This window comes from Phacochoerus africanus, chromosome 10 (genome assembly GCF_016906955.1).
Source record: "Phacochoerus africanus isolate WHEZ1 chromosome 10, ROS_Pafr_v1, whole genome shotgun sequence".
Lineage (NCBI taxonomy): Eukaryota > Metazoa > Chordata > Mammalia > Artiodactyla > Suidae > Phacochoerus > Phacochoerus africanus.
Window position 1 is genome coordinate 239,016 of NC_062553.1, and position 117,230 is coordinate 356,245.

The 117,230-nt window shown below is 61.7% G+C and overlaps 5 protein-coding genes and 1 long non-coding RNA gene across 25 annotated transcripts; 3 read left to right on the forward strand and 3 right to left on the reverse strand.

Annotated features, from left to right (window-relative positions):
- Positions 1-1,187: 1,187 nt before the first annotated feature.
- GAK (cyclin G associated kinase) lies at positions 1,188-57,516 on the reverse strand. 6 transcript variants are annotated; one of them, XM_047799489.1, is made up of 28 exons: positions 57,268-57,516; positions 41,495-41,556; positions 40,566-40,625; positions 39,831-39,945; positions 36,686-36,828; positions 31,873-31,998; positions 29,748-29,837; positions 28,398-28,533; positions 27,703-27,815; positions 26,262-26,334; positions 24,572-24,695; positions 18,818-18,867; positions 18,101-18,249; positions 17,528-17,650; positions 16,692-16,825; positions 14,114-14,308; positions 13,806-13,923; positions 13,609-13,688; positions 9,787-9,980; positions 9,146-9,268; positions 8,640-9,047; positions 8,224-8,397; positions 7,567-7,677; positions 6,703-6,819; positions 3,046-3,270; positions 2,500-2,648; positions 1,737-1,913; positions 1,188-1,666 (listed from the first exon to the last, which is right to left on the reverse strand). In XM_047799489.1, exons 1-28 carry the CDS (start codon positions 57,410-57,412, stop codon positions 1,565-1,567), a joined length of 3,816 nt encoding a protein of 1,271 aa, XP_047655445.1. In that variant the 5' UTR covers positions 57,413-57,516; the 3' UTR covers positions 1,188-1,564. The 6 variants fall into 6 exon arrangements, 5 of the variants coding, with proteins under 5 accessions (XP_047655445.1, XP_047655447.1, XP_047655444.1 ...); XM_047799491.1 differs by lacking the exons at positions 41,495-41,556; positions 57,268-57,516 and adding an exon at positions 41,417-41,440; XM_047799488.1 differs by lacking the exons at positions 40,566-40,625; positions 41,495-41,556; positions 57,268-57,516 and adding an exon at positions 40,160-40,527 and having other exon boundaries at positions 39,831-39,979.
- Positions 57,517-57,567: 51 nt separating this feature from the next.
- Positions 57,568-74,875, forward strand: TMEM175 (transmembrane protein 175). Of its 4 annotated transcripts, none has more exons than XM_047799500.1 (12): positions 57,568-57,928; positions 63,465-63,625; positions 63,766-63,804; positions 64,021-64,086; positions 65,058-65,155; positions 66,536-66,587; positions 66,722-66,757; positions 67,397-67,480; positions 67,675-67,839; positions 71,164-71,452; positions 71,601-71,733; positions 73,212-74,875. In XM_047799500.1, the coding sequence occupies exons 2-12, from the start codon at positions 63,473-63,475 to the stop codon at positions 73,882-73,884; spliced, it is 1,788 nt and encodes a 595-aa protein (XP_047655456.1). In that variant the 5' UTR covers positions 57,568-57,928; positions 63,465-63,472; the 3' UTR covers positions 73,885-74,875. The 4 variants fall into 4 exon arrangements, with proteins under 4 accessions (XP_047655456.1, XP_047655458.1, XP_047655457.1 ...); XM_047799502.1 differs by having other exon boundaries at positions 57,569-57,928; positions 71,374-71,452; XM_047799501.1 differs by lacking the exon at positions 64,021-64,086 and having other exon boundaries at positions 57,569-57,928.
- Positions 74,231-95,357, reverse strand: DGKQ (diacylglycerol kinase theta). Of its 7 annotated transcripts, XM_047799496.1 has the most exons (25): positions 94,804-95,357; positions 94,104-94,411; positions 86,967-87,082; positions 83,640-83,719; positions 82,831-82,930; positions 82,355-82,440; positions 82,140-82,265; positions 81,619-81,772; positions 81,464-81,535; positions 81,266-81,366; positions 80,931-81,166; positions 80,751-80,841; positions 80,595-80,649; positions 80,405-80,466; positions 79,935-80,085; positions 79,523-79,561; positions 78,825-78,940; positions 77,351-77,502; positions 77,024-77,172; positions 76,726-76,904; positions 76,332-76,432; positions 76,082-76,228; positions 75,879-75,990; positions 75,650-75,802; positions 74,231-75,444 (listed from the first exon to the last, which is right to left on the reverse strand). In XM_047799496.1, the coding sequence occupies exons 4-25, from the start codon at positions 83,706-83,708 to the stop codon at positions 75,343-75,345; spliced, it is 2,553 nt and encodes an 850-aa protein (XP_047655452.1). In that variant the 5' UTR covers positions 83,709-83,719; positions 86,967-87,082; positions 94,104-94,411; positions 94,804-95,357; the 3' UTR covers positions 74,231-75,342. The 7 variants fall into 7 exon arrangements, with proteins under 7 accessions (XP_047655452.1, XP_047655453.1, XP_047655449.1 ...); XM_047799497.1 differs by lacking the exon at positions 94,104-94,411; XM_047799493.1 differs by lacking the exons at positions 86,967-87,082; positions 94,104-94,411; positions 94,804-95,357 and adding an exon at positions 85,582-85,967.
- On the forward strand, positions 86,110-87,743 carry LOC125138200 (uncharacterized). The gene is made up of 2 exons (XR_007137600.1): positions 86,110-86,331; positions 86,717-87,743. It is a non-coding gene; the product is annotated as an uncharacterized LOC125138200 (long non-coding RNA).
- Positions 95,358-95,560: 203 nt separating the features above from the next.
- Positions 95,561-113,032, forward strand: IDUA (alpha-L-iduronidase). 5 transcript variants are annotated; one of them, XR_007137606.1, is made up of 15 exons: positions 95,569-95,828; positions 96,528-96,668; positions 107,884-107,969; positions 108,128-108,235; positions 108,426-108,590; positions 108,684-108,886; positions 109,048-109,227; positions 109,316-109,532; positions 109,807-110,019; positions 110,121-110,242; positions 110,345-110,470; positions 110,558-110,634; positions 110,988-111,088; positions 111,226-112,613; positions 112,836-113,032. XR_007137606.1 is itself a non-coding variant. In XM_047799540.1 (14 exons), exons 1-14 carry the CDS (start codon positions 95,674-95,676, stop codon positions 111,330-111,332), a joined length of 1,932 nt encoding a protein of 643 aa, XP_047655496.1. In that variant the 5' UTR covers positions 95,561-95,673; the 3' UTR covers positions 111,333-113,032. The 5 variants fall into 5 exon arrangements, 4 of the variants coding, with proteins under 4 accessions (XP_047655496.1, XP_047655497.1, XP_047655498.1 ...); XM_047799540.1 differs by having other exon boundaries at positions 95,561-95,828; positions 108,495-108,590; positions 111,226-113,032; XM_047799539.1 differs by having other exon boundaries at positions 111,226-113,032.
- SLC26A1 (solute carrier family 26 member 1) lies at positions 96,374-101,219 on the reverse strand. Of its 2 annotated transcripts, XM_047799538.1 has the most exons (3): positions 100,964-101,219; positions 99,683-100,302; positions 96,374-99,073 (listed from the first exon to the last, which is right to left on the reverse strand). In XM_047799538.1, the coding sequence occupies exons 2-3, from the start codon at positions 100,271-100,273 to the stop codon at positions 97,544-97,546; spliced, it is 2,121 nt and encodes a 706-aa protein (XP_047655494.1). In that variant the 5' UTR covers positions 100,274-100,302; positions 100,964-101,219; the 3' UTR covers positions 96,374-97,543. The 2 variants fall into 2 exon arrangements, with proteins under 2 accessions (XP_047655494.1, XP_047655493.1); XM_047799537.1 differs by lacking the exon at positions 100,964-101,219 and having other exon boundaries at positions 99,683-100,371.
- Positions 113,033-117,230: the final 4,198 nt, after the last annotated feature.

The window sequence follows — 117,230 nt, forward strand, 5'->3', positions numbered from 1 at the left end:
CACTGAGCCAGGTGAGGCTCCAGGGGAACCAGGCGGGGGCGGGACCCCAGCGTGTTTTCTGTGCCAAGGCCAAGCACGTGGCCCTCCTGGGCCTCCCATGCGCCCAAGGGCCCCCAGCCCAGGAGGGGGCCCCTACAGCAGGGAGACCGTGCCGCACTGGGTGACACCAGCTGTTGGCACATGCTGGGTGGGGGTCCTCAGCAGGCGGGGGTTAGGCAGAGTCCGCGGCCCTGGGGAGTGTGGAGGCGTGTCCTGTGATGCGTCCCTCACCAGCCCCTCTCCCAAGCCGACCTCTGTCCAGGAGGGACCCCGGCCACCAGCAGGGGGCGGGGAGGGGCTGTTCTCTGGGCCCCGAGGACTCACTGGACAGGACACGTGGTCCTTGGAGCAGCCCCGCTTGGTGTCTGTGACGTGTGAGGGTGCTGGCGCCAGCCCTGGAAGAGCTGGGTGTAGCCCTCGTGCCCCGTGGGTGGGTGGCCTCAGCGAGGGGACAGCGTGGGCTCCTGACGGTCTCCTGTCTGTCCGGACCCAGAGCCAGGGGAGGCTGAGCCTCCGGGAGCCTGAGATTGGAGCAGCCAACAGACCCTCCTGACTCCCGGGCGCTTACGCCTGGGCCTGGCCCGGGTAAGAGCAACCCATGCAACCAGGGGCGCAGGCGGCCTCCTCTCGAGCCCGCTTGGCGTCACGTCTGACTCATAAGACACGTGGGCTTCTCAGAGACTGGCCCACAGTGCTGAGGAGGCTGAGGGGCTGTGGACGGACCCGCAGGAGGCTGAACCCTGAGCTGGGTGATTGCCATCTGTCCTGCTGTTTGCCCAGACCTCGCTCTGCGGCTGGGCAGCTGGCGCTTCTCCAACAGCCAGGCCTCAGGAAAGGTGCTGCTTTGACTCCCCAGAGAAGAGACCCTGAAGCCCCAGCCTCCTGCTGTGAGGAGGGGCTCGGGGGACGCACGTCTGCTCTGTGCCCGTCCACCCCGGCCACCAGCCCAGCCCCCAGCCCCAAAGCCCCCTCCGCTCGGTCCTTCTTGCCCTCCTGCCGTGAGGGACCTGCCAGCCCGGAGGCTCAGGCCCACAGCCACGGGAGCCCCCCCTCTGCCGGGCGTGGCACCTCTGTGCTCAGAGCCAACATCAGCCAGTGGGCGGCGGCAGCGGGGGGAGTAGAGGGGCACGCAGGCCACAGACGAGGGCTGTCAGAAAATAGTTTAATTATGTACAGGTGCCACCAGGCTGGTTACAGCAGGTACATGGACGTGCACAAACGGACTCGGGAGGACAGCTGAGCAGCACGACCTGCGCAGGGGACGCGCCCCAGGGGACGGCCGCCGAGCAGAAATCAGACTGCGACACGTGGCAAGAGCGTGCATCGACACGGCTCCTCAGGGACCACAGCGGACAAGGGGAGGCCTGGAGGCGCTGGAATGCTTCTCTTCTCACCGAGCGCGACGGGCGCGCCATGGGGGCCGGGGGGAGCCGGGCCGCCCACGTCGCCACGGCCATGGGGCGGCCCCCAGGGTCCAGCCAGCAGCTCCCGGCTCCACGAGGCCCAGCAGCCCTGGCCCCCAGGCTCAGAAGAGGGGCCGGCAGCCCTGGCTCTCAAACTCGGCCCAGGCGTCGCTCAGCTCCATGAAGATCAGGCGGGCGTGCTGCTCGTAGGGCTGCCCCTGGGCCTGTGGACGGTGCTGGTGAGGGGCCACCTGCTCCCAGGACCCCCTCCCCGCTGCCCTCGCCCGCACCCACCTTGTCCGGGTGGACCACTAGCACGGCACGGCGGTACTGCTTCTTCACCTGGCCGGGCGTCACCAGGTCGGCCATGCCCACGGGCGTCCAGCGGCTCTCGCCGTCCCACAGCACGGTGTGCAGCGTGGACAGCAGGGCGCGGATGTTCCTCTCCTTGCCCTCCGTCCAGTCCTGGAGCTGCGGAGACCGGCGCTGTCCAGGTCGTGCCGGGCCCAGCCCTCCCCCGCCCGCAGGCCTCCCGCGGAGCAAGGCTCTGGCCGGTGGACGCTTGCCGCAGACGCAGCCCCGCAGCCCCAGTTCCGGCGTGGACCCGCCCGGGCCTGGCCGGACGGGGCGTGGACTAGATGGCGGACGGCGCCCGGCAACCTCGCGGTCAGTGGGACACGCACAGGGGATCCCCCGTCGCGGCCCCTGACCCGTCGGTCCTGGGGCCCCAGTGGCCAGCAGGGGTGAGAGGCCAGCCCAGGCAGCCTGTCAGGCGGTGCTCGAGGCCCCGGCGCCTCCACAGCAACCTGTCCCGCACGAGGGCCGCTGAGGCTGCGGCCCGGGGTCGCGTCCCACCGGGCTTCAGAACGAGGAGCTCGGCAGGCACAAGGCCTCACGTCCAGCCACGTGGGCGGTTTCTACCTCACCCCCAGGACTTTCAAGAGAACAGCCTCGCTGCGACGCCGAGCAGCCGCTGCCCGCGCGGGCACGCTGGGCCGAGGGGCTCCTGCCCGGGTGACCGGGGGCCTCCCGCCCGCCCCTGCCGCGGCGCCCCCACCTTCAGCTTGAGCGGGTCGGCGTCTCGGGCCTGGTCCTGTCTCCTCATCTCGGCCACGGTCCTCGGCCCCCTCCGGTCGGCGCGGGAGGAGAAGCCCTGGCTGGACAGCAGGTCCTCAAAGTCGTTCTCTGACACCCGCGGCCTCGGACCTGGAGAGCAGAGGAGGCTTCAGGGGCCGCGCTAGGAGAGGCCGGCCCCGCGCCCCGGGTTCACCCACGGCCCCCCCCACCCCCGCCTCGTGCAGGCTGTGCTGCCGGCTCCAGGACCCTTCGGGACAGCAAGACGGCTGAGGAGAGGAGGATGGTGGGACAGGCGCCCCCACCCCGGGCACAGCAGGCGTTGGGACCACCACTGGGCAGGGGCAAGAGGGGCCCCCCCAGACATGCGTCTGAAACCACTCACGTCCACCCGGGGGCTCCTGCGGGTGGAAACAGACCCAGGTCTCGTTAAATCCCTTCCCAGGACCGGGCTACGAGCTGACCAAAAGGAGCCGCTGGAACCATTCTGCAGCCAGCTGGGGAAGGGGAGCGCGGAGGAAGGACTCACCAAAGCCAGGGGCGCGGACCCCCCTCTCCTCCCGGCTGCCGATCACGCTGAAGCCGGGCGTGTAGTTGGGCCTTGGCTGTGCACTGGCTTTGGGGGGTGGCCTGGCCTGGGGATGCCAGGAGGTGCCCTGGGCCGAGGGCCGACTTGTCTGCCAGGAGCCGCTGGCCTTGGGAGGGGGTCCTGTTTTGGGACCAAAGCCCCCAGGAGCAGGTGCAGCAGGCGAACCTGGAGAGACAGTTCACGCGGGAAGCGTCAGTGACGGCCCTGCATGCGGAGAACACGCCCTCGCAGGGTGAACTTCTAGGCCAGCCCCCAGGACCAGCAGCGTCAAGGTGGCCCCACAGCCATCCCATCCCCGGGGGCCGGGCTGTCACCACCTCCCCACTCGAACGCAGGGCTGAGTCCAGGAAGCTGCAAAGCCAGCGCCCAGGGCCCCGAGAGGCCACACTCCACACTGCGCATGCGGGTGTGTGGCGTGTCACGTGTGTGGTTCCGCGCCACTTCATACGTGTACAGATTTGTGCAAACACCAGGTCAGGTCGCCCGGTTCTTCCTTCTGTGACTGTCGCCTCAAGAATGCTCTCGAGGTGGAACTGCACGGCAGGTGGCGTCTGTGGCAGGCTCTTCTCACTCAGGACCCACCCACCCGCCCTGTGTGTCACCGGCAGCCCGGCAGCTTGGCAGGTGGGCGCCGCGGAAGGTCTCCAGCAGGTTCCAGAGTGTGGCGCTCACAAGGAGGCTGCTGTGCACCCCGGCACAGACCCCGACAAGCCGCGCTGGCACGTCTCTGGCGCAAACGGCAGGTGCAGGCTCCGTGTGCAAGAAACGGACACCCGCGGCCCTGCACGCCCGCAAGCACCGGGGGCCGCGTCCCGGGGTGGCCAGTGGTGCAGGTCACCTCCACCTCCAGGCGGCCTGGCCCCGTCCTCACTGCTCACCCGTTTTCAAGTTGCGTGACTTTTGCTTTGCTTTCACCATGTGTACGTATCCTAGAGAGTCGAGTATGTGGTTCGAAAAGATTTTTCTCACTGTGTGGCTTTTCCTCCTGCCGTCAGGGTTTAGCGGAAAGATTCCACTTGACCTGCTCCAGCTTCATTTTCCCGGGATGGGCCACGGTCCAGGAGACAGCAAAGCCCAGCCTCTGCTCCCGCGACTTTCCTTCCTTCCGAAGGCTTGATAGACTCACGGCCGACTCTGAGGGCCTCATTCACCTGCTGTTTAAGGCGGGGGCTTCAGGGCGTGGCCGCTTTCTTTGCCCACGACCAACAACTGCCCCAGCACCGTGCGCAAAAGGCTTTGCTCCCCTGCCACGAATCAGCAGGTCTCACTTGTGCGGGTCATTTCTGGGTCCTCCACCCTGGCCGGGGACCTATGTGTCTGTCCCTCTGCCGACACTACACAGTCCTGATTTCGGTGGCCGCAGAGGAAGCCTGAGGCCTGGCAGGGCAAGTCCCGGCGAGGCCCCTTCCCCCGAGTCGCAGCAACCCTGCAGCGAGCTCGTCCGCGCCGGCAGGAGCCCCCTCTCGGGAAGTTCTGGCAGGAATTGGCCCAGTGACCAGGGTGCCTTCCGGGCCGGAGCCCGGCCGCTGGCTGAGGGGCTCCCCGACCTCCTCCCCGGGTGGTTTCGCAGCTTTGCCACAGAGGTCCCGTGAGTGCTTGCTAAGAGGTGTTTCTTTTCTCTTCTTTTGGAGAACTGTACATGGGGTGGTTCCACCGTGGGGCTCCTAATACCAGTGGTCGCTGCGAGCAAAGAGAAGCAGCCTGTGTCCTGTGACCTCGGGAGCTCACTCTGCGACCTGCGACGTTTGCACAGACCCTGGAGGCTTCCCACGCAGACCGCAGTTGCCTGTGCCCCTTCCGTCCCTGCTTGGACCCCCTGGGTCGACCGGGAGCGTGAGGGCTCCCCAGTCCAGCCCCAAGCTGGCGGCAGGCCTCTGTGAGTGCATGGTTCTCGCCGTGGTCTGCCAAGCATGCCCGGTGCCACTCCTGCATCGCAGGGCGCCCGGCGTCCCTCCCCGGCTGTGCTGTGGGTCCCCTTGTGCAGGGTGGCTGCCGCGTGCCGGGGCGCAGCTCTCCTTCTGCGCCTGGACTTGGGAGGGCGCTACGGTCTCTGTCTGCTCTTGGTGCCAGAGTAACGCCAGCTTCAAAACCCAACTGGAAAAGGTGCCCTCCTCTTCCCGCTGCCTGGAAGAGACCGGAGTTGCTGCGAGTCCTCTGAATGTGCAGTAAAATTCTCCAGGGAGCCCATCTGGGACCGGAGTCCCCCTCACGGTACCGCCCTCCCGCACCGCGCCTCTCGAAGGCCGAGAGCCCGCTGCCCCTCGGCGTCTCTGGAGCCTGTGGACGACGCGTCAACCTCTTTTAATCCATCTTAGCAGAGATTTGTCAATGCTACGGATCTCCTCAGAAAACAAACTTTGTGTTTACCCCGTTTTTCTCTAGTTTTCATCTCTGGTTCACCGACGTGGGCTGCATGTCGTCGTCTTCCTTCTTGGCTTCGAGCTTATCTTGCCTTTCTCTGCGAAGACCCTCTGAGCCGGCGAGGCACCTCTCTCCCCCGACTGCACACTCGGTGCCACGGGCGCCCCCGGCGCCGCTCGAGCTGCACCCCGAGTTCCGACGCGGTGTTTTCATTTTACTCTTTGACGTACGGTTCGAGTTCCCGCGCGACTTCCCAGATAGCTCGTGTTGTTTAGCAGCGGGTCACTCCATTTGCAACAACGTGGAGCTTTTACCTATTGGTGTGGCCGGTTCCTAGCGTGGGTCCATCAGGGAACAGCAGCGACTGTACAACCTCTGCTCTTTTAAAGCGGGTGACACTGTCTACGGCCCAGGGCTTGGCCCTTCCTGGTGGCTGGGTGGGCGAGGCCTTCGGCTCCCACGCTTGGCTGACGTTCTGCCTGGTGCCCTATCCCTGTGGACAGAGGGATGCTGAGGCCTCCAACTAGGATGTGAGTTTGTCTCTCCTTCCGGCTCCATCAGCTTCGTGGGGACCCCACCTTCCGAGGGGTGCACTGGAGGCCTTGGGTCAGAGGGCAGAGCTGAGGGTCGGACTCCATCCTGAAAGTGAGCGCCCGGAGGCGCCGCGTGGCCCCGCCCTGCACTCACAGCCTAAGACAGAGGCAGGAAGCCAAGGCCAAACTTCCAGGAACACTCAGGGAGACACTGAAGCCGACACACCGGGGGGGGGGGGGGGGGGAGGGGAGGGGGGGCTTTCTGGGAAGACCTGACTTGACTTTCACCAGAAACTCTGCATGCTGCCCGCCCGCCCACCTGCCGGGATGGGACACACGGGACAAGCGTGCATGGTCTCCAATGAACGCCCCCCCCCACGTCTTCCCAGAAAAGCAGCCCCGGGAGAGGAGCTCGGCCCCTCTGGGAGCAGGGCAGGCTCACTCCACACTCCTGGCCGAGTCTGCCCCCCATGGTCCCCCACACTCTGCAATGCCTGTGGGGGTGGCGGGGGGGGGGGAGACTCTGGAGCCAGCCTTGACGGCTTCTGGGATTATCTCGGTGACAGGCCCTGAGGACGAGGCAGATGGGCCTTGCCTGGTGTGGCTGTGCCCTGGGCCTCGGTGAAAGGGGTGAGGACCCGCCCTCCAGTCCCCCCACAAGGGCCTGGCGCTCTCGGCACGCCCCACACAGCCTGCAGGTTACCTTGGAGGCTGGAGCTGAGGTCACCGAGGTCAGCAAACGGGTCCTGGCTCTGAGACTGGGGCTGGCTGGCCGGGGGGCCAGGAGGGGCCGGCTGGCCTCCGGGAGAGAAGAAGGGGCCTGGAGGAGGGCGGGGCATTAGAAGTAGCGCAGTGGGGGGGACACGGCCACACGCACCCCGAGCAGCCTGACACCGGGCACAGGTGGCTCTGGGCTTGTCCCACCACCTCCTGGAACCTAAGCTTCAGAGCAGTTTACAGTGTCCCTCGCAATTCCAGGGACAAGGTACTGAGACTGCTGAGTGCAGGACTGTCCTGCGCCCGGGTGGAACCACACAGTCGGCCTGCGAACAGCGCGGCATGGGGCTGTGCGGCTCCACTGTGTTCCTCGATGGACACGCAGCTGTACCTTCAACGCGCAGACGTCACGGTACACAAGCGGGGGGAGAGCTTGTGTTTGACCGAGAGGACAGGCGTCGCAGGCCTCGCACACACCACTGCTCTGAGAGCAGCTCACTGCTGGGGGTGTCTCCGCAGCGGAGAATCCCGACGTACACAGAGGCCCGGCGGGCCCCGAGTGGAAGCCGGGCGCGCTGCTGGGCCCACGGGCAGGGCAGCGGCCAGGATAGCCGGCAGCCTTTCCGGGGCCTTGCGGAAGGCGGCGCAGCAGGAGCGCAGGGAAGCGCTAGGGAAGGTCACGGCGAAAACCTCGGAATGGGCAGCGCGAGCAGCCACGGGAGCCAGGGGCAGGGCTCGCGCAGAGGGTTCAGGCCGCGCGGCAGCAGGCCTGGCGGAGCACCCCACCCGCAGCACCGGGCCCGCCCCGCTTCTCCTCTGGGGGAGGGAACACGGTCACGGCGCGCTGTACCTTCTGTGGCCGACGCGGAAGCCGAAGCCTCGGCCCAGGCGTCCCATCCTCCTAGCAGATCTGGGTGGCTGGTGGAGGCCGTCACCCTGCTGGGCTCTGTCGGCAGGTCCCCTGGGAAGACAGTGCCATCTGGTGTGTCCCCAGTGGGGGCTGGTGCAGGGCCTTGGCATGGCCTCCTGGGGGCCCGTGGGGACAGGCTGGCCACAAGCCCTGAACGCGGGAGCTTGGGACAGCGGCCCTCGGTCCCCCGCTCCACTTGCCAGCAGGAGGCAAGAGGCGCACACCTTGCCCGAGCTAGAGGCTGGGGACCGAGCTTGCCAGGCAGGCGGTGCCCCTGGCCTAGCGAGGCCCACATGCCTCTGGGCCCCTCCTCCCTCCTCCTGGGCTGGGAACACACCACAGGGTCACTAAACCCCCAAGTGGACGCGGGGGCAGCACCCTTGCTTCCCCTTCGGAAAAGGTCCGAAGAGAGGCCCCCTCCCCAGCCGGCCACAGCCACTCGCTCATGGCCACAGAGCCTGCCTTCCCACCTCCCCGGATGTCCGGCAGGGCTTTCGGGGGGGACACCGGCTGCATCCCCTCCCCAGGGCAGGGGGGACCTGCGGCCATGCCTGGTCAGCGCAGGGGACCGTGCTGCCCGTCTCCCCGGCCCCTTACCCAGACGCAGGAAGTCGGAGCTGCAGGCCGGGGGTGGGGCGCTGTGGGTGGAGGGGAAGGACGCGGGAGGGCCAGCCGGAGAGTCTGAGGTCAGAAATTCCCCAAAGAGGTCAGGCCTGGAGCAGGGCTGGGAGACTGGGTCAGACGGCAGCAGGAGAGGGTCGAACGGGTCAGCTGGGACAAGACAGCAAGAAGCGGAGGGCTACGGTGAGAGCTGCAGGGCGCCCTCGGCCGGAGCGCCCACTCCAGGCCAGCCCGAGACGACGTCCTCCTGTGGATGCCGCAGCCCCAAGCGGGGGGCGCAGCGCTGTCCCCAAGCCCTCAGGAGCCCGGGGGAAGGGGGGGCGGGGCACCTCACGCTCCCACGACACCGAGACTGCCGGAACCCCTGGTCCGCCCGCCGAGATGGCACCTACCAGCCGGGGCGGAAGCCTCGCGAGGCGCCGTCGGAGCGCTGGGAGGAGGGGCTGGGCTGGAGAAGAGCAAGGACGCGTCCCCTTCCAGCAGACCGCCTGTGGCGCCCGCTGGAGCAGCCGGCGGGGCCCCCAGGAGGCAGCTGAGCAGGTCCGCGTTGCTGGGGGGCCCCCCGCGGGCCTGCGGGCACGGGGCAGGCCCCGCCTCGGCATGCAGCCCCAGGAGGTCCACGCTGTCCTCTGGCGGCGCGGCCGGGCCCGGCGCGTCCTCATCAGCCGTGTCCCCACTCTCGGCCGAGAGCGTCGTGGCCTCCTCGTCAGACGGCTCACTCTCACGTCCACCCTCGGCCGCAGCAGGCGGGTCCTCTTTGGCCGGGTGGCCTTCCGAGCCTGTCGTGGCGTCCCTGTCCTCTGAAAAGAAGACAACGGCGCCGTGGCAGCAGGCCCAGAGAGGGGCGGGCGGGCGGGCGGGTGGGGCGCCCGCGGGCACAGGCCTCACCCGCACCTACCCTGCCAGTCCAGTGTGTGCAGGAAGTGGTTGGCGTCCGCGCTGCTGTGTGGCAGGTCTGGCCCGGGGCCCTCGGCCTCATACTGCGCAGTGGAGCCCGGCTGCCGGGGCAGCTCTGGTTTCCCTGTGGGGAGCGGGGTGTCAGGCCACCAGCCCGGGGCAGCAGCCAGCACGGGGCCCAGGACCGCAGCTGAGGCCCAAAGTGCGCCAAACCGCCAGAACCCTGCATGACAACTGGCAAGGGGCGATGGCCCCGGCTCACAGGTGTGGACGTGGGCACACACGTGCACACCCGCGTGTCAGGGGCGCTTGGCTATCCTCAAATGAGAGAACAGAAAAAACCCCGCCAACCACGAACAACGAAGCAAAAAGTGACCCATGCTGTAGGAAGCCCCAGTCCCGCCCGCCATCCCACCTCTCACGCTTCTCTTGGTAAACGCTCTGAAATAAGACAACCTAGCTGAGGGGGGGTCGCCAGGAAGGAGCCCCGCTGGGGGCACCCCCGTCAGAGCCTCCACTCCTTCCCGGCCATGCTCAAAGTGGGTGAGTGGTCAGAAAATGAACCCGCTCTGCACCAGAAGCAACTCGCACCTGCCTCTCCCAGGGCCCTGGCACCTGCCACCCCGAGAGGAAAGGCCTTACCAAACTTAGACAGAACGTCCTGCTGCTCCTCCCGACTGGAAAACAGGATTTTGGGGTTCAGCCCCCGCATGCTGGTACTCTCCCAGGGGGGCGCCTCGCGGCTGGGCCTGTCTCTGGGCTCCACCTCCACCTCCAGGTGCACCTGGAACAGGTCCGGGAACTTCTCCTGAATATCGCAGGCGTCCAGGTCATACCTGCAGTTGAAGGCCAGACACGGGCTGCGAAGGACCGCGGGCACTTCAGGGTCACCCGACCTTCCCTGGGAAGCGAGCAAAGGGTCGGCAGGGCCTGCGCGCAGCGGGGCCACCCTCCTCCTCAAAGCAGGGCCGGCCCCTGGCGGGGGCCCGCCACCCTCAGCTCAAACCTGGCTCTCCGACTCCAGCCCAGGTCGCCGTCAGACCCACGCCGCCCACTCTGGCAACAGCCCCTAGACCAAGACTCTGGACCCTGGCGGCAGGGAAGGGGCACCAGCCTGCCCCCGCCGGGCAGGAAGAGGAGGCAGGCCAGAGACTTGATGCCGGCCCCAGGTGCTACCGGGGTGGCCGGGCCCCAGGCACAGGCGGCGGCGGCTGCTTCACAGACCCGCCCCAGCTCCGCGTCCTCAGGGATGTCCAGCGCTTTGCCCGTCTTCCCGAGGCCACCTCTGACGGGGCTTCCCCAAGCGGTGCGCACAGGCCTGAGCTGCCCGCCGGGCGACAGGCCCGCTGCCCCCTCTCCTTCACGCTCCAGGGTCAATGTGCATCACTCGCTGTCCTGAGGGGCCAAAACTGTCAAGTGCCAAAAAAGAAACAGCCATGGGGAGACGGGTGCCCTGCTGTCCTCAGCGACGTCGAAGCAGGGCCCCCGAGTAAGGGGGAGGCCCGGGGCGGGGGGAGGCTGCAGGCGTGCTCGGGGGGCGGGCTCGGGCTGGGGGGGAGGCCACGGCAGATCTCAGGTCTTACTTCTCTGGCCACGACACATGGGATGAGCAAGCACGTCTGACGCCCACTCCTCAGGGGCACTGCCACCTCGAGGCCTCTGTGTGGGCGAGGCCAGGCTGCCCTGCTGCGTGCCCTGCTCAGGCTGCAGCCCCTCTGACCAGGCGCTCCTGGCCCAGAGACCACCAGGGGCTTCCCATCCAGGCAGGGGTGCCCCCAGCAGGAGACGACACAGGACGGCTCACCCTGGTGGAAGCAGCTACAGCGGGGGGCCGGCGGGTGGCGAGGGCCTGGGAGGCGCCCACACAGCAGGAGGGGTGAGGGCGCAAGGCCTCTGTGAGCTCAGCCCCAGCACAGCCTCGGGCCACCCCTCCCTGCCTCCCCGCCCACCCCCGGGCAAGGCTCGGACCCCCCCACCCCCAGGCCAGTGAGGGAACAATGAGGTCTGTGAGCAGAGGCGCAGCTCCCTCTGCCCCCAAGGGTCCTGGGTCTCAGAGGGCAAAGGGCCCAGGCCCTGATGGATGGGCCACCAGTGGCGCTTGTGCTGCTCGGCTGGGGAGCAAACACCTGGGCTTTCGCCCTGGACGGTGGCCCTGCCTGCTCGTCCCTGCTCTGCTCCCCTGCTCCGTCACAGCTCCCCGAGGCTGGGCCGCTCAGAACGCGGCTCCCCTCCCCTCGTTCAACGCCCATCTCTCTTCTCTCACCCGCTTCCTGTCCCACTGGTTTCTCCTACTTAACCAGCAAGTCCGTTTCTGGAGGCTCAGCCAGGAACAAACCTACGAGCACAGCTGCGCACCCGGGCCATTCCCGGGAGGGACACGGGCCGGCCCAGGCCCCACCCACGCTCTCCAGGCCGCGCCCCCAGAGGCGGCCCCTCCTGGGGCCCCTGGGCCACACGGGAGGCCCTGCGTGAGGCTTGCGAAGTGGCAGCACAGCTCACTTGCCATCCCCGGGCACGAGGCTGCCGGGCTAGGTGCTCAGAGCTGCCAGGCCCGCAGATCCAAAAGGCGCCCACGCGTCCCTGCACACCGTCCGGGGCGTCCCCTCGCCCCTCCCCTCTGGGCTGCACTCGCCCTTCCAGCCGAGCACACGTGGCTTTCACTTGCTTCCCCGGTGACCAAGGACGGCGAGACCGGGTCAGGTGCTTTTGGGCCGTCTGGATTTCGCCGTCGTTGAAGCACTAGCTGAGTCGTCTGCCCAATTTCAACGGGTGTCTTTCTCTTTTCAATTATGACTTCCCCTTTTGGCCGCAGCCACCAAGCATTACTGGAGTTTGGAAGTTGCCGGGCCAGGGGTTGAACCTGTGCCACAGCACTGACCCCCACCACAGAAGTGACAATGCCGGATGCTTAACCCACGGAGCCGCCAGGGAGCTCCAACAATCACGACCTCTTCATACGTCCACGCCTGACACACGTGCTGCAAACATCTTTCGTTCGCCTGAAAACATCTTGACTGGCTTTCATTTCTGAAGGGTGACCTCACGGCAGACAGAACTGCAGGCTGGTGGCGTTTCCCTGCCAGCAGGTGTGGGAGGGTCACCACAGCGCCCGCCGGCTCCCGCGTCAGCTGAAAGGCAGCTGCCAGGCTGGTTACTGGACAGTCCTTCCCCACCTGGGGCTCTCACATGGTCCTCCTTGGTTCTCAGCACGAACTACAACAGGCTGAGAAAGGGGTTTCCTTCTTGGATAAAAACTCCTGTTTGGGAGTTCCTGCTGTGGTGCAGCGGAAACGAATCCGACTAGGAACCATGAGGATGCGGGTTCAATCCCTGGCCTCTCTCGGTGGGCTGGGGACACGGTGCTGCCGTGAGCTGTGGTGTAGGTCGCAGACGTGGCTCAGATCTGGCGTGGCTGTGGCTGTGGTGCAGGCCAGCAGCTACAGCTCTGATTTGAGCCCTGGCCTGAGAACCTCCACATGCCGCAGGTGTGGGCCTAAAAAACCAAACCAAACAAACAAAAACTCCTGTCCGCTGTTTACAGAGCTTTCAATTCTACGGTTTCACATCTCTCATCAGTTTAGGAAAATTGTGGGCCGTAGCGCTCCCGCCGTGGTGCAGTGGGTTAAGAATCCAACTGCAGTGGCTCAGGTTGCTGTGGAGGCGCAGGTCTGACCCGCGGCCCAGTGCAGCGGGGAAGAGGACCTGGTGTTGCCAGAGCTGGAGCTCGGATTCGACTCCTGGCCCAAGAACGTCCATGTGCTGCACGTGCTGCCATTTAAAAAAGAAAAAGAAAAACTGGGGGCGAGTGGTGTTTCCCACCTTGCCTCTGCTGTGTTTTCTCCTCTCAGCCTGCGGACGCCAGCACGCAGAGCCTCACAGGCGGCCCCCGCACCCGCCCATCTCCCGCCACTGCTCCCCTGCGCTCGGCTGCTGTGTCCTGCGTCTGCTTGGCTACGGCACACACTGTGTGACTCAGGCCTGCGGCCCCTTCCAGCTTCCAGGTCTCCAGCCAGACTCCCCTCTGTGCGCTTCCCTGAACACGCTCGGCCAGCACGACAAGCCTGTCTCCTGACTCCAGGGCCCGATTCCCCGCGGTCTCTGGCCCAGCTGTCCCTGTGGCCTCAGGAACGTCAGAGGACACGCTGGCCACAGACGTGCTGGCCACCTGCCTCCCCAGGGGGAACACCCGACCTCGGAGGGTGACAGCCCCTCCCTTTGTCACGCTGGCACTTGGAAGTGTGGACTGCAAACACGACAAACACACTGGGAGGCCAAAACGTGGAGACGCTTAGAGGAGCAGCAACACCTGCAGACACGAGCTGCGCCCTCAGCTGGGCTGCGGACCCCGAGCAGGCAGCCCGCCCCGCGTGAGGACCCTGCCAGGGTCCGTGGCCAGCCCCAGCCTGTACCCCACTCACGGCTGGGGCCACCGTGCCCCGCCCCCGCCACGTGAAGCCAACATACTTTGCGAACTTCACAGTGGTTGCGTTCCGAGGCACGAACCCCGTGTGGAACTGGATCTGAAACATCTTCATGGAGGCCACCTGCGGGGAGAGCGCACACGAGGTCCCGGGCTGGGGGCTGACGCCAGGCCTCCCCTGGCACTGCAGGCAGGGGACCCCTCAAGGCGGCCCACAGGCCGGGGCCACCCGGCCGCTCACCTTGGCCTGCAGCCTCCCTCCCAGGGTGGACCTGGCGTGGTAGATGACGACGAGCACGTCGCCCTGCACCGCCACGTCCAGGGGGATGACCGCCTTGCCATCCTCGACTCTGAAGTCCCTGCACAACACCAAGAAACAGGTCACTCGGGGAGAGGCCACCCGGCCGGAGAGGCCCAGAGGGTCGGCTTCTCCTGGTGGCACGGGTTTCCGTAGCGGGGGCCGGGGCTGCTCCAGGACACGACTAGCGAGGAGCCCCTCGGGCCGCCGCCGGCCCTGCTCCACACGCGCCTCCCGCCACAGCATCCCACCTCATCTTGTCGTACTCCTGGGACGTGGTGGCCACGCGCTCGTCCCCCACGTAGACCTCGCAGAAGGGCCTGCAGCCGTGCCTCTGCTTGCTGAAGAGCGGCACTGGCGTCATGGCCACGGCCTTGACCAGGACCGGCTTGCTGTGTGGCGTGATGGGCTCCTCCGCCACCATGTCGCACACGTACTCGATGTACCTGCGGGCGGGGCGCGCCGCGTCAACCCCACGCGCACTCCGTCCGCGCCCCTCGCCACCGGCTTCCCTGGAAGCGACACGCCAGCTCCAGCTCGGCGGCCGGATGGCCTGGCTTCCCGCTGCCCACGCCGAGGCTCCCTCCCCGGAGGAGGCTGTCCTGCTGAAGCTCTCGGACCAGCCTTCTGCACCCGCCTCCGGCCGAGTCCACAAGGGACCCCGAGAACACGCCTTGTGCGACCCCTAGTCCCCGGTCTGCTGTGGCCCGACGGCCCGGACCGCCCCCTTCCCTCCCGAGGGTCCCGTGGGCACGGCTCTGTTCCTGGGGCATCTACGGGTCTGGAGGCGTCAGCGCCGTGGTCAGCGCCCTTCCTGCCGTCACCCCAACAGCTTTCTGCTCAGCGAGCAGGGACACTGACGTGAGGCCGTGGGTCCCTTCCGTGGCGCCCGGCGCTGAGCGTCCTTGCCCTCGCCTGTCCCCTGGGGCGCGCAGGAGCACGACTGCCTCCTGACAGGCGTCAACCCTCCGCCTCCCCAGAGACTGACCCTGGGACGGCCGCCGCCTGGCAGGAAACCTGGGCGCCTCTAACCGACACCACCAGAAGCCAGGACGCCTCAACTCACGTCCACAGCCAACAATCTGAGGGAGCTTGGAAGTGAATTCAAATCCAAAGGAGGGAGTTCCTTGGTGGCTCAGCGGGTTAAGGAGCCAGTGCTATCCCTGCTGTGGTGTGGGTTCAACCCCTGGCCCAGGAACTTCCGTGTGCTGCCAGCACGGCCAACAAACCAGACAGAGGCAGACTTTCCCACAGCTGTGACTTGGACAAGAAAGCAGCCTGGCCACAGCGTGGGTGGCACTGACCCAGACGCCTGACCCCTAGGCAGGGAGGGCAGAGTATGCGCTGTCTCAAGCCACTAAGTCTGTCTCTTGGGTCCCACACTCAGCCCTCCCCGAGCCCTGTGGTCAGGGCTCTGGGGCAGCCCAGCTCTCAGCTGGTGCCCAGCCCGCCCAGCGTGGGGACAGACACACAGATTAAACTGCAAGCTGGCGGCCCTGCCACCCGCTCCTCTTGCTCCTGCTTCTTCCCCGACCTCCTGGAATCGCCAAGCCTGGCCCCGCTGCTCACAGCGCCGGAGAAGCACGCACTGCTGCTGGGTTTCTTTCTTTCTTCTTCTTCTTGGTTTTTGTCTTTTTTGTAGGGCTGCACCCGCGGCATAGGAAGTTACCAGCTTAGGGGTTGACTCGGAGCTGCAGCTGCAGGCCTACACCACAGCCACAGCAACGTGGGATCCGAGCCGTGTCTGCGACCTATACCACAGCTCCCGGCAACACTGGATCCCCGACTCGCTGAGAGGCCGGGGATGGAAGCTGTGTCCCATGGATACTAGTCGGATTCGTTCCTACTGAGCCACAACCAGAGGCCCCCCTGGTGTTTCTGACAAAAGAGCCGCGGTGACTTGCCAGGGTGCCCCCTTCCAACAGGTTTGAAAGTCGTGAATGTGAAGTGGTCGCTCTTTTTAAGTTGTTAGGGTGGCAAGTAGCTGCGGGGCCTGGTGGGGTCCCAGAGCCAGGCCCACACCCGCAGGAACGACACTTGTTGGGCTCTGACCCCCGACCCCACACCACGGGTACCCAGGTGTGTCTGGGACACAGGGAGCACGCTGAGGGGTTGGCGGCCCGGCCCCTTCCGCACGAGCCGCACAGAACTGCCAGTGTGGCCTGTCCTGGGCTGTGAGGGACACGGTCCCCAGGCTGTGAGCCAGAGGGCTGAGCCCCACAGCAGGCGTGCACCACGTGTCCCACTCCACCGTCAAGGCCGTGGGGCCATCTGAGCAGGAGGGGTGGCCGCACAGCCCTTCACTGGCCGGGACGGACGCCTTCCTCAGCTCCCTGTAGGGGCAGGGCCAGGGGACCGGCAGGGCCAAAGCGGCCTCAGCCCCACCCCCGAGACCCTGCCTGCAGAAGAAGGAAATATCTCCCTGGGTCTGCAGGGACACAGTGACTGCTCAGGCCTGAGCCCCTCGTGCGCAAGGCGCACGGGCGGCTAGCTGCAGCCACGGGAGCCAGCTCCTGCCGGCTGTCGGCAGAGAGAGCCTAGAAACGGTGTGTCCCGTGGACCATGTGCACAGAGGCAGGAACCGGGGGCTGCCCCGCCAGTGGCCCATGTGCCGGGGCAGCTGGCGCCCAGGAAGCAGACGGATGTGCACCTGTGGGCTGGCAGCCCCAGCGAGGCAGGAACTCTGGGCCCCCCAAACGTGCTCCTCGCCACGTTCCACCTGACCCCACACTGTTCCCACTCCTCTGAAACCCACACCGCTTCCTGATGCCCACGGCTGCGACCTGGCCAGAGAGGAGCCACAGCAAGGCCCGATGGTGGACGCCGCACCTCTTGTGGGACGGCCAGATGCCGGGCGGACAGCGCTTCATGCTGAACATGTACACGGCAGCCTCTGCGGTGCTGAAGAGCCGGCAGAAGCACAGGAAGGAGCAGACGGCCACGGCGGATGCAGCTCTGCCGTCCTAGGACAGATGCATGGGAGGGGGTCACGCGGCCACTCACCCCCAGGACAGGGAGGGCCTCGGCCTGGGGCTGAGGTTCACTGGAGAACTTCCAAAAACCCACCTGGTGAGGTGAGAGGGCAGAGAGCAGAGAGCTCCTCGAGAGACGCACAGGACACCCCCCACCTGGCTGCCCACCAGTCCCCGCCTGCCCTTGGTCACCCTTCCGGGGTCCTCTTCACTGTCACCAACACCAGGACGGGGCCACGAACCCTGGAGGGCGGGCTCTGGCAGGGCTCCAAGTGACACCCACAAGCCCTCTGCCCCGACTGGTGTGGGAGGGAGACGGGGGTCCCAGCTGCCTGCTTGTAGGGGTGCTACCATGAGAGGACCTGCACCTGCCACAGCAGGGAGGGTGCAGGAACCCAGGTGTGCACCCACTGAGGGCCTGCGGTCTTCCCTCCCCAGCACCGGAGCCACCAGGGCCGACCCCTCCCTTAGGGCCTGCTGCCCTGAGGTGACAAGAGCCGCACTGGGGACACAGGCCTGAATCGCCGGCTGCTCCTCCTGGCACCAGCCTGGAGCCTGCAGAGACCTGTTCGCGGGAGCTGGAAGGCGGCTGGTGCACCAAGTTTGAGACAGAGGAGGCTCTGCGAGGAGCCTCTGGGACCAAAGTGTTCTGTATGTGATGGCCCGGGGCGGGGGGGGGGGGGGCGCGCTCACCATGCAGTGCACCACGCAGACGTTCTTGGGGTCCTGGCGGAGCCACGCGTGCATGCTCCTGCACAGGCTGTACAGGCTGTGCAGGCTCGGAGCCCGCCGGGCCACCCAGCCGCACTCAGAGACCTGCGGACAGAGGTTGGCTCACCAGCCGGGGCGCAGGCCCGGGGTGGGGAGGCCCATCCCCGAGCACCACCCCCATCGGGCACCAAGCTCTCTGCTGACACGGACTCGGAGCCAGGCCACGGCAGCCCCGGCCAGAGGAACAGAGCCCACCCCTTCCTGCGCCCCAGTCCGTTTAAACGCGAGAGGCATCTATGTCCCCTGGGCTCCTGCAGCCTCGCGCTCCTGCAGGGTGGCTGCGGCTCAGCAGCCCTAGCCAAGGGCACGAGCCATCTGACATCCACCCTGGTTTGTGCCCTGAGTCTCAGAAGACCCGCCCTCCCCCCACCGGCCCCACCCCTGATCCTCGCCCCCCCCAGGCCCCGGCCCTCCCACTGCAGCCCCCAAGCCCCCCACGGTGTCAGCGGTGGCGCTGAGGGTCCAAGCAGGCTGAGCGCCGGCGGAGGGGCTCACCCGGCTGTGGAACCTGGAGGGCCTGTACGTCCTCGGGGAGAGGTTGTAGACGGTGTAGCGGCCCGGGTGCTTCGAGTCCAGAAACAGCCGCACGTCCTCTACGTTGTTCTTGATGGCCGACTCCACGCCTTCCGCCGGGAAGGACATCACTGAAAGACAGCGCCCGCGCCTCAGCGGCCTCGGGGGCAGGGGGCACACGCGGGGCCCGAGCCTCGCCAGCCCGGGGCGGGGCGGGCACTCCGCTGCTCAGCTGCGGACCCACTGGCACCTTGAGTCCTGAGAGGGGGCAGAGCGGAGGCCCCCAAAGCCCCCATCCCACTGCCCGCCAGACCGCCTGGGGTCTCCAGCAGGTGCTCCCGAGACACAGCGTCTGCTGCACAGTCTGCGGCATCTCAGGTCTCCAAGGTCTGGGTTCTGGGTTTTGCCTGAAGACCACGTTTTACTACGTGTGGCCTCGCACCACTTGCAGAAAGTCCCACATCAGGGGAGACGCCGGGTTGGCAACGGCACCGTCCATGGCAGAGCCCGGCTGCACACTGGACACAGGGTTAGACACCCCAGGCCACCGCTTGGGTGCATGAGGGGCTGCCCAGAGGCCCTCCGTTTCCCTGCTGGCCGCACCCTCCACACCTGGCCCACCCTGCAGCCAGGGGTGACCTGGGGCCAGAATCCCACCACCGCCCTCAGACAGGAAAGGGGCAAAGCTGGCAGACAAACCTGCGATTCTGGACGTGATGTAAGAAATGTCCAGATCTCCCTTCGCGTAACTGCAACGGTTAAAAAAGAAGGCACTTGGTCATCCCGGGAAATTTCTACGGTTACCTCACAAGAGCTTGAACTGAAGCAGGTCCTTAAGGGGCCTGGGGTGGCAGGGACCTCCCTGTTCAGGCTGCAGCTCGTGGGGACCCTGTGTGCACAAGTCGGAGTGCGTGTGTGCAACTGTGCGACTGCAGGCACGCGTGTGCCCGTGCACAATGACGTCACCCGCTGCACCCTGAGGGGTAGGAGAGGCAGGGACCCACCAGGAGAGAGCTTCCCTTTCCTCACCACTCTTCTCTAAAGAGGCGTGGGCACGAGGAGCTGACCCGGGAGCTCTCTGACCCTGTAACATCACGTCTGGCCGCTGAGAAAAACCATGAGGCGTAAGGGCAAAAAATGGGAGTCTGAACAGACAGAACAGGCATCAGAACCAGCCGTGGCAGGGATGCTGCAATTATCGGGCCAGGAATTTAAAACAACTGCGGTTGGGAGTTGCCGCGTGGCACAGCAGAAAGAATCCGACTAGGAACCATGAGGTTGCGGGTTCGATCCCTGGCCTCGCTCAGTGGGCTAAGGACCCGACGGTAGCGTGAGCTGTAGTGAAGGTCGCAGACGTGGCTCGGATCTGGCGTGGCTGTGGCTGTGGCCAGCAGCGGCAGCTCCAATTCAGCCCCTAGCCTGGGAACCTCCATGTGCCACAGGTGCGGCCCTAAAAAACAAAAAACAAAAAAAGGCGTCCAGAGCCCCACTCGACGCGGGGCCGCCACACACCTCCCATGGGTAGAAGGTACAGTGTCTGCAGCGTGCAATAAAGGGAGCTCAGCCCACGTCTCAGCAGAGGCTTTAAACACCGGCAGGCTAAAGGCACGACTTAAAAGAGCTTCTGTGTAAAAACGTGGCCCAACTACGCGGCTACGAAATGACGTGAGACGGAGCGCCCTCTCGTGGCGCATTCACGGTCTGTCCTGGCAACGTCCCTCGCGCAGCTTCCACTTGCCTCTTAGCTGGCGCGGCTGACTAGTCCTTTGGGAGCTTCACAGTTTGAACATACTTACTCCTCACCAGTGTCACACCTTCCTGCTACTTTAAAGAAACAGTTTTCCAAGGAAAGGAGGATTTTTATTTTAAATGAGTTAAATTATCAGGCTGGCATGTTTTTCGTCGTTTTTAAGAAACCCTCCTTGCTCTGGTGGGATTAAACGCCCGCTACATCTCACTAATTCCCCCTGAGAAACTGCTTTTCACGGCGACGTCTGCTAACACACGAGAGCCGCTGCGCTCTGGCCATTACAGGCGGCGCCCGGGGCGCAGCACCAGGACTTGCCGCACGCAGTCTGCGGGCTTCCTCTGCGCCAGGCTCGTGCGTTAGACCAGCCCCACCTTCGTGCGGGCCATTCCTGAGTCTCACCACTCTGCTCCCAGCACCACAACCGATGTTTGAGAAATGTTAATATACAATAGGGTCTGTCCCAATTTTCGATGTGCTTTTCAGGGCCACACCCATGGCATGTGGAGGTTCCCAGGCCAGGGGTTGGGTCGGAGCTGCAGCCGCTGGCCTACGCCCCAGCCACAGCAAGGTGGGATCCGAGCCACGTCTGCAACCTGCACCCCAGCTCACGGCAATGCCGGATCCTTAACCCACTGAGTGAGGCCAGGGATCGGACCCACAACCTCATGGTTCCTAGGTGGGTTTGTTTCCCCTGCGCCACAATGTCCCCATTCTTATTTTTAAAAACATTGCCGGCAATTTTTGGGAGTTCCCGTCGTGGTGCAGTGGTTAACGAATCCGACTAGGAACCATGAGGTTGCGTGTTCGATCCCTGGCCTCGCTCAGTGGGTTAAGGATCCGGCGTTGCTGTGAGCTGTGGTGTAGCTTGCAGACGCGGCTTGGGTCCCACATTGCTGTGGCTCTGGTGTAGGCTGGTGGCTACAGCTCCAATTCAACCCCTAGCCTGGGAACCTCCATGTGCCGTGGGAGCAGCCTAAGAAGACAAATGAATAAATAAATAAAAATAAAAAATAAATTAAAAATAAAAACATTGCTGGCAATTTTTGGTATCTCACATGCAAATTTTAAGACCAAAGTCTGTGGAAACCTCGCGATTTTAATTTTCATCACAACGAGTTTATAGATGGAGGAATGGTATCATCTTTAAAATCTAATTCTCCCACACACAAGTGAGGCACACTTCCCCACTTGGGACTGACTTTCGGTTCTCATCATCTCAGGCAGGCGGGCAGCCTGGCCGCCGTCCTGCACTGCCCGCCCTGGCAGGAAGGTCGGCCTCGCCGCTGCACACCCGCCCCCCTGCAGCCAGCAGGCCTCAGGGAGGGCAGGAAAGGGGCCAGAGCTGGGGACACTTCCCTGCTGGTGACCAGAGTTGGCACCACGCAGACCAACTGTCCAAACTGACCACGACACAGGCAAAGGCACCCTCCTCAATGACCACACAGGCAACCTGGCGGGTTCATTTGGAATTCATTTGAAGAAACGGATGAGCTGGAATAACCAACATTCTCAGGAAAGAAGGGAGGGAAGGAGGGAGGGAGGAGAAGAGGAGGGGGAAGAGGAGGGGAAGAGGGGAGGGGAGGGAGGGGGGAGAAGAGGAGGGGAAAGAGGGGAGGGGAGGGAGGGAGGAGAAGAGGAGGGGAAGAGGGGAGGGGAGGAGGGAGGAGAAGAGGAGGGGGAAGAGGGGAGGGGAGGGAGGGGGGAGAAGAGGAGGGGAAGAGGGGAGGGGAGGGAGGGAGGAGAAGAGGAGGGGGAAGAGGGGAGGGGAGGGAGGGAGGAGAAGAGGAGGGGGAAGAGGGGAGGGGAGGGAGGGAGGAGAAGAGGAGGGGGAAGAGGGGAGGGAAGGGGGAGGGGAGGGAGGGGGAGAGGGAGGAGAAGCGGGCGGGGCGGGGGGAGGAGGCAGTTGGGAACTTGGGGCCTGGGGAGGTGGCTAAGAGAGCCCCACAGGCTGGTTCCAGGACGGATGTGTGAACGTGCAGGGTCTGCACCTGAAACCCGAGAGAAACACCGCAGGGTACAGGGCCCAGCGTCCAGGCCAAATGGCAGCCAGGGCCACACAGAGGCCACACGGGCCCCCTCTGGTCAAGCCCCAGGACTCCTGTCCTCACGCAGACAGGGGTGGTGCCTGCAACAGAGGGGCCAGCAGGCCCTGGAGGGTGGGGCTCACCAGCAACGGGGCTGCCGCCTGCCAGGCCCTCACTGGGTCCTCCAGCGGCACACGAGGCCTGGGGTATGCAGACCCTCGTGGGGCCCAAGGCCCGGCGCACGGACTCCGCCTGGAGGAGCCAGCGAGCAGGCTGTCTGCCGTGTGAGCGCAGCCATCTGGTCCCGCAGAGCAAAGGGCCACCTCTCTGCTGAGGCCCGGCCCGCGTCCTTGGTGAACAAAGGACCAGGAAGTGCTGGCTGCAAATGCCAAGCTGGGCGTGTCGGAGGCGTTTCCACCCACTGCGGCCAGTAAGTATCCTTCTGAGGTCGGGGGCAGGGGCAGGGGGCTGGGACCCCTCCCATGTCCCCTGAGTGCAAGCCCTAAACAGACAAGCTGCGCCGGGGCCTCTACCCCCTCCACGCAAGCAGGACTTCTGGGGGACACGTCCGGGTCAGAAGGCAGTTACGGCTGATCCCGGAGAGCTGCTTGCGGGCGGGCCCCCAGCGACTGCTTGTCCGAAACCACGGTCCCCCTGCCGCTGGAGCCGATTGTGGTGCCGGCCAGGGAGGTGGCTCCACGAGCAGCCTCGAGGGCCCTGGGGCTTCTCTGCGTGACAGCCCTTTACACTGGTCCTTGACGCTTGGCTGGAGGGCAGCGTGTCCGTCCGTCCGTCCATCCGTCTGTCTGGCTCCCCGGAGAGGGGACCCCGGAGGCTGGCCTCTCCCCGAGCCCAGTGACGTCCTTTGTCCGAAACACCACACCTGGCAGAGGCAAGGACGGCTCCACGCGGGTCTCAAGGCCTCCGGCGAACAGAGACCCTGCGGGTGGGCTCAAGACCCCACACCCGCACCGCCACTCGTTCTAGGAGCCCCTCTCTGACGGGGACCCACCCTCGGGCGCGCATCGCTGTGTGGCCTGTCGGTCCAGGTGGGAGCCGCCAGCACGACTCTCCCCGCGAGCACTGTCTGCTCCCCCAAAGCTCCGCTTCTCTGAGGTCGGGCGCATCGCGATGCCAGCACGGCCCCTCCACCCGCCAGGACCTGGGCTCCCGCGGAGGCGCACACTTGCCGGGGGCCCTGTCACCGCAGCTCAAGCCTTTGGCTGCAGAGGCCGAGGCAGCGTCAGGGTGGCAAGGCCCCGGCGGCCGCTGGAGCCACTTGAGACGCGGTGGGGACAGCGTCTCGGCCTCGCCCCAGCTTGGTCTCCTTTCTCGGGAGAGGCTGGGCAGCGTCTCCCTCTTGCTGTCGTCATGGTTTCCATTCCAGCCCGGGGCGCCCCGAGACCCCGCTGGCCCTTGCTGGGAGGAGACAAGAGGACACGAGCGGGGCCACGGCACCCACAGCCCTCACGGCACCACAGTCAGCAGGACGTACAGGGATGGCCAGGGTGCAACCCGGCACGGTGCCACCCGAGAGGTCACCCCGCCCCGGGACTTGCAGGTGGAGAACTGCAGGGGTCTACTCCACCGGTCTGGGCCCCCCTGGCCTCTGTGCCCAGAGCACGGGCCTCACCCCAAAGGACAGGACTCCGGGGGGCTGGGTGCCAGAAACAGACAAATGCTGCCTCTGAGCCTTCCACCCGCTACAGGCGTGGCCTGGGACGAAGCAAGGGCCCCGGATAGAGGCGTGGGCAGGTCCCTGCCCTGCAGGACACCTGGCGCTCGGTGGAATCAGGTTTCTTGTCACGTGGGTCCCGTCAGAGACAAAGCACACAAGTGCCGCGCAGCCCGGGCTGCACGCAGAACACACGTGCACTTACACACAACAGTGTGCTCCAGGCAGACAAGGGCTCACACACGCGTGCACACTATGGCACACAAGCACAGGTGCCTTTACCTGTGCTGCCAACACTATGGACACAAAACAATGGCCACAGGACACAGAAAACAAGGCCACTGGAGGACCGTGGGGCTCAGAGACACAGACACGCCGCCTGGGAGAGGTGGGTCACAGTCGGAGGCAGACTCCCAAGCACCTGCGGGCTCTTTGGTCAAAAACGAGACCCCTGGAGTTCCCATCATGGCTCAGTGGTTAACGAACCCAACGAGTGTCCATGAGGACATGGGTTGGATCCCTGGCCTCGCTCAGTGGGTTAAGGATCTGGCGTTGCCGTGAGCTGTGGTGTTGATTGCAGACACAGCTTAGATCCCGAGTTGCTGTGGCTCTGGCACAGACCAGCAGCCGCAGCTCCAATTCAACCCCTAGCCTGGAGACCTCCATATGCCATGAGTGTGGCTATAAAAAGGGAAAAAACAAAACAAAACAAAACAAAACCAACACAGGACCCTGAGGACACACAGGGCAGGCTGGGTGCTGTGGCCGTGGGCCGTGCCCTCTGTGGACAAGGCCTCCCTCAGGGAGAGTGCTGCGGCCCGCAGCCAGCACGCCCACGTGCCCACCACATGAGCCCGCACAGGAGGGACTGGGCTGGTGCCGAGCACAACATGCTCACCCACAGCCACGAGCCCGGGTTCTGCCAGGTGTGGAGACAGACCCGAGCCCAGGGTTCCAAAAATCTCCCAGCAGAGAAACCACCTGCCTGTGCCACCTGGACTCACCTGGCAACGGACTGGATGACCTTGGAGGAGGTGTCCTTGATGTTGGTGAAGAGGCGCTCAGTGCCCCCACGCAGGATGTCCAGGAGCCCCCCGTAGGGCTGGTCGTACTCAGCCACCGCCAGGCCTGCAGGCAGAGACCAGCCTCAGGGATCGGCAGGGCCCAGCCAGAACCACGGCACCTGCAGCGGCCACGCTCGCCCACCCGGCCGCCAGCTCCACATCCACACTCGGAACAAACTGGCACCCGAGTTTGGTGGCCCTGTCCTGTCCAAGCACCGCTGCCGCTCTCTCGAGAGCAGAACCCTGGCAGGAGCCTCGAGCACAGGTGGCCCTCTGTCCCCGTCTCCAGGATGCTCATCCTAGGCAACACGGGGACCTGCCACAGACAGACAGGAGCTGGGGCCCAGCCAGCAGGCAGCCCGTCCCCAGGGAACGGGACAGGCTGACACAGAGGCCGCAGACGCCTGCGGGAGGGGAGGGCGCAGGAGCGAGGCTGGGCAGGCAGCACCAGCTCAGCACAGAACAGCCGTGTGGGCTGCAGCTCAGTCCGTCTGCAGGGAAGGGGCCTCCTGGCCGCAGCCCCAGGCAGGTGCCTCAGGCCTGTGCCCAGAAGACACAGAGCAGTGGCACACCAAGGCCACCAGGATCCCAGGGTGTGGCCTGAAGAGAGGACTCCGACGGTGGATCAGCGAGGAGAGAAAGCGGCCTCCACACGCGCACCCATGCTGCGTGCTCGCCTGTGGCCTCTGCAACCCTGCGGCAACACTGGACGCCAGAGGGCTGCAAGGCAGCCGGGACAAGTGGCCCGTGGCCACATCTCTGTGCCCTGCGGCCTTGCCAGGCGCCCCATCCACACGTGTGGGATGGTCCTGTTTTGGCGCCTCGAAGGAGCCCCACACGCGGCCGCTCCGGAGAGGCGGCCATGCGGGACTCACGCTGCATGGACAAGGAGCCAGCTGCCGGGATGACCCCGGAATCGAAGGGCCGAGGCAGACCTGGGAGCCGGGCTCCACGCCCCCCACAGCGTGGCGGCCAACGGCCAGGACGCGCAGGGCAGAGGTGCGTCCAGCAGGGCTCCTGGAACCTGCCCTGCAGCTGCTCAGGGCCCTGGCGTGGGCTCTCCCCCAGGGCCTCCGGGGGCACCCCGCGTCACGCCAGCACCGGGCACCCAGCCCCACCTGACACGCGGAAGACCACAGGGCGAAGCCCTCAGCAAACACGCCCGAGCCATGGGAAGAGCCCACCAGCCTCACTTCTGCAGCTGCCAGACCCGTCTCCCCATCTGAGCCCCAACTTCTTGGCCCACAGACTCGGACCCTCTGACCCCTGACCTGCTGGCCGCCCCACTTCCTCGCGCACCCCTCCCGAGGTGCCCACCCTTGCCCACCTGGGCGGGGACCATGCTTATGAGTGATTTGCGGGGGCAGCTGGACTCTGAGGGGCGCGCCCCCACAGCCCGCAGGCCGGGTGCCGGACTCAGAGCCCCAGAGCTGCCGATGGCACCGGGACGGGCCAGGAGGCGCTGGGCCTGGGGCCTCCTTCCCTGTCCTAAACCACAGCCTGAGTGGCGGCCCCGCTGAGTGGAGGGGGTGCTGGGGAACATGGACCCAAGGGTGGTCCTGGGGACCCCAAATGTGCCGCTTGTCCAAAGGCCCCGAGAGCAGGGTGTGGGTGCGTGGGGGGTACTCACCTCCACTGCAGCCGCTGCCCGCGGAGCCCGTGGGAGGGGCTGCGCTCCCACAGCCTCCATTCTGCTCCAGGAGCTGCAACGATTCGAACCAAATCAGGGGCACAGCCGCCAAGAAACCCGCGGTGCCAGCACGCAGCGCCGCAGGCTCCAGGCCCATCGCCCACTGAGTCAACCCTCCTTTCATCTGACTTATACAAACCCCTCGCAGGAGTCCCCAGGGTCCACAGTGCTGCTCCCAGGGCCACCCGGCCGCACCTCCATCTCCATCTCAGAGGAGCAGTCACGCACCCGCCCACCTGCCACAGCCACAGGCTCTGCCAGTCGACACAGGGTGTGGTGTAGGAACCGGTGGGCATGCGGGCGAGGTATTAGTGGCCCCTACTTGCCACCAAGCTGGACCGCAGGTGCACCAGGGAGGCCCAAGGCCGGCGCCAACGAGAGCCACAACCCCAAAACCTTCCAGGGGACCTGTGGAGCCCCTGGCGACAGCTGGGCTGGCCTCACACTCCGTCTGTCTAAGGCAGCTCGGAGTCGCCATGCTCCTTCCGCTTTCTACAAGTGACCTAGAAAGTGCGTCACAGTTTCCTGGGGGTCCGACGCGTGACGCAACATCGGCTCTCCTTGCAGCCCAGCAGGAGTCACGTGAGGCACATGTGTCCACAGGGCGGCTGTGACTCTTGGTCACAGATCCCAGCTCTGCTCCCTTGATTCACCAGCTTCTCGACAGCATACAACTTCCCCGCAAGGACCACCAGCTTCCCAGCTCCCGGGCACATGGCTCTGAGGCCATGTCAGGGTGCACGCAGCTACCTCTGGGTGTCTCCCCGCGCCCCACGCACACTCCTGATTGTGGAGTCGGCCTGACCTTCCACAAGGTTCCAGCCTTGGGTTTCTGCCTAGCGCTGCCCTGTGGGTGGGCTGCTTCTCAGGGACCCTGGGCAGAAGCCCCTGCAGAAGGGGTTTCACATCTGGCCTCCGGGTCTAGAAGCGCGAAGAGCAGGACGTGCTCAGAGCCCGCCTGGCCGGCAGGACTACATCTCCCACGGGCATCCCCGCCTGCCGCACGGAGCGAGCAGGCCCAGCAGCGTGGGCTCCAGCTGGCTGCCCACGATGACGTGTCTCCTGTGCCAGCCAAGGGCACAGGCTTGGCGCACAGGGCCGCCGCAGCCCGGGCCAACTGCGGGAGGCCGCTGTCTCCTCCGCGCCCCGTCCTCTCTGGAGCGCAGCCAGCCTTGCCTCCTCTGCCTCCCGCGAGGCCACTGCCAACACCCTGGGTCTGCTTCCAGCCCTGCCCCGGGTCCCAGGCACCAAGTGCCTCCCTGGGAGCCCCACACTCGGCTGTCCCCTGCCTCCAGCGGGCGACCCTGCCTTGGGGACTCGGGGGTCTCGGCTCTAAAATGTGTCAAGATGGCGCCAGCACGAGCAGCACCAGCAGGCCTACCTCGGTGATGGGCGACTTGGGGTTCACGTTCCGGGCGGCTGCGATCTCCTGGAGCTGGTTCACCAGCTCTGTGACGGACAGCCGCTCCTCCGGGTTGACCTTGAGCGTGGAGCCTACGGCAGAGACGGGGCATGCTCATTCCACAGGCTCCAGAGCCGGGGTCCCAGGGGAGCAGCACCGCCTGCTCTGCAGAGGCTCCCGCCCCCCGGAAGCCCCGCGTTCGTTCGGTTACTGATTTTAAAACCAAGCGAGAGGAGTTCCCGTCGTGGCGCAGTGGTTAACGAATCCGACTAGGAACCATGAGGTTGCAGGTTCAGTCCCTGCCCTTGCTCAGTGGGTTAACGATCCGGCGTTGCCGTGAGCTGTGGTGTAGGTTGCAGACGCGGCTCAGATCCCGCGTTGCTGTGGCTCTGGCGTAGGCCGGTGGCTACAGCTCCGATTCGACCCCTAGCCTGGGAACCTCCATATGCCGCGGGAGCGGCCCAAGAAATAGCAACAACAACAACAAAAAAAGACAAAAGACAAAAAAAAAATAATAAAATAAATTAAAATAAAATAAAATAAAATAAAACCAAACGAGGGATGGCGACGTGAGGCCCAAGATCACCGAAGCCACCCGCTCAGGGGACGTGTGCCCACAGGGGAGCCGGGATGCGGCAGCAGGCGTGCCCCCAGGACCGGCGCCCGGGACTTACGGATGAGGCCGTGGAACACAGAGTAGCGCGTGTCGTCCGGAGGGATCACGTATTTCCCGTTGACGATGCGCAGCTTTGCCCCGTCTTCAAACGGGTGCTGCCGGAAGCAGAGCAGATACAGGATGCAGCCCAGGGCCTGCGGGGGCGCGGGAGGGCGGTCACTGCCTGGCCTGCCCAGTCTGACCCCTGTGCTCGCCGGGTGCCACCGTTCGGGTCAGAGTAGCCCCACAATCCCCAGCCCTTTACTTTCTGATCGAAACGAAGAGCTCCTAGAGTTTGTGCACGGACCCACGGGCCAGGCAGCCATAGCGGGCGGGGGGCCCACGCACCTCAGTGTTGACACTGAGCCAGGGGCTGAACAAGGGAACAGGTCCGGGGGCAGCTGGGGTTCCACAGAACGGCCTGAACCCCAATGTCGGGCCTCATCCCTGCGTCTACCACAGCACCTGTGGGGGGGTGCATGGCCCCGGGAGCATGACGGAGGCATGGGGAGGCCCAGCATCGGAGGGCAAGCAGCACAGGCTGGGCTTACATCAGGCCAACCCCTGGGGTGCGACTCCAGGCCCACCTTCCCACGTGCGTGAATGCACGCCCTCGAGCTGGCCACCAGCTCAAGTCATATGCCCAGGACAGGGACTCAGTCCACAGAGCTGGCTGGCACTAGAGACAGTGCAGGCAGGAGCCTTGTCCCTGCATACCAGAGAGGCAGCAGGACACCTCGTATGGGCAGGAGCACAGCCATGTGTGCCTGGCGCTGTGCTCCCTGGGTGCGGTAAGCCAGAGCGGAACGGAGGGGTCAGCAGAGACCAGGAGAGGCCCAGCCGGGCACCACACTCCCTGCAGCCACGGTCTGCCCGCCATCGACCGGACACGGCTAGGAGGTTAAACGACACGTCCAGTGTCTGGCCCGGCCTCCCTCTGAGACCCCACCCAGGATGCCAGGCCCAGCCCTCGCTCTGCGGCAATGACCAAGGCCTGGGGCCTAGACGTCGGGTCTGGCCATCGCTCCAGCTGTCGCCAGGCCGGATACAACTGCCAGGCCAGGTGGGCTCTCCTGGCCATGTGCGCCGTGGCGTCACGAAACCCTGGCCCTGTGAAGGGCCCCGACCAGGAGAGCTCAGGCCCACGTGGGCGGGAGCAGACCCGTCACAGGCAGGGCCCTGGGCCGACCTGAGTCCGCTCTGCTGGGCGCCAACCCCCAGCCCCGTCAGCGCCTCGCCACCAGCAACAGCACGAGGGCCGCTGGAGAAGAGGAGGAGAGTCCACGAGGCGAAGAAGAAAGGAAGGAGCGAGGGGCCCTGCGCCGGCCGCGGCAGGGCTGCGCAGGGCCCGCGGGCGAAGCCGGCTCACCCAGATGTCCTGCTTCTCGCCGATGGGGAAGTTGGAGTACAAGTCCACGATCTCCGGGGTCCTGTACATGGGCGTCGTGTTCCTGGTGATCTGGAGAAAGGACACTCACACGTCAGGGGAGAGGCCACCTGCAAGCAACTGCTGTCACATGCACTGAAGTCCCCACGCCCGGCACCCCGGCCGCCCGGCAGGCCCAGGCCCAGGGTGGCTCAAGCGGGCCAACTCTGGGAGCTGGGCCACGCCAGGTGTGAAAGGAAGTATTCTCCAGAAAGTTCCTGACAAGTGCCTGTGAGCAAAGAGGGACAGGGAAACGAAAGCCACCTGGCTGGGTCAGGTGGGGCAGGTGACAGCCCTGAGACTGGCGAGCGCTGTGCAGGGACCGCTTGGCCCACGGCCAAGGGCACCTCTGAGCATGGCAGATACAGACCACCACCCCAGGGCCGCAGAGTCCCGGAGAGCCAAAGGCGCTGGGCCTCAGGACGGGCATCGGGACAGGGGAAGTGTCACCCACTGCCCCCGTGGCTGCCTCCTGTCCAGCTCCAGCTGCAGCCCGGGCGGGACTGCCCACGGCCGGCCTCCTTGGAAGGCACTGGCCGAAGTGCCAATGGCCGCACACCACGGGAGTTCAGCGCAGCCGGGAGGGAACGAAGGAGGTTCCGTGGAAGCCGTGACTGGCTCCGGAGACAAAAAGCCAACAGAGGCAGGAAAGCATGACAAGGAGAGGCAAGAAGGCAGGGAGGTACACCTATGTGTCTTCTCGGGAGGAAGGAGTGCAGCGGACAGAGCAGGACCTAGGAGCGGGGACCTATAGCAGGGATGCGGTGGGGCTGCAGCTGCAGCTCAGTTCTGTGAGCCAGGAACTGCGCCACTTAAAGAGAAGTTGAAAACACAGGGGGCCCACGTTTCAAGGAACCACATAACAGGTCAGCACGAGGCTGGGAGCAGAACCGCAGGGAAGGCCTGAGCTCCTCATGGACACGGTGGTCTTCACGCAGCCTGCAGACATTCCTCCGTGACCCCAAGGTCAGGCACCCTCATCCGAAAATGGGGAGTCCCCAAAAGCGGGGGGGCTGCTTCATGGGACACGCCCTGGGACCCCTCGAGGAGGCTACAAACCAGGCTCCCTGGGCTCCAACCTGGCCCAGCTGGCACGGCCAGGGCCTCCCTGAGCCCCGGAAGAGACGGCGCCTGCACCATGGCACGGGGACGCTTCCCTGGGAACGGCTTCCTCGTGAATGCTTCTGACAGGGCAGGGCCCGAGGGCCGGGCAGGCCGCGTGGCCGGGAACCCGCCTGTGCTCGGCACACACCCACCCGTCTCCTCTGGGGTTCCCCCGGGAGCTGCTGAAGCTTCCTTGAAGGAATTTTTTTTTGGGGGGTCTTTTTAGGGCTGCATGTGCAGCACATGGAGGTTCCCAGGTTAGGGGATGAACTGGAGCTGTACCTGCCGGCCTACACCACAGCCACAGCGACAGGGCATCCGAGCCGCATCTGCAGTCTACGTCACAGACAACGCAACGCCAGATCCCTAACCCATCGGGCGAGGCCAGGGATCGAACCTGGATCCTCACGGATGCTAGTCAGGGTCATTAACCGCTGAGCCACGATGGGAACTCCGCAGCACAGGGGGCTTTTTTTGTTTTTTTGTCTCTTCAGGTCCGCACCCACGGCGTACAGAGCTTCCCAGGCTAGGGGTCCAATCAGAGCTATAGCTGCCAGCCCACACCGCAGCCACAGCAACGCTGGATCCTTAACCCATTGAGCAAGGCCAGGGACTAAACCCGTGTCCTCATGGATACCAGCCGGGTTCGTTAACTGCTGAGCCCAGACAGGAACCCTCTTCCTTGAAGGCACGTCTTTGTGCGATTTTTTAGATTGCCATGTTTGTAGAATGAAAAAGCCCCGGGGATGTGTGGCGGGAAAGGCTGCACGCTGCGCAGGTACTGAACCGCCGCGCAGCACACTTAGAGATGGGTAAGGCGGTCGATTTCATGTTTCACGCTTTGCCACAACGAAAAAGGCCAGGAAGAAACACCACGGGGCAGTGAGCGGCAGGTCTAGAGCGCGGTGAGCGACGGAGACCCCGAGTATCGCTCCAACTCGGGGCCTCCCGGCGCGCTGCTCACCTCCTCCTCCACCAGGGCCCGCTGCTGGGCGCTCCAGCTGTAGTCCGGGTAATGGGATATGGTCGTGGCGCTGCCGAAGTCACACAGCTTGATGGTCCCCTGGTTACTCAGCAGGAGGTTCTCAACCTGCAAAAGTCCAGAAGACAGCCTTGGTGAACCTGGGGCGCAGGCTGGACGGTGGCAACACGGAGGGCGGGGCGCCCAGTGGGGAGGGGCTCAGAGGGCAGGGCGGCGGGGGTCTCCCTGGGCCAAGGGGACATTTCCTTCTGATCAAAGTCAGTGTGTAGGCGCTCTCGTCCCGGCTCAGCAGAAACGAATGTGACCAGCATCCGCGAGAACATGCTTCGATCCCTGGCCTCGCTCAGTGGGTTAAGGACCCAGCATTGGCATGAGCTCGCAGACGCAGCTTGGATCCCACGTTGCTGTGGCTGTGTGGGGCCAGCGCCTACAGCTCCAAGTGGCCCCCTAGCCTCCACATGCTGCGGATGTGTCCCCCCCCCCAAAAAAAAGGATGAAAAAAGATTATCGGAGTGTGCGTTCGGAAACATGAAAGCAAGTTAAAATCAACCACAAATCAAACAAAGATGATCTGAACCAGTGAGGTGGGAAAGACAGTGAAAGCCGTCAGGAAACTCGGAGGGTGCTGACACAGCACCGCAAAGCAACTACTCCAACACAAACTGAAGAAAAAAAGAAACTCAGAAGATGCAAAGAAATGAACATGCCATCAGAAAGTCATCAAATACACCCACAACTAAGGAAGAAATCTAACAAAAGACACACGAAAGACTTCTTATTCAGAAACTGAACGACAGAGATGAGTTTTTCAGTCCAAAATAAACAGGGAACTAGACTATTCCTTCAGCGCAGGCACACATCTGCCCCAACCACTCCAGAAGCTAGTTCCAGCCACCACCAGTCCACAAGCGAAGAGTGGCTTTTACTTTTTAAAGGGTTGAAAGAAATCAAAAGGTGAGTATTTCATGCCACCGGTCAGGAGCCACTTTACTGACCGGCCACAGCTGCAGGGCCAGACAGCCTGTGGCTGCAGGCCAGGACAGCTGATGTCTGCCCACCCCCAATCCCAGGGAGAGCCCCTGAAGTTTTCAGGTGGCAGCTGACAAAGGGATTTAAAAACGTATGGGCAAGCCTCATTTCACTGCACCCTGTACCAAGCAACAGTGTGGAGCAGCCTCGCATCGGGCGAGCCTATGGGCGGGCACCTTTTTTTTCCAGCAGCATCTGCTCGCTCTGTGTCTCGGAGTGCCATTGTGCTAGTTCTCGAAGCACTTCAAGCTCCGCCGTGGCCCGTGTGTGTGTTGTGGTATCTGTGATCCGGGGTATCTGACGTTACTCACCACTGAGACTAGCTAGAGGCTCGCGTGATGATCAGCTTTTTTTCAGCATTAAAGCATCTTTTTAAGACTTTTACTGAAATGTAGTCAATTCACAGGAGTTCCCATTGTGGCTCAGCCGCAACGAATCTGACTAGTAACCAAGAAAACAAGGGTGTGATCACTGGCCTCGATCAGTGGGTTAAGGATCCTGCGTTGCCATGAGCTGTGGTGTAGGTCACAGATGAGGCTTGGATCCAGCGTTGCTGTGGCTGAGGTGTAGGCCGGCAGCTGCAGCCCTGATTCAGTCCCTCGTCTGGGAACCTCCATACTGCCAAAGGGGCGGCCCTAAAAAGACAACAAAAAAGAAATATAGTTGATTTAAAATAAAATATTGTTTGGCCACTCCTGCAACATAGGGAAGTTCCCAGGCCAAGGATCAAACCCGTGTCACAGCTGTGACCTGAACTGCAGCAGTGACAACGTTTAGATCCTTAACCTGCTGTGCCACTAGGGAAATCCATGATGAAGTGGGTTTTTTTTTTTTTTTTGGTATTATTTTGTTTTGTTTTGTTGTTTTTTTGTTGTTGCTTTTGTCTTTTGTCTTTTTAGGGCGGCACCCACAGCATATGGAGGTTCCCAGGCTAGGGGTCAAATCGGAGCTGTAGCCACCAGCCTACGCCACAGCCACAGCAATATGGGATCCGAGCCGCGTCTGCAACCTACACCGCAGCTCACGGCACTGCCGGATCCTCAACCCACTGAGCGAGGCCAGGGATTGAAGCCGAAACCTCATGGTTCCTAGTCGGATTTGTTTCTGCTGCGCCGTGACGGGAACTCCAATGAAGTATTTTTTAAATCAGAGCACATACACCGTTTTTTGAGCACAACACTACCTCAGAGTAACAGACCACAGTCCAGGGTAAACATAACTTTTAGCTTTGAGTGGCACCCTCTACCACGCGGGTCTGGAGCTGAGCTCGCAGCGTCTCCGAGGTGTATGTGGAGATGCTGAGAGCGGACACATGCTCCTGGAGAACCAGGTGTAAACCCGCCGTGCACGTCTGGGACAGAAGGCCGAGGAGCACGGGGACCAGGACCGACTGACGGCCCCAAGCAAGGTGGCGCTGCAGCAAGCTCTTTATGGACGGCCCCCATAAAGAGCCTGGCACAACCTGCTCCCCAACACAAAGGATCAACCCAGGGAGGGGATACGCAGCCAGAGGAGCGAGGTCTGCCCCACTCACCCCACCACGGGGCTACTGCAAACCAGGAGCACGGCACTGCCCGTAGAGGATGCCAGATCCCCCAAAACAGGACACGACAGGACAAACTTCGGCACGAGAGAGAAAACCCAACGGAACCCGTGTACCTGCTGAGATAAACACCAAGGGCTGGCCAAGCGTGGGCATGGGGCCACTGTGTGCTGAGGCGGGAACGTCCAGAGCAAAGACTCAGGCACGCAGGGCCCAGCCGGGTGCAGTGCCCTGGCCCCGCTCAGTGGGGCCCCAAGACGGAAAAGCCTCTGTCACGATGCCGAGCAAAAGCCAGATAGACAAGAACCCAGGCTGTGGGGTGCCACCCCCACGATGCCCCAGAGAGCAGAGGGCAAACGACCCTGAAGAGGAAGCAAGCCCACAAACCACGAACGAGGGGCAGGCGGCCCTGGGCCGACACCGTGTCCGGTGCGCGGGGGCGCCCAGTCCACAGTCCAAGGTGTCCAGTGGAGCCACGTGGTAGCAGAGCAAGGAAGGGGTGGCCCTGGAGGTTGTCCCCCGGCCCCCGAGTCCTAGCTGTCCCTCCACAGAGGCCACTCGAAAACCCCCTGTAGACCTGGAGGGAGACCCAGTGTGGGGCTGGCTGCTTGGGACCCTGGCACAGAGCACAGAGGAGTCACGCCCAGGCCAGGCCCCGAACGCTGATTCTGTACCGGCTTCATCCTGCCGGTTTTCCACTTTACTTCAAAAAGAACAAAACTGCTCACATAAAAGAACATGGGCAGCCTATAAACCAGTGGCGTCTTTTTTTTTTTTTTTTTGGTCTTTTTGCCATTTCTTGGGCCGCTCCCATGGCATATGGAGGTTCCCAGGCTAAGGGTTGAATCGGAGTCATAGCCGCCAGCCTACACTGCAGCCACAGCAACGCTGGATCCGAGCTGCGTCTGCGACCCACACCACAGCTCACGGCAACGCCGGATCGTTAACCCACTGAGCGAGGCCAGGGACCGAACCCGCAACCTCACGGTTCCTAGTCGGATTCGTTAAACCACTGCGCCACGACGGGAACTCCTAAACCAGTGGAGTCCTGATGGCGCAAGAAAGTCCACCAGCCACAGTTGACCGAAGACAGCCAATTGAGAGGGCAGAGAAAGGCCTTCTTACTCCAGCAGCCCCACTCCAGTGCCCCCAACATGCTCAGAGCCCAGGAGGGGGTTCCCAACTCCACAGGTTTCCACGACCAGACACTTGCCCATTTGCCGGCTTGAACCGGGCCTCTCGGGTTCAGAGGACAAAAGAGAAAAGCTGGGCTCGTCCAAGGCTCAAGCCTAAGGGAAGACCATGTCTCACAGACAGGTCTATCTGCGCCCGCCTCCCACCCTACCTGGGCCCCAAGGAGAGCCCACCTGGTGGGTGGAGCGAAGAGCCACGGCTGCCCGCGCCCCCTGCAGGGAGGACGCTTTTCCAGGCCAGCAAAGGTTGAGACCCACCGGAAGAGACGGGCAAAGAGGCCAGGACCTGACATTAGGGTTAGGGACCCCGCAGCAGTGCCTGAGAAACACCCGTGTCTCCGCCGAGCTGCGCACAGAAGCTGCCGGGAGGGAACGGCATGTCTGGAGCCTGCCTTACACTGCGTTAGCAAGCAGGACCAGGGGGCCGCTGCCACCCTGACGTGTGGTCAGAGTCGGGCACCAGTGTTGCGGAGGCTGGAGAGCTGTTAAAACGAGGCCGCAGACCAGGAGCAGGTGTGCGCAGCATGTCTAACTTTAAAAAGACTGATGTAAGAATGCCCCCCCCCACCAAGAGACAACACACAAAAGGCAAAAAAACCCAGTTAACAGAAGAATAAGGGCACTGAGGACGGTAAAACACAGCAAAACATTCAGCTTCAGGGATGAGGAAAAGGCAGAATCACTGAGAAACCCCCGACCAGGCAGCAAAAGGGCCAAGGACAGCGCCACGCGCCTGCTCATCCTGCCGCTGTGGGCCAGCACCACCTCGGAAGGCGCCGGGCAGCAGGGCCGGCCAGGCAGGGCTCCTGCCCAGAGATGGGCCTCGGACAGGCCTCCGTGAGGCAGCCCGGGGGAGCAGGCCCTCCTCCCGGCGCAGGGCCCCGCGCCCGCAGGCGAGGACACCCCGCAGAGACCGGGGAGAGGGACCCGCCTGGGCAGGGGGCGCCGCCCAGCCCGAGGGGCTCTCATCAGGCTGCCACCCCAGCGGGCAAGTGGGCGGGGCGGGGCCGGGCATGAGCTGAGGCGGTACCTTGAGGTCTCTGTGGATGATGGGCGGCTTTTGTTTGTGCATGTGCTGCACCGCCCGGCACGTCTGATAGAATATCTTCAGGACGGTATCGCACGAGAGTGGACCTTTGGACTCAACTTTCTTTAAAAATTCCACCAGCTGCCCTAAAAGAGACAATTAAATTCACGTTACCATGGAGCTGTGACTGATATGCCTGCCCCAGGCCTGAGCACCGCCAGCCTCGCCCGCTGCCCTCCCAAGCCCACTGCAGTGGTGCCTGCCCTCCACAGGTGGCACAGGGGCAGGGCCGGTGGGCAGTCAAAGGCCGCAGAAGCGCACTTCAGGGAAGGCCCGCGGAGGGGCAAGGGGCAAGAGACCCCCACCAGGACCGGGGCGGGCGGGGGGGGTGGTGTCAGGTCGCAGAGCCTCCGGGGGATGGGCACAGGCCTCTCACCCACGGAGTCTGTCACGAGGGGAGCTACAAGGAAAACAACCACAAGGTGCACGTCTTTGCAAATAACTCCAGGGAAAGAATCGCTGTGTTTCTGTTAGTGTGAAATTTCAGTGAACGTTCCCGCCCGCTGAACACGCAGTCAACAGAGAAGCGGCGCGTGGAGGGGACAGTGAGCCCCAGATGCGCCACCTCAGGGCTGCGGCCTCCTGTCTCTGGAGCCCAGGGCCCCCACTCTTGCTGTAACGGGCTGCAGCCCAGACCGGTGAGGCCAGGCCCCTCAGGTGTGGGCCAGCCAGCTCCCTCCGAGCCACTCCCTCCACCACCACGTGCCACTTCTGCTAGGCCAGCCTCCAAGGCTGCCCACGACCCACGGGCCTCGACACCCTCATCCCTGTTCTTGCCCTGGCGTCCCAAGGCCTCTTTCCGAGGCCCAGCCTGCCCTGTGCCCAGTCCAGGACCCAGGCTGCCTCAGATCCCATGCCCCGCAGGTAGGCTCTGCACGTGACGCCCACGCCCCAGGCCCATCCGACGCGGAACCACAGTTGTTCCCCCACCTCCGGGTGGCACCTTAGCGCTCCTCCATTCTCTCTGCGACCTAGTCCCCACTGTGCTCACCCCCTGGGGCCACGTGCCTGCCTCGTCCAGCTTTGAGCTCAAACATCACCCCCCCCAGGGAGCCGCCCCTTTCCCCAACATTTGGAACTGCCCAGCCCCCACTCTGGGCTTGGGCGGGTCTCTATTTGTGTTGTGCCACAACCCTGACTCTCAGTGAGGGCAGGGGGCCCACAGTGGGGCCGGGCCTGGAGAACAGACCGCCAGCCCCCTCAGGATGGTGGTGCTGCAGGGCCGGGAGCAGGGGTGACAAACCCATCGCCAGGCTGTCTGGGGGCGTGGGGATGGGCTGGTACACGGTGGCAGCATCACAATGCCAGGGCTCACTGGCTGACGTTCAATGAGAAGAAACACATCTTAAAAGGTAGTTCCCTAAGTGGCAGAGCAACCGAAGAGAGCACGTGGAGAGCAAGATGCGGGCGAGGCCCGTGGGCACCAGCAGGGGGGCGTGGCTTCTGGGCGAGTATCCAGAGGGGCCACCGCGAGGCCAACCTTCAGAACTTGCACCCGCGTCCCACTCGCCACCATCCCCAAAGACCCCTCTGCACCCCCGTGCCAGGCATCACTGCGCCAACTGCTGAGCCTGGCCTTCGTGGGCCGGCCCAGACAGAGGCCCTTGCAGCGCCACGCGGAACGGTGCACGGTCAATGCTGCCCCAAGGGACGCCCCGCCCCACGCCCCTCACTTGTGAAAGGGCACCCAGAGCCTCTAAACCCAAGATCAAAGCCATGCCAGAACGTTCTGAGCATCCAGAACGGTAAGCAGGGAACACAGTACACGAACCTCGGTTCTCCTAATTCATTAAGAGCAGAGAGCATCACCAGCCGCAGGGCAGAGGGGACCGCGTGTGCAGGGCGGGGCCTCCGAGAGGCACGCCCCCGGCCCCGCCCCCAGGAACGGAGTGGGCGGAGCGCTGGGCGGAGGGGCGGGTCCCCGGCTGTCTCCTGGCACCAAGGGTTTGTCTTGGGAACCCAGGAACCCACTGCCAAGACAACACTGTCCTCAATGAGCCGAGTCCTCTCGCAGGTAGAGAAAAACGACAACGATGCCAACCACTGGCTAGACCAGAGTCGCACCCACACTGCCCAGCTGAGGACCCAGGCGCAGGGACCCCCAGGAGCTGTGAGCATGCCAGAACTGATCCGATCCTAAACACCGCTCCCGGCCAGAGCCCAGGGCTCCCAGGACACCCTGTCAGAAAGCACCGTGCACCCAACCACTCGGGGTGGGGACCTTTCGGCTCCGTGGCTCATGGCCAGGTCCCCAGCACATCCTTCTCCTGCAGCCACCACACCTTCCTGCACTTGCTTCTTTGCAGGGAGACTCCTCCCGGGGGTCTGTACTCAAGGCATCCCACCACTCCTTTGGGCGCAGAGACCCTGAGAGAGCTTCCCTCCTGGATGCCACCTGCCTCACTCTCTCTCGCTCAGCCCTGGCCTTGTGGTGGCCCCACATACTTACTGCTGGTGACTGATGGACAAGCAGGATGGCTGGTGGCTCTTGCCCCAGCTTTGGGCCCTCCCCGACTGCCAGGCCTTCTAAGTCCTGCCCTGCCCCTCTGTCCACAAGGCCAGGGTAGACATCGGCCACCTGTCTCCTGCTGTTTTACCCACACGGGTCCAGGATGGGACAGGCGGTGGTGTGGCTCCTACTCCCACTGCTGACAGAGGCTGAGCCTTGCCCACTCCCCCACTCCCGGCATCACCACAGTCACCTCTCAGACCACCCTGCCCTAGGATTTTCCAGGAAGCACCCAGCTCCCCTACTGCATCGGGGGCTAGGGGGCCTTCCTCTCTGCAGACCAGAGGCGGTGCCCAGCTGGCCTGAGCCCGCCTCTCCACCCTCGCTGGACCACTGCTAGACCACATCCCGCCTGAGGCTGCTTCCTGCTGCCCAGAGCCCACATGGCACCGAGCAGGACAGTCACCAGCATCCTCTATCCCTCTCTCAGCACCGTCTCTACTCTGCCCCCAGCACGAAAACGAGCCACGGGAAGAGCTCCCACCAGACAGCTAGCCACGCTCCTTCCGTGGCGACCTACGCGTCTCCCGGAGAGAAGACGCTGAGAGCAGCAGCGGTTCAGACCCATGGGAGGCTCACCTTTGCAGAGCTCCGTGAGCAGCAGGAACTCGGCCTGCCCGGTGTCCGATTCCTCCTTCCCTATCGACGCTGCAGAGCAAAACTGGACAATATTGGGGTGGCCTGAAAGTTTTTTCTGCAGGTGTCTTGTTAAAGGAGAATGCATGAGTCTGCACGTTTAGAAACAAATACACACATAACAGTGAGACCCTCAAGTCAGCACACTGGCTCCCGTCCGAGCAGAAAGATGAGGGCAACAGGTGGGCTCAGCTAGGATGGCAGGAGGGTGCAGGGAGAACCGGGAAGGGGTGGGGGAGGGAGACACCCCCCTCCGCACGCCAGCCACACACCTGACCAGAGGCCGGCAGGACGGCAGGCCGAGGGCACAGCGCACGCGAAGATGCGAAGGGCAAGGAGGCCCAGGAGGCCAGCAGGCTCGCAGTGGACAGAGCTTCGAGACAGAGAAGAGGAGGCCGGGCACGGACGCCCGGGACCCAAGCACTCTGGGCAGGGCGAGAGGGACACACGGGCTGACGAGAGGCCACATGGAGGCCGGCAGGAGCCAGGCCTGGCGAGGGGCCCTGCGGGCCGCAGAAGGTCCAAAGGGGCAGATGGAAGGACAGAGGCAAGGGGCTGTCCCGGGCTCGGAGACCTCTGGGCAGAACGACGCCTCCAGGCCCAACGCTAGGGAATCTCTTACCATCACCCCGAGAGTGAAGCACAAAGAAGAAAACTCCTCTCCCCGGAAAAGGATACCATGAAACAAACTTCCTGAATGATGACTCTGTTCTTCTCCTCCTCGTTGGACAGCAACCTCTGCATAAGGAGAAACCATGCGAGAAAAAAATCAAAGCCTTAATCTTGGCGCTCTGCGTCCAAGAGCTCCCCGCCGACTGTGTCTTAACATCTGACGCAGGAAGAAACTTGACAGAAGGTGAAAGACACTTGGAAACGGCCCTTCGGATCTAAGGACCCAAGAAAACTAAAACTAAGCGGCTGTTCTCCAAACAGGCTAGAGATTCTCAAGAGGTGTGGGTCCAGCTCTGGATCCCACAGTCCCGGTACACAGGCCACCGCCCTCCAGAGCCAAGCGCGCCCTCCGAGACTCAGGACAAACCAGCCATGTGCCCAGCGTCCCAGACAGTCCCGACACTGCCCCCCACCCCGTGACCCCCCATTTACAGACAGGCTGTGAACACATTATTTTACAAATGGCCTTCAAACTCCTGTATTTGTGGAACCCTAACTTTGCTGGTTTTGAGACCATGAAGTCACTTCTCTCCACCAGCAGCCCGTCAAGCCCCCAGCCCAAAGCTGGAAACCACGCCTCTGTTCTTGGCTGCACCCTCGGCCTGCGGAAGGTCTCAGGCCAGGGATGGAACCCCACACCACAGCAGCAGCCACAAGCTGTGCCGTAGTTCACAGGCGCAGCTCAGCTCCAGTGTCACTGTGGTTGTGGTGTGGGCCTGCAGCTGCAGTTCCGATTTGACCCCTAGCCTAAGAGTCACATGCCGCAGGTGTGGCCGTTTGGGGAAAAAAAAAAGGAACAAGTAAAACAAGCCAACACAGACTATAAAAAAGACATACAGAATACAGAATAGGTGTACCTCTCTGAAAACAGTGTCACTTAGATAACTCCTTCAAAACACACCCACACCCCACAGAACGCTGTCCGCCTTCACTACCTTCAGCGCGTACTCTCGACCGCTTCCCAGATCCTGCGCTTCGTAGACAAACGCAAACCCGCCTGCAAGGGAGAAAAAGATACGTTAGTTCAGCGCTGTGGGCTTTAACCGCAAGCTTTAAAAATATCTTAGATGCAGAAAAAGCTTTTGACAAAATCCGACACCCATTTACGGTTACAAAACCAACCAACCAACCAAACAAACCTCTCCAGAAAGTGGGCACAGAGGGAACCCACCTCAACATCATAAAGGCCACATGCGACAAACCCACAGCGAACATCATTCTCACTGGTGAAACGCTGCAAGCATTCCCGCTAAGACCAGACACAAGACGAGGAGGTCCACTCTGGCCCCGTCTATTCCGCACAGTTTTGGAAGCCGTGGCCATGGCAATCAGAGAAGAAAAAGAAAAGGAATCCAAACTGGAAAAGAAGACGTAAAACTGTCCCTGTGTGCAGAGATCATGATACTCCACACGGAAAAGCCTGAAGATGCCGTCGGAAAACTGCCAGGGCGCATCAGTGGACCCAGCACCGTTGCCGGGCACAAAACCGATACACAGGAATCCCTCTCGTTTCTACACACCAACGAGAGGCAAGAAAGAGACATGAGGAAACTCCCCTTCACCGCCATGTCAAAAACAATAAGACACCCAGGAATAAACCAGCCTAAGGGGACTAAAGACCCGTCCTCTGAAAACTGCAAGACGCTGTTGAAAGAAATGAAAGATGACACCAGCAGAGGGAAAGACACCATGCTCCTGGGGTGGAAGGATCAATACTGTCAAAATGAGTAGACCACCCAAAGCAATCTACAGCTGCAATGCAATCCCTATCAAAGTACCAACAGTATTTTACACAGAACCAGACAAAAAATGTTTTAGTTTGTATGGAAACACAAAAGACCCCCAAAAGCTACAATAATCCAGAGAAAACTAGGACTGAAGGAATCAGGCTCCCTGACTTCAGACTATAGTACGAAGCTACAGTTATCAAAACAGTATGGTACTGGCACAAAAACAGAAATACAGATTCAGGGAACAGGATAGAAAGTCCAGAAATAAACCCACATATCTATGCTCAGTTAACCTGTAACAAAGGAGGCAAGAATACTCGATGGAGAATAGACAGCCTCTTTAATACGTGGTGCTGGGAAAACTGGACAGCTACACGTAAAAGAATGAAATTGGAACATTAACACCATACACAAAAATAAACTCAAAATTGATTAAAGACAAATATAAGACTGGATACTATAAAACTCTTAAGAGAAAAACATAGGTAGAACACTCTCTGACATAAACTGCAGCAATATCTTTCTGGATCTCCTCCTAGATAGAGTAATGAAAAACAAACAAACAAAAATAAACAGGAGGTCCTGCTGTGGTGCAGCGGAAATGAATCCGACTAGGAACCATGGGGTTGTGGGTTCGATCCCTGGCCTCGCTCAGTGGGTTGGGGATCCAGTGTTGCCATGAGCTGTGGTGTACGTCACAGATCCGGTTCGGATCCCAAGTTGCTGGGGCCGTAGTGTAGGCCGGCAGCCGTGGCTCTGATTGGACCCCTAGCCTGGGAACCTCCATGTGGCACAGGTGTGGTCCTAGAAAGACAAAAAACAACAACAACAACAAACGGGGCCTAATTAAACTGAAAATCTTTTGCAGAGCAAAGGAAACCCCAACAATAAAACAAAAAGAACACCCACAGATTGGGAGGAAATATTTGCAAATGAAGTGACCGGCAAGAGATTAATCTGCAAAATATATACTACCTCATGGAGGTCAATCTATATCACGAACACAAACAACTCAATCAAAAAATTGGCAAAAGATTTAAATAGACATTTCTCCAAAGACAGACATACAGATGGCCAAAAACACAGGAAAAGATGCTCAGCATCACCAATTATTAGAGAAATGCAAATCATAACTACAATGGGGTCGTTCCCACTCTGGTGAAGTGGGTTAAGAATCCGACTGCAGGGGCTCCAGTCACCAACCACCAAGGCAAGGGTTCCTTCCCTGACCCAGTGTAACAGGTTAAATGGTGCAGCATTGTTGTAGCTGTGGCGTAGGTTGCAGCTGTGGCTCAGAGTCAGCCCCTAGCCTAGGGAACTTTCATATATTGCTTGTGTGGCCATAAAACTTTTTAAAAACTATAATGAGGTATCACCTCACACCAGTCAGAATGGCCATCATCAAAAAGTCCAAAAACAGGAGCTCCCACTGCAGGGCAACAGATCAACGGTCTCAGGACTGCTGGGACACAACCACAATCCCCAGCTGGGCATAGTGGGTTAAAGATCCAGCGTTGCCACAGCTGCAGCGCAGGTCACCACTGTGGCTCAGAACTGATCCCATCCCAGGGACTCTAGATGCCACCAGGCAGCCAAAAGGGAAAGAAGAAAAAAGTCTACAAACAATAAATGCTGGGGAGGGTGTGGAGAAAGGGGAACCCTCCTACACTGCTGGTGGGGATGCAAACTGGTGCAACCACTGTGGCAAACTAAAAATGGAACGACCACATGATCCACCAATCCCACGCCTGGGCACATATCCAGAAAAAACGTCTTAATTTGAAAAGGTACGTGCACCTCAATGTTCACTGCAGCAATATTTGCAACAGCCAAGACATGGAAGCAACCTAAACATCCACTGACAGAATGGATAAGGAAGATACGGTACATATACACAAGTGGACTGCTACTCAGCTGTGAGTAAGAGCTACTCAAAGAGGGATGGAATAATGCCATTGGCAGCAACACGGACTAACCTAGAGAGGATCAAGCTAAGTGAATAAGTCAGACAAACACAAACACCATATGATATCACTTTTATGTGGAATCTGAAATATGACACATGAACCTATTTACAAAACAGAAACTAGAATTTAAAAACAAACATGGTTACCAAAGGGGACAGGTGCAGGGGGCTGGAGGTTTGGGACTGGCAAATGGACACTGTTGGCAAATGGAACAGGTGGCCAATGGGGACCTGCTGAATGACACAGGGAACTCTACCCAATATTCTGTGATAATCTATATGGGAAAAGAATCTGAGAAAGAATGGATGTGTGTATACGTATAACTGAACCACTCTGTTGTACAGCAGAAATGAACACTACAGGAGTTCCCGTCGTGGCTCAGTGGTTAATGAATCCGACTAGGAACCAACGAGGTTGCAGGTTCGATCCCTGGCCTCGCTCAGTGGGTTAAGGATCCGGCGTTGCCGTGAGCTGTGGGGTAGGTCACAGACGCGGCTCGGATATCGCGTTGCTGTGGCTCTGGTGTAGGCCAGCGGCTATAGCTCCCATTAGACCCCTAGCCTAGGAACCTCCATATGCCACGGGAGTGGCCCTAGAAAAGGCAAAAAAAAGGTATATGGAGGTTCCCAGGCTAGGGGTCGAATCAGAGCTATAGCTGCTGGCCTGCACCACAGCCTCAGCAATGCCAGATCCGAGCCATGTCCGCGACCTACACCATAGCTCACGGCAACACGGGATCCTTAACCCACTGAGCGAGGCCAGGGATCGAACCCGAGACCTCATGGTTCCTAGTCGGATTCGTTAACCACTGAGCCACGACGGGAACTCCTCAATAAAACTTTTAAAAAAGATCTTTACTAAATAAAATAAAAACTGGACTTGTGGTTAGCAATTTGTCTTTTGCAACAATGATGACTTCAATTTATATAAAACTGCCTTCTAAATATACGGTTTCAGAGGCAGGAAAGTAATGAACGTAGGAATGAGATCAATGAGGGGAAATCAACATGACTGAGGCCAGTTCTCTGAAAACTACTGACCAGTATCACACATGAACACAGACAAAAGAATTCTTTACAAACTGTTAATTCGAAGTGAAGTGAAATATTAGCAAATCAAACCCAACAATTTATAAAAAAGGATAAAACATTACAATTAAGTAGAACTGCTTTATCGTTGAAAAATGAATGTAATTTGATTTTTTTAGTCATATTTGCTTAGCTTTTTGTAGCTTCCTGTAGTGGAAAACACACATCATGAAATTTAAAATTCTCATCAAACTAGGAATAGACGAAACTTGTTCAACCTGATGAAGAGCATCTCTGAGGAACCAAGGGCAAGTGTCGCACTCGGCGGGGGCGGGGGGGACCAGCTGCTTCCCTCTAAGGTCAGAGACGAGGCCAACACCTCTGTTCTCTCCACCGCCTACAGGGTCACGCTGGAAGTGCTGGCCAGTGCAATCAGGAAGAAAAGAGTTAAAGGTACCCAAGGAATTCCCTGGAGGACTTGCAATTAAGTGCTCAGCATTGTCACTGCTATGCTGGAGTCCAATTCCTGACCCAGGCCATGGGCTTGGTCAAAAAAAAAAAAAGGCATCCAGATTGAAAAGGAAGGAGGAGGAGTTCCCACTGTGATGCAATGGGTTAAAAACCCTACTGTAGTGGCATGGGTTGCTGCTGAGGTGCGGGTTTGATCCCTGGCCCCATGCAATGGGTTAAAGGATCCAGTGTTGCTACAGTAGTGGCTTGGATTCAATCCATGGCCCGAGAACTTCCCATATGCTTGCAGGTGCGGCCACAATGGAAAGAAAAGAAAAGAAAAGAGAGAGGAAAAGGAAGAAGGAAAAATGTCTTTCTTGGCAAACAACATCAGTACGTAAACAAGCCCCCAAAAGCTACTGTGAGTAGTAAATGAGCTTGGGAAAGCTGTCAGATGCAAAAGCACCACATCAATTTTATTTCTCCAAACCCTAAGTTAGGCAAAGATTTCTTAGTTACAAAAACAAAAGGATGAGCCATAAATGAAAAATACGACAAAGAGGTTTCACTACAGTAAGGATGATGTGCCGGGTCTCGGGATACACTGCTGAGAGGGTGAAAAGGTAAGATCCTAAATGGACTTGGCAAATTACCGCCTGATGCAGGAACGCTATCTAGAAAATACAGAAAAAATTCAAAGTTCAGTTCAATAACATTTTTAACAGGCAAAACATATGAAAAGACCCCCAACCAAGATAAACAGCTGGCAAGCAAGTACATGAGAAGATGCTCAGTGTCATTACCCACAGGGAAATGCACATTTACACCGCGAGACACAACCATAAAAATACGATCACCCATTAGAATGGCTCAAATTGTTAAAACCGACCGACGCGAAGCAGGCACACCCAGAATGGTGTCGTCATTTTGGAAACCAGTTTGGAGATTTCTTTAAAAGGCAGGCACACACTGGGACGACAGCCCTGCCATCACACGGCCAGGCATCCACTCAGGAAGAATGAAAGCCCACACACACACACAGACTTGACATGAATGTTCCGAGCGGCTCCGTCGGTACCGGCCCAAACTGGAGGCCACCCACGAGTCCATCAGCAGTGAATGGCTAACCCAGCTCCCCCCGTGGGGAACCCGGCGACGGCACCCCGTGAACATGCAGCAACAGGAGGACTCGCGAAACAACTACCCGAGGAAAGGGGCCGGAAAGAGGGTTACGTGTACAAGTGATTTCCTTTGCAGAAGACCCTAGAAAATACAAACTAATACACAGTAACCAAACGCCGATCAGCGGTGGCCTGGGGGCTGCGGATGGGAGGAGAGGACTGGAGGGAAGAGGAAAACTGTGGCGTGATGGTCACAGGGACGGTCACTAGACGGAGCTGAACACAGACACAGACCCAGTCGGAGGGAGACATACATCGTGTGCATTTGAAGTGTTTTGACATGTATGCAAGTTGCTGCATGTCATTTCATCTCACCATAACAGTTAAAAATTAAAGTCATAAATAAAGCCACAGAGGAGGTCCCATTGTGGCTCAGTGGAAACTAATCTGACTAGTGTGCATGAGGATACGGGGTTCAATTCCTGGCCTTGCTCAGTGGGTTGGGGATCCAGCATTGCTGTGGCTGTGGTGTGGGTCAGCAGCTGCAGCTCCGATTCAACCCCTAACCTCGAACTTCCATATGCTGCGGGTAAAGCCCTAAAAATCAAATACATAGATAAACAGATGAAAGGAAATAAATCAAAATTCATAAGAAAGAAATAGAAAACAGATGGCTTCACTGGTGATTTCCACAAAGCATTTAAGTAAAGCATAACAATCTTGTACAAAATATTTGCCAAGATAAGAGAAGAAAATAGACCCTGCCTATTCTTCAAGGCAGAGAAGACAATGAAGATACAATTACAGATCAAAATCACTCATTAACATAGAAAAATCATCAGGAAAAGAGCAGAAAAGTGACTGGTATAAAGAGCAAGGACACACCAGGACAACAACAAGAGAGTTACTCCAGGAATGCAAGGTTCAACACGAAAAAAGCAATCCCTCTGGTGCATGCCTTTAACAGCCGGGGAAGGCAGATGACCTCGAGAGACACAGAGAAAGCATCTGTCCATTGCAAAATCCATGCACCATTTTTTAAAATAGTAAAAATGTTAAAATGTCCAGCAAACTAGGAACTGAAGGAAGCTTCTTCAACCTGAGAAATGGCAACTATGAAAAACCTACAGCTAACACAAGACTTAAAGGTGTTTTCTTTCTAAGATCAAGAATAACACAAGGAGGTCTGCTCCACGGCTGTAATACAACATTTTACCAGTGAGCCTGATCGCTGCAAGGAAGCTAGAAAGATAAACAAAGAGCAGCAAGATCAGAAAGGAAGAACTGGAGTTGCCGTCATAGCTCAGTGGTTAACGAATCTGACTAGGAACCATGAGGTTGCAGGTTCGATCCCTGGCCTCACTCAGTGGGTTAAGGATCCGGCGTTGCCGTGAGCTGTGGTGTAGGCTGCAGACGCGGCTCGGATCCCGCGTTGCTATGGCTCTGGTGTAGGCTGGTGGCCACAGCTCCAACTCGACCCCCAGCCTGGGAACCTCCATATGCTGCGGGAGCAGCCCAAGGAATGGCAAAAAGACAAAAACAAAAAACAAAAACAAAAAAAAGGAAGAACTAAAACTGTTCTTACTTTCAGATGACATGGCTGTTCAGCAGAGAACCCCAAAGACGCTACCGAAAAACTCTAGGGCTGAAGAGTGACCTTAAGCTCTCAGCCTCTCCCCAGCCTGTCGGGTTCTCTCAGCTGCAGCCACCCGGAGACTTCTGCACTTCCTCAAACCCGCCAAGCCCACTACTCTCCAGGGCCCCTCTCACCACAGCCCCGCGCAGGGCACCTCACCTGGGACGCTGGCCAGACTCCCTCTCAGCCGAGGAGGCTCTGCCCTCCATCACTTGCCCGCCTGACTCGCCCTGCACCCTGGCCACACCCCATCTCCAATTCTGATCCCTCTTCTTCTTTTTTGTTTTTTTGTTTTTTAGGGCCACATCTGCTGTACATGGAAGTTCCCTGGCTATGGGCTGAATCAGAGCTACAACTGCCGGCCTAGGCCACAGCCACAGCACCACCACATCCGAGTCGCATCTGCAACCTACACCGCAGCGTGCGACAATGCCAGGTCCTCAAGCCACTGAGCGAGGCCAGAGATCGAACCCACGTCCTCGTGGATACTAGTCCAGTTCTCAACTTGCTGAACCACAATGGGAACTCCCTGAGCCTCCTTCCCAGCTTCCTGATAACTGGCGCTCTATCACACAGTCGCTGGGGCGCCTGCTGACTGTCTCTCCCACTAGGCTGTAAGCTCAGAAGGCAGAAGTTTCATCCAGGCTGTTTACACCTGTACCCGGAACAGTGCCTGACCCAGTGTGCGCAGCCAGAAATGTGCACTGAGCAAATAAGCAGATCACAACAAAATCTCTTCAGATGTTACAACAGTCACTTAGGTTTAACCCCCCAAACGTGGTATTTTGCATTGTCTATGAAAGAGGCACAGGCAGAGGAAGAATAAAAAGATGAGCAAGGGAGTTCCCGCCGTGGCGCAGTGGTTAACGAATCCGACTAGGAACCATGAGGTTGCAGGTTCGGTCCCTGCCCTTGCTCAGTGGGTTGACGATCCGGCGTTGCCGTGAGCTGTGGTGTAGGTTGCAGACGCGGCTCGGTTCCCGAGTTGCTGTGGCTCTGGCGTGGGCCGGTGGCTACAGCTCCGATTCGACCCCTAGCCTAGGAATCTCCATATGCCGCGGGAGCGGCCCAAGAAATAGCAACAACAACAACAACAAAAAAGACAAAAGACAAAAAAAAAAAAAGGATGAGCAGGAAGGACCTGCACTAAATTCAAGGGATGGCTGCCTCTCAGAAGAGAAAGAAGAACGAAATGCAACCGGGAGGCAGAGGGTCAACAGACCCTTTCACAACATCCGTGATGCTTAAATGGTTAGAAAAGCTCTGGCGCCAAACACCATTTTTTAAAGCTAATACTTATTACTTCCGACGGCAGGGACAAAGAGACCTGTTCTGCTACTCTTTCCACCTTCCTACAGTTTTGAAACTTTTCCACACGTACACACACACTCAGAAATATGAACACACATGTAGTAAACGTATATACACATATTAGATATACATACTCAATTTCAAATCCTGTGCTATAGGTACAGTAATCAAGACTGTGTGGTACTGACGGAAGGAAAGACTCATGAATCAATGGAACAAAAGAGAAAAACCGAAGAAAGAGAGCCACACAAATAAGCCCATATGAGTTCTAACAAAGGCGCAAAATGAGTTCATGGAGGAAGGACCGTGTTTGCAATAAACAGTGCTGGAGCAACTGGTCAGCGAGAGGCAAAAGGAAGAACTTTGATCTGAACTTTACACCTGGAGGTCCTGTCGTGGCGCAGTGGTTAATGAATCGACTAGGAACCATGAGGGTGCGGGTTCAATCCCTGGCATCATTCAGTGGGTTATGGATCCGGCGTTGCCGTGAGCTGTGGCAGACGCGGCTCGGATCCAGCGTTGCTGTGGCTCTGGCGTAGGCCGGTGGCTACAGCTCCGATTCGACCCCTAGCCTGGGAACCTCCATATGCCTTGGGAGCGGCCCAAGAAAAGGCAAAACGACAAAATAGATAAATAAATAAACTTTACACCTTACACCATAATGATCTCAGAGCACAAATGCAAAACCATGAAGCTTTTAGGAAAAGCACAGAAGAGAAATCCTGGAGATGCAGAGCTGGACAAAGAACCCTCGGACTTGCCAGCAAAAGCAGGATTCATAGAAGGAAAAGTGACAGAACAGACTTAACTCGTCCGAGTTAAAACTTTGGATCTGCAACAGATCCTACGCAGAGACTGGAAGACAAGCTGCAGACTGAGAGAACACGCTGGCAAACCTCATCGGACACAGGCCTCATATCTACAGGATACAACGAGCTCTCAGAACTCAACAACAGGGGGTTCCCTGGCTAGCGGCTGGGACGCGGCGCTTTCAGCCCTTTCACCGCTGCAGCGCAGGTTCAATCCCTCGTTCTGGCAACTGAGATCTCACATCGATACACTGCATGCTGGGGCCAAAAAGAAACAAAACACAACCCTACAACAAAAGACAGTTTGAAAATAGGCAAAGAGACATTTCACCTACGAGAACAGGCACAGCGTTAGCCACCGGGGAACCGCAAATGGAAGCCGAGGCGTGGTGTCCCTGTTAGCGTCACCAAATAAAGACTACACAGAACGCCAGCAAGGACACATGGAAACGGATCACTCTTTGTAATGGACTCGACTGTGTCCCCTCAGCCGTCACGTGTGGAAGCCCTGAGCCCAAGGTGACTTTATCCAGAGACAGGGCGTACAGGGAAGTAATTAAAGCTAAAGGAGGTCGTCAGAGTCAGGCCCTGATCCAACAGGACTGACGTCCTTAGAAGCAGAGGACGGAGGGAGAGACCGCCCGGAAACCAGCTCTGCCAACGCCTTGATCTTGGACTTGAAGCCTCCAGAACCAAGAAAATAAATTTGTTGCTTACACCACCCGGTCTGTGGTTTTTAGAGCAGGCCAGCTCGTCCATTGCTGGCGAGGATGTGAAAAGAACACAGCCACTCTAGGAAACAGGGTGGTAGTTTTCTAAATAACAAAACATGCAACTGCCATGGGACCCAGCACCTGGGCAGTTACTCCAGAAAAATGAAAGCATATCCACACAAAACCCGTAAGTGAATGTCTATAACAGCTTTATTTCTATTACCAAAAAAATCTGGAAACAACCCAGATGAGCTTCAGTGGGTGAATGGTACACCCGCGCCACAGAACACCCTGCCACAACAGCAACGAACAAACTGTGGACACGACGACCTGGATGAGTCCCTAGAGACCTGTGCTGAGTGAGAAAGCCAATTCCAAAAAGCTACCCCAGGTGTGATTCCATCTACTCAGCATTCTTCCAACGACCAAATGACAGAGGAGAATAAAGGATGCTTCCAGGATCCAGGAGGGGGTGTGGCTACGAGAGGCTCGAGGACCCTCCTGGGGATGGAGACGTCTAATCTTGGTTGTGATGGCAACGCCAGTTCCTCCAGACGCTGCTGTGGACCTCGGCACCACTTCTTACAGCCACACGTAAATCCACAGGACCTCGAAATTAAGAGTTTCCATAAAAATAGTACCACTAGCCAGGACCTCGCCCTGCGCAGTCCTTCCCGGGTATGCTGTGGGCTGAGGAATGGCTCACCTGCCCTTCCTCGTGTGTGTGTGTGTGCTACAAAAAAAACTCGATTCCTGCCCAATAAAAAGTGGAAAAAAGACCTTAACAAACATAGTACACACACGAAAGATACCCAACTGGCTGGTGACGAAGGGTCCGACACGGTGTGACGGAGAACACGCACAGCCACCCGCTGCGCACTGCGGAGAACAGGTGTAATCGCCAGGACAGACAGTAAGGGTGGGGAGGCGTGGAACGCGCCTGGCTGTCCCAGGTCAAGTCCACCCTAGCCCCTAAGAGCCGGCAACCCACGTCTGGCTATTCTGCTCCAGAGAACAGGAAGCACGGGTACGTACACACACACACACACACACACACACACACACACACCCAATCTTGCAAAAAACGTTCTTGGCGGCTTGACTCATAACAGCCTCAAACAGAAACACCCAAAAGTGCAGCAGTAAAGAGAGCACAGAGCCGGCTGGGGAGAGTGCACAGAGTGTTCCCACGAGGGAACCCCGGGCCAGCGGCTGCCTGGCCAGGAGGGCAACTGGGGCACAGGTCTTCCGGGTGACAGCCAGCTTTTCTCCCCAGGCATCTGCTGTGCAGGCGGGTCCACGTGTCACTGCTCTTCAAGCCTGTCCTGTGCAGGAGAAGGACTCCAGCACTTTTTTTTTTTTTCTTTTCTGGCTGCACTCCAAGGTCTGTGGGAGCTCCCAGGCCAGGGATCAAAGCTGCAACCTACGCCACAGCGGCAGCAATGCTAGATCCTTAACCTGCTGCACCACAGAAAAACAGGCACAGCGTATGAACATGCAATTCCAGAAACGGCACCTGAACGGCCGACAAGCACTGAAATATGCCCAACTCCCAATCAGAGAAGTGCAATCACATTTCCCACAAAAATGAGTACGAGGCGGGGAGAATGCGGTCTGGCAGGGCCTCCATGAGAGCTGGATATGACCCTCCCACAGCACGGGGCCCCGGACAGGTGCAGGGTGAGGTGGGGACACTGCTGCCCGAGACAGGGGCAGCAGCACGGGAAGCAGTTCAGGGGATCTTAAAAGGTTTATCGACCCGCATTGTTGCTAAGAAACAGACACTCTGCCGGAGCACAGCTCCACTTCGCTGCTTCGCACGCCCGCCATCGCTCCCTAACTTACAGGGAGCTCCGTGTGCACAGAGGGGGTCCAGGGTGAAGCATTGGTCCAGCCAACCAGAGGAAGAAGAGCGCCCCCAACCTTCCCCAGAAAACCTCCCCCAAAGTGTCCATCCCCCTGAGTGACCTCTGCCCCCAGCTGCCTTCCCCAGTGCCCACTCCAGGCACTCACACACCAGCAGCCACAAACTGGAGAAGCACTGCGGTCAGCAGGACAGTGCAAAAGCTCGCGGCCCCATGCCACCCCCCAGCCACGGCCACCACGAGCTGCTCCAGAGCTTCTGTGACCTCGACTTCCTCTGGACACCTCTCCCTGCAGGACACACCCAGGCCTTCTCCCAGGCCACAGCCTCTCCTGGGCTCCTGCCCCAACCCCATGACCAAGCCAGGTGGCTCTGGAAAGCTCCCGATGGCCCAGGCCTCGTCACCACCGGGACCGGGGACCCCATGAGTGCTGCTGTGCTGTTACGACTGCACGGTGGGTGCGAGCCCCACTGTTAAGGGCTGGCCTTAAAGCTGCCAACGAGTCAGTGAAGGGACGGGCAGGCAAGCTGAGAGGGTGATCATTCAGGCACAAAGCATGGGCCACCATGTCCTGCCGCTCGAGCCCCAAGCCCTGCTGCAAAGGCCCTGGTTGCCTGTGCTCTGCGGCGTCCAAAAGGGAAACATCCAGTTGGGACCCTCCCTGGGAGGGAACAGCCCCGCACTCAGGCCTCTGGTCCAGGGTCAGGTGCGGAGAAAGGAGGCTGCCAAGACCCCAAGGGTCCAGGGAGGAGACACCCCGACACCGAAACCAGCCGCACTTCCTGGGGGAAAGAGGGGCAGGCCACCCACCACAGCCTGACGGGCCTTTACGATCTGCCCCAAGGCCCTGGAGGTGGGCCCCGCGGAGGAGGCCCAGAGCCTCTCCCCCCCTCACACCAACCTCAGCGCCATCCGAGACCTGCAGCCAAGAGCCCTGACTATCACACCGCCTGCGACTGCCCCTAGGTTCTGGCACCTTGGGTCACAACAGACCATGCGGAGAAGGGAGGGGGCCCGCCACAGGCAGCGGCCAGAGGACAGCAGGTGGAGGGCCAGGACTGTCAACTGGGGGCCCGGGAGCTGGTGTAGGGTGTGCGTGCCCTCACGGCTCCGCAGGCCAGGGCTGACCCGGAGGGAACGCGAATTCTTGAGCAGAAACCACACCGAGTTTCCCCGAGACCACGGGTCCCACACAGTGCACACAAATGTCCCAGCAAATGGGTGCGGACTCGAGTGCACAACCTCTGACCACACGGACTCCAGACCTACCCATTTCCCGAGAGCTGCTCATGCACCATCACCCACCTCACAACAGCGTCCACAGAGCGGAGCCACCCCTGCAGAGTGGACCGCCCGCCCGCCCGCAGGGCAAACACGCGGCTCAGCAGCAGCAGCCCATCCCAGCCGCCCCGCGAGCAGAAGGCAGCAGCAGCAGGCAGAATCCATGACAAGAGGCCACACAGAACGTATCCTACAGTCCACTTGGACTGGGTGTTTCTGTCAGAGTGGGCACTCCCAATAACTAGCTTTAAAATTAAAGTGAAGGAGTTCCCTTCATGGCTCAGTGGTTAACGAACCCAACTACGATCCATGAGGATGCAGGTTTGATCCCTGGCTTTGCTCAGTGGGTTAAGGATCTGGCGTTGCTGTGAGCTGTGGTGTAGGTGGCAGACACAGCCCGGATCTGGCGTTGCTGAGGCCGTGGCTGTGGTGCAGGCCGGCAGCTACAGTTCTGATTGGACCCCTAGCCTGGGAACTTCCATATGCCACGGGTGCAGCCCTGAAAAAAAAAAACAAAATTAAATTAAAGTGAAAATTAACAGTACATTTTGAAAAGATCACCTGGCTCCACAGTCCTGCCTAACAACCCATTTCAGGCTACAAGTGCACATGTCAAAGCTATGAAAACCAATGTTTTTTCCCTAAATCTTTTCTTAATTTTTTTTTGTTTTTGGGGGGCTGCACCTGCAGCGTATGGAGGTTCCCGGCTAGGGTTTGAATAGGAGCTGCAGCAGCCGACCTACCACAGCCACAGCAAGGCCAGATCCGAGCCGCAGCTGCGAAGGACACCACAGCTCACAGCAACACTGGATCCTTAACCCACTGAGTGAGGCCAGGGATTGAATCTGTGTCCTTATGGATGCCAGTCAGATTCATTTCCGCTGAGCAACAATGGGCACTCCCTCCCCTAAATCATTTGGGAGCAAAACTTGATCTATTATAAAGTCATCTTGGGCAGCACCTAACACGAACTGACGTGAGGCTAGCTGAAGACTTAATTATCCCACCGTGAGGACTCACTCCCTTAACTCCAGATACACGGATGCACTTGGTTATGCAACACTTTCCCAACTGCCCTGGCGGCATGCCAGCTCAGAGAGAATACTCAGGCTCTTCCTAGAACCTGAGGAATTCTGAAATTGTCAATACAGGCACCCAAGGGTTTTGGGTTTGGGGTTTTCCACATATTTATACAAGACAGCCTGAATTCCCACAGTCTAGGTTCTAGGGTTGCTACTTGATGGGAACAACAGGTTTCTTAGCATTCCAGCTCAGAAAGGAGCTTCGCGAGCTTTAGAAGCTGAAGCCAAGCCGCCGGTTCAGTTCAAGGGGAGGAAATCTACAGCTCCTACTCTCACTGGCCCCTTGCACCTCCTGGTGTGTCTAGACAGCAAGGGGAGCAGGTGCTTTGCACAACCACAGTGGCTGCTTCCATTTCCTTGTTCTTCATCCTGGGTGTTATGCCACAGGCACGAGCTTCCTCCTCTGTGTGACCCACTTCCCATCCCTCCCCTTCTGCACTGGCCCTGCCCCTGGCAGGAGGTGCATTCTCACCCCTCCCATCTCAGCTGGGCCCACTGTCTATCCCACCAGAGGAATCCCCTGCATTGCACTGTCCTTTGTTCATCAGAAAATGTGTCTTATTTAAAGTTCCACAAGGCAGAAATCACGTACTCTCCACTTTGAATTTCTTAAAGAATCAAAATACTTCCCTGGCATTTTCAGAATAAGTGATTTGATCTGGGGGCAACTCTCGCTCTACCAGATATGAAAGAATACCACACTTCAGAAGGTCACTAGCTCTGAAGAAGAGCCTGAGATCTTCTCACCAAATCACCCTCCAAATTCCTCTCTTCCTGACAGTGGAGCCAATGTGTGTGAGGATGCTAAGGGCAGAACAGGCTTCAGGCCTTTAGAAACAGCCAGCCATTGTTCCACCTGAAATTGAGCACAAATGGCAGGAGTGTCCGCAGTGACTGGCTGAAGCTACAGCTCCGAGGGAAACCACAGCCATGTGCAGCTGTCCATGCAGCCACTCCCTCGCGCAGGCTAAAGCAAGGAACACAGCCCCAAAGCCAACCGTGCCACGGCTAGGGAAAGTTCACAGGCCCGCGTGATCGCCACCGGACAAAACAGAAAAACGCAGACAAGGAAACAGGACCGCGCCAACACTAGTGGGAAATTCTGTGTGAGGAAGGGAGGCGGGGTGCAGGAAGCGAGAAACAGCGTGCAGCAACACAGCCGACCACAGACTGACGAGCCCCGCGGCAAGGTTCTGTGCGGATCCCAACTGCCGGGTCAGCTCGGGCCCATAGAGGACCGGGGCAGAAGACGCTCCTACGGTAAGAGGGGGAACCCCGGCTACAGGACGCGGCGCTGTCTGTCCCAACACCCTCGCCTAAGGTCCCGAAACCTGAGAGGACCAGCCCCACGTCCACTGTCCCACCGCGGCCCTCGACGACTTATAACCCACCCCCCGGCCCCAGCGCGTGCCTCGGGACTCCAGCCTTTAGCCTTGCGGGTCCCCCTGCCTCCTTTCCGCTAAGGCCCCGCACGCCAAGCCCCGCCGGCCCACCACTCCTTCCCAGCGACACAGCCTCTCCTCCAGCCTCAGGTGAGCCTACACCTGCCGCCACGACCACCTTGCCCCAGCCTGACCCCAGCCTCCGACAAGGAAGTGCCCGACCCCACACGGGCCTCCCCCTCGGCAGTCGCCTCCCGGCCAGCCGTGACCCTCCCCCTGCCCGCCTGGTCCTGCCCCGCGCCCCGGGCCGCGCGCCCCCGGCCCCCGCCTCACCCTCCGCCAGGACCCGCCGCACTCGCAGCCGCAGCTCGCCCATTTCCACCGTCTGCCCCACGAAGTCAGTCTGGTCGCGGCCGGCAGCACCCCCCAGGGAGCCCGGGCCCGCCAGGAAGTCGAGCGCAGACTGCAGCAGCGACATGGCTGCGGCCCGCGGCGGGCGCCGGACCGAGGGCTCAGCGTACAGCCGCGTCCGGGTCCACTCGGCAACCGCCGGCCGCGACCGCACCGCTTCCGCCCGACGCCTCCACGCAGGCGCGGGGGCGCGTCGCTGCCCGGAAGAGCGCCTGACGTCACTTCCGCCGCGCCGGGCGGCTGCGGGGGCGCGGAGCTGGGCGTGGACGCGAGGGTGGGCCGGGTAACGGGCTTCTGGCGCGGAGCTCGAGGAGGGAGCCCGGCGCCCAACCGTCTGCACGCCGCGGTTTCCGCGGAGGCTGGTGTCCAGGGGCTCCCGGTGCCCGGCCGCGCAGAGCCGGTCTGTGTAAGCCAAGCGCCGGGGGGCCCGCGGCGTCCATCTCTTTATTGAGTTGGTTGCCCCTAAAAGACCGAAAAGCATCATTTTAAAAGCTCAGTTTTGACGCTTCTATGGAAAAATCATTTCTGGCAGCACTGGACCCAGAATCCCGTGTGTGACCCATCACCTAGAGCTTCCCCCCAGGTAAGACGCTGCCACTTGCCTGACCCCCTTGGCGCGTTTGGCAGCCGGCCGCTTTCGATAGGTTCTTGTCTAGGGTGTTCACCTCCAAACGGAGAAATGGAGCCACCGCCCCCGGTAGCATCTTAACCCTCCTAGAATTTCAAGCTATTAAAAGTCTCTTTCCGGGAGTTCCCGTCGTGGCGCAGTGGTTAATGAATCCGACTAGGAACCATAAGGTTGCGGGTTCGGTCCCTGCCCTCGTTCAGTGGGTTGACGATCCGGCGTTGCCGTGAGCAGTGGTGTAGGTTGCAGACGCGGCTCGGATCCCGTGTTGCTGTGGCTCTGGTGTAGGCTGGTGGCTACAGCTCCAATTGGACCCTTAGCCTGGGAACCTCCATATGCCGCAGGAGCAGCCCAAGAAATAGCAAAAAGACAAAAAAAAAAGTCTCTTTCCGGACAGGCTAGCACGTGTTATCACTGTAGTAAAGAAGCTCAGTTCATACAATGCTTTACTGCTTACAACATCCTTTTAGAAGTGTTCCTGCTAATGATCCCTTTGGGGTGAGAAAACATGCCCAGCAGTGTCATTACTTAGCCAGGGGGCCAGGGTCAACAAGTGATACCGAGTCACATGGCTCTTCCAGCCGCTGCGTTTGTCTGGTAAATGGAACACATCGGAGGCTTGGGAAAAAGTCCAGGCTGTCTTTGGGTGTCTCCTAGCATAGAGGTGGCAGTTGTCTGGAGGAGAGCACCAATGGGACAATGTCGCTTTTAGACTGAAAGTACAGTCTTTAGAGAGGAGCAGCAGCTAGGGAAGCAAGAAGGAAACTAAAAGCATTATGTCAAATGACATTGCCATTTAAAAGGAAGGAGACAAAAGAAAAAGAGGAACCTCCACTTACAGCTTCCAGGAGTAAATGATGTACCTGGGATTTAGCAGCAGTGATATCAGCATCTTGCCCAGAACAGTATTGTTTCCGTGGAGCAATGAGTGGAAACTAGGTACCCAAAGAGGAGGAAGAAAAAATGAAGAGGGAGAGACAGTAAGGGGAGGTAACTCAGGAGACTACGGTGCCTAGGGGGTGCTGAGATGTTTAAGATGGGAGATGCCTGAGCATCCTACAGCTGATGGAAGGAAACCAGGATGTGTTTGCTGGGACAGAAGAGTCAGGTGTAAAGTGCCTTCCCTCTTAGAAGGTAGGAGGGAATGATATCCAGAGCATAGGGAAGTGTTCACTTTGGACAAGGGAAAATCACTGTTCGTCGCAAAAGGAGAGAACGAAGACAGAGTGCAGTTGGTGTTAACGTCGCTCATTTATTGGAGTGAAAGCAAAGGAATTCTCTGATGAGCTCTTCACTGTGAATAACGAAAAGAAAACATCTATTGAAAAGGAGAAGGGAGGTAAGAAAACTAAGTTTAAGCAGCGGGGAAAAGCTCTAAAATACTTGTGGTGGAAAACGTAGGAAATAATTCACTAGAAAGCATGATGATTTCAGAGGCTCTGGATTTATAGGCATGACCCAGGATCAGGTAGAGGTTGCTGAGTAGTGTAATCCCTTTAGAGGCAAGATTCTATCCAGACCTCGTGTTTCATGTTGATGGGGTATCTTTTTATGCTGACACTGCACTAGGTGTTATTGTAGCAACTTCTTAATCCAAATCCGTGTCCGGGGAACACACTTTGCTCCTGAACTCTTTCACATCTGTTCTCAGAGATCTCAGCATGTGTATACATGTCTAAAACTGAGCTTACAGTCAAACCTGTCCCTTTTGTAGTAGATTTCGTTACAAAGATTATTAGCAGGAATGAAGAAGATCATTCTGTAATGATGAAGGGGTAAATTCAACAAAAGACATAGCAATCTTAGACAATTCTGCGCTGCTAATAAAGCTTTAAAATACATGAAGGACTGCAAGGAGACTGTAGTTGGAGATTTCAGTGCTTCTTTTTTTTTTTTTTTTTTGGCTTTTTAGGGCTGCACCCATTACATACGCAGGTTCCCAGGCTAGGGGTCAAATCAGAGCTGTAGCTGCCGGCCTACACCACAGCCACAGCAACTCGGGATCCAAACCACATCTGCGGCCTACACGACAGTTCACGGCAACGCCAGATCTTTAGCGCACTGAGCGAGGCCAGGGATCAAACCCAAGTCCTCATGGATATTAGTCGGGTTCGTGAACCACCGAGACACGACAGGAACTCCCTTCAATTTTTCTTTCTTAGCAAATGATAGAATAAATACCAGAAAATGACCAAGGATGTGGCAGAGTTGAAAGACACCACCAATCAATTTGACAATGGATATTTGCAGAATACACATTTTCAAATATATCAAGAACAATCACTGGCATTCCCAGGTGGCTTAGTGGTTAAGGATCTGGCATTGTCACTGCTGTGGCTCAGGTTGGATCCCGGGCCAAGGAATTTCTGCATGCCGCAGGTGCAGCCAAAAAATAAAAAATAAAATAAAGAACATTTACGAAGATGGGTGATTTTCTGGGCACATGTGTCCTCTGAACACATTGGAATTAAGCTAGAAATCAATAGCAGATGTCTGGAAAACCATCCAAATATTTGGAAACTGAATGACTCAGTTTTAAATTACCTTTAGGTTGGGCAGTTCCCATCCTGGCTCAGTGGTTAATGAACCCAACTAGGAGCCATGAGGTTGCAGGTTCGATCCCTGACCTTGCTCAGTGGGCTAAGGATACGGCGCTGCCGTGAGCTGTGGTGTAGGCTGCAGACGCGGCTCGGGTCCCTCGTTGCCATGGCTCTGGCATAGGCCAGCGGCTACAGCTCTGATTCGACCCCCAGCCTGGGAACCTCCATGTACTGCATGTGCGGCCCTGAAAAGGCAAAAAAAGACAAAGACAAAAAGAAAAGTACACAAAAGGTGATAGGTTGGGAAGGAGAGTTGAAACCTGAAGTGGCGACTACATGGGTGAGTTTTCCATTTTGTCCCCTTTTGTGGCTTCGACCCTTGCCCCATCTTGGCCTGGGCTGTCCTCACAGCTGCTGCACCCGTCTTTCTGCCTGAGGAACCTCGAAAGGGGCCCTGGCACATGGAAGCGAGGGAGGGAAAGGAGCTAGAGTAATCCAGACAGTTTTGCGAAAGAACGAGGCTGGAAGAGTGTAGCAGGTACCAAGACCTGCTCTGAAGCCCCATTCAAGTCAGTGTGATCCTGGCAAGGGAAAGGGACATGCTCGGAAGGGAGGAATGGGTACCTCCAGATACACCCACACGAATAGCGTTCGTTAGGGTTTGACTGAGGTGCGTGCAAAGACAGTTCAGTGGAGATGAGACAGGCTTTCCAGCAGGGACTGTTGGAATAACCAGACATCCATCTGCAAGACAGAGAAACTCACCTATGCCTTGCATTTTGTATGAAAATTAACCCAGAATCGATCAAAGATCTGAGTTCCCTGGTGGCTCAGTGGGCTAAGGACCTGGCAGTGTCACTGCTGTGGTGCAGTTTCCATCCTTGGCCCAGGAACTTCTGCATGCTATGGGTGAGACCAAAAGAAAAAAGAAAAGAATTGATTGTAGACCAAAAGTAAAACCTAAAACTTTAAAACTTCTTGAAGAAAATAGATCGTTGTGATTTTGAGGTTAAGCAAATCATTATTCAATGTGACACCAAAAGAATGATCCGTAAAAGAAAAGTTGATGAATTGGAGTTCATCAAGATTTAAAATTCACATTTTTCTAAAGACCGGTAAGAGAAGGAGTGAAAGCCACAGACTGTGAGAAAACACCCACAAATCCCACATCTAACAGACAGCTTCTCACCATGTTGCGGAAGGAACTCTCCAAACTCAGGAAGAACATGAACACCCCCCCGCCAAAGAAAGTGAGTAAAAGATTCTCTGCCACGAAAGATGCACAGTTCAAATGCAGGCCCGTGAGAATGCCCAGCTGGTCGGTGCGGAGGTGCAGGTTAGACTGCAGTGAGAACACATCTATCAATACAGCTAAAATTAATTACGCTGTTAAAAGGCCCTCCAGCTGAGTGCTGGAAGGGGTGGGAGCAGGTGCAGCTCTCGATCTGCCAGTGGGGACGTGGCCTGGCGGTCTCTTGGAAAGTCGGCGTGCCCTTAGCGTGTGACCCAGCAGGCCCACGCTGGTGCCTTCGCCCAAGAGAAATCAAACCGGGCTTAGGCTAATACGTGTGTGTAAAGACCTGCGGTGCCTTTGTTCGTGATTGCCCGTTTCCCAGCCGGCGCATGGATAAACAGGCACATGCGTGCGATGGACTGAGCCACACAGCAGCAGATGCACGTTAGGGGGCGTCCCCAGGCACACAGGTGGATCTCGAGTGTGCTGTGCGGAGTGAAAGAAGCCAGACTCCAGAGGCTCTGTGGAGCACATGTCCGCTCATGGGACAGTCTGGAAAAAGCCAAATGCCAGTAGCAGAAAAATTAGCGGAGGCCAGGGTTTGGGCAGAGGAAGGCCTGGCCACCAACGGGCTGCTCGGGGACAGAACTGCTGTGTGATGGTGGTTGTAGTTACACACGCGTGTGCACTCGTCCAAAACTCAGAGCTGTGCAGCCAGAGGGAGTGAGTCTTCCTATAAACGGGAAAGGGAAATAAACCAGAGACACCAGTGGAAGCGAACCCCGACGCCTGCTGCCTGGGTCACTGCAGGGCCATCCTGGGGTTGCCGAGTAGCTTCTGACCTGGGCTCTTACTTGTGTATTTGTACGGTCATGAGGAAACCAGGCTTGTTTTCCGTGTTTTAAACACTGACAGGTGGTTTGATCCTTTGTCTCTTGGGACGCCAGCCCTTCTGCTCTTGTGTTTCTGGGTTTTGTACATGACGGTTTGTTGCCTCTGTGCTCCCTGTCTTGGCCGGCTTGTGCTGCCATAACACTATGCCACCTCCCCTGGGGCCAGGGGCAGCTGGCTTTCCACGCAGGGCCTTGATGCCCCCAAAGGTTACGGGCACGGTGTGGCCCCCGCAAAAGAAATGGACCACTGTGATGCGGGCGTGGTGGGAGCAGGGACTCTTAGGACTCAGCATCTGGGGTTGGGGCCACGGGTATCAGGCCTGTCCCTGGAGCATCCACCATGTGTCACATGTGCCTTCTCCTGTTCTTAGAAGGGACTCGGGGTGTTCCCATCATGGCTCAGTGGGTAACGAATCCAACTAGGAACCATGGGGTTGTGGGTTCAACCCCTGGCCTTGCTCACTGGGCTGAGGATCCGGCTTTGCCATGAGCTGTGGTGTAGGTTGCAGGCGCAGCTTGGATCCCGCGTTGCTGTGGCTCTGGTGTAGGCCAGCAGCTACAGCTCCAATTCGACCCCTAGCCTGGGAATCTCCATGTGCCGCAGGAGCGGCCCTAGAAAAGGAAAAGAGACAATAAAAAAAAGAAGAAGGGACTCGAGCACAGAGTGTCTCCCGGTCCTAGGGCTCTGCGGTGACGTGAGCTCTTCTGCGAGGCCACCTGGAAGGGGAGACGGTGGCAGGGGCCCTTCCACCCCATGTCATGGCTGAAGCCGGCAGGGGCCGACCCCCAGGAGTGCCCTACGTGATCAGACCTGTGCTTTTTCCCAGGCCCCACCATGTCCGGGCGGCAGACCCCGGAGCCGGCCCTCGACAGGCAGGGAGACTGCTCCACAGGCCCCAGGGACGAGGGTGCTGCCGACGGGATCCAGCACTCCCATCGCATGCTCAGCTTCAGCGACGCGCTGCTGTCCATCATCGCCACGGTCATGGTCCGTGTGGGGCCCCGGCCCTGGCGGGCAGCGGAGGGGTGGGAGGAGCAGCCCCGGACCGGCCCGCATCCCAGGGCAACTAAGGCGCGTCCGTGCCCAGCCCGAGACGCGTCCTTTGGGTCGTGTTGCTTCTGTTCTAGATCCTGCCCGTGACCCACATGGAGATCACCCCGGAACAGGTACTTGGCAGCAGACGGCAGCGTCTCTGGGGGCCTGGGAGACCCGTGCTGGGCTCCGCCCGGGGCCCCTGGCTGGGAGGGACGGCCAGGCCCCAGCCGTGCTGCTGGCCCAGTCTCGGCTTGTGGACAGAGGCGGAGCCCTGAAGAAGCTTGCGAAAGGAGGGGGTGTCTGATGGCTGGCGTGGGACTGTGCCAGCAGGCCACTTTCCACACCAGGGAGATGCAGCAAGCGCCGGGGGAAGCCCCCTGGGGTCCCTGCCTGCCGCCCCGGAGCATCCCCAAGTAGGTGCTTGGGGAGCAGGGGGCGACCTGCCTCCCCGGCCTGGGCCCTGTCGTGGAGGGGAGTGGGAAACGAGAGTTTTAAAAGCAGACTTTCCATTCGTCATCAGCTTGGACTTCTTCCATTTTATCAGGAAAATTGTCCCATGTAGCAGCGCCTCAGGAGGCAGATGTGATTCTGGGGGACGTTCGGGGGCCCCTGGGTACACGCGCCTGTGCTCTGGTTCCAGTCCTGACCAGCACTCGTGGCCTGGATCTGTGGGGTGGCGATAACGCCACTCCTCACCGGGTTTGCATGAGGCTTAAGTAGAAATGGGGCTTCCTGGGACCTTGGTGCCACCAGCTTGGGGATGGGGATGGGTGTGTGCGTGTGGTGCCAGGAGGGGACACGGACGCACATGAGCCTGGGCTCCGCGCTGCTGTGAGTGCAGCTCACCTCGAGGTCATGACCTTTATCGAGACGTGGTCTCTGGGCTGGCCAGCTCGGGACAGCCGAGCCAGGGCCACCGCCCTGGTCGGGAGACTCCTTCAGAGAAGGCGCTGCCCCAAGGAGGGCTCTCTGAGGGTGGCCGGCCAGCGGGCGCACTGCCAGCCAAGGAGGCGTCCAGGGGAGATCAGAGGACCTGGTGATTCGACAAGCAGGGCTGCTCCCGTTGGCCCAGAGCGGCCGAGATGAAAAGGCGTAGGTTTGGTGTTTGCAGCTTCCGCTGACCGAGCCTCAAGCCCTTCTCACAGCCTCCGCCCACGTCCTGTCGAGCCCGCTGTCCTGAGTGCAGTCAGCGTGGCCTTCTCGCCAGGTTTCGCAGCTGCTTTGGGATGGCTCACCTGGCAGTGCCCTGACTCCCGTGGCAGCAAGGCCTGGGGCCACCCTGCCTCCAGAGGGGCTTTTCAGGGGCTGGGCCCGGGCTTCTCCAGCCCTGGGGCCACTGGCAGTGCAGGGCAAAGCTGTGCCTGCTGGCGATGCTCTTTTCCAGAAGTCCGACAAGAGCGTACAGAACCTTCTAGCAACCAGGATTGCTGTCTACCTAATGACGTTCCTCATTGTGACCGTGGCCTGGGCAGCACACACCAGGTAGGGCGGCCCTGGGCCTGTTCCCGGGCTGGCGGCCGCGTCTCTGTGGCTGGCTCGGGGCGTGTGCCAGCAGGTGTGACTTCAGCCTGGCTGAGGTCGGGTGGTGGCAGGGGTGCTCTCAGCACAGTGAGACACCCGTTCTCAGCCTGAGTGGCAGCCCTGCCCTCCTGGGCAGTCCCGAGGGGGCCCGCTCGTGGGCTGCCCCTCCCGCCCCTCACTGCAGAGGTCTCGCTCAAGCCTCTGCTTTCTTATCTGCACGTGGCAGCAACAGGGCTTACACCCCTGGCCTGGGACGATGAAGCGGGGTGACAGGTTCACAGGGGCAGCTCAGGCACAGCACTGCTGCCTGCTGGAGCCACCGTTAGAGCGCGCACAGCAGGGCGAGGCAAGGCGAGCTGCCCGCCCTCTGCTCCCCTGTCCCACACGGGGTGCGGGGCCCCTGCGTCTGGCCCCAGGACTCTGGCGAGGAGGGTAAGGCCTCCAGGGCGTGAGCTTTTGCTTAAGGAGGAAAAGGTACCTTAGGACCCAAGGGAAATGGGACCCCAGATCTGCAGGCGTCGCCTGAGCCCCCAAGTGGAGCAGGCCCCCAGGGTGGAGTGGGGGTGGGGTGGGGTGCTGACATCTCCCTTAGGAAACCCTCCCCACAGGGGGTGCCAGGATCCCAGGAGCCTGCGAGGCCTTGGCACTCGGGGTGAAGTTTCACATCACATACTGGTTTTCAGAAAACGACTTTCCGGTGGGGCGAGTGGTCCTCTTTAAAGGCTTTGCAGGGTTTTCTCCTCTCCCTTGTTCACAGAGAGCGGGGGGCCTCAGCCACCCTCTCTCCAGTCCTGCTGGGGGCCTGCGTGGCCAGCCCCCCATCAGACCAGCGGTGTGGACAGGGCCACTCGGTGCCTCTTTCGCGGGCTGGTCCAGCAAAGCCCACCCCCTGTGTCCGAGGCCCCAGCTGCTGGAAGCGGCCCAGACCCTTGTGGGGTGCCCATCTGTCGCCCGGGATGCGTGGCTCGGCAGTGGGGCTGCCGTCTCCGGGGAACTCGGGCCCTTCCTCTGACCTCCAGAGAGGAGCCTGGCCCCTGAGGCCACCCTTGGCCCCTGGCTGGGTGCAGACCTCCCAGGTGCCCCTCCACCTCCCACTGAGCACAGCCCCGGGGAAGGCCAGGTCTTCAGGGCGTCGGGGCCCTGGGGGACCGGATGGAGGGGCCTGGAGGAGGACGGGGCCTTGGGAGAGGTGTTTGCCTCGTCCTGAATTGGCCTCGGGGGTGGGTCCTGCCTCTGTCTTCAGTCTGTGTGTGAGACCCCGGCTCTGGGCAAGCGTCTGTGATGCCCTCGGGAGTGCATTTGTGGACAGTGTGCTTTTCCCGTTTGCCTTAAATGGTTTAGACTGTTCCAGATCGTTGGGAAAATAGATGACACGCTTGCCCTGCTCAACCTGGTGAGTCTCCCCGCTGCCCGGGGGCGGGCGGGGGTGGGGGGCGGGCTCTGCTCCGGGACCTCGGGGTGTGCGGGGCCGGGGCCGTCCCCGTCCGGGCGCGCCCTCACCATCCCCGCATGCCCTCTGCCCGCCAGGCCTGCATGATGACCATCACCTTCCTGCCGTTCACCGTGAGTAGCAGCGCTTGCCACCCGCTTCCCTGATGCCCGCTGAGCACCTCCCAGGCTCCAGCCTGCCCTCCCCTGGGCACGAGGACTCCAGCCCGCAGATGCTTACTGCTCAGAAGCTCCTGGGGCACGTGGTTGCCAAGAGGAGAGCAGGTCCTAGGGAAGGCTTGCCTGGGCCTTCAGGCCCCGTGGAGTGAGGAGATGGCCGGGGCCCCTGTACCGCCGGCACATCCTGGGCTCTCGGGCAGGGCCACCAGCCTGGCCTCCCTTGACCCCTGCGTTGCCGACACACCCAGCTCCCCACCCAGCCCCTGAAGCCCATGGCCTCCTGGCAGGTCTGGGCTCACCCGCAGCCTGCCAGCCCAGCAGCTCCTTCTGAATTCTGGTGAACAGCGCTCTTGAGGGTGCCGGGCCGCGCCAGGCGCTGGGGCCTGAGGATCTCTTTACGAATCTGCTAGCATTCCAGCTCTAAGAGCTTAAAGCATTGGATGGGATTGCTCTTGTGGGGGCACCTCCAGGGCTCCAGCCGCCCCCCACCTGACACGGCTCTGGTGCTGCCCGGGCACAGCCCAGCTGACGCAGAGGAGGCTGCGGGGCCCTGGAACCCCGCAGGACTGATTGTGTGGGGGTTTCTGGCTGCAGTTTTCCTTGATGGTGACTTTCCCCGAGGTGCCTCTGGGCATTTTCCTGTTCTGCGTGTGCGTGATCGCCATTGGGGCCATTCAGGTAGGACCCAGCCCTCCCCACATCCCGTCCTCTTGGAGCAGGGGTGGGACACCTGCTGCCGGAGAGGGAGGGGGACACGGGGTGCTCCGTGGGGCAGCGCTCAGACACCTGCACCCCGGGAGCAGCGTTTGGGCCCCTGCCTCTGCAGGTCCTCACCCGAGGCCCTGCTCCTGCCCCGCGTCCGCCCCCCACAGGCACTGATCGTCGTGTACGCCTTCCACTTCCCCCACCTCCTGAGTCCCCAGATCGAGGGCTCCGCGCACAGGGCCCCGCACCGCCGGCACATCCTGGGCATCATCCTCCAGGGGCCCACGCTGTGCTTGGCCGCGGCCGGCTTCTCCCTGTTCTTCTACCCCGCGGTGAGTCCGGGGGCTGAGGGGGAGGAGGGAGGCTCCGTGCTGGGCCCCCGGGGGCCGCGGGGGGTGCCCCCCACCAGCCGGAGGGAGGAGCTCCTCCTGGAGGCTTGCGGGGGAGCCCGGCTCACACCCCGGTCCCCCACCTGGAGGCGGGCTGCAGGGCGCAGACACCGCGCAGCTCACTGCCTGGACAGGGGTGCCCGGTCGCCTCAGGAAACACGCGTGAACCCAGGGGGCACGAGACATTGCGCCCTCCTGAAAATGTGCGCGAGGATGTGAGCCACCAGAAGCGAGAGGGTGGAGAGAGATTCCCGAGCCAGAAAAGACTGGAGACGGGAGGGGGAGCCCGGCGAGGTGAGCGGGCGGGGCCGGCAGAACGTGCGTCCTAGACACGCCGGGCGCGCGAGCAGAGCTGTGTCTGGCTCTGGCTGAGCCCCGCCAGGTCCGCGCCATCACACTGAGGGGACCCAGAGTCCTCCTTGCCAGCTGCAGGGGTCGAGGCCGGGTGCTCAGACCCCCTCTGGCCAACAGCTGATGTAACAGGAGTGGTGTTGTAGCGATGCTGCCGTCACCCGGGCACGAAGATCCAGTCTAACAAGCAGCCGTCTCCTGGAGCGGCTTGCAGATGCTCTGGGCTTGGTTCTGGGCTTTACTTGAGTGCTGGGAAGAAAAGGCAACGTTTAAGCCCAAAGCATCATAAGAACGGTGAAAAAGTGAACGGCTGACGTTATTTATTTTTTTTTTTTGTCTTTTGTCTTTTTTGTTGTTGTTGTTGTTGTTGTTGCTATTTCTTGGGCCGCTCCCGCGGCACATGGAGGTTCCCAGGCTAGGGGTCCAATCGGAGCTGTAGCCACTGGCCTACGCCAGAGCCACAGCAACGCGGGATCCGAGCCGCGTCTGCAACCTACACCACAGCTCACGGCAACGCCGGATCGTTAACCCACTGAGCAGGGGCAGGGACCGAACCCGCAACCTCATGGTTCCTAGTCGGATTCATTAACCACTGCGCCACGATGGGAACTCCTGACGTTATTTTTAAAGTCGAGTAAATATCTCAAGAGAACTCGAGGCCGGCAAAGCTGCAGTCGTGCCCTCCAGGGTGCAGTCGGGGGCTGGGATCCAGGGCAGCCCCAGGTCAGGCAGGGGCTGGCGTGCAGGGTGGGGGCAGGCCTCAGGCCTCTGCTTACCTTCCCATGCCTGCATGTGCCTGCTGGGCGGGGGCCCTCAGGGTCAGGCGGGCATCCTTCGCTGTGTCCTTTCAGTGGGGCCCCTCCCTGTGGACAGGGCAGGGCCAGCGAAGGGGCGCCAGGGAGAGACAGAAGGATGGGACTGAGGGGCAGTACGCCCGAGGCCGCGTCTGCATCCTGGTTTCCGGTGGGCTGGCTCCTCCCAGCTCTGGGCGGAGCCCGGGGCCAAGGGGCTCTGAGGGTCATCAGGCAGAGGAAGGAGCGAAGGGCTGGGATGTGTGTGTTGCCTGGGCGAGGACAGGAGCAGAGCCAAGGACCCTGGGGGCCGTGCCCACCGGCAGGGCCTGGATGCTTGGGTCCAGGAAGGACCCGAGTGGGCAGGCCCCAGAGACTGGACCAGGAGCCCGGGCCAGGCCGACAGCGAGCAGCTGGTCAAGCTCCCGGGCAGCCCCAGGGGGAGGGAGGGTTCTCAGTGGGGCGGGAGGGCCCAGGTGGTCGGTGGGTCGGTGCCTCCGAGGGGGGGAGTGTGCTGTGTTCTTCACCCCTCCTTCCTTGCAGTGAGTCTGATGCCTTGACCCCTTGCCTGGGTCCCCTGCCCATCACCGTCTGGGGACAGGGCATGTCTGAACCTCCTGGTCCCCCACGGCCTCCTACCACATGCGCTGCCCCTCCTCTCGCCCCGGACCCCGTGCTGGGTCCCTTGTCCACGTCCAGCCGCTGCTCAGGGCCCTGGCCCAGGCTGCCCTGACCTCTCTCGGGACCACCTTCCTCTGCTGGTGACATTCGGGTCCCAGGACCTCTGTCCTAGGCCTCACACCCCGGTGCCAAGCTGCTCCTTCCAGGGACTTGTGCTCCTGAAAACCTAGGCAGGTCCCCTCTTGTGCTTGTGGGACACCCCCCACCACCACCAAGTGGCCCACCTAGGTTGCCGTCTCCTCCCAGAGCCCCTGCTCTCACCCGCTGTGCTCCTGGGATGTGACTCACCACGTGTGTGTTGAAAGCTGTGTAGGATGTGGTCTTGTGATTAGTGGAGGCCGGGTCAGAGCAGACCTGTGATGTTGGCTGCCCCCATCTGTCCTGAGTCCTCTGGCCCTGCCATGTGACCATGAAGCACAGCTGGGAAGGGCCGGTGGGAGCCCCCTCCCTGCGGGCAAGGCACAGGATGGGGTGGCAGGAGGAAGGGTGCTGCCCCGCCGAACTGCAGGGATGAGCAAGGAGGCTGCTGCAGCCCCCTCAGGGCCAGAACCGCGCCTGGTCTGCCCGCCTCCCTTTTAACCTGATTTGGGGTGCACCTGACGTGAAATTTACCACTGCGATGGTTTGAAATACCCCAGTCAGTGGCAGTGACTTCACCCACACTGCCCTGCAAGCAGCGCCTCTGTCTGGTCCTGGGACTTTTCAGCAGCCGACAGGAACCCCATCCCCACTAGCTTTCACTCCTTGTCTCCCCACCCCTCAGACCCGGGAAACCACAAATCCTTCTGTCTGTGGATTTGCCTCTGGGGTATTTCACGTGGACTGAGTCCTAAAAGACAAGGCTTTTCTGTCTGTCTGCTTCCACCTCAGCACCTTCTCCAGGTTCTGCCACATCATGCTGTCAGGGCTTCCTTTGCGTTAACCACTGACGCCCTGCCACGTGGAGGCACCCCATCCATCCATCCGTGGACGGGGTGATTCTGCGTCGTAGCTGTTGTGAGCTGTGCGGCTGAGCGTGGGTGGGCAGAGAACTCACCCAGCCGCTGCTTTGAGCCCTCTGGGGTGGACCCTCAGAAGTAGGGTTGCCGGATCCTGTGGAAACTCGGAGGCGTGTCTCGAGGAGCCCCGTGCTCTTTTCCATGGCAGCCGCACCGTTCGTGTGCCCACCGACAGTGCCCGGGCCTCCAGGCTTGGCCGCCCGCCCGCCCTTGCTGCTTCCTGTTTCCAGGTGGGGGCCGTCGCTGGGGTTGAGGGGCTCTCGTGGTCGTGACTCTCCTTTCCCCAAGTGTTTCGGGTGCTGAGCGCCTGCTCACACGCGTGGGGGTCACGTCTCTTCTTCAGAGCAGCGTTGGTTCACGTCCTTGGCCCATTTCTCCCGGGGGCACTCTGTCCCTGTTGGGGGGCTGGAGGCCTTTATGTCTGGACGGTGACCCTGATCTGGCAGGTGGTTGGCGAGCATGTGCTCCCGTCCTGTGTGGTCTTTCTTCGCCCTCCTGGTCGGATCCTTCAGTGCACAGGACGTGCTCGTCGTACAAGCTGGCACTCACCTGCTTCGTCTCCCGTGGCTCGTGCTGCCCTCTCTCCCGAGCGGATGGCTCTGGGGGGCCAGGGGGTTCCAGGCGTCACACCCCGACACGTCTTGTATCTCACGCAGTCATACCTGCTGATGGCGACAGTCGTCTTCCTCCCCTACATCAGCAAAGCCGCCGGCTGGTGCAGGGACAGGCTCGCGGGTAGGCGCCAGGACAGGCCAGGGAGCGGGGCCTCGGGGTACCGCCAGGGCCCGCGGAGCACCCTCCATGGCTGGGCTAGCGGGCGGTGATGTCCAGCTGGCCCAAGGCCCTGAGGGCTTGGCTGTGCCTACCCCTGACCTGCCCACAGGCTCCAGGGAGCCCCCAGCCCACAGCCTGGAGTTCACCTTCGACCTGCATGAGCCTCTGAGCAAGGAACGGGTGGAAGCCTTCAGCGACGGGGTCTATGCCATCGTGGCCACGCTGCTCATCCTGGACATCTGGTGAGGACCAGCCGGGCACCCTACCCGCCAGCCCCGCAGGAGGGGCCGTCCCTGCTCCCTTCCAGAGTTGCACACACGCACGTGGGTGGGAAGGCAGGCAGCTCCCCAGGGTCCCCACGTCCCCCGTGTCTCGGCCACACTCCCACCCCACTCCAGCCCTCGCTTCTCCCCGTCCCTGTTGCTCCTCTGCTTGGCCCGGCCTGCCTCAGTCTGTCCCCACCTTTGTTGCATTTTTATGTCGAAGTGTTTTATGTGCTGCTGCTTCAGATCTGAGACTTTTTTTAAAGCCTTTTACTCCTTGGTTCTGTTTCTGTACTTTTTTGTTTTGTTTTGTTTTTTGTTTGTTTTTTTTAGGGCTGTACCCGCAGCACATGGAGGTTCCCAGGCTAGGGGTCCAATTGGAGCTACAGCTGCCAGCCTCCGTCACAGCCGCAGCAACGCCAGATCTGAGCTGCATCTGTGACCTGCACCACAGCTCACAGCAACGCTGGATCCTTAACCCGCTGAGCAAGGCCAGGGATCGAACCTGCATTCTCATGCATACTAGTCGGGTTTGTTTCCACTGAGCCACAGTGGGAACTCCCGTACATTCTTATTTTGCCAAAATGCCCTGATTTCGTGCTCACGTCTGATCGTCTCAAGTGTTAATCTTTCTGGAGTTTCAGCGGCTCCGTGGTTAACGAACCCAACTAGTGTCCCTGAGGATGCGGGTTCAATCTTTGGTCTTGCTTAGCGGGTTAAGGATCTGGCGTTGCTGTGGCTGTGGTGCAGGCCGGCGGCTACAGCTCCGATTTGACCCCTAACCTGGGAACCTCCATATGCCGCAGGTGCAGCCCTAAGAAGACAAAACACCAAAAAAAAGTCTTAGTCTTCTTAATTTCTCCTGTAATTTCTGAATTTCTAAAAGTTGGGAGCACTCGTCCGTTAGTACCAGCCGCCGAGGCCTAGACCCAAGGTTCTAGAATGATCTGCTTTTGCTTCTGCCCTGCAGCCAGGGCCGTGGGCGGCAGCAAGGAGGGGCTGCGGGCCAGGGATCCAAGTGGGGATCTCGGGAAGCTCCCCAGGCTCTCGTCTCTGCCCCTGCCAGCGTGCGCGGCACCGCCCGGAGCTGTGCCGTGGCCGTGCAGCGGGAGGGCAGCAGCCCCGTAGCCTCCGTGAGGGGAGCGCCTGGGCCGGAGGTGCCTTAAGAGTCAGTTGCCCTGACAGTAAAGTCGGCCCCGGAGCTCGTCCCCTCAGAGGCAGCCCTCTCAGGTCTGGAGCCTGCTGCCCAGGTGGGCGGTGGGCAGAGCGCCCAAGCATCCAGCTGTGGCAGCCAGGAAACCACAGGATGCTTTTGAATTTGAACTTGCTGGATGGCGCTGTGGGATGTGGACACAGACCAGGAGAGCTCAGGGCACCTGATGTCCGAGCGTGGGGGCGGGGCTCCGGGGGGGGCGGGGCAGCAAGGCTGCTGCAAATGCCTGTGTCCCACTCCTCAGCGAGGACAACGTCCCCGACCCCAAGGAGGTGAAGGCGAAGTTCGGTGGCAGCCTGGTGGCAGCGCTGGGCACGTCCGGGCCGCAATTCCTGGCCTACTTCGGCTCCTTCGTCACGGTGGGCCTGCTCTGGTTCGCCCACCACTCGCTCTTCCTGCACATCCGCAAGGTCACGCGGCCCATGGGGCTTCTCAACACGCTGTCGCTGGCCTTCGTGGGCGGCCTGCCCCTGGCCTACCAGCAGACCTCGGCCTTCGAGAAGCAGTCCCCCAGAGAGCTGGAGAGCGTGCGAGTTAGCTGCGCCATCATCTTCTTCGCCAGCATCTTCCAGTTTGCCATCTGGACCACCGCGCTGCTGCAGGAGGGGGAGACGCTGCAGCCCTCGGCCCGGTTTGGGGGCCGGGAGCACGCGTTCATGTTCGCCAAGCTCGCGCTGTACCCCTGCGCCAGCCTGCTGGCCTTCGCCTCCACCTGCATCCTGAGCAGGTTCAGCACAGCCATCTTCCACGTCATGCAGATCGCCGTGCCCTTCGCCTTCCTGCTGCTGCGGCTCTTGGTGCGCCTGGCGCTGGCCGCCCTGCGTGCCCTGCGGGGCCTCGCCCGGCCAGGACGCACCCAGCCGGCACCCAGGGCCATGGACGATGCGCGGGCCCCACTCCTCCCTGCGCCCTGCTAGTGCCAGGCCCTGGCCCCCAGCCCAAGGTTGGCCCGTCCGGCCGGGGTCCCAGCCTTGGCTCTCAACTCCTCTTGTGAGACCTCATGTTCGACCCCAGAGCCCTCAGCGTGTTTCCGCTTTTGCAGAGAAAGCCTCCTGGGAGCTTCAGTTGTGTTGCATGTGCCCGTGTCTGTCCTCCGCCCCGCTGCCTCCATCAAGCTAAGATGAGGCCCAGGGGTGGCTGGGGTCCAGCCGGGAGCCCTGGGCAGGTGTGACACGGCCCCAGGTCAACAGGCAGCAGACCCTCCCCTGGGGCTCCCGTCCCTGCAACATGCCTCAGGCGAAGACACAGGCGCCAGCAAGGGGACAGGGTGCCCAGACTGTATTTGTCCCAGATGGCAATCGCGGCCATCTTCACGCAGTGGGAAGTCACACAGGAGGGAGGGCGGGCGCCCTTGCAGCCACTCCGGGCGCAGCCTCGCTCAGTTCGAGGCCACGTCCTCCCAGACCCAATTCACGGACAGTTCCTGTCAACCAGCGGGCCGCAGAGCAGACGCGAGCTGGCTCTACTCTGCGGGTGGGCACAAGGGGTGCGAGTCGGCCACTGGGGGTGGGTGCTGTTAAGATGCACGGGTCTGGGCATTTGGGGCACAAGCTGGCCGGGCCATGTCTGAGGCCAAGTGTCAGGGCCAAGCCACCACCCAGGGTGGCAGAGGACCAGGATGGTCGGGGGAGGGATGGACTCATGGACCCTCTTCCAGGCCTCGGGGGATTCGCAGCAGCTTGCTCGACGGGGGTCAGTTCCCTCCAGGGTCTGGGCCAGCTGCGTTCGGGAGCTTGGTGTAGGGGCCCTGGCAGCCATGGCTTCATCCCATGACCTGAGTTTCCACGTGGACAAGCACTGGGACCACACAGGTCCCATCTGCCAAGCAGACAGAACCGGACACTGACGTGGCAGGTAGGGGCAAAGCACTGTGTCGACCTTGGTCATTAAAGCTGCTCCCTGCTCACACTCCTCTCAGCCTCCGGGCTCGGCCGGGCCTGCCCCTGCTGCCTCTCCAGGAGGGTGGCCTGGCCCACCTGGCTTCCTCCGGGCCCTCCTCTCTGCAGGGCCACATCCCAGCTCAGGACCCAGCCTGGCCAGACTCCCCCCTGCCCCCTGGCCCTCGGCGATGAGGTGAGGTTCGAGGAGCTAGTGGCTAGGGTGCCCTGTCCGTGTCTGGGCACAGCCGGGGCCCAGAGGGCCGCCTGCCCTGCGGAGGCATCCGGGGGTACCACCTAAGGGGTATGAGATGAGGTCCAGCACTTCCTAGCTCACAGGGCTCAGAGGTGATGAAAGGACACGGTGGCCTGGGCCCCCAGGAGCCCAGTGCCCACCCAGCTGTCTCTGTGTGACACAGGCGTGAGGACATGTGGGGAAGGCCTGAGGTCAGGGCTGGGGCCAAGTCATCTGTCCCAGGTGTTGCTGTAGGGCTGCCTCTATTTGGAGTCTCCCTCGGGGGCGGGCGTGCCCTCTGCCCGCGCATCCTTGGGCGTCCCGGTCTTCTTGGGTTTCTGCTTGGCCTTCCTGAGCATGTGCACCTGTCCCAGCACAGGCGAGGTCTGAGGGCTGCACAGCACTGCAGGTCGCCTGGCCCCGGGGCCCGAGGACACGCAGCCCGATTCACAGAAGGCCCTGCGACCTCCCAGAGTCAGGGAAGAACCAGTGGCAGCAGGACAGCCACTCCGCACAGCCAAAGCCCACCAGCACCAGCCCACCTCGCTGCTGACCCCAAGCCTGACATACTTTCGGGCCTGCGGCTGAGATGATCATGTGCCCAGGAGCCTGGACCCAGGGCTCGCCGTCCACCTGCACGGGTGTGGCCTTGAGGAGGGTGACACGGAAGTAGGCTCCCTGGGCGATGCGGATGCCAGAGCGCAGCCCACCCTGGACCTGGCCCTGGTGAGGGAGAGGGCGAGCCTTGCTTAGTGGGCGGCAGCGCCACCCCCACCCCCGCTCCTGGCCCCTCACTCACCATGTGCATGACACCTGTCACCCCCACCACCTCCAGCAGCCCGTCGTCCATGCGCGGCTTCTCAAACCTCGAGTCACTGTCGGAGCCCCACAGGTCGGCCCCCGAGCCCCAGCTGCACCGGGAGGGAGGGCACACAGGTAAGCGCGCAGGCTGGAGAGGAGGCCAGCGGGGCCAGCGCCCGCGGGAGCCGCACCCGCCAGCACCTGGGGATGTTGATGAAGATGAGCCCCTCGATGCTGGGCAGCTCCACCTCCCGCCGCTCCACCTGCAGCCGGATCTCCCTGTGCAGGCTGCGGGAGTGGCTGATCTTCTGCAGTCCGACCCGCACGTACACGCCCTTGTTGTGGAACCTAAGGGTGGGGGGCGCCTGCTGTCACAAGACAGGCCCCATCCCCGCCCCCCAGTCACTGCCAGCCCCAGGAAGGACGCTCCCAACCCTGGGCCCTCTGGCACCTGCTCGTGAACTTGCCGGGCTCTTCCTCCCGCGCCTGGTGGAAGTCCAGGCTTAGCTCTGCGTCGATGCCAATCCCACAGTAGTTACTCATCTGCACAACCTGACAAGCAGACACGTCCTCCCGTGGCCCTGGTCGGCCCCCACCAGGCGCTCCGCCTCCCCCCGGTGGGTCCAGCCTCCTCGTCCAGAGCCACTTCTGTCTGGAGACTGATCAGCACTCAGGAGCCAGCAGCACGCGGTGCCAACAAGTCACCACTGTGCCTCCGCTTCCCTGTCCAGAAGGGGCAGCACTGGTGCCTACGCCAAGGTGTGGCTGGCACGAGAACGAATGCCCAGACAGGTGTGGCAGGGTCACCAAGAGGGTGCCACACCCTCCCCCGAGAAAACCAGTACCTTGGGGGGCTCTGTGTCTGCCACGCCATCCTCCCCACTGCCAGTCTCGTGAGCATCCAGCAGGATGGTCCAGCGGTCCATGAGCACAGCATCAGCCTCGTCCACAGACACCAGCACGGAGAATGGGTCCTCTCCACTGTAGCCCGCCCCCCAGCGGAGGACCCGGCCAAGGTCATTCCCTGGGACACGGGCAGGACGCATGCTGACTCTCCACACCTGCCACTAGGCCCAGGCCCCGCCAGGATGGGGCAGGGAGAGAAGGAACCCGAGGCCCCACCCCACAGCTCGCTGGCTTCACCTGTGCCCAGGGGCAAAATGGCCACAGCAGGCTCTGGGCAGGCCAGCCGGTGTCGCATCTCTTCCAGGGCGGCGAGCACCCAGCCCACGGTGCCGTCCCCACCACACACCAGCACCCGGAAGCAGGGCACCTGGGAGAACACGTGGAACCTGGCAGCAGGGAGACAGAAGCGTCCCACCACCAGCCATGGCCACAGTCATGAACAAGCAGGGATGGGAAGCCACCCTGGGGGCCGAGTGGGGCTGTAGCTCCTCCCCAGCCCAGGACAACCTCTGGGGGGGGGAGGGTGCACTCACACTCCTTCGGGCAGCAGGGCCCCACACTCACCCGGGCAGAGGCCCCCCGTTGGTCAGCTCAAAGACCTGGTGAGGGTTGAGCAGCTTCCGGAAACTGCAGAGCAGGTCCCGGCCCTTGAGGCCTCCACTTTTGGGGTTCACAAACACGAGGAGGGGGCGGCAGTCTGGGGGCAACTTTGTGTGCTGACAGATGGGGCTGCATCAGGGTGGGCTCCCCAGGCTGCCCCTCAGAGGCATAGCCTCCCCTTGCCACGCTGCCCGGGCAATGGCTGCCCTGACCCTAAGCCCACCCGGCCCAAGCCAGCCTGGGGCCAGCACACATAGGACCCCACATGGCCACGCCACCTCCCCACTGACCGCTCGGGTGCCTCCCACTGGCCCACAGAGCAGGAAAGGTGCCAGAGCCAGCCTGGAGCCCCGAGCACACAGGCCACACCGCACCCACCATGACAGGTGTCCTCAGAGCACACCCACTGCCTGGTCCCCACAGCCCACGAGACCAGGCTGGAAGCCGATGTGTGACCCCACCTGCCCTTCTCAGAGCCACTGCTCCCAGGGCCCACCCACAGCAGCCGGGAGCAGCCCAGCTCGCAGGACGGCCCCATGTCTTCCCTCGACCACAGGGTGACCAAGCCCCCTCCCACGCATGACTGCAGGAACCGTGCCCAAGAGAGGGCAGAGAGCAGGTGTCCCCACAAGGGTGAGGACATGGGACAGGGTTCCCCACGATGGGAATTGCTAGGTGACAGGAGACGAACAAGCGTAGACGCCGTGGGCAGTGGCAGCATATGGGCTCAGCCGTGGCTCAAGACCAAGGACACACTTGGGGTGACGTGTCACCCACTGGGCAGAGCTGCCTGCGGCCACCACTTACCCACTCACCCCAGGGCAGGCGGCTGCCAGGAGAGAGAAAGTGGGTGTTGGCATTACCCACCTGTCTGCCCACGGGGCCAGCGGAGGGGACCCTGACCTGCCGTGGCCACATCCTCATCTGATGACCTAAAGACCTGCCCATCCAGCCACAGACCCTGAACTCATTCTGCTCTAATTCTACTTGGCCTGAACTGGGGCCTGGGTCATAGATCCCTTGGTGGTGGTGGTAGGGGGGGGTCCTTGGGGCCAGCAGGGCAGAGGACCAGAGGCTGCTACCAGGGTGCACAGGGCATGGGGCGCTGCTGGGACTTTAGGACAGCCTCCAAAATCAGGAAGCATCACCTACTGGCCAGAGGAGGCCCGGGGTGGGGGGGGGGGGCGGAGGCAGGAATCCAGAGGCCTCCTGGGCAGGGAGAGGAGGGCCACACAAGTCACAAGTACACCCAGCCCTTAGGAGGCGGCCACTGCAGGGCCAGTCAGCCAGCAGGCAGGCCTCTCACCGTCGGACCTCGGGCCCCTCCCTCGGTGTGAACTGGCTGCGCACACACGCGTGGACTTTGCTCTGACCGCCCCGCATTCAACAAAACAGCCGTGGAGGCCGCGCCCACAGGCCCCATCCCAGCACCACTCACCAGCACATCCGGGAGCACCAGGGCGGTCAGCAGCCGGCCGTGCACAGACGTGTCCCTGACCAGCATGTACAGCCGCTCGGCCTCCGCAAAGCAGGCCACGTCCAGCACCACCGCACCTGCGGCAGGTGGCCCATGAGCTCGGGCGCCTGTCCTGAGGCCCCACCTCCACAGTGTCTGGACCGCAGGCCTCACCTCCTCCATCTGGGGCCAGGTGGCCCCAGTTCTGGCTTTGGCCCATTTCAGGTCAGCCCATCCCAAGGCATCTCCACGGTGTGTGATCCCTGCCCCCCCCCCCCACCCGGGGATCCGTCAAGGACAGCTGGGCTCCGAAACAAAACATGCTGGGTGGACGTGAGCAAGGCCACCAGGAGGCAGGGGGGCAGATCTGCACCCTGTTCTCCCCCCTCCCCGCCCCCCGCCGAGCCCCCCAGCATCCAAGAGAGGCATGAGGACGCTGGTAACTCACAGAGGGGTGGGCCTCACAGGACCGTCCTCCCGCTGGGTAGATTTGAAGCTTCCCCCCACTAAAGAGTTGAACCCGCGGGCAGAACAGGCACCGCGGTCATGTTTTAGCAAGAGCATCACAGCCGTGAGCCAGGAAATGAAACACAAGTGTTGTGCCTGGCGGAAGTGAGAGGGCAGGGCTGCTCCAGGGGGCAACCTTGGCCAAACCTGACCCTCGCTCGGGAGTGGCTCACCTTGCGTGGAGTAGACGTGGCTGACAGACACCAGGCCAGCTGCAAAGAGGAGCTGCGGTCGGCCTCACGGGGCCCACCCCGGGCCTCAGACCCCAGGCAGCCCCGTCCAGCCTCCCAGGCCAGCCTCCCTGCCCTGTGTTCACACCACCCAACAGAGGACCTCCCCCACGAAGTGCCCCCGCCTCCAGGCACAGGTCACCCCCCAGGGTCCAGAGCAGGAGGCTCAGAAACCCTTCAGAGGAGGTGATGGGGTCTGGGCCCCAGAGTGAGAAGAGAGACCCGCTGGCAGGAACCCGCTCAGCACAGGCTCAACAGCGACCGGGGGAAGTGCGGGAGCAGGAGCCCACCTTGGCACCGCACCCCCGCCCCACCCCTGTGGCCCAGAGCGCCAGACCAGCCCAGGCAGCCGCACCTTTGCTGGCCACAGCCTCGTCCAGCAGACTGCTGTACTCCTGGAGGGACAGGCCAGGAGGCAGACCACCCACGAAGAGAGAGACACGTGGGGCCACCGCTCTGTTCTCAGCCACGTAGAACCTCGTCTGGCCCATCTGCCGCAGGGACGTCTGTGGGGAGGCGACACTGAGCAGAGCACTAGAGGGAGGGGCTCCAGGCCCCTCCACCCTCCCTGTCCATAGGAGCCGAAGGGGAGACTCCCCGGGCTGGACCCCACCAAGACGGAAGAGGAGTGGAAGGCCGCACAGGCTTCCTTCGTTGGGACAAGGCCTCCCCACCTCCCCGCAGGGAATGGGCACTGCTGGCCAAGATGCTCAGCTGCCCACCAGGGTGGACGTGGTGTCCCAAGGGCAGACCCTCTCTCTACGAGGTAGAGGCCACGGCCAAAGGCCAGCAGCTCCCCAGGGGCCAGTGCCCACATCCACTGACCTGCCGGATATCATGAAGCCGGTCAAGCAAGGGCTCTTCGGCCGCCAGCACCGTGCGCTGGACTGTGGGGTGGAGAGACAGCAGCCGTTAGCACCAGGCACTGCGGCCACCTCCAAAAACAGATGTCCTGGGGCCACAGGGCCCCTGGGGCAGAGCTGATGAGCGCGTTGGCTGCAGGCGGCCCACTCACCTTGCCGGCTGCCCATGAGCGCCTCCACCAGCTGGAAGCTCTCGGGCCCCTCGTCCTGTGGGGTGGAGTTCTCCGTGTGAGGCCTGGACAAGCCCCCCACTCCCGAGGACCCACCTAGGGCCGCCACACCAGGCAGGGTGGGTCCGGCACACACACCTGGCAGCCAAGCAGCGGAAGAACCTCCTGCACCACGGTCCGGGCAGTGCTCTGGGGCGTCACGCGGATGGACACGTAGGCCACGCCCACCCTGCGGGGGACAAGCTCAGGTGCCGGCTCCGATGGTCGGCCCCCACGCCCCCCCCTCCCACTGCGGATCCTGCTGGGCCTGGGTCTCACTTGAGCCAGGCAGGGTAGATCTTCAGAACCTCCTGGGTGCGGGGCCGAGCACGAATGATCCAGGCCTCAGCACCATCTCGGGCCCCTGGGCCTCTGCTGCCCTCCTCTTCGACGGTCTCGCCACTCCAGAACCTTCCTAGGGCCCCGAGGTCAACAGCCTGTGCAGGCTGGGGGACTGCCTGCAGCTGGAAGTGCTGAGGATCCTCCGTGATGTAATAGGCCCGCAGCGCGGCCTCCTGCAGAGAGGGGAGCGGCCGCGCCAGGAGCCAGGCCATGCTGGGTCCCTGCGGCCCCCCAGGAACAGGCCTGCGAAGCTGCTGTGCGCCCCCTCTTACCAGCACCTCCTGGTTCCTGGCCTGTCGGGGGACAGTGATGACACGAGAATGGTTTCGCAGCACGGAGTCGTTGCCGTCAAATATCTTCAGGGTCTGCTTGCCTGGCCACAGGGAAGGGGGTGCAGATCCGTGGAGTGGGGAACAGGATAGGGGGAAGGGGATGGGAGGGGGTACTGGGCCCAGGGAAGGGGCACCTACTGGACTCTGGCACCACCACCTCTCTCCCTGGGCCGGCGGGGGCGCTCGCGTCCGCGCTGTCTTCTCCCTCACCTGTGGGACCATCAGAGCTGGACTCAATCGATGGAAGCCCAGCCACCCTCCACAGGGACCCGCTCCCTGCTGCCCGCGCTCACCCGGCTCCGGGGTCGCGCTCTCGGAGATACGAAAGCAGTGCATCTTGCTGAAGTTGCGGGATAGTAGGCGCACGCACGCTGGGGGCAGGACCATGGTGCGCAGGCGCCCGAAAGTGCACTCGGGGGCGAGAGCCGTAGAGCAGACGGAGTGGGCCTGGGGTCAGGGTGGGGAAAGGAGGAGCAGGGGCTTGAGCCTGGGGCCCTTGAGCAGAAGAGGGCCTGGGTCCAAGCCAGCGGTGAGTGACTTGCCCAGCCTCCCACGCTGAGTGTGCACAGCGGGTGGCCCTACAACCCCCCCCCCTCACCCCGTCCTGATTCTCCGCTGTACAACCGAACCCCACCCAAAGGCCGGAAAAGAACGCGATGCAAACGAGCTCGGATAGAGAAGAGGTGCCCCCAAGTTTCCCCAGGACCCTCTCACCCTGCTGCGCCCATGGACCTCGCAGCCGGCCAGGCCAGCCTCGACCCCCGCCTCTGCCCTGCCCCACCTGGACACCAACCCCTCTCCGGCCCCGCCCCACCTGGACGCCGCACCACTCGCAGCGCAAGCCGGCCAGCACGTCGGACGAACCGCAGGTTTTCCGGCAGACCTCGCAGCGCGCGCCCGAGGGCAGGTTCCCCTCCCGCCAGTGGTGGAGACGCAAGTCCTGCGGGAGAGGCCGGTCAGCGGGCTCGGCCGGCCCCGCCCCTCCACTGCCCTCCCGCCTGGCCCAGGCGGCCGGGCCGGCGCACTCACGTGGTCCCGGTGCCCGTCCCGGTGGCACTGGCGGCAGTCGCTGCAGGCGAAGGGCACACAGTCGAGGTGAACGTGCAGCTCACACACTGGGGGGCGGGCAGGGTTAGGGGCCTCTCGCTGCCCCACCGGGACCCTGCCAGCCCCCTTGTCGCAGGCCTCTCTGTACCGCCCCGGGCCCTTCCCTCCCTTGGCCACCCTTTCTTTAATCATTTTGGGCCCAACATGCGGGGCAGGAGCAGCCCCCCACCCCTCAGCGGGGTGGGAACCAGCATTTCCACATCTCGGCCAGACTGGCCCACCTCAACACCCAGCCTCTGAACCTGCCATCCGGGGAACCTGCCTCCCTGCTGCGCCTCTAGAATCCACAAATTCTCCTGCCCCCACCCCAGATCGCAGGGCAGCAAAGACCTGGTCCCTGTTGGGCAGGGGGCGGGGGGGCTCAGACCCCAGAGGACCAGGCAGGCTCCTGGTAGTACCTTCACAGCGAAGCCCAGGCACCTCCAGGCCCTTTCGGCACACCCCGCAAAACTTGCGCTTGTAGAGCCCCCGGGGCCCGAAGCAGTGGGCCACCGGGACCTGGAAGGAGCAGAGCGCTGCCTTAGCCTGGGGCCCATGGCCTGGCACCCTCACCCCTGGATGCCCGGTCCCCAAGCCCCACTTCCTCTCTGTCCCAGCCCTGGCCACCTGCCTGGCCGCTATACACCCCTAAGTCCTCTCGAGCGCTATTAATACCATGTGGTGCCTCAAAGCCCCTCCACGCTCCCAAGGGGTTCTGCTGGGGACTGGCCAGCACATGGACCTCCCCATTCCCCGTGCAAGGCCAACTCAGGGCTGTCCCAGGCCGTGATCCCAGATGGCCCCTTCTGCAGCTCAGGCCCCAGCTGGTCCTGCCCAGGCCCGATACGGCCAAGGTTGCGTGGGGGCTGACCCCAGGCCTGTTCCCCTTTGTGATACATGTGGCGCCACGTGGATGAAGTACAGGTGGAGGGAGGCCCACCAACAGGCGGCAGGGGCAGTGCTGGTACCGGGACCCCAGGAGAAGACAGAGTCAGAACCACGGGGAAGTGAGGCCCAGCTGCTCTGCTGGGAGGGGCTCAGAGGCAGAGGCGCACTCCACACTCAAGGACCCAGACCAGCTCAAGGGAGGACTCCACGGCCACCCCATCCAACCCACCGTCCTGACTCCCAGCCCAGCCCCTGCCAGCCCAGCCCCTGCCACAGAGCCGGCCTCCCTCAACCCTCTGCACCCGCACCCACAGATGAGTCGCCCACACTCTATACGCACGTGGACAAGGCTGGGCGCCACGCTGGCGCAGGGCGTCCTCACGTGCTTCAGGCACTTCTCATGGGACATGAAGTTGCAGGCTATGGGAATGAGAGCCCGTGAGTTAGCCCCGTCCTGCCCAGGAATCAAGAGACCCCAGGGCTTGGCACACGGAAGGGAGGCTGCAGACAGTGGGGCCTCCGAGGGCCATGGTGGGGGGCAGGCAGCATTCGATGACAGGGGAGAGAGCCGTCTCGGTGGGCCCACTCTCCCAGACCTGCTGGGAGCGCTTCATGCCTGTGGTGACTCACTGAAGGGCCCCCAGGCCCATCCCATTGTATGTGGGATTCACCTCCATCCTAACCCTAACCCTGGTCTTAGGGCTAGAGAGAGGGCCCAGTGGCAGCCTGCTCCCCTGCCCCACCCCCAAGAGCCCCTGGGGGCTCTGCCATCCTGGACGACGGTGTGTTCTGGTGTCCTGAGAGTGGCCCCTGACCCCGCCCCACCACCCCTCCCCTGACCCGCGCACAGGCCCAGCTCTTTGCAGTCGCTGTGAGGGGTAGGCGGGCAGGCAGGCAGTTGGCCAGCTCCCGTATCTCTACCTACCCCCCAGACCGGATTCTCCGGAGACACACTCCCCTCACTCTTCACAACTGCACACACCCGAATCTCCATCCCACACACAAGGGGCCTGCCCAGCCCAGAGCCAGTCTGTGACAGACCAGGAGCGCACCCACCAGGCAAGCAGGGCAGCCGGCCCAGTGAGGGCGGCACCTGCCCCCGGCCCAGAGGCTCCAAAGGTGGGGCAGCAAGGGGGCATCCGTACCCATACGGAGGAGGCCCGGGGAAGGGTACACAGTCCCTGTCAGCTCCCCTCCAGCCACTCGGACTGGCTCTGCCGCCATGGACGGCAGCAGCTGCGGGCACACGGCACCCGGCTTCCTCCTCTGGCCCCCAGAGATAGGCCTTGCTCCCCCCCATATATCCTGGGTGCTCCCTGGAAAGGGAGGGGGCTCTTCCTCCCACAGCCTTGTCAGGCCCTCTGCCTGCTGAGGTCACCAGCTCATCCTCCAGAGTTGGGGAGAAAGTCGGCACAGCACGCAGGGAAGGTCTCCACATCACCCCTTTCCTTCCTACAAGCTTCCTCGCCCCTCAGACTCAGCGCCCACCTGCAGGAGGTCATATCCTACCCTTGAGGGGAGCCTGCCACTTCCCCAGGCAGAAGGCATCCTGTGAAAGGGGCCCAGCCTCCTCTACCCAGACCCAGCCAATCCTTCTCTGCCAACCCCGGGCTGAGTGGTCCCTCTGTCCCCAGAGCCAAAGGCCTGTCTCTGCAAGCAGGGCAGGGACACCTTGCCCCATCCCCCGCAGAGAGGAGCAGGGCTAGAAGAGCCAGCCCTGGAAGCATGCATGACAACTGCCCAGGAGCCAGAGGAGGGAGAGCCTCCTTGCCCAGCCAGGCTGGCTTGGCGGCTGGGTGGGAGCTGTCGGGGCACGTCACACTCAGGGTGGCAGGGGCACGTCACACTCAGGGCGGCAGGCCCTGCCCGGCTCTCTGAGAGTCTGAGCTGGGCAGCGCCAACACTCGGCAGCGTGCACTCAGGGGAGAAGAGCCAGCACCAGACCCTGGGAGCCAGTGGCCCAGGGCCTGGACACGCTATTGTCCCTTGCACCTGCTCAGGGCTGGCTGGCCTCAAGCCCCAGTCCCTGCACCTGCCCTTCCCCGGCTGGATCCCAACCCACATGAAGAAGCCCAGGGAGCAGTTCTTTCCGCCATCGTGGGGAAGCGGCAGCAGCCACTCGACGGCCCCCCAGAACCCCGGAGGAACCGGTCCTCATCACCTCCACGGGGAGGTCTGGGCCTGGCACACACCTGCCCGGGGGGGCAAGGGGCCCTGTCCTGGGGAGGCCATTGCTGGAAGTCCAGAGGTCAGAGGTCAGCGGTGGGATCGCGGGCGCTCACCGTCACACAGGATGCCGGCCAGCCCCCAGATGAAATCGGAGCAGAGGTGGCAGAAGGTGGGCTTGGTGAGCGTCACCTTCCTGAAGATGTGACCCAGCGCGGCGGGGCCTGGGGGCCTGGCGCCCGCCCGCTCCGGCCCCGACCCTGGCCCGGACCCCGGCCCCGACCGCGAGCGGCTTCCGGCGCCCAGCTCCGGACTGGAGGTCGGACTGCCCAGGAGAGGGGAGCCGCCGCCAAGCCAGGCGCGGGCTCCGGGCTCAGCCGCCGCCGCCATTCCCGGCCAGGGCGGCCCGAGCCCCGGCGGGGGACGAGTGCGGGGGTCGCGCTGCGTGCAAAACGGGCCAGCGTCCCCCCGTGGTCCCCCGCCGTCCGCGCCGGGCTTCCGACTGCGCCCGCCGCCACTGCGCAGGCGCGCGGTCGGGGGCGGGGCCAGGGGCGGGGCCGGCCAGGGGTGGGGCCGCGGGCGGGGTTGGGGCCTGCAGGCTGGGGCGAGGCCAAGGGGGTGGGATCTGCGGAGTGGGGCGGGGGGTGGGCGGGGCCAGCCTGCGGAGCCGGGACCCCGCGGAGATCCGAGCCGGGTGGCCAGAAGAGGCAGGCCGGTAGCCGGGACCCGGTTCCTGGCACACGGCCTCCAGACAGCGACGCGAGGTGTTTGCACCTGCGGTGACCTGGCCCGCGCCTGCGCAGACGGACGCCTCCCACGCGGCACCGAGATCACGCCCTTGGCTCGAGGCTGCGCGGGGCGACCTGGTGAGCGTACAGCACTGTCCCAGGTCCCCAGAGTGGAGTCTGGAAGACAGGCTCTGCCCTCAGGGGGCCCCGGTCTGGAGTCAGAGGAGCGGGGAAGGGGCTAGGGTCTCAGGGTGGGCGTCCTAGGGTGAGGTCCGGAGAGGAGCCAGCCTGGGCTCCACTCTGGGCGTCCTTGGGCGGAGGCGGGCGACTGAGATGGTTCTGGGGCTGGACGGCCTGGCTCCCCGCGTGCTCCCCCCAGCCGCGTGTAAGCGGCTCCGTCTGCAGAGTCTTTGGACGCTGCCTGGCCGCGAGCACCCTCAGGCGCCAGGTCCCTGTCCTGACGGGGCTCTGGGCCAGCAACGGCCAGGGGCTGGCCCGCTTGTTGGAGGATCGTTCCTTGCAGGAGGAGCCCCCTCCCATCATCTCTTCCTCGGAAGCCGGAAGCCGGAGGGACTGGCATCCTTCCTGGCCGACCTCACGCGACCCTCCGCCAGGCCTCTCCCTCTGTGAAAGATCCCCCCCGCACCGCACTCCCAGGGAATCCCAGCCCCTGAACCCCCCCCGCCCCGCGTTGTCTCCCGGGCGTGTCCACGCAGGTCACCCTGCCCCATCGCCTGCCATAGCTCCAGAGCCCCTGCACCTGCGGGCCTCACCGTGGCTTGTAGTGCGCTGCGTGGCCGGCTTCGTGGTTCGAGGGGCATCCCCAGGCTCTTTGTAGGCTGCCCTGGAGCTCGCATCCTCCCTGCGGGGTGAACAGGGGCTGCAGGGCCTGGAAGAGGAGAAAACCGGGGGCGATTGGTGCGGGGAGGGAGTAGTGAGGAAATGCCTACACATGTGCTAGGTCTGCTGGGAGGGGCTGCTAGGGACCTGGCTGAAGACAAGAGCAAAGCCTGGAGCAAGGAAGGGGGACACAGAGTCAGCCCCCAATCCTGTTTGAGCACCAGCTATACACCAGCGGCAGACAAAGAGCAACAAGCCGAAAAATAAGCCCAGAAATGCCACTTGGTGCCCAGTGTGGATGGAAGGAGCCAGGACGGAGCTGCAGGAGGACAAGCATCCACACGGGGGAACAGAGTCCGAAGCCCTGAGGCAGAGTCCCGCGGCGAGGCCAGGCACCCTCCCTGGGGCTTCCAGGATGGTCCGGCTCCTGGGGCCGCAACTCACTGCCAGCCTCCTCTCCCCTCAGCCCGCCTTGTGGCTCCGGGAGAGTCCTGACCCCGCCGAGGTCTCTGTTGCAGACCATGCCTCTCCATTCACACTGTAGTAGCTGCCTCTAAGGAAACAGGACCTCAGGCTTTATCTTTCTCCATTTGCAAGAAAATGGACTGCAGGAAAAACATCTTGGAAAGGAAACTCCACATCTGACCATTACTGCAGACTTTCACTGTGTTTCGTATTCACTAAAATGGCAAAGATACTTCATCGCACCATCCCATGACCCGTTTTTGTTTTTGTTTTTGTCTGTCATTCATGGCATGTGAAGTTCTCAGGCTTAGGGGCCGAACCGGAGTCACAGCAATGCCAGATCCAAGCTGAGTCTTCGACCTACAACATAGCTCACAGCAACGCCCCATCCTTAAGCCACTGAGTGAGGCTAGGGATCGAACCTGAGTCCTCATGGATACTAGTTGGGTTCATAACCTGCTGAGTCACAGTGGGAACTCCCTGAACTTCTTAGAATACCTTCCAAAATAGCTAGCAGCTTCTAGAAGACACTTAAAACTAAACCTCTGCTTGGGATGCACATCGAAATTCTGGACAGGCCGCAGCAGATGCTCGTTTCTGTTGGTTCTAGATGCTGCGGTCTGAGATCAGGGTGCCAGCATGGTGGGTCCTGCTGAGGACACAGCCCTGTCCTGCAGATGCCACCTTCTGGCCCATGGTGGCTGTGGGAGTCCCAACCCCGTGACCTCGTCCAACCCTAATTGCCCCCAAAGGCCCGCTTCCAAAGACCATCACAAGGGGGTAGAGTTTTGGCATATTCATCCGTGGGACAGTCAATGCAGTTTAAGCCACCTAGCTGGTGGTGCTTTGTGGCAGGAACCCAGGCAAAGTGAGGTGCCCACAGATGCTTCGGGGCTGCCTGGAAGGCCGGGAAGTGGCTGGTCCTGCCTTAATTGGGACTGGCTTCTTTCACCCAAGGTTTTGTCTTGAATTCCGCTGAGGGGGCCTGTGAGTATCTGGCCCCCTGTGTGCTGCCGAGTGTCCCTTCTAGGGCAGTGGGCTTGGGTGCTGGTACCAGACTCGAGCTGTTCTGAAAAATGCTTGGGAATATTCCTGTCCAGGTGTTTGGACACCACGTGTGCCCAGGTCCACATGTCTGCTTAGCATTTGCTTCATTTGCTCCTGGCTCAAACAGCCTTCCAAAAGTGCGCAGAGAAATAAAAGTTGGCACTTCCACGGGCAACGCGGGAGACTCAGTTTCACAAGCTCAGCCTTTCCGGTGGGGCGCAGAGGTATTTGCGTGGCTTCGGCTTTTGCTGCGGCGGCGGCCCGGGAGGGAGCCCAGCATCCCGGGTCCTTCTGCCGTCTGCAGCTCTTCTTGTGAGGCTGCGTCTGGTCCCTTTTCTATTGACTGTCTCTGTCTTGTTGATTTGAAACTGTTCTCTATATATTCTGGGGGTGGCTTTTTGTCGGGTACAGGCACTTATCAGTATTCTTTGTCACACTCTGTAAAGTCCCCTCGGCCTTGGACTCCCTGACCAGCCAGCCTGAAACTCAGGGCTGCTCCCTGCCAGCCCGGGTCACCCCGCTTCACCAGCGGTCAGCCTGGTTCCCTGTGCGCTTCCGTTTGAAGGGGGCTTATTGAACAGACGTGGCTGACTCAGGAGCCCAGGCCCAGGCAGCAGCACCATCACTCGGCCTGGACAAAGCTCGCCCAGCGCCCACTCGGCTCCGTCAGGCATCCCAGCCTCCTGCACTCAGAGCTCCGGGCGGAAGGAGCCCTGGGCTGGGGGCCCTGAAGCAGCAAGTCACCCACTGAGCCCCAAAGGCAAAAATGCGGCACCGAACAGGCAGAAGAGGACTTGCCCCCGGATGAGCTGAAGCAGGAAAGTGGGGGACACCAAGGGGACCCCGAGGGTGCAAAGGCAGGCTCTGCGAATATCGGGCGGACTGTGTCTGCCCCTTCACACCGGCGGCCCGGCGCTGGCTCAGTGGGGGCTCTTGGAGCGTGGGCTGTATTTCCCTTCTGGGGAGGGCCTTTAAGTCCTCGAGCTGTGAAGACACCCTTGTCTGAGAAGACAGCTGTCTGCCTTTCCCACGGGTGCCTCCCAGCTGCCAGCCTGTGTGGCAGTGGTCGTGTCCACTCGGCTGATACATGACCAGGTAAGGGTGAGGCTGGGCCCGCTCAGGTGTGGGGCGGCCTGAAGTGGATGGGGCTCTCTTTAAGAAACAGTGAACAATTACTTCGATAAAATTGGGAGCACCTTTATTCTGAAGGAGAGAAAAACATCACAACAAATTAAACATTAAGACATTGGCAAAGGAGGAGTTCCCGCTGTGGTACAGTGGGTTAAGGATCTGGCGTTGCCACAGGTATGGCATAGGGCTCAGCTGCGGCTCAGATTTGATTTGATACCTGGCCTGGGAATTTCCATATGCTGTGAGTGCAACCAAAAAAAAAAAAAAAAAGACGTAAGGATAACTTGATCCCCTTGCTGTACAGTGGGAAAATAAAGTATATATTAAAAAAAAAAATGACACTCACAAAAAAAGAGTTCCCTTGGGGTGCAGGTGGTTAAGAACTCAGCATTGTCACTGCTGTGATGCGGGTTCCGCCCCTGGCCCAGGAAGGTCTGCATGCTTCAGGTGCAGCCAAAGGAAAAAAAAAGTCAAGGCCATTATCACAACGGCAGAGAACCTTGTCATGTTTCTTCACGTATGAGCTGGGAGGTTTCAGGGTGGCACAGTTTTCTTGTGCCACAACCAATCTAAAATACCCTCCTGATCTGTCCAAACTTCTTACGTCGTGTCCTCGTCACATTGGCTGGTAGGCCTGCATTCTCTTGTTGATGTCAGCATTTCCTGCTACATCAGCGGGTGCTTAACCATTTTCCAAAAGTCGGGTGACTCACTCCTTCCTCCGGGTTAGTTGCTTCAGGGTTCCTGGAAGCCGTTTTCTGCACCAGGGTGTCCTTTGTGAAGGTCGCTAAGCTAGCAACTGGGAGGGACACACGTGTACCCCAGTGACCCCCAACCAGTGTTCCCACGACCAAACTTCCCCTTGGCCAGACCCCAAAGGTGCCCCCCCCCCGGCGCCCCGCCAGCAAGAGGGGAAGTGTGGCGGGGGACCCGACCGTGTGGGAGCCCCTGTGGTCACTTTGTCTTCCTTCGTTCAGCAGGTTTTATCAAAACTTGTGAGCACATGAGCGAGGCCCACTGAGAACACAGGCCACTGAGTCCCTGCAGTGCCTCTGTCCGTCTTTGCCCTGGGCCCCGCTGTCCCCACTGCTCTGGCATCACAGCCCCAGTCTCGGCCAGCAGGAGCCCCTGGGTGTGTTCAGGGCGTGGGCAGGACCACGGTCCCTCCAGCTGCTAGAGCCGCATTCCCGGCGTTCCTGGGCACCTGGCCCCTTCCTTCCTCATCAAAGGCAGCAGCATTGCATCTTTGTTCGAAAGTTTGTGCCCAGGATTTGTTTTCATCAGACACGGTGAGGTGACAGGACCGAGACAAACTGCCTTTGAAGGAAGACTTGGTTCTTCACGTGTCCCAAGAGAAGGGGCCACCACGGAGGCAGGCCCATGGCCGCAGCACAGGTTTGGGTTCCAGGTAGAAGCAGGAACCAAGCAGGGAACAGGGCCCAGAGCCTCTCCTGGGGGTTTTGCAGGAAGGAGCGGCGGGGGCAGCTTCGGTATGGAGTGACGTGGGGCCGGACCGATGGAGGGGCTTGGGCAGGCCTGCACTCTGGGGGCAGCCCCTGGCTGTCCAGCGCCCCGCCCTGGATGCTGAGACTGGACCAAGGGGCTGGCTGGGGTGTGGGCTCTGGGCCAGTTCACTGGGGGAGGCTCGGCCTTGGAAGGGGTCCCAAAGGCCAGAGCCCCAAGGACACAGAAAATAAGCAAATGTAGCCAACAGAGTCAGACAGATGGGGGAGAGAGGGGACCATTCTCACCTGCTTAGAGACACCGGCCAGATTTCAGAGAAGAAAAAGGACAGAAAGACGGATGGTCCGGCCAGCAGAGCCCCTGGTCCTCTCGCCAGCCGGATCCAGAGACAAAAAGCCCAACAGAAAAATGAATGAATAAATAAATGAGGCAGGAGAAAAGGAAAAAACCACTCTAAGGGCACGGAGGAGAGAAAATGCAGCCCAATCCTGCGTTCTTTAACCTGGGAAAGTCAAGGGTCCCTCGTGGTCGGAATCCACAGCCCTGCAGCTCTGGCCCCACCCTTAGGGCCCCCACACCCAAATGCTAAGACTGCTGAAATTATGGACTCAACCCAACCAACTACCAAAACATTTTGCTCAGTCTGTGCCCTCCCCCAGCCTCTCGGCTGCAGTTGCCGCCAGCCCAAGGGACACGCTTGCCTCCTCTCCAGGCTTCCCTCGGCCCCCCCGCAGCCAGCCTTTCTCACAAGGAGATCCACCTGACACACCGGGCTGACATCTTTTAGTCCTCGTTGGCTTCTGGTGGCCGCACACTCTTCCCCCAGACCCTTGGCCACCCAGGGAACCCCTTGGGTCCGCCCGAGCAATAGCGGTAGGACTTCGTGGACTGTGCAAGCAGCACTGGGGTCAGTGCAGTGCTGAGGCTTCCCGCCCCTCGGCCCCGACAACAGTCGGACCCAGAGGTCCACACACAGGGCCCAACCCCACGCAGCTGTCTTAGCAGTGGGTGCCCTGAACAAGCGGCCCATTTTCACGTGGATCATACACTGGCCAGCCATCACCAAAAAATTCCTCCATTCAGAGTAAAGAACTCTGGGAATCTCTTATTCCACAGACACCCCGACTACCCCTTTTAATCACCTGTCTCCACATGCACTAAGGCCAGGATGTGGGGCCTGGCCAGGACCTGCTCACTCCCTTTGGACTTACAGACACACATGTCACTTTTCAAGGCACGATCCGTGAGGGCTCCCAGAGGGCCAGTCCCCCGGAGACATACTGGCCTCCTCAAGCATCCCGTTCCCAATTCCAGCCCAGAAAGTGGACCCCTGCATGGGTCTCTATCTTGCCCCAGGCCTCAATCTCTTTCAATTCAAGGCCCTTGGCTAGCCCACCCCTCACACCAACTTTACAGCCATTCCCTTTGCCCTTTCCTACATTACAGGGGATGAGTCCGGCCTCTGCAATAAAGACCCATCACTGGAGTTCCCGTCGTGGCACAGTGGTTAATGAATCCGACTAGGAACCATGAGGTTGCAGGTTTGGTCCCTGGCCTTTGTTCAGTGGGTTAAAGATCCGGCGTTGCCGTGAGCTGCGGTGTAGGTCGCAGACGCGGCTCGGATCCCATGTTGCTGTGGCTCTGGCGTAGGCCGGTGGCTACGGCTCCAATAGACCCCTAGCCTGGGAACCTCCATATGCCGCACTAGCGGCCCTAGAAAAGGCAAAAAGACAAGGCATATGTATATATGCTCCTTCCCTTCTCCACCTCCCCATGCAGTCCTGCCTCTTGCTCCTTGGATCTGTGTCCATCTGTCTAACCACAGCCGATTAAAACAAGCCCTCAGTACAAATTTTTGAACAATCTTCAGGCGTACCTGTCTAGGCACAGCAGAAATAAATCTGACTAGGAACCATGAGGTTGTGGGTTCCGTCCCTGGCCTCACTCAGGCCTCACTCAGTGGGTTAAGGATCCGGCGTTGCCATGAGCTGTAGGTGTAGGTCGCAGATGTGGCTCAGGTCTGGTGTTGCTATGGCTGTGGTGTAGGCTGGCAGCTGTAGCTCTGATTAGACCCCTAGCCTGGGAACCTCCATGTGCTGCGGGTGCGGCCCTAAAACGACAAAAGACCAAAAAAAATTTAAAACAAATAAACAAACCCAGAACTATCTCCAGATCAATTTCTCTCTTCTGAAGTCACCACGTGGCCTCTTTCGTGTCAAATCTCCCTCTGCCTCCCGCTTACGAGGATATCGTGATGACACTCAGGGCCCCTTCAGGTAATCTGGGATAATCGCCCTATCTCAAGACTCTGAACTTAATCGAAGCTGCAAAGTCCCTTTGCCGCGTAAGCTCACGCTAATAGGCTGTAGGCATGGCTGGGCCAGCCCGGCACACACTCGTGTTCCCCTTGAACTCCTGTGGGCGTCTCCTGCGTTTTCTGGTGGTGGCGGTGGTGGTTGTTTTTGTCTTCTCAGGCCCGCACCAGGGGCATATGGAAGTTCTCAGGCTAAGGGTCAAGTTGGAGCTGCACCTGCTGGCCTGCACTATAGCCACAGCAGTGCCAGATCCGAACCAAGTCTGCCACCTACACCACAGCTCACGGCAATGCCAGATCCTTAACCCACTGAGTGAGACCAGGGATCGAACCTGCGTCCTCATGAATGCCAGTCAGCTTTGTTTCCACCGAGCCACGACGGGAACTCCTTCTCCTGCGTTTTAGACTCTGGATATATTTCAAGCCCCACAGGACATTTTTATTGTCGCGTTCTGTGTCACTCTCCATTAGATTATAGACAACAGACCCTTCTGCTGTGTTCCATCCTTCCTGCTCCTCTGGGCCGTGGGATCATGGTTCTGAAAGGACACAGCTGACCTTTTCCATTAAGGAGGGTCAGTGGGGACACACACTCCCAGAGCCAGTCTCTCTGAATCGTCTTTTTTTGACCTCCGTTTTCAAAGTATACCTTTTGCTGGGTTGAGACGTCTCGGCTGCCAAGGTCCGCCTGCGGTTCTTTCCTCGTCGGCTGTTCCAGCTGCTTCTGCTGGAACGTCAGTGCTTTCTTGCTATTTCATGCTCTGAGGGTAACAGGTCCTTTCCCCTCTGGCTGCTCTGACGGTTTTGCTCTGGCTTTGGTTTCAACATCTCGCAAGAACACAGCTGGGCTCCTGTCTCTGTACGTTTCCTCTGGCTACACAGCATGTCTTCATTCCACGGCTGGATGTCACCCATCCCTCTTTTTTTTTTTTTCCTTTTGTCTTTTTAGGGTGGCACCTGTGGCATATGGAGGTTCCCAAGCTAAGGGTCCAATTGGAGCTGTAGCCACTGGCCTACACCACAGCCACGGCAATGCCAGATCCTTAACCCACTGAGCAAGGCCAGGGACCGAACCCGCAACCTCATGGTTCCTAGTCAGATTCGTTAACCACTGCGCCACACCGGGAACTCCACCCATCACTTTTAGAAAATGATCAGCTTCTCTCTCTTCAGCTTAAGGGACTAGGGACATGGGCTGGCTTTGGGGGTGAGTCCTGCTGTCCAGCGGAGGGGAGGGAGGAGGGTATGGGGACAGAGGGAGGCTGGTCCCCGCGTCCTGCAATGTCGGCCTGGTGGAGGGCGTGTTGCTGCAGGGTTCCTGTAGTATATGCGTGCGACTTAAAGCTTACCCCTTCGCAGTGCTGAGCCCCAGCTCCCCCAGCGGCCAGGCCGGGCTGCCAGCTGTCCATCTAGGTGTTCACTTGGCTTCTCAAAGGCAGCTCAGCACCCCGAGCACCCCTGTTGCTTTACAGCGGCCCCGCTCTCAGAAGACAGCACACCAGCCCGCTGCTCCAGCCAAAGTCCTTGCAGTCGCCAGTCCATCTTCCAAACGCGCCCCACGTCTGACCACCTCTCCCCGCCCTGCAGCCACCGCAGGTCTCTCAGCCGTCCAGCAGCCGCCTGGCCCCCTCACTGGGCTACTTCCCGCCCAGGCCGACCGACCAAAGCATCTCAGCAGAGGCCTTCACCAGTGCGGCTGAAGGCCCAGCGCTCTCCAAGGGACTCGCCGTCCCCACAGCCCGCTTAGCGCCGAAGGGGACCGAGGGGAGGAACCCGGCCAGAAGGGGTACCACATTGGGTGGCGGAGAGGACTGGCAGCCGGGAGGCCGCTGGGCAGAGCCCACCGTCCGAGACGAGCTCCGGATTCCGGAGCTTAGGGCGGTGCCGCGGTTGCGCTCGGCCCTGGCCTCGCCCCCACGCCCACCTCCCGCCAGACCCCGCCCACGCCGCTCTTCCTCGGCTCCTGGCCACGCCCCTCCCTCCGCCCCCCCACGCCCACCAGCCGGCCCCGCCCCCGTCTCCACCGTGACCCCGCCGGCCCCACCCGCGGGCCCGTTCCTGCCCAGGCCCCACCCCGCGCCGGCCGTCACGTGGCACGCGACCCGGAGGCGGAACCGCCGGCTGGGCGCGGGCATCGCTTCCCACTGCGCGGAGGCCCGGGTGGGTCTGCGGGGGTGGGGGTGCCTCGCGCCCGGGGTGCGCTCCCCGGCGGCCCCGCCATGCGCCCCCCACGCCCCCACGCCTCGCTGCTAGAGCTCCTGGGGGTGCTTCTGGTCGCGTCCCTCGCGGCCGCCGAGGCGCCGCACCTGGTGCGCGTGGACGCGGCCCGCGCGCTGGGGCCCCTGCGACCCTTCTGGAGGAGCACCGGCTTCTGGTGAGCGCTCTGAGCGGGGAAACTGAGGTCCGAGCGACCCATCCCGCACCTATCCTGGCCGTGCACCCCACCCCACCCCGAGCCTCGGGGACCCCCTCGTCGCACCTGGAGAGAGCTGGAGTAGGTGCTCCGAAGTGAGGAGGGCCGCGGCTCACTTCTTCTTTCGGGCCCACCCTCAGCGCGCGGGATCTCGGCTCTTGCGCTGGCTCTGGGCCGCGCTTTCCGGTGGTGCAAGGAAGGCTTTCTCGTTGAGTGGCCGCTCCGTGTCTGGAGGCCTAGGGCCAGGTCCTGAGTTTGCATGGTCCCCCCCAGGAGTCTGAAGAGCCCGGTGGCCGCCCAGGGCAGCCCAGGCTGCAGGAGGTGCAAGGGAGCAACCCCAGCGGTGTCAGAAGTCCCCACAGTGGGACCTGTCCCGCATCCCTGCCTGTCCCCGACCCCTCTGCCGGGCTTGGAGCCAGCATCCTCCTGCTGGTAGGGCGAGGAGCAGGGCGGGGATGTGGTTTCCACAGGAACCCTGGACCCCGTAAACTGGAGATGTGCTCACATTCCTGACGTCAGAGGTCTTTTTATTACATCAGGACAGTAAAACTGGCCAGGGGACACGCCAGTCTCAGCCCTGAACTTGTGGGGGTGCCGAGGCAGCTGCTCTGGCCCTGCCCTCAGGACTAACACCCCCGCTCCCCCTTGTTTCGTGCCCAGTCCCCCCCTGCCGCACAGCCAGGCTCACCGGTATGACCTCAGCTGGGACCAGCAGCTCAACCTGGCCTACGTGGGCGCCGTCCCTCATGGTGGTATCCAGCAGGTTCGGGCCCACTGGCTGCTGGGCCTCGTCACAGCCAGGTGGGTGATGGAGGAATGGGCGGCCCGGGGGCCTCTGGGCACAGCCCGTGGTCTGGAGATGAAGGCTGAGACCGAGAGGGGTGGCGCCTGGGTGTGGACAGTGCAGTATGGGACCCTGGGTGGGGGCACCGGGGCTGGGGACTCCTGCTCCAAGGAGCCACGGCCCCTCCGCCTCTTGGCTGAGTGTCCTGCAGGGAGGGGAGCACGGAGGACACCGTCCGGCTCCACTGGCACCGTGGTGCTGGGGCGGGGGGCTCTGCATCGGGCACACTGGTTTCCTGCCGGAGGCCACCCTGGAGGCGCAGCTGACCCCGTGACGGCGGGAGGGCACCCATGCGCCGTGCTGTGTGCTCGAAGGTCAGGCCGTGCAGGGATGCCGTGCCAAGGGCCAGGCTGAGGTTGTGTCGGTCACAGCTGCCTAGGGCCCCGCAAGGCCAGTGGGGCTGAGGCAGGAGGTGTGAGAAATGTGTGCATTGTGTGTGTGCACTGCTGGGTTTCCAGAGCCACAGAGACCCTCAGGCCCCTGGCCAGGGCTGCCAGCTCTCACCTGCTGGGGTGGGGGCTGGCGGGCCAAGGGACCAATGTCCTTCTGGCACCTTGGAGGCTGGGTGACTGCCTCGAGGTCCTTGTTCAAGTGAGACAGGAGACTGAGTGTCACACCAGCTCCACGGACCACGGCCGCCCAGCACTGGGCCCAACGTGGCGCCGCCCGTCTCAGAGGTGCGGCTGTGGTTTCCTAAGTGCCTGGGCCCTTAGTGTGTTCACATCGCCGGCCTCCCCGTCCCACTCGGGGTTCCCTGGTGCCTGCAGGGTGGGGACAGCGAGACTGCAGGGACTGATGGTGTGCATGGAGGCTGGTGGCGGCGCTGGCTCTTCTAGAGGGTGGAATCGGTGGCCGCGGGCTCCCCGTGGCAGGCTCGGGCCGCCAGCACAGCGCTGTGCACGCTGTGGAACAGCTGCCCCTCCTCGGCTGCGTCCCCAGGCTCCTCCCCCAGGAAGCCGCCTCGCCTCAGGGTGTCCGTCACCGAGGGGCTGCAGCAGGCCAGGAGCAGGCTGATGCCCAGGGCCCCGTAGTCCCGGCGCAGGTCCTGAAGCGTGGCCAGGCCAGCGGCGTCCAGGAACAGCAGCGGGGCGCAGTCCACGACCACCGCATGGAAGCAGGTCGCCGTGGGCACCAGCGCGGCCGCGCTGCTCACAGGGCCCAGGTCCCTGCTCTCGACAGGCTCTCCTCGGCCCCCCTGCCCCCCCGGGCCCCGCTCCCTCCTCCTGGAGGCTGCACGCCCCGCGTCCAGCCCGGTGAGGCGGTAGAGTGACTGCAGGAAGAAGTCCTTGTTGGCGTAGTAGAGTGGCCCTGCAAAGCGGAACACCTGCACGCCAGGCTCGGGGACCAGGCCCTCGAACTCCGCGGTATCCTCGTAGAAGCTGGAATCCGCGACGCGGGCGAGCAAGGTGGCCCGTGGGCGCTGTGTGCGGCCAGCCAGGCTGAGCAGGGAGAGGAGGACGCCGGCCAGCAGCCCGGCCTCGGTGCTGAGCAGCACGCAGGTGGCAGCAGTGGCCACCCAGACCAGAGCGTCGGCTGGGCTGAGCCGCCACAGCCGAGGGACGTCCCTCACCTTGCGCAGCGCCCCCCGCAGGCTGACGACAATGATGCAGGCCAGCACGCTCCGCTGCAGGTCCCGGAACAGCGGTGCCAGTGCCAGCAGCACCAGCAGCACCACGGCGGCACTGACCACGCTGGACACCTGCGTGCGGCAGCCGGTGGCCGTCTTCACCAGGCTCTTGGCCAGGGCGGCGCTGGTGGCGAAACAGTGGAAGAAGGCGGGCAGCACGTTGCAGCAGCCCACGGCCAGCAGCTCCTGGTTGGCACGCACGGAGTAGCCGTGGCTGCGGGCGAACATCTCCGCCAGCGAGATGGAGAAGGCAGAACCCACGAGGGCCAGTGACACGGCATCCGGCGCCACACGCCACATCAGCCCCAAGTCTGGCACCCGTGGGGCCACGAAACCAGTGGGGATGTCACCAGCCACGCTGGAGCCGAAGCGCTGGTGGAAGCGCCCAAAGTGGGACGCAAGCGTGGCCCCCACGATGACCAGCAGCTCTGCGGGCAGCGGCACCTTCAGGCGGTGCCGACAGCGGTCCGAGAGCTCCTTAGCGGCCAGCAGCACGGTCAGGCACACGGCGCTGGTGAGCAGGTCGCACAGGTTGGCCTGCCCGGCGCCGCGCAGGAGGCTCAGCCACGTGCTGATCACCAGACCTGGGCCCTGGTGCCGTGGGACCTGTACACCCAGCAGATGCCTGAGCTGCGAGGTCAGGATGGTCACCGAGGCCCCCATGGCGAAGCCGTCCAGCAGAGGCTGTGAGAGGTAGGCGGACACGAAGCCCAGCCGGAAGATGCCCATGAGGACCTGTGGACAGAGCGGGGGCAGTGCTGAGGGGCGCTCGGAGCCCGGCCTCCCCCCTGCTGTCGCTGGCTTCCCACGCAGCCTCCGCCTGCAGCCGCCCTGCACACACGCGTGCCCGCCGTGCCCCCACACCCACTCGCGGCCTCACACAGGCCCTGGCCGTCGGAAGGCCACTCCTCTCTCCTGCTCCACACGCAGGACCACCCTTCCCGGGAGACCTGGGGCTGACAGGAGGGACCTGAGTGGGTGGCATTGAGGCCCAGATCCAGAAAGGGCTGGTTGCGGGGCCTGGGGGGCGTGGGGAGGCAGGCAGTCCCAGGGTCCCACTGGGGACCGGAAGCCAGGAGCGGCGTGGTGGGGGTGGGCGTGGCTAGGCCGAGGCCTCGCTCGCCATTGGCGGAGGGGTCCCTCACCCTGGGTCCCTTCAGCCCTTTGGGTGCTGACTGGGGTGTCATCACGCACCCCCCTCTGCCCGTGCCGTTCTGTCCTCCCCTTGCTGGTAAACCGCCCCCCTGCCCCCGCGTTTCGCTGGGCTCGGCCCTTCCACGTGGGTGACCCGGCCTGATGGGGATGCTCCGAGCGGCTGGGCGGCCACGTGGACCAGCTCCTCACCTGGTAAATCCCGGCCACCAGCGTGAGGGCAGTGGCGACGCGGATGGCGTAGCAGTCCCGCCCGCAGTCCGGCAGCCCGAGCGCCAGTGGGGTGACTGAGGCATTGGGGGCGCTGCTGTTGGCTTCGGGCCCCAGGCCGTCCTGGGCAGGGTCGAAGCCGGCCTGCAGGAGCTCCCGGTCTACCACCTGGCCCACCATGAGGCAGAGCAGGCTAAAGATGCCCACCGAGACGTGGCGCGAGGTGCCCATGAGGAAGTAGATGAGGTTTGCAAAGAAGGACGTGTAGAGGCTGTAGACGGGCTGCAGCCCGGCCAGCAGCGAGTAGGCGATGGCCTGCGGCACCAGGATGATACCGATGAGCAGCCCCGACATGACGTCGCCTGCCAGGTCCTCCCTCGCCCGGTAGCGCCGGAGCCAGTGCATGGCGGGGAACAGGCCCTGCAGCAGCGCCCAGGCCCCCTGCACGCTGCACGTGCAGCCCCGCCGCAGCCTGGCCTTCAGAGCCTCACGCAGGCCTGGGGGCTCCGGGGGCCGCCGGCGGACCAGCACTGGGCCCCGGCCCTGCGGTGCGCACTCAGGGGACTCTTCCATCCTGGGGCACGGCCCCCCTCCCGGACAACCTGCAAAGTGAGTTGAAGTGGGTGTCATTGCTGGGGTGGCCAGATGTGTCAGTGTCCCGTCAGGACCTGTCAGAGGACGTCACCGAGACACAGGCTGCAGTGGCCGCTCCAACACCATGGCTCCCAGGCACTCCCAGTCCAGGCGCGGCTCCATCACCTGGTGCCCGCGCCAGACGCCCCTCTGCTCCCCCTTCTGAAGCGCCCTGTTCGCTCTGGTGGCTCCTCCATCACCTCTGCCGCCGCCTGGAGGGGGTTGGGGTGAACAGAGCCTGTCCCCGCCTGGGGCGTCCTGGGACCGCGGACCCCACTCCACAGCGTGAGTCTCAGACCGCACGGGCACACGTGGAACACACGCGCCACTGTCCGCCGTCGAGGGCAGCCAGGCGGACCTGTGAGCTTAGCTAAGACTCAGCTCTTGACGTCCCCCTCTCTGCTCCCTGAGAGCCTGGTCACCCTGGCAGTGGGCACTGCCCAGCACCGGGGCTGTGGATGATGGACCTGGCGTGAGCTGTGGGCTGAACGGCAGGCCTGCCCTTCGGGGGACATTATGAGAGCTGTTCCCTTCCTTCGAAGACCTCACCAGGCAGGGCCCCCAGACACCTCGAAGCTCAGCCAGCCCCTCTGGGTCCAGGCATGTGATTGAGGGCCGTTTAAACCCTACCTGTCTTGTGCCTGCAAGTCTCCCAACGAGACCCTGGAGTTGGGCGTTCCGCTCACATGGTCCCACGCCTCCACTCCACAGCGGGAGCTGCCTCCACTGCAGCCACGTCCGGAGCCCTCGCTGTCCTGCAGCGGGGTCCCGGGGAGGCTCTTCCTGGAGGGAGCCCCACGGGCTCGGCAGGTTGTGCAGAGCCTGGCCTGTCTGTCCCCAGAGCCTGGTGGGGAGCGCGGTGTCGGGGCTCAGGCACACAGCTGGTCTGGTGCTGACCCGCAGCAGTGCTCCGCGCCTGGCCTCAGTGCTGGGCTTGCAGTTAAATAATTTACTCCAGAGATTTGCTGAGTCATGGGTTCCCCCCCATCCGAGGGGCATTACCTGAGCGGCTAATCCGGGAGCTGTACTGTAATCAGAGGCTCACAAATCATTACAACTCTGGGGCTCTTTTACCTGCTCCCAGCCTCGCAGGAGCAGGGCTGCAGGTGTGGGACAGGGGCTGGGGCACTGCGGACGAGGAAGCTGGTTCAGGGGCCCCTGGGGGAGACAGAAAGCTCGGTTCTGGCAGGTGGTGCCAGAGGGCAGAGGGGACAGGCATCGTGTGGTCCCTTGTCTCTGGGGGCAAGGTTGGTGTCTGAGGGAGGGGCCAGTCCCCGAGTCCATCACTGGACATCCTGTCTGCCAGGAGATGGGTCTGTCCCCTGCCGGAGCCACTGGGGCCTGAGCAGTCACACCCCCGGCCTCTGTTGTGTGTCCTCGTGTGGAAAGCAGGTGTGAACTCTTGGTGTGTGCGTGTGTGTGCACACGTATGAACATGTCCAGCCGACGACGGGGCGAGGTGCCAGGCGTGGAGGTACGGCTCCCAGCTGGGTGTGCCCTGCCGGCTATGGGGGTGGGGGTCCTGCTCTGCCCTGGAGCCCAGCCCCTCGGACGCCAGCCCGGTGCTGACCCTGTGACTGCGGGCGGGTGTCTGGCCTTGCCACACCTCTGTCTTCTCTTCTCGGGCAGGTGGGACCCGCCTCGCGGGGCCTTGTGAAGGTGGATGGTCCCTTTAGGTGACCTTTAGGTGTCCAGCACATGGCAAGCTAAGAGCGAGCTGCTGTTTTTGAAATGGTTACTCAAACCTCCATCCACCCATATTTAAAATGATCAAGTGGGTGCCTGAGGGCCATGTGGAAAGAGAGGTCTGTCCCCTGGGGCTACCCGAACTCACATGTCCGCCATCCTGGGGGTGGGGGGTTGGGGTACTGTGTGGGGTCCCTTTTATGGAACACAGGGCTGAGTTGGCCTGGGCCTGCTGTCCCCTGGGCCCTGGCAGGGGACAGCTCCATCCAGGCTCCCTCTGCACTCAGCCCTGAACACGCTGCCCAGAAAACTCTGCCCTGTTCCCACATCCACAGCCTGGAAAGACCAGGAGCCTCATAGGAGGGCAAAGGTGGGAGTGGAGGAGTTCCTGTTGCAGCTCAGAGGGTTAAGGACCTGGTATTGTCTCTGTGAGGATGAGGGTTCGATCCCTGGCCTTGTTCAGTGGGTTAAGTAGCCGGTTTTGCTGCAAGCTGAGGTGTAGGTCGCAGATGCAGCTGGGGCCTGGCTTTGCTGCAAGCTGAGGTGTAGGTCGCAGATGCAGCTGGGGCCTGGCATTGCTGTGGCTGTGGTGCAGGCCAGCAGCTGCAGCTCCAATTTGACCTCTAGCCCAGGAACTTCCATATGCTGCATTTTTGGCCATAAAAGGGAAAAAAAAAAAAAGAGATGGGAGTGGATCACCAGGGTGGCCAGGGGCCAGCGGGAGAGCAGGAGGTGTCCACACAGCCGCGGGGGCGGGGGGTGTGTGTGCGGGGAGGTGTGGTCAGGGCCGAGGCCCCGCTGCCGTGCCGGCTGTGTCTCCAGATCTGATTCCTCTGCCTGAAGAGCCTGTCTTGAACGCCAAGATCTGGCTCTGTCCTCTGGGCAGAGCCTGGGGCCTCCCCAGCATGCTCCCCACCGCCCCCAGTCCCACCCCGGCCCCCCTCCGCCCTAGCGGGGAGCTGTTTGCCCAGGGATGTGGTTTCCCAGAGCCAGTGGCCGTAGGCGGGCATGATGACTCACAGCAGCTCAGGAGCAGATAAGACTGTCTCAGGGCTGGAGTGGAGGGCAGCCACCGTGGTTAGAAATCACTTATCTTCCAACCCAGCTACCGGCAGAGCGGCAGTGAGGGAGCTCCCTGGATGGCTCGTGTGGGAGAGACGGCGGCTGCCAGGTGGTGGCTTCATCACCCCGGGTGCATCTCCTTGGCCAGGGGCCAAGCTGTTTATCATAGAGGGCTCCCGAGAGCCTGGAGCAGTGGTGCCGCGATGTGACGGGGGCAGGGAACTGGTGCATGGGGGGTGGGGGGGCCTGCCTCCCTGGAGGCAGGGACAGGGATTTCCAGGGGCTCTCTAGCTTTGGGGCACCTGCGGTGGAGATATTCGGGGAGGGGCTGTTCTCAGCTCGCAGCAGCGCCAAGGTGTGCCCCCCATCCAGTCAGCTGGGCCCTGAGGGCCGCCTGGGCGGCAGAGACCTGGCCTTCTGCTGTCCCCGCCCTGCCCTAGGCTGGGTGCCTGAAACAGGTGAAGAATTACCGCTGAGGTTTCGGGTCCTTCAAAAGAACTGCAGCTCCCCCGTGTCCCTCTGCCTGTTGCTCTGTGCTTGAGGCCAGTGGGCTGCGTGCTGTGGTCTGGCCGGGCACAGAGGCCCATGTCTTGGGTCCTGGGGCCTTGCTGGCCAACGCCCACTGTCCCCCTTTACCCCAGCGGTCAGCTGAGCTGTGGACCTCTTCACTAGCGCAGGGGCTGCAGGTGCAAGGGGGTGACCATGTGGGACAGCATCCTCTTGTGTCACCCTTTTAAGTTGTTGGGGACCCTTACTTGGAAAGGAAGCAATGCATCCCTATAGCAAGTGCAAAGAGGCTGGGCGGGGCCCATTCTCCTCCAGGGCCCCATCAACCAGGCCCCAGAGCCCTAGTTCCAGGAGAGGGGACCCGCCGCCAGCTGGCCAGGACGGCTCTGCTCTCCCACAGCGTTGCAGGTTCTCTCCAGTGGCGGGTCTGTGTCCTCCAGCCGCGCTGCCACCTCGCATAGCCTGCTCTGAGCGCTCCCGATCCCGCCCCATGCATCTCCCACCCCGACCTGCGCCCCCTGCTCCGCCCAGGCCCCCCACAGCACAAGGCGGGCCCAAGTTCCCACCCGGGCCAGCGCCCCCTCAGCCAAGGGCGCCCCGCCCTCCGCGCCCCTCCCCCAAGCCAAGCATGGGTGGTCCTGGCCCCACCCCACGCCGTTTCCTCCCATCCTGCGCCCCCAGCCACAAGTGCAACACACACACACACACACACAGAGGAAGCACGGCCCCCACGGCCCCCGCCCGAGCACGCGAGGCCCCGGGCTCCGCCCCACGCACCCGAGCACTCACCAGGCTGGGCGCTGCTTGGTCCTCGCGCACGCGCTCAGGCCCAGGGATGAGGGGGCTCCTGGTGCGGCCTCCCCAGACGCTGGCGCGCGGTGAATGAGGCCCTTGTGCAGCTACCGCGGCCCCGGCCCACGTGCCCGGCCAGGAGCGGGAGGCGACCCGGCCTGTGCCGCGCGCCCGGTCCAGCCTCTGCAGGGGGAGTGCCGGGGTGGGCTGTTTGTCCTGCCTGCCGGCTCAGACCCTCCCTCACCAGCTTTGATCTCCCCAGTGCCCCTCCCGATGGGGGGCTGAACTGGTTGGAGACCGAGGCACCGGTCGTGGAGCCCTGGGTTCCTTGGCCTGCCATCACCCCAAGTCTGGGGTTTCTGGTCCCCGGGGGCAGCTCTACAGGCCCCCAGGGCAGTCCTTGGTGCCAAGGCTGGATGGGTCTGGGGACATTCAAGTCCACCCTAGTGGCAGGCTAGGGACGGCTTGGGGCTGGGGCTCCTCTGGTGCTGCCCCCAGGACACTGAGGTGGGAGGTGTCAGCATTTACCAGACCAGGCCGCCAGGATCTGCCGAGAAAGCCCAGAGCGGGGGCTTAGGTGCATCGCCCACGCCTGCTCTCCCTCCCCACCCCCTACCTGTGGGACTTTGGAACTTATCTGCTGCCGCCCATTTAATTTTTACCCAAGCGCTTAAGTTTGTTTTTTTTTTTTCGGGATGTTTGCTACTGGTTGTGACCTTTGAAGGGGGAGGGGCGCCCCCCCCCCCCCCCGAGGCGGGAGGACGCAGCCCACGCCCACCAGCGAGCAGGTTCTGTGACCCTGCAGGAGCCCGAGGCACCTGTGTCCATGGCGGCTGGACTTGGGCCCAGGTTCGTCCTTGACCGTTGCACTGAAGAGTGGGGGGAGAGGGAGCCCGGAAGGGAGAGAGATGTTGACTCGTCCAGATCCTCGAGGCGACAGGGGGGCAGCGCTGGGCTGGCCTGGCTGGCGGGTGCAGGGGCACTGACCGACCCAGAGCAGCTCGGCCGGAACGCCGCCTCCCTCCCTCCTCTCCCTGCGCTCGCCGGGCGAACCTGGCGGCCGCAAGAGGGCGCAGCTGCAGCCCTCTGGGCAGTGCCTTTGCCCCCCCTGCTCTGTCCCTCAGAGCCTCGCCAGCCCCGCCTGCCTGGGCTCACCCTGGGTTCAGTGCCCTGCTCCGTGCCGTCCCTCGCCTTGGCGGGATCGCTGAGCACCAGCTTCCTCACCCGGCTCCAGCCTTGGGCGTCCACCCTACGTGGACAAACCTGAGACCCAGCTTCCATCGGCTTATCCCTCCCTGCCTCCGCCAAAGTGAAACCCAGTTGGAGAGGCTGTGCTGAACCCCCGGTCCCAGCTCCCCTCCAGTCCATCACCGTCCCTCCCACTTGTAAACCCGTCCGCCCCAGCTCCCTCTCGATGCCTCTGCAGACAGCATCTAGGTTTTCCTTCTGCTCCACCCAGGCCACCTCCCTGGTCTTCTTGTCATGAACCCCCTGAGCCAAGGCCTTCTGATGGGGGACCCTTCTTCCAGGTCCCCAGGGGGCCATCTTCCAGCTCCCTGCTCTCGCTGCAACTGACCACAAAGGGATCCTTTCAAAACATCATGGCAAAGACAAAACCATGGAGACAGTAAAAAAAATCAGGGGTTTGGTGGGGTGGGGGGGAGCATGAATATCCTTTTTAGCCAGAGCATGTGGGAGTTCCTGAGCCAGGGCTTGAACCTGCGCTCCTGCAGTAACCAGAGCCACAGCAGTGACAACATGGGACCCTTAACCTGCTGAGCCACAAGGGAACTCTGAGCATAGGGTATTTAGGTCCGAGAAAACACTGTATGACCTTGGTGGTAGATCATGTGTCTTTCCAAACCCCAAAATGTATAGCACCAGGTGAACCTTGATGTAAACTGTGGATTTGGGGTGACTAAGATGTCGGCGTAGGTTTATCAGCTGTAAGAAGCACCCGCTCTGGGCTGTTGATCACAGGGGAGACTGTGCTTGTGGAGAGGAGGCCGGCGGCGGGGGCGGGGGGCTTCTGTACCTCCTTCTCGGTTTTGCTGTGAACCCAAAACCACTCTTAAAAAAAAAAAAATTGAATCTTGGAGTTCTCACTGTGGCGCAGTGGGTTAAGAACCTGACTTTAGCATCTTGGGTTGCTGTGGATATGCGGGTTCAATCCCTGGCCCGGCACAGTGGGTTAAAGGATCTCGTGTGGGAGTTCCCGTTATGGCTCAGCAGAAACGAATCTGACTAGTATCCATGAGGACGCAAGTTCGATCCCTGGCCTCGCTCAGTGGGTTAAGGATCCAGCATTGCTGTGAGTTGTGGTGTAGGCCAGCGGCTGTAGCTCCAATTCGACCCCTAGCTTGGGAACCTCCACATGCCACCAATGCAGCCCTAAAAAGACAAAAAAAAAATAAATAAAGGATTTCGTGTTGCCGTAGCTGTGGCAGAGGTCCCAGCTGCAGCTTGGATTCAATCTCTAGCTGAGGAAATTATGGCAAAATAATAACATAATAATTGTAACAATAACGTCTTAACACACAAACAGGAGTTCCCGTCGTGGCGCAGTGGTTAACGAATCCGACTAGGAACCATGAGGTTGCGGGCTCGGTCCCTGCCCTTGCTCAGTGGGTTAATGATCCGGCGTTGCCGTGAGCCGGGGTGTAGGTTGCAGACGCGGCTCGGATCCCGAGAGGCTGTGGCTCTGGCGTAGGCCGGCGGCTACAGCTCCGATTCGACCCCTAGCCTGGGAACCTCCATATGCCGTGGGAGCGGCCCTAGAAAAGGCAGAGAGACAAAAAACAAAACAAAACCCACACACAAACAAACAAGCCGTGGTACTTCCTGCTCTGTGTGGATCTCTGAAAGGACTCCCCGTTTCGCCCCGAGTCAGGCTCCCATTCTCACGGGGCCCCAAGGCCCCAAGTGACCTCCCTTCCCTCGACTCGCGCCCTCTTCCGCCCCAGGCCCGTGGCTCCTGTCCGCGGCCTGGTTGTCCCACGTTCATTTCTACGTGAGGAGTGCGTGCGGGGGGGAGGCTGTCCTTGCCCTGCTCCTGCTCCCATGGTGCCTCTCAGAGTGCGGCAGGGGGACCAGGTACCGCCAAACCAAATGTGGGGCCCTGGCCTCCGGGAGGTGCAGAGAAACAGAATGTGGGGCCCACAGAGTCTCGCCAGGTTCTCCTCCAGCCTTGCGCTTCTCCGCCAGCTGTCTTTAGGACGCCTTGTTCTCCCCGTCTCCATCCTCTTGTCCCACTCCCGGGCCCCAGGTTGTTCTGAGCCCCCAAAGACTTGAGGGTGGGATTCCAGTGCAGGCACACGAGTTCATACTAGGCTGTGAGTGACTAGTAGGCTTACATAGTTGACGTGTGCCAAGGAGAGGGGCCTATTTAGTCTGGAGCCTAGTCCCGAATGGCACCTTGCAGGCTCCCTAGCTGCTTGAATGTGGCCACAGCTCCAGGCCCAGGCCCACGTCCCCCAACCTTGACACTGAGTGTCCTTCTACAGGAGGTCAGCTGGACAGGGACTGAGCTACAATTTCACCCACCTGGATCGATACCTGGACCTTCTCAGGGAGAACCAGCTCCTCCCAGGTAAGCCACCAGCGTCGCCCTTGAACCACTGACCCCACCATCTCCCATTGGCCTGGCCTTTCCGGGTCCTCCTGGTTGCCCAGTCAGGTCCTGCCTCGGTGCTGGCCTGGTGGAGCCTGGCAGGTGAGCAGTGGGACAGCCGCCTTCGTGTGCTGCAGGCTTTGAGCTGATGGGCAGCCCCTCTGGACACTTCACGGACTTTGAGGACAAGCAGCAGGTGTTCGAGTGGAGGAACCTGGTCTCGCTCCTGGCTAGGAGATACATTGGTGGGTGGGGCCCGTGCCCTTTGGGGACAGGGGCACTTCTGGGCAGGCTTTCCTTCTGCACCACCCAGGCCATCTCCTGGTCTTCTTGTCATGAGCCCCCTGAGCCAAGGCCTTCTGATGGGGGCGGGGGGGGAGCTCACAGTGACACCGCCATCGCATCCAAACCACCCACCACGAGTGCCCTCCCCAGGGTTCGGGATGCACTCGTGTCCCTGCCCCAGGGGAGGGCCCCTCTTGCCACAGCAGGGACTCTCTGCAGGGAGGTACGGACTCAAGCACGTTTCCAAGTGGAATTTTGAGACGTGGAATGAGCCGGACCACCACGACTTTGACAACGTGTCCATGACCTTGCAAGGTAGGCATGCTTCCCGGGGTCCTGCGGGAGCTGAGAGAGGGGGGCAGCGGCCCTCTGACCTGGGGGTGAGGACTCTGTGTCCCTCCCACCCAGGCTTCTTGAACTACTACGACGCCTGTTCCGAGGGTCTGCGAGCTGCCAGCCCGGCTCTGCGCCTGGGCGGTCCTGGCGACTCCTTCCGCGACCCACCACGCTCCCCACTGTGCTGGGGCCTCCTGGCGCACTGTCACAACGGAACCAATTTCTTCACCGGGGAGGTGGGCGTGCGGCTAGACTTCATCGCCCTCCATAAGAAGGTATGGCCCAGGATTCCCGCCTTCTGGCCGCCCCGGCCCCTAACCCAACACCAGCACAGGTTCCCCTGCCTGCGGCAGACCTGCAGTCCCCACCTGCTGCCTGCAGTCCTGCCGCCCCTTAGCAGTGGTCTCAGGCCTGTGTGGGTTGGGCCGCCGTGCAGGGCGCGGGCAGCTCCATCTACATCCTGGAGCAGGAGGTGGCCGTCATGCAGCAGATACAGCGGCTCTTCCCCAAGTTCACGGACACCCCCATTTACAACGACGAGGCTGACCCGCTGGTGGGCTGGTCTCTGCCACAGCCCTGGAGGGCCGATGTGACCTACGCAGCCATGGTTGTGAAGGTGCGCCTGCCCCCGGGGAGCAGCCTTCCTCCAGGGTGGGGGCGGCAGGCAGGCGGCCCTGGCAGTGACCGTCCCGGCCACCGGACAGGTCATCGCGCAGCACCAGAACCTGCTGGTGGCCAACACCAGCTCCTCCATCCGCTACACGCTGCTGAGCAACGACAATGCCTTCCTGAGTTACCACCCGCACCCCTTCTCCCAGCGCACGCTCACTGCGCGCTTCCAGGTCAACAACACGCGCCCACCACACGTGCAGCTGCTGCGCAAGCCGGTGCTCACGGCCATGGGGCTGCTGGCCCTGCTGGGTGAGTGGCATGCTGGATCCTGGGTGGGTCAAGGGAGCGGCTGGACAAGGGGTTGTTCTAGGCTTGTGCAAAGGCCCGTTGGGGGGGGGGCGCGTCCTGCTGGGGAGCGGGGAGATGGGTTCGTGTCCCTCCCCCTTCCTCCAGCTCGGAGGGACACAGAGGTTGTGGTGGGGCCAGAGGACCTCCTGCGGAGGGGGGAGCAAATGGTGGGAAGCCAGGCCCTGTGAGGGCAGAGGCGCCGTCACCATACGAGATGACCTGCCGGCACCCGCAGATAGCGAGCAGCTCTGGGCTGAGGTGTCGCAGGCCGGGAGGGTGCTGGACAGCAACCACACAGTGGGCGTCCTGGCCAGCGCCCACCGCCCCACCGGCCCCGCCGATGCCTGGCGGGCCACGGTGCTGGTCTACGCGAGCGACGACACCCGCGCCCACGCCAACCGCAGCGTCCCCTTGATCCTGAGCTTGCACGGGGTGCCCCCGGGCCCTGGTGAGCACGGATTCCCAGGAAGGGGCCTCGGGCCCCTAGGCTGAGGGTGGCTCTGGCGGGGCCTGGGAGGCGAGGCCTGGCCGCGGCATCCCTCTCTGCAGGGCTCGTCTTTGTCCAGCTCTACATGGACAACTCCATCTCCAGCCCCGACGGCGAGTGGCGGCGCCTGGGCCGGCCGGTCTTCCCCTCCGCCCAGCAGCTCCGGCGCATGCGTGCGGCCGAGGTCCGCGGGGAGGGCGGGCGGCCGGCGGGTGGGGGCGCCTCCCCGGGCCGGGCCGGGCCGGGCCGGGGCTGAGGGCCCTGAGCACCTGGCTTCCGCTTCCAGGACCCGGCGGCCGTGAGACCGCTGCCCTTCCCCCCCAGTGGCCGCCTGACGCTGAGCCCGGAGCTGCCCCTGCCCTCGCTCCTGCTGGTGCACGTCTGCGCGCGCCCCGAGGCGCCGCCCGGCCAGGCAAGTGGCGCCTCGGTCCCCGCCGCCGCCCAGGCCGGCCCCGCCCCCAGCCACCTTTCACCCAGTCACGGGCCCTCACTCCCCCAGGTATCACGGCTCCGCGCCCTGCCCTTGACCCGCGGGCAGCTGCTTTTGGTCTGGTCGGATGAGCGCGTGGGCTCCAAGTGCGTGAGTGCGGTCACCACCCCTTCGCCCGCTCCCCCATCCTGCGGGCTGTAGTGCCCACGTGGCCACTCTGCTGTGGCCTCCAGCCGCCCGCGCAGGCAATGCACCTCTGTCCACCTCAGGGCCGCCAGTGTTGGCACAAATCGCCCATGACTTCACACCTGTCTGATGGAGGGTGGCGCCACCTACAGGGGACATTTGCTGCTGGCATTTGTGCTCCAGCCCCCTCTTCCCAGCCAGTGTGGCCCTTTGTGGTCGCAGGAAGGCACCGGAGGGAATCCGGCCCTGGGCCCCATCTGCCTGCCACCTGCTCTGGATCCCAGCCCCCGTCCTGCCTGACCTTCTTCCCCAGGTGCCTGTGGGACTATGAGATCCAGTTCTGCCCGGAGGGTGGGGTGTACACACGCGTCGACAGGAAGCCTTCAACCTTTAACCTCTTTGTGTTCAGCCCAGGTATGCCTACCCCCTCAGCAGTGCCCTGTGGGGTGGGGTCCAGGGCCTTTGGAAGCCTGGAGTTAGGGGGCTTTAGGAATTGGGGGCGATGGGGGGGGTTCGCGTTCAAGAGCGGGCATGTACCTCTGTGTCCCCAGACACGGCTGTTGTCTCTGGCTCCTACCGGGTCCGTGCCGTGGACTACTGGGCCCGGCCAGGCCCCTTCTCGAGCCCTGTGAGGTACCTGGAGGTCCCTGCCAGGTGAAGGCCACTGCTGCCCAGAGACTGAGCCGTGCCAACCATGACCCTGGGCGGCCAGGAGTGGTGCTGGGCTGCACACCACTGGCCTCTCGGTCAGTCCATCCCCTCTGTTTGTCCCTTCCCCCTCTGTTTGTCCCTTCCTGCCCCCTCCCTCACTCCCTTAAAGTGCCTTTCCACACGCAATCTTGGGCATGGCCTTCGTGGTGGGCACCGGGCAGATGGCGGCTGGAGCAAAGCCATGCCTGGCGCCCGCATCGGGGCCCTCTCCCCACCTGTGGGAACCAGGAGGGGCTGAGGGTGCAGTTGCCAAGGGGGCAGCTGCTCTCCTGCCTGGGGTCTGGGCCTGTGCTGCAGGGGGGCTGCTGAGGCTGCGCTGGGCGGGGATGACTTGGGGCAGGGCAGAGCCCAGAGGCCCCCACTTCCCGAGGCCCAGCCAGGATGCCCCCTGCCCCCGCCCCCTGCCAGGTGGGGGGAGGGGAGGGCCCCAGGCTGCCAGGCCCAGGCTCAGACAGGGACAGCTGGGGGCCGTGTATGGAGATGTGGGCAGGGCAGGGCAGGGGGGCCTCCAGGAGTAGTGCAGAACCTTGGGGCCCCACCCTGGGGCAGGTGGAGCCAACGTAGAAAGGCGGGGAGAGGTCCCCTGGTGAGGCCACCTGGCCAAAGCAGAGACCTTCAGCCCGGGTGCAGCCAGCCTGCGCTGCTGTGAGCAGAGTGGGGGCCGCAACCCCACTGTCCTCTGAACACGGCCTGGCCTTAGGCGGGGGAGGCGCAGGCCTGGAAGGGCGGATGGAAAGTCCAGTCAACCCTCTGGCCCCGCTGAAACCTGCTACCCCCGGTCCACACGGAAAACCCAGGACCGCCAGGGCCACTGCTGCCTCACTCTGGACAGGAGGCGTCAGTTTGGCTGTCCTTCCACGTTCCAAAGCCAACTCTTGTGCCCCATCCCCCTTGGTCTGAGGTTGGGGGGGCTTCAAGGCTTGGTTCCCGGGGGGGGGGGGCGCCCGTCCTGTCTCGATGGGGCCCTATGTTACCATATGGGGGCCCCCAGGTTCTGGGCCTTGTCTTCCTGCCTCGTCCCGCAGCTCTGCCAGAGGGGCCCGGGGGTGAAGCGTCCCAGGCCCTGCAGCTCCAGCGCACACTCTGCCCCTGACCTGCTGAGGCTGCAGTCCGAGGTCAGAGCTGCGGCAGGGGGCTTCCTCCTGGGGTTCCGCCTTGGTCTGCAGACAGCCACCTCCTCCCTGCGCCCCGACGTGGCCCTTCTTCTGCGCCTCTGTCCTAACCTCTGGTGAGGACACCAGCCCCGTGGGTTGGGGCCCACCCAGACGACCTCGTTTGAATCACTTCTTTAAAGGCCACGTCACCCAATACCATCACTTTCTGAGGTCCTGGGGGGCAGAAGGTCCGCGTGCAAATCTGGGGGATCCAGTTCAGCCCACAGTGAGCACTGTGGGTGGCGGGGGGGCTCATCACCGCACCCATAAAGCAGCCTCCTGTCTGGGCCCAGCAGCTGCGCCCTGGAGACAGATTCGCCGCAAGGTGCCAGTGCACGGCGCGGGAGCCCCGTCCCACCTCCCGCATCCACCGCAGCAGAAAACAGGGAAGCGCATTTACGGTTTATGTGTATTTCAAACCGCATCACTACGCTGTGCGCTGGAAGCTAACACCGTGTAAATCACCGTACTTCAATACAATTTGTTAAAGTTTTTTGTTTTTATTTTTTGCTTATTAGGGCCCCACCCACGGCATATGGAGGTTCCCAGGCAAGGGGTTGAATTGAGCTGCAGCCGCCGGCCTGCACCGCAGGCACAGCCACGCGGGATCCACCCGGGAAGTTCCCTTTTGGAGGTCCCGTTGTGGTGCAGTGGAAACGAGCCCGACTAGCACCCATGAGAATGCAGGTTCGATCCCTGGCCTCACTCAGTGGGTCAGGGATCCGGCGTTGGCGTGAGCTGTGCCATAGGTCACAGACTTGACTCGGATCGGGCGTGGCTGTGGCTGTGGCTGTGGTGCAGGCCGGCGGCTGTGGCTCTGATTTGACCCCTAGCTTGGGAACCTCCATATGCCGCGGGCGCGGCCCTAAAAAGCCAAAAAAAAAAAAAAAAAAGCAGCCTCTTCACCACCTGCTTGTCCAGTCACCTGAGGGCCAGGGGCCACCTCAGCTCCTAGCTTACTGGGTGGGGGGCTGGGCTCCCTGGTTCCTTCCTTGGACACCAGGACCTTCAGGCCACCGAGAAGAGATCCCCCAGGGCAGTGGGATGGCCCCTCTTCCTGGTCCGCTGGTGAAGAAGGAGCACGTGTTCAAAGCTCACCCCTCCGTTTCCCGGCAGAAGCCTGCTGCCTCCTGTCCTAGTAGGATGCTCCTCGCCTTTGGGGGTTCTTGTGGCTCCAGGGCAGTCGTGGGGACTTAGCATGGGCACCTGCACCTCAGCCAGGATAGCGAAGCCATGTCTGTCTCCAGGGTAAGTTGCCAGCTCCACTGGCTGTGGCTTGTGTATTGTCAGGCAGCCACCAGGTTGCTGGCCTGTCCGACCCTCTGGTTTGGGGCTGGGCTCGGAGCTGTGCTGAGCTCGAGAAGCCCACCTGGGGCCTCCCTCCCTGCTGCTGTGGCCGCTTGCGCCTGGGTCCCTGGGGGTGGTCCCAGGGATGGCAGGAAGAGGCTGATGTTGACATGTCCTGTTTACGAGAGCCCAAGAGGGCTGTAGAGGACACTGCCTGGACCGGCGTGGCCTTTCTGCAGGAGACGGCACCGTCTCTGTCCCTCTCCCCAGGCCTCTTTGTCCCCAAGCTTCCTGTCTTGATTTTGCTGAGTCCAGCCCACTGGCTAACCCCTTAGATGCTACCAGTTGTAAACCAAGCTCCGCACAGACGGGCACCTTGGTTCTGCCCACCAGGAGCCGCCCTGCATGCATACATGCGCCTAATCTGCCTCTGCCCGTGGGCAGGCAGCTCTGCATGCAGTCCAGTGGGTCCAGGGAGCTGCAGCCCCCCGGTCATTCAACCTGCTTCAGACACACCCAGGCCAGGCTCCGATTCGAACATCTCGGGACCGAATGCTGTGTGCGCCGGCTTCTCACCGGGCCCTGGGTCCCATGGCCACTCGGTAAATGGCGTTGCCCCTGCCCCAGGCTCAGCTGCAAGCCTGGAGCTGCTTTGTAAGTGGAGGCCTGGTTTTGACAGAGGGAGAGATGGCCTTGCCCCCAGAGGCTGGGGGTCTGGGCTGGAGGCGTTTGCTAGTGTCCGCCCCACCTGCTTCCTCCAGGGGTCTGTGGGCCAGCCCCCCAAGGGGCGAGTGGCCTGCGTCAGGCCTGGCCATCCTTGCCTCTGGCCTGGGAGATGGGTCAGAACAGCCTCCACACCCGGGGCCCCCAAGCACTGTCCCCCCTGAAGTGGGTTCCACAGCTGGACGACTTGCCTTGCTTGACGGAGGCAGTCCTGGCACTGCTGGGACCATCGGAGTCGGCTTCCCTGGAGACTCCTGAGCTTCGAAGGGTCGGCCTCTCACCCCGCGGAAAGCAGGGCTCTACCGAGGGATCCAGGGTGCGCGTCTTTCTGGGCCACCCGCATCTAACTGGCACAAGGTCAGCAAGGAGATCACGATTCCTGGACGCCCTGGAGGGTGGGCGAGTCGGTGCCATCTCGGCCAAGCCTGAAGGCGTGCTGCTGTGCCCGGCCCGTGGGGGAGACGGCTGGTCCTCCCTGGTGGGCATAGAAAGGCATTTGCGAGGTTACCTGTGTATCAGCGCCGGGCCCTGCGATTTCCCCCAGGAAAGACCCCCCATCCAGGCCTCCGCTGACTGGCGTTGCCAAGTTACATAGAGGACAGAGACGGGGTCCCCTCCTCCCAGGTTTCTGATGTTGGACCTCATCTGTTCAGTTGCTCTGGAGACTGGTGGCGTTTTTGGTTTAGCAGGGGGACAGGCCTGGGGCTCCCACGATGGCCTCCCCACACCAGTCAGGCGGCCCGTGGGGCTGCTGTGGGCGAAGGCTGGATGTGCCCTGGGATCCACTTCCTGGGGCTCAGGCTGGCCCAGCAGACCGTCCAGCAGCCGTGTCCGCCACGTCTGCCTGCTTTGTGCAGAAGTGAGGTGTCCTGTGCCACAATTGGCCAGGTCTGGGGCGCCCTCTTCCTGGAACGCTGTCTGCCAGGCCCACACGCACATGTGGACAGCTCTGCATGGCGGCAGGGGTTCCCCAGAGAAGGGACCCCGCAGTGTTGGTGTCGCAGCCATCTGTCCCCACTTTGCTTCCTTGCAAATCCTGAGCAAACAAGGGCCTCAGTCTCAGCAGGGTCCAGGCGGCCCTGTGGATACAGGAGGTGAGTCAGGAGGCCCTGACCCCCTGTGCCTGGCTCTCTGTACTGCCTCCTCCCTCTCAAGGAAGAAGGATGGATGCGGTCCTTAGAAGCCCTGCTGTTGCCATAGCAACCAGCCCCTTCCAACCACCCATGCTTGGCCCAGCTCTTGGCCACCCCGGGAAAGTGAGTAACCATGGGGCCATCTCCCACCCACAAGGCCAGCCCAGAGTCACCTGATGCCAGAGCCCCATGTTCATGTCCTGGGGCCACCCCTCATGCTGATGGCCCCACCGGGCAGGGCCCTGGCTGGAGGCCACGCACGCCCAGTGGAGAGCCTCCATGCAGGGCTGGTTGAAGGAGTGGGCCAGGCAGCAGAACTTTCAAGAGGCTCCTGTAGGGGCGGCTGTTACCCTCCCAGGCTGCCCCACAGCCTGCGACTTCTGACCCTGTCCTCAGAGGCCTTCCAGGTGCACGGAGGTAAAGCCCGAGTGGCCACCACGGGCGGAGGCTCCAGACGCCACCACAGCCCTGGGCCTGAAAGCACAGGGAGGAGGGGGCAGTGGGTCCCCGGTGGGCAGAGAAGCATGGGGTGGAGCCAGGGGCGTGAGGGGCTGCAGGGGAAGAGGGCCGTCCTGGCCTGGTGCCCTTGTCCACCGCCCAGAGCTGGCACTGGGGAGCAGTGGGGAATGTGGATGGAGTCCAGCCTCTGGTAGGATGGCACCTAGGAGTCACACCCCACCTGCCTGGGCATCACCAAGCAGGTGACCAGGGTAGCCGAGCATCCTGGCACCAGATGAGAAATCCCCCTGCAGCCTCATGGTCCAGGGGCTGTCTGTAGGATGCAACAAGTGGCCGAAGCCCATCCCCGGCCTTCTGTGCCCAGTAGTGCCCTTCCCCCAGGGCCCTGCCGCAGGACAGTGATCCCTCCAGGGGCTGGCACAGGTGCCCTGGGGGAGGGGGTGTGGACACCAGCACTAACCAGCTCCCCCAGACCACCGTGCTAGGGACATCCCGAAACTGGACAGGGAACACCGGGAGCCAATGACAGCCACAGGCCGGCCTCCCCATCGGGGAGGCTTGTGCACCCTGTGGACCTGGCCACATGGCCTGGCATGACCAGCGTCCTGCTCTGGCTCTGGGCAGGAATCTGCCTCGGGGTTCAGGGGTGCACGTCTGCGAGGGTTGCACAGGGGTCCCAGTCACGGCAAGTGTGCTGCTCAGCCCTGGAGCTGGCCAGGCCCACTTCGTCTGCTGTCCTGCCCAGTGGCCCTGTCCAGGAGCACTGGCCACATCCCGTAGTGGCCCACTGTGAGCCCCTGTAGGGACAGCTGGCTCTCTGAGGGGGGCTCCGGGCCAAAGCCTAGACCAGCGACTGCCCTTCCAAGCTTACCGCTGGGAGGAGTGGACCCTGCAGTGACTGTGCCCGGGAGCCCCCAGCAGCGCCCCCAGCGTCCCTCCCACAGTGGTCCCGGTGCATGGGCGGGAGGGGCCCAGCCCCGGGCTGGGACGAGGGGCGGCTCCAGTGAGGTTCTCAGGTTGAACTAGGAGAGAAGATGAAACCCCGAAGCAGTCTTTTGTGCCTTACAAAGTCTAAAATGAATTGGGTTT

Bases quoted from the DNA above. Each gene is read 5' to 3' on its own strand.
- GAK (XM_047799488.1), bottom strand. From the start codon at position 40,512: ATGGTAAGAGATTCCCTAGCGTTGGGCCTGGAGGCGTCGTTCTGCCCA. The intron at 9,981-13,608 runs GTATGTTGGCTT...CTTCAACTGCAG, and splicing joins ACCACTGTGAAGTTCGCAAA to GTATGACCTGGACGCCTGCG. The intron at 1,914-2,499 runs GTGGGGGCGCCG...CGGTCTCCGCAG, and splicing joins CCGACCCGCTCAAGCTGAAG to CTCCAGGACTGGACGGAGGG.
- TMEM175 (XM_047799500.1), top strand. From the start codon at position 63,473: ATGTCCGGGCGGCAGACCCCGGAGCCGGCCCTCGACAGGCAGGGAGAC. The intron at 63,626-63,765 runs GTCCGTGTGGGG...CTTCTGTTCTAG, and splicing joins CCATCATCGCCACGGTCATG to ATCCTGCCCGTGACCCACAT. The intron at 63,805-64,020 runs GTACTTGGCAGC...TTTCCACACCAG, and splicing joins TGGAGATCACCCCGGAACAG to GGAGATGCAGCAAGCGCCGG.
- DGKQ (XM_047799493.1), bottom strand. From the start codon at position 85,855: ATGGCGGCGGCGGCTGAGCCCGGAGCCCGCGCCTGGCTTGGCGGCGGC. The intron at 77,173-77,350 runs GTGAGTGTGGGG...CCCTGCTGCCAG, and splicing joins AACGGGGGGCCTCTGCCCGG to GTTCCACGTGTTCTCCCAGG. The intron at 76,905-77,023 runs GTGAAGCCAGCG...CCCGTGTCCCAG, and splicing joins CATTTTGCCCCTGGGCACAG to GGAATGACCTTGGCCGGGTC.
- IDUA (XM_047799539.1), top strand. From the start codon at position 95,674: ATGCGCCCCCCACGCCCCCACGCCTCGCTGCTAGAGCTCCTGGGGGTG. The intron at 109,228-109,315 runs GTGCGCCTGCCC...GCCACCGGACAG, and splicing joins ACGCAGCCATGGTTGTGAAG to GTCATCGCGCAGCACCAGAA. The intron at 111,089-111,225 runs GTATGCCTACCC...CTGTGTCCCCAG, and splicing joins CCTCTTTGTGTTCAGCCCAG to ACACGGCTGTTGTCTCTGGC.
- SLC26A1 (XM_047799537.1), bottom strand. From the start codon at position 100,330: ATGACACCCACTTCAACTCACTTTGCAGGTTGTCCGGGAGGGGGGCCG. The intron at 99,074-99,682 runs GTGAGGAGCTGG...CTCTGTCCACAG, and splicing joins TGGTGGCCGGGATTTACCAG to GTCCTCATGGGCATCTTCCG.